Raw genomic sequence first — 144,179 nt, 5'->3', positions numbered from 1 at the left:
TTTTTCCCCCTAAGTTTACCCAGAGACATTAAAAGAAAGACATGAACTCAAAGAAGCCTAAATTTAATTTGAGAGAAATGAAGAAAATAAGGTTTATAAAAGCTTTTTACCCCTCAATGCTTTAGTTCTGCTTTCTTTTCTGTTCCAAAGTCACAAATTACGGAAGCTTCTCCTTTCTTCTCCTTAAAATCAGATTTGATAGATTTTTATACATGCATTGTTTATGTCTAAGCTTTTGATTTCAATAATCCGTCAAATAATCATCTAAATAGTGATTAGAGGTCACAAAACACCCAAACCTTTTGTATAAATCATCATGTGTGACCTGAGCATTTGGTTTTCATTAGTAGGGCGGAAATGGTGGAAATGCTGATTACTCAGCACTTTTCCATAAGAAGAGTTGTGACACATTTTATCCGAAAGCACCATTTTTTTCCTGAATATAACCAGAATATAACCAGCAAGTGAAAACCATGTCTGAATGGCAGTGCCACTTTCCATCATCCCAGTCAATTTAAAGCTCTTACAGGTTTTTTTGATGGTGGGAAACACTGCTATAATTTAACACATATAATTTGACTTAAAATTACAGGATGACAACACACTGTCATTTTCCACTTTTCACCACAAATAAGAAAATAAGAAAAATACATTTATTTAAGGGCAAAAAATTACCTTATCGAGTGAGATGATACTTAATGTGTGTGGTGTGTAAACCAAAAGAAAAATAAAGCAACCAAAGTTCAATAACACCATTACATCCCGTAGGAGACTGAGAACAGCTGAGTGCTCAGGCTCATATATATCTGAGCCACTGTCCTGATCCAAGCAGCCATAAAAACCAGCAGGTGGATGTAGAAGCCTGGGGGCCATCACACATTGAGCATGTCGAACACTGCCTGTTGGAAACATCACCAACGGCAGAAATCTTTCTCTAACACAATCTGGCTGACAAAAAGGTCATTTCAGGTCCTTTCATTGTTTTCTCTTAAATCCAGTTGGAGTTTAGCCATATCAGGAACGCTGCATCGCATTAACAAGCTCAGACAGAAAGTCTTTTGTGAGCTGAATAATTATTTTATTGTATGGTCAGCAGTACGGTGTACATTTTAGGACATCGTCAGGTATCAGAAAAAAAATTGTCAGGTGTCAGTTGTCAAAAAAAAAAAAAGTCAGGTATCAGAAAAAAAATTGTCAGGTGTCAGTTGTCAAAAAAAAAATTGTCAGGTATCAGACAAAAAATTGTCAGTTGTCAGTTGTCAAAAAAAAATTGTCAGGTATCAGAAAAAAAATTGTCAGGTGTCAGAAAAAAAATTGTCAGGTGTCAGTTGTCAAAAAAAAAAAAGTCAGGTATCAGAAAAAAAATTGTCAGGTGTCAGAAAAAAAATTGTCAGGTGTCAGTTGTCAAAAAAAAAAAAAGTCAGGTATCAGAAAAAAAATTGTCAGGTGTCAGAAAAAAAATTGTCAGGTGTCAGTTGTCAAAAAAAAAAAAGTCAGGTATCAGAAAAAAAATTGTCAGGTGTCAGTTGTCAAAAAAAAAAAGTCAGGTATCAGAAAAAAAATTGTCAGGTGTCAGAAAAAAAATTGTCAGGTGTCAGAAAAAAAATTGTCAGGTGTCAGAAAAAAAATTGTCAGGTGTCAGTTGTCAAAAAAAAAAAAGTCAGGTATCAGAAAAAAAATTGTCAGGTGTCTGTTGTCAAAAAAAAAAAAGTCAGGTATCAGAAAAAAAATTGTCAGGTGTCAGAAAAAAAGTTGTCAGGTGTCAGAAAAAAAATTGTCAGGTGTCAGACAAAAAATTGTCAGGTGTCAGAAAAAAAGTTGTCAGGTGTCAGAAAAAAAATTGTCAGGTGTCAGAAAAAAAGTTGTCAGGTGTCAGAAAAAAATTTTTCTGGCATATTCATATAAAGGATTTTTTTTTTTAAAGTAAGAAGCCTTACATTGTTTCTTTAATAGTCCAATTTTTCTTTAATATGTTGGTTCTTGCACACCTACAAAATTCCCAAACATGTTGTAAGTTTAGGCTTTACAAACTGAAAGTTTCTATTATTTTATTAGTCTGTACCACTTGCTTAAGTGGAATGGGGATTAAAAAATGCACAGGACTATAAAACCGGGTTGGATCATTAACCAATCTGTTAATTTTAATGTTGGGTATAATAAACAATCTCAGAATAAATCTGCAGTGATTGGGTGATCTGGGTGCTAAAAGCTTTGAGGTTTTTTTTTTTCCCCAATTATGAGCTGTGGTCTTTGGAATGACATTTTTGATAACATTTGTGAAATTTTAGACAACCTGGTAAGTTCTCATATGTATACCTTATAGGTTCACCACCCTTCTAAGAAGGCAGTCCTGACAGACTGGGGCATGGCAAACATAAGAGACACTGTGATGCTTCGTCAAGGGAGTAAGTTCACTGCCCAGGCTACTGGTCCAGCTGGTGGCACATATCTTTACATGGCCCCTGAATGCATACTGATGTTTGAAGAGGCCACATGTCTGGAACAGACAGACATGTGGTCCCTCGGAGCCACATATCTGGAGATCCTGACGGATTCCGCTCCGTGGATGGTTAAAAAACAAAGAGAACTGGCTGCACTAATGGCCACCAAAACCCCACCACATGCCCTATCACATCTCAGTGACAAAAACAGTTTTCTTGGTGGTTTGGTGAGCTATGACCCAGACTCAAGGCCTTCCGCATCTGATGTTGTTAAGTTTCTCAAGTCAGGCCTTGATCTTACGAGCCGATATGGCTACAAGTGGTAATGTTGCTACAGTCTGCAGTTCAAAAGTCTTTCAATGTGAATTATGTTCTACATTATTGTTAACAAAAGTTGTGGTAAATGAAACACTGAATCATTATGAAAGATGGCACCTTGTCAATTGTATTTCAACATTTTATTGTACATTTTGTTGGTCAGACAGTTTTCAAATTACCTGTTGATTTTAAACAAGGATAAATAAATGTTAACAAACACTGTTGTATGATTTTATTGGTCATTGGAAATGTTTACTGGTGCACCTTCCATCCTCTCTCTCTTCAGAAAGATGTATATGTCATTTGCCTCGGCAAACGTAGAAAGTGTAGGAACTGCATTTCTGTTCATGGCAGTTGTGAGCTCTTGGACTAGCATGAGTTATGCAGCAAGGCAACCATCAGGTGTGCAGGGAAACTGGCTGTTTTCTAAAATGTTCTGGCACATGTCTCTGAATTCCTGGTTTGCTACCAGTGAAGGCTCTTCCCTCTCACAGATTAATTGCTTGGCATAGTCTAAAAGGTCTGGGTCAACAATGTGCAGCACATTGCCATATCCTGCGAATGAAAGACAATATTGAAAAGATGTTCACTTTGAATGTTAAAAATAAATGAATAATGACAAAGCTGTTCTAGAACCTGTATAAGAAGCAGTCAGTGTTTACAGATGTTATTACAGAAACTTAAAGATGGAAATATCACTCAAACATTTAGATAAATTTTTAGTTAAAGGTGTCAATATGAAGCCATTTTAGTATTGACAGTAGAAATTCAGAAATCTCTTATTGTACTACAAGTAGGCTTCTTCGGAAGACACAAAAGAGAAAGCACATTATAACAGTTTTACGCTCATTACACTGGCTTCCAGTATATTTTAGAAAATTCATTTTAAAATTTTAGTAATGACTTTCAATGCTCCGAATCGTGAAGCTCCTGCCTTAATTTCTGATCTTATAGAACCCCACGCTCCCTCTCCCAGCCTGTGATCATCTAATCAATGGCTGTTAGTAGTCCCACCAGAAGACCAGAGGCAAGAGATCTTCCAAAGCGGTGGCTCCCAGGTCATGGAATGCTCTGCCTCCATCATTACGTTTCCTTGATTGCATTTATTCTGTATGTTCGATTGTGCTGTTTTATGTTTATCTGTTTTATATTATTGTGAAGCCACTTTGTGGTTTTTATCCTGTGAAGAGTGCTATATCAAAGTAAAAGTAAACTAATGAAAGTTAAAAAACAAACAAAAAAATAAAACCCCACAGGCTTTCAAATGACATACCAGGAGGTGGTGAGGTAAACAGAAGGTCGGGTTTCCCAAATGGACCAGGTGCATTGCGTTGCTTGCGGATGTCATGGGTGTTCCAAACTGTTTGCTCCGTTTTTAAGTCTCTTTGAAGCAGTGGCAAGTGTGAGTACTGCAAGCAGTTGCTATGAAAAAGGAGAATTAAAAAATTAATATGTTCATCTGCTTCTTTGAGGTAGAATAAGTAAAAGCTAAATTTTAATCAGTACTCAAAAAACAAAGGCATTCCTAGACCACATACTTTCATACTGCTGCTTGATTATTTTTCATGTCTAAAAATATTGACTTACATGTGCACAGGATTGTCCAGTTCAAGGATCCCAGACTCCATCATGGCCTACGCATGTTGTTTTGAAAAAGACATAAGTTGTGAAGGTGAGAATTTCATTAGTGAAAAGGTACAGATGTACATAAACAAGGATTCTGGCCTTGTGTTTTCAGATAAACTAATCCATCGTATGTTTAACGAAATTTGGATGGCTACTCTTTGTTAATAGGTTTTACAGGTGAAAGATTTGCTTTACCTCAAATGTTGTCAGCCATTTCTTAATCCATGTCCGCTTTAAAATACTGTTGAAACATTCAGCTCTCTAAACAACAGAAACATGACATTATCAGTTTTGTTGTCAGGTTGTTACTTTAGAAATAGTCATTTACCAGCTTAAAGACATACCTGGTTGTGCACTGATGTCCCCATTCTGAAGCACCTCCATGCCTGATTCCCAAGATCTCGCATGTGAAATGCCATCTGCATTTGACCCACAACAAGGTTCTCCTTTCCTCTGTCCCCCCGAATCATTTGAGGACAGCCTAAAGACACAAACTGAAGATAATTAGTGAATGATGAAAAAATAAATTTATTAACAAAATGTAATCTTTTTTAACCCCCCATTTTTTAGTATATTGCATACCACCCTGTTCTTGAACAGCCTCAAAGAAGTATCTGGCCACAAAGTTTTGCTTGCGGTTGGATGTGCCCACCTTTAGCCATAGAACCTTCCTGGAAAATCTGAAAAGAAAGAAACAGAAAAGTGGCCACTTGTACATATGATTTAATCATGTTTTGGCACTATGTTTGGGTTTTGTTACATTCCCCAAGAGTATGCTGGTTTTCCATTGTATTATGTCTAGGCGTTGTTTCTGGTTCCTCCGGCCATTTTGACTGCCATAGTTGTGTAGGCTTACATGCCTTTGGAATTGAATGTGACTCTTGACTGTGTTCAGACTGACGCGAGGGGAGAGCTGCCTTTTGTTTTGTAATCCCTATCGTAAATTGTACATTTTATTTTCTTTGGAGTTAAATTCTGTTTACTTTATATCAGGGATGTTTTGTTTGTTGTGTTGGTCTTGGCCCTCCCTGAAATTAACTGCCAGTCTGAAATGGAACTTTAAGACTAGCAGGAAATAAGCCTTTTAAAAACCGCCATCTTGAATCCTCCTTCACTATTCATACTTTATCTTGGTCCCTTAGACCAGGCTTGGCCAAATCCAGACCTCGAGGGCCAGTGTCCTGCATGTTTTAGATATCACCCTGGGTAAACACACTTGAATAAAATGATTAGTTCATTACCAGGCCTCTGGAGAACTACAAAACATGTTGTGAGGGTAATTTAGCCATTTGAATCAGCTGTGGATCAAGGACACATCTAAAACCTGCAGGACACCGGCCCTCGAGGCCTGGACTTGCCCATCCCTGCCCTAGACTACTCAGGAGAGATAACACCTCAGTTTACCGCACATCCTTATCTTGAAGCAACTTTGTACTATCACTGAATATAATAAATTAAGTAGCGAATGCCATATTCAAACCTACCCATCAATCCCCAAATGTATCCACATTCCAAAGAACTTCAGTTTATCATTGCCTATATGAAACAACAAATAATAATTACAATTTGTTTCAACAGAAGTACCATCAAAACATGTTTGGAAGGTTAATTGAAAAGATAAAATAAATACCATCAATGTGCCGTGTGTCATTTGGACCACGGCTGATGTAATTCCGACGGGGAATTTTCTTCTTTCCAGGAGATCTCCTCTGAAGACCACTTGCATCCATATACCTCATTATATTAGCAACATCGTCTCTACAGTAACAATAGATTTTACTCTGAGCTCAACAGTAAAACAAGAGAACACTTGATCATATACACACTATTTAACCAACCTGTAACAAGGCCGCACTCCTCTGACATCCCTTACCCGCTTTACCATTGCCCTGATTCCTTGTTCAGGAGACCACTGTTTCATCTCACTCTAAAAAACAAACAAACAGACAATTGAATGTTTGTTTTTTTTAAATCACTACAGAAAATAACATTTATTGTTTCTACAATAGCTCATGACACAGACTTCAGGAAAATATATATTTTTTGCACTGATGTTTTAACGCTTACCTCCACAGCTTTGTGGATTTCAGTAAAAGGTCGTTGGGGGCATCTTCGCTTCAACCCTAGAAGTTTTAAAACTCGTCTCAGATGCCTCTCACTGTTAAAAGACAACACAGACTTACATTATATTAAATGCAAACTGCATGTTTTGTCATTTTAGAGAGTTGTCACGGAAACTGTTGAAATGCAGACTTACCTTATTTTATGCCCATATGAATTCAGTGCACAGCTGATTTCCTTTTGTTTTAAGCCTTTGTTGAACAATGTTATTATCATCATATCTTGAAAGGTTAAGTGTAACAACAACAGTCTAATTGATCACCCACCTCTTACACTGAACATAAGTAATTAACCAGTAAAGTACTAAATCTTTTTATGTGGCAATTACACTAAAAGCATCGTCTATTCAGTGTCCACAAATAAAACATGTGTAGCAAAAAATACACTTCTTTGATATGAAAGAGGTGAACAGTAGTTAATAAATAAGTTGTACTTTAGTCATTTATTTTTAATGCTCTTTTTTTAATAAAAAAAAAAGAAAGTATTTTTGGTACAGTCATGGGAACAGAGTCGGATACTCCTTTCATCATCGTCAGATGACATATTGCAGCAAAGTCTAAAAACAACAACAGAAAAAAACATATCGGGATCAAAAAATATCCCGACAGTAGCAATATAGAAAAGAGAAATAAAGAAAAAGAGCGACAGAAAGGATGCAGGCTGCTCGTGAGCTTTCAGCTTGTCCATTTGCTGAAATGTATACAAAACAATTACTGAACAGTTTAAATTTGAATCACGTTTCACCACTGTCGCTAGCTAGAATGAATTAGCCAGACAAAAATAGTACTGATTTGGTTTCGTACAAAACTGGCTTTCCGTCTCTGATATGTAACTTTCACAACATAACTGCAACTTAATATAACACAACTGTGGCAAAAATATGAACAAAAGGGAGAAAAAGTTAAACTTACCTTGTGTCGTTAGGAGCCTGAACCACGGTAAAACTCCGGTGAGGTCAATGACCTTACGCTCTCCCACGGTCACACGTTGATGACATATTTGGAAATCAATTCGGGTGGGACATGACAACAGCGCCACCTGCAGGAAGATTTTCTCTCTGGTACCTTGTGTTCTGATACCTGACAATTTTTTTTTGACACCTGACAACTTTTTTGTCTGACACCTGACAATTTTTTTTCTGACACCTGACAATTTTTTTTCTGACACCTGACAACTTTTTTTCTGACACCTGACAATTTTTTTTCTGACACCTGACAACTTTTTTTCTGACACCTGACAATTTTTTTTCTGACACCTGACAACTTTTTTTCTGACACCTGACAATTTTTTGTCTGACACCTGACAATTTTTTGTCTGATACCTGACTTTTTTTTTTTGACAACTGACACCTGACAATTTTTTTTCTGACACCTGACAATTTTTTTTCTGACACCTGACAATTTTTTTTCTGACACCTGACAACTTTTTTTCTGACACCTGACAATTTTTTGTCTGACACCTGACAATTTTTTTTCTGACACCTGACAACTTTTTTTCTGACACCTGACAATTTTTTGTCTGATACCTGACTTTTTTTTTTTTGACAACTGACACCTGACAATTTTTTTTCTGACACCTGACAATTTTTTTTCTGATACCTGACTTTTTTTTTTTTTGACAACTGACACCTGACAATTTTTTTTCTGATACCTGACGATGTCCTAAAATGTACACCGTACAGCAGGGAGAAGCTCATCTCTTAATAAATTCAAACACATTTATCAGAATATTGATATAATTTCTTTAAAGATTCAACTGTGTTGAGGTGCCACTCTGACCTTTGTACCCAATATTGATTTGAATTCCTACAGTGAATAGAAATTCTTGAGCACAAAAAGGCTACGGTTACAGTTTATTTCAGTCTTTATCATACACACATCCAAACAAGTATCTCTATAATCAGACGGGAACATTCAGGCTTTAGTTGTGATCTGTAATAAGTGGGTGTAAAGAGCCAGTATTCACATAAAGAGCAATGCAAAGAGATGTGTTACAAAAGTGAATGCAAGCTATATACACAGCACTTTGAAGTGGTTGGAGACATTTCAAGAAACTTGCAGTAATGGGATCTTTCTTTAGAGCTCAGTGTGTGTCAGATTGAGGCTAAAGACAATGAATATCAATTCAGTACAATTTCTCTCCTGCCAGTTCACCCAGAAGATCTCAGTCAGCACTATTAGCATGGTGTCTATGTTTCAGGGCTTGGCTAGCTAAAAGGAAAACTGCTCTTACCCGATTGTGTCTTGAACAACCAGCCAGACGTGGTACTCCATTTAAAGGTTAGTTAAGTCTTTTTGCTTTAACAAAAGAGTGTTAAAAGTATCACTTTTAAACAGACAAGCTTAGAGGCCAGTTGCTGATTTGGGCACCAGCGGTCACGAGTGAAAAAATGGAGACTGCTGGCAGGTGCTTGCTAAAGCCCCATTCACACAGGTTAAGAGACCAGTCAGCGAGTTCCTGGAAACATGGTTACTACGGAAAAGTATTTTGTGACCAGTTAGTGAGTGGTTGTGGGAAGTTGTGGCTCTTCATTAGCAGATTGCCACAGTCACCTGAATTATGTATGGAGGATGCAGGCTTGTCTGCAGACACTGACGAAGCAGTAGTGAAAATGTGGAAAGAGCATGACAAAAAAAGCAAATGTTTACCTTCAAAGTAAAAGATACTTTTTTTATTTTGAAGGGGAACATTTTCTATTTTGGGTTTGTGGTGAAAATTTTCGTTTTTCGTTATAGCACAGAGTGAATGGAGAGTGCAAACTATTATATTAAATATATTATTTACAAATATTATCTAGTGAAGTGATGTCACAGGTGGGTTTTGGACCCTATTTGCAGGACTCAGGACAAAGCAGGGCTTTATAAGTCCACAGTCGTCCGCAGCAAACACAAACAAATACACATACGAGGTAATGGCAGACTGGAGACACCTGGAAACAGAGCTGAACAGAATCTAATGAATGAGACAAGGGGAAGCAAACTGGATATAACTGAAATGATACGAGAAACTATCAAAGTGGAACAGGAAATGTAACACTGAGACAGAGACTCAGACTTTAACTCACTTGACAAACAGGGAGACCAGACAACTATACAGACAGAGCGCAGAAGAAGTTCCCACGACTACACAAAAGCATATGTATGATACATTTGCCTGTCAGATTTCAGAGTTTCTCTCTGTTCTTTTGAGCAGTCAATCATTTTCATTTTCATAATGAAGATACAATGAGAAAAAGTTCCTCTATTTATGTAACCATTGAGCACAAATGGTGCACTTTAACATCAGTGATGCCTATTTTCAGCTCAATATTTGCATTCCTGAGCTTAAAAAAGGCTTATTTGCTGAATGCCTTAACAGAGCTACTCAGTTCATCCTGTCTAAAACAAGCTTCAGCCAACCGGATGAAATCTAAGGCTTAAAAGAAATTTCAGCTGACTGGCTGCCCATCATGAACAAAGAATGTGAACAGAAGGGGAGTGGGACTGTTCCTGAGATGGCCAGATGTGACATTACACAGAGCCAGGAGCAGAAAAACAACTGATCTGAAATTTTGCTTACATTTAATGTTATCATGCACTGGAAATATGGGAGAAAGTAAGAAAAAGCAGAATTATTCCACTTTGCTTGATCACAGTTTAAATGCAATTTTTGCCTGAAGTCACCACACCAAACCCAGTCTGTGTGATGCCAGATAACTAACTGTGAGTACATAACAGAACCTCCACTATTCCCCGATACAGCCTGTAGTAATTTCCCTCTGCTTCCCTTTCCAGCTCTCCCAATACAATTACAGAGCAACATGAGATCAATTGAGCTGGAGAATGGAGTTTATGTTTCCAGTGTCTCGGGCCCCTCAGTGTCTGAAGATACACGTACCAATATGTTCCTCCCTGCCTGCAGATAATTCAATCATCCTCACTTCCAGTTACTCTGAGGGTGAAGGAGCGGCTGCCGTCAGGTCCCCTCTGACTCCGCTAACTTGATAGAAATGTGATTGTGTTGTTTTTTTCTTTCCCTGTGAGTATACACATCTAAACAGAGGTTTACAAACCCATTACTTTTTTTTTAATGTGTCCTTTGTCCCTTGGGATGGGTTCAGATCGGAATCGCTGCAACAATCCACCTATTGTTGCAGTGCTTGATTGTTTGCTGGCGGTTCTCTCGGAGGAATAACCAATGAGTTATGACCTTGTCCGCCACTCTCTGCTTCCGCTCATGAAATTTCCCCCTCTTTATCTCTTTGTGCCGCCCCGCTTCGCCTCTAGGTGCAAATCAACTATCATCAATTTGTCAACTCTAAAACACAGAGTTCACATCCAAGAGCTGCCGTGCTAATGCTTGGTGTTAAACAGGAGGAGGTGGTGAGCTATAGGCAAGAGGACAGACAAAATTACATACATTTAAATGGAGGTTTGGCGTATTTCTTTCACCAGCAGCTGCTTCCTCCATCACAGACTGCATTTAGGGCCGGAGATCTGGCCAAACAACAGAGAATTATATCTTCGCCTTTGCCTGTGAACCAGGATGAGTGGTCAGGCAGGCATTGAGTGAGCGAGGTGCCACAGAACCCAGAGATGTGGATTCCTTTCCTCTGTGCAAGGAAGCTGTGGCCTATTGTCCAAATGTGAGACGTGCTTTGACAGCTTTTGGTCTTGGAAGCAGACCAGAGGTCTCCCACTTTGTTTGTGAAGGGGTCAGCAGCAGACTTAGAGTGTGAAAATGAAAACCTAAACGGGAGTGTTTTAGTCAACGTGTTTTTCCAGTGAGGCCTCCAGGCCATTGTTCAAACTGTCAAAAAGTTGAGCGTCTCATCCATATTTCTCCTCCTACTCTTTTCCTCTGTCTCTCTGTCTGCCCATCCTTCCTCACTTTGTTTGTGAGCAGACACGGGCGTAGTCATTTATCAGACAGAGTTCTGAAAGACAGTAGGTTGTGCACAGCAGGATGTGGGATATGTGGAGGAGAGTGGTGATGGATTAGGAGTCAGAGCCTCAAGGAGAGAGCGTTTAAAGAATAAAGATGAGCAAGATAACAAGACTATACTGTGCAGCTATGCTAACATTTACAGATATGCAACCAGTGTGAAAGTCTTACATATACAGTACCTGCACATATACAGTGTTTCTGCTTTTTCATAACTATACACAAATATACTATATTTGAGACTTTAAATCTATAAAATAACACATGGAATTAAGTAATAATCATAACCTGTATATAAAAGATGGTGTGAAAACTGGAACCAGTGCAGAAACACCTTCAACTTGCGTTCTTTCTGATGTCCAGCAGGGGGCAACTTTGGCGATTGCAGCAAGAAGTCTGATAGGTAAACTCACCTACTGCTCACTCAAGTTTTGAACTTATGATTTCAAGCGCTGGTTTCAAGTCTTATTGGGCACAACATGATGTTTATTTTGTAAATTATCACCCTATTAGACGCACAAACCATGATAAAATAGGCGATGATTTAGGGCAGGTCAGGTGATTGACAAGTAGCTGCTTTGACTCTGTAGCGCCGTCTCTGTGTCTCTCAGTCCACTCCTCACTCGTCATGTTTGGTGATGGTGTAAAATCGGGCTCGAGGTTTCAAGCTAGGACTTTGGTTAAATCTTTCTCTACATGATAAGGCAGAAAACCAAAATGTTTTTAAAATACCTAAATATGAAACCTAAATCTGTCTTTTCAACAGGTGGTACTCATAAGAGTCAGTTTCATCACAGTGTGACCGTACTTAAAGATCAGTCAGTCCAGTAAAGGTCAAGAACAAGTTTTAAGTCTAAAAGTAATTACTATGATTTCACTAATTACAGGGTTTATTCAATAAGAGGAAAAATACCGTAGTTTATTATGAAAATGTACAAGTGGTTACAGTGTCACTCTCACCTCTACAGAGTCATGACCAGGATGCCCAAACCCATTAATCACATTTTTAAAAATCTGATTTATCAATTATGTGTTTTAACCCCCGCTAACCCTAACTAAGTAGTCTTAGTACAAGAGTCTTAGAAAACAGTGCATGAAGATTAAAATTAAGAAGTCAAAAAAATATTTCACCCATGAAACTTATTTTAACACCTGTTTCTGGACTTAAAATGCCTCCTTGCTGAGCAAAATGTTTTTGTTCATCAAGGAGGCTCAACCAGGAGTTAAGAAGCTAATATCTGTAGTATTAGTAGAGCCTGTTAGTTGGTAAAGTAGAAATATGAAGTATCTATAGAACTAACCAAAGTTAAAAGTGCTTATCAATTCAGCTGATAATATTCAAAACAGGTCAGCTGCAAGGTGTGGTGTGTAGCAGGCAGAATGTAGGACCCAAATACAGGACTCATAAGCTGAGGAGTAAACTTAAAACGGCAGCTTTAATGCAGGAAAACTTCACATCCAAATACAAAGCAAAACTAGAAACAAGAAACTCTAACTAAAACACTAGAAAATAAACCAGCAACTGAAAACTAGGAGTTGATTTGGAACACAGAGGGAAGAAACACACAGTGTAGTGAGGGTACAACGTGACAATGGACAGAGGAAAACACAGGGCTAAAATACACCAGGGAGTAATAAGGGAATGGAAAAAAGGAGGGAGCTAATCCGACATAATGAGACACGGGAAGCAAAGCAAGATACACTGACATAGGACACAGACTATCAAAGTAAAACAGGAAGCACAAGACAATTCACAAAGACAGACTAGACAAGGAGACAGAGAAAGAGGAGACACAGGAGACGTTAGACAGGAAACTAGACCACAGTCACCAGTCTTGGGTCCATGACCTCATTCAACACCCAAAAACCATTATATAAGATTTATGGTAGTTTGATATGAAATGGGGTCTAAACAGACCTACGAGTACCTCTTGACTGACCAACACAGCGATCCCCAGAGACAATTAAATTCATTAAGTGCGCATTTAAATGAAACAAGGGTTCAGTATAAACCATAAATAATGTGTAAAGGCTTTAATAAGAATTGATTTGAGTGAGACAGTGGAAATATTAAATGAAACCAGAGTACAGCATGCATCAGATATTGTGTTTGCATATCTCAGATTGCATTCCAAATTAAGAACCACATCTCAGGATCTCTTACAGCACAGCACAAGTGGTACAATCTAAACTATGATGACAGTAGGTATACTGAATAGTCCCTGTTTCAAAGGGCAGCTGTAATAAAACAGAAGGGTGGTGGTGATGGTTGGCTCTGTTGTGATCTCTAAAACCAGTTGCTTCTCAACAGCTTCTGTGTGCTGCCTCCTATTTTGATTAAATTGTAGAATGCACTGACTCTGGGGAACAGTGCTCCCTTCATTTCATTTTAATGAGACTCAGCTAATATTTCCCCCAGTTTCAATTGGACACAAGGCAGCCTCAAACACATCCATCATATTATCCATCATATTGTCTGAGTCGACAAGCATTTCATTCAACTGGGAGGGCGATGAAGGGAGGCTGGATCACCAACACATGCAGGCTCACACACCATCTTCTTTGGCTTTCTGGCCTGATAAAGAACAGCATCGGCTCTGTTGGACCAGTCTCGGAGCTGAACAGAATAAACCAGTCAGTAGCATCTGTTTCATCTCTCTAATGCCATATTTTCATTCTGCCATGGCTGCTGGAAGGCTTTTCTTAGATGTCAAGAGGTTTTGTGAGTGGCAGCTGTGAGAAACTCAAGTGGTTATCAAAAAACTCATTGGTGATGTGAATGTGCCCACAGCTCCTCTCAGAGGAGGGGTGCGTTTGTTTTCGAAGGCAGACTTCTGCAGTGCATCCAGTTTTGCAAACCTACACCTGTGCCACATCACATCACTGTCCAAAGCTCAGTATCAGAACCAAACAGCAGTCTAAATCCTCTTTGGACCGGACTCAATCTCTAAATGAAACAACCACAACGTGCCCCGCACCTGCATGCAGGCAGAGCCAAAGCTGGTCACTGTCATGGACATAAGTGACTTAAATATGTGGAAAAATAAGCAGCTTGCCCATCATGTTAAACTCCTCGCTTAATGAAAATTAGCTCTTTGTGCACTAGGGATGTTAATTTTCTTTTCAGTTATCAGAACCTCAAAACAGTCCAAATTAAACCGAATCTGAATGAATTGATGTCTCTTCAAAATTTTGCATGCTTTCAAATCAATTAATGTCCACCAGATCACTGACATAGAGTTAAGGCAAGGTTTTGCTCTAGCCACATCCTAAAAAAACAAATATTAAGAAACAAGATAATGTTACCTACTAGATCCAATTTCATAGATTATCCGTTGCTCATTAAATATAACATTTCCATAAAATGTATCCTAAAATTCTGTGCTTCAGTATGTAGTTTCATGATGTTTAGTCATAGCAGCTTGCTACCTCTCATAAAGATGATTCCAATTATTTTCGCAGAGTCAGGTTTACAGATTTGAAATGTGAGGTCCTGCTAGAGAAAAGGCTGTACTGGCGCATATCACTGACAAACACTAATGGTGATCATTAGCACACAGTGTGTGCTGTGTTTTGTTAAAGTGTCCCAGTGTACCCTGTGCTTTCCTGCTTTGACAGGTCACAGTGTCTTCCATTAAACAAAGACCAGTTCATACAGAATATCTGATTTCTATCTGTCGAGTCTCAGTACTTATAATGGTGAGACTGACAGCCGCTCAGTATCAGGAAGATTTATGTCTGGTTAACCGTGACAATGCAGAGTATATTTTAATGCAAATAAAACAGCACAGTGGACAACTGCTATAGGGAAGAGTGATTATGCTTTACCAATAACTACAGACCAATGTACTGCCTGTATCTAAAGTCCTCACTAATCTGTAACAAGGCAGTCTTAATGGTTTAATCATGTTTCTGGTAAGTAATCACTAGTAGTAAGGTAGGGGAGGTTGTACACTTTGGCACTTTTAGGTCTACAGTACAGTCTACATTTCCAGTTTTAAAGGCTTTCTTTAGGTTGACTGGTATACTTATGACTGAGACATTTGACTTGGCATGCTAAAACGGGGCGATATCTTGGACCTTTGGAGTAAATTTGCAATAAACGTTTTATGTTTTGAACAGACCTCCACTAGTTACCATGGAAATGCTTGGGACTGATCAAATTGACTGGCCTAACATTGTATTCGATATATTTTTAAGCATTATATGCATTTTTTGGCAGGTGACACCACTGTCAGCTGTAGCTTTACACCTGTCACCATCTTGGACTTTTGGATCCTCAAGCAGACATTGGAGTTTTTGGTGTATTCCAAAAACTGCAGGACATTGTCAATGAGTTGGTGGGTGGCATGCCCTGTATGGTTCTTCTTAGAAAGCCAGGCTGAGTGAGGAATGAGGACGTTTGGGCATCAAAGGACAAGTAAATGCAACCGAAGGACATAGAGAGAGCAGACGGAGAGAGAAAAAAGGAAAGGATAGGGAGAACAATTGAAAGGTCTGCGGGGTGGGAGGTTTGTGAGCGTGTAATAAAAAGTAAGTGGGGTAAAAGTGGTCCTCGAAGGAGACGGAGATACAGACTGTGAAAGAGACTGAAGGAGAGCGAAAGGCGGAGGGAGCACAGGGTTCAACAGAGAGGGCCCAGGAGACACTATCATCAAGCATAAGTGCGCCCACTAAGGAGAGGGAGGGAGGGCGAGAAACATAAAAACGGCGAGCGAGTGAAAGACACAGAGAAAGTCGTGCAATGACACTAAAGAGAATAGGGACTTCCTCACTGGAGAGCCTTCACGACAGCCACAGTCCACTGAGCAGAGCGGCCATCTTCTCCTCATACAGCGGCTTATTGAAGGCCCCAAAACAACCACAATCCTCACTATTTACAGCTTGTTTGTCTGCCTTGGCCCAGGAGAAAGTTAAAAATGTCATTTTTTACTGACTATTACATCGAACCTGTCGAGCCTAACGTGAGCTCAGTGGTTAATTACAGGGATAAGAGGAGCAAAGAAGGATGAAAAACAACCGGTTAAAGTTGAGTCCACAGAGCAGCAGTGGATCAGAAACCTGAAAGCCTGTCGGGTCTGTCGCTGCTCTGATGTTTCAGCCCAGCGGGCTGTGTGTTGTATGGTTGCAGTTGCCATGCTCACAACATGAAGCTCCAAATTGAGTCCGTACTGCAGTTGCTTTATCGGCAGGAAAGCACAGGGCAAGGACAAGAGTTTTTCTGTGTGAAATCGATGGGAACTGACCTCTCGCTCTGTGTCTCTGCTGACTTTATTGCAAAGCTTGCCAGACGCAGACAAAGGAGTCAAGAAATTCAAACACTGAGGAGTCTTTAGGCATGTTACATTAGAGTGCAAGGAGGTCAGAAAAGGATTCAAGAGACAGGCTGACATTTAAACACAAAGGCAACAAAACTGCAGGCCATTTTTTTTTCTTAAAATCTTCCTGTTGATTACAGCCTGGCATTATTTGTGCCACTGCAGTGCCTATACTCGGCTCACCCTGCATAGTATTATTCCAAGGCATCAAAATACTGTATTTCTATAAGATGCTGATGATGTTGCACAGAACACAATGTTGCCACAGTGACATCACTCAGTGTTTATTCATGTGCAGTCTTCAAGTGTCGAGCTAAATGATTTCCATCATCATGTTTTCAAACTGGATGTAATGACTGAGGCTTGATTCTGAGTAAGAAACTGATATAATGTTTCTCAAAAGTATTAACTTACCCATCCAAATCATTGAATTCAGTTGGCCAATCCTTTCCATGGCCGCAGATGCTTAAAATCAAGCACATATGCATGCGGGCTGCTTTTGCAAACATTTGTGAGAGTCGCTCCCAGGAGCTCAAAGCGCTTGTTCAGACGGGTCATGTGTTGGGGTTTTCTCTCTTTTCTCTGTATTATTGCAGGGTCTTTACTTTACCATATAAAACTCCTTGAGGCAACTGTTGTTGTGATTTGGTGCTATATAAACAAAACTGAATTGAATTGATAAACATGGCTAGGAGTCCAAGAACTATGTGGCATGATTCATGGATTTCTATTTTGAAGTTTCACCATCTCTGTGTTTTGAAACCAGACCCAACAAGCGAGGCACAAATCTGACAATGCATTGAAGAACACTGCATACATATATACAACATAGCTCTGGCCTAAAGGAGACCCTCCTGTTGTCATGGTCTCGGGTCATTTGACCCAGCCTTTTGGAATTAATGGTGTTTTGTGATTTCTTTGTGTGTAATATTTTGGGTTTTTTTTTCTATTTTTGAGTATCTTTTTGGCTGCTATGTTTAGTTATCTCGACAAGACAACATGAAAACGTAAATATGTCTCATCTCCCCTTTCTCCCATGTTTATTCCATGGTTCCCCAGCCCGTCATCGCTCTGTCTCGTATTCCCTCACTCCCTCTCTCATTCGCCTTTGTGTCAATCTCATGTGTCAGTCTACATCTCAGAGTTTCTTGTTTTATTTTGATAGTCTCGTGTTTCGTGTTCTGTGTGTCTAGTTTTGTTTCCCCTGTGACCTCATTTTCATTTGTGTCAGCTGTGTTTCTACTTCCCTCATTGCCCTTCCGTGTATTTAAATCCTCTGTCTCCCTTTGTTCATTGTCAGGTCGTCTGTTCGTCTACCCATGTCTGCTCACCTCTGTGTTCATGGTCTGTAGTTTTCCCACGCTCCCTGCTCTTAGATCTTTGTTCAGTTTTTCCCCAGTTTAGGTTTTTTGTTGGCTTATCTCCGTGTTATTTTGCCATTGTTTCTCATGTTTGTTTTGGCTTTCAATTAATGCTTTGCTTTGTTGTTAGACCCGATTCCTGCCTCGAGCATCTGTGGCACACCTTTAACCCTCCAACTGTAATCAGACCACACTTTACAAAATGAATGATCCAAGAACCTAAACTGATCAGGCAAGTGTTTTAAATACTGCATCTTAACATTAAAACTACTACAATTACAATTTCATTAAAAAAATATATATATATTGCGCACAAGAAATGCAACTTGTTATAACTCAATCATGCTGCCCTTGTGACACCAGAGTAAAGAATATGAAGATGGAAACTCAGCTAACAAAGCTGAAGGACAACAAGGTACAGAAGTCAAAACCAAGGAGACACAGAGCACTGATGACAGTGAGAGATTATATAGTAAAAGAAAAACATCTTCAGATATTGCTGTGTGGGCACTGAATATTCATTCATGAAGTATTTTCTCACCACATCTTTAAAAGCAGCAGCGTCGTCTTTTCTCTCTGGAAGCTTCAGAGGAGAAAACAATCAGTAGGCACAAATAATCTAACAAATCAAGAACATAAATTTGTGATGACTTTTACACATTTCCAAACCAAGACATTTTTCCCTGAGTAGCTAATTTCTTGTGTTTGCTATTTGAAGTCCAATTTACGGTGGAGGCTTGTTATTGCTGTTATTGCTTCAAAGAGATTATTTGCTCTGTAACTGGCAACAAAAGCCTTAATCATGTAGCTCGATAAGATCACACTGTGAGAAATATTTTCAGTCAGAGAAAGAAAAACTTGTCAGATTTTATTTTTAGCTTTGGGCAGGCTGCTGAGGGCTACAGTAAATGCATGCAAACACAAAGCAGTTCCAGAGTGTGAGTGAGGCAGCAGCAGCAGAAGGTAGGCTTTTTCATCTGCATTACTTCTGGAATTACAATAAGAATAAATTGCACAGAATAGCAGAAAAGCAGTTCATTGTGCAGAATATATGTGGGAAGTTTCTTCTCCGATTGAAGCAGAACATCATTTTTCAGAATGCCAAGCCTTTTTCCAAAAATTATGTTTTTATAAAACAAAAGAAAAACACTCAATTAGTGTTATTTTTCTCTCCCCAGCCTTGAAGTTTAAAACAGCAGCATAACAAGCATTGGTGGAGGCATAACCCACAATTCTTTCATCCAAGCTGACTGAGGTTACACCCCATGTGAGGCCATTATTTTACTAATTAGCTTCATTTTTACCCAGTTTTTCATTCAGTTTAGGTACCAAAACTACCGGGTTAGTTTGAGAAAAGGCCACAGTTTGGGTTCAAATATACCCCGACTGTCACAAAATGCTGTGTGTCGAGATGTGGGGAACCCAAGACGCAAGACCAGCAGTAATCTAACAAAAGGCGAGAAGATATTCACATCCAATTAAAAAAAACACGGGCAAAACAATTTCAAAGTCACAAACGTAAAAAGCAGGAGCAGACACTGAACAGGTGATAAAATGACAGTAAGGACAGTGCTATTTGTAAACGGTAAATTAATTGGACGGAGGTGAAAGCAGTCAAGAGAATCAGACAAACAAGAACAAAAACCTAGAAACGAGAAACAGTATAAAAGATACCAACTAAACACAGAAACTCACGTCAAACATGACACAGAGGGATAATATTGGAACATCAGAAACTAAAATATAATAATATTACATGAATTAAGAATGATAAAGGGAAATGAGCAAGTCAAAACTCTAACACAAAGAACTTTATTCGTTTTCACAGTTCATTTACCGTATAAAGAGTTCAAAAGCACTAAATGCCTGACATGATGTTAACCACATATGTAGGTTTCAGGCCAATTGGAGTATGAGCCCCACCCACAGTCTGATATAGGCTCTGATTGGTTGGCAGAGAAAGCGTGGCAGCGACTGGACTGTTGTAGTGTTCAGATCCTTTGAAGAAAACACTAAAAGAACAAATAATCCAGAAGCTCCAGCATGAGGACACATTGTGTACCTCAGACACAAGATGCCCCTGAATGCATAATACTTTAACCTGTTAATGATGCACATTTGTGTCACACTTTATTAACATTGCGAGAAGGTATGTTCAGAATTTTCAACTGATAACAAATAACAAATGATCGTTTCCCCAGAGAATGAATGTTAAATAGGTCGGAGTATCCGTCCACTTGGTGGAGTCTTTGATGAGATGTTCTGGTCTAGACCAAAGCATCAGGTCATCCCTCGAGCTCTGCCACCGGCACAGGTAAAAGCTTCATGCGTCAAATAATCACCAGTCTGACTTTTGGCTTCTTGTTCTTAGTCGTTAACGGCACATATAAATGTTGTTTTACTGCTCGGCCTGAAAGCTGCCGCTCTCTGTTTACACCAAAAATGAAGGAAGCAACATTTAAATGAAAAAAGAGCCAAATTACAGTGTTGGGCTTGAATCAATAATAGCTTTCATCTGGTGACATGCAACCTGCTAATGTTGTAAATGGCACTCAAAGACAATAATGGACAGACTGGCTTTTTACTGCTCCATCCGCATTAGGCATAATTGTGCACCTAGAATTACCTAGAAAGGTAAAACATTGGGGTGTGGCTTCATATCCACATACATGTGTGGATGCTTTTTATGCAGATGTGGATTGTGATGGAATAGCACATTTAGAAGTTAAGTATCCCAACATGAATTTAGAGTTCAGGGTTCTAAACTAACATTTAGAATTTTTTTGTAAAAATTGTAACATCCCTGTTAACCTCTCAACTTCCACCAAGTCCCCAATTAAAGGCAAGGTTAAGGTTTATTTTACCCGAAGTAAACAAGATTCGTAAACTAGACTATGCTACCTTATAATCCTTCTGTTATACAATCTCCAGCTGAATTTGTCAGATGGTTAAAATTCCATAAAAAGGGATATAAGTGGACCTAAATCTAACTCTTCTCCCTTCCTGGCAAAGTTCCCTCATTGCTGGCTTGTTCACCTTTACACAGTTTTTACAAGTGGCAACATTTCTGCAAAATAACTTTCAGAAAAAAAAATCTTTTCCAGGTCTTCTTGCTGCTTTAACATCCAAGTTCAAGGTTGAGATAGAAAAATCTTCCCGCGGTTGGTCTCTCTTTGTGTTCCGCATTGAGTGAAGCAGTCGACTGAGTGATTTCCTGCTGTGGTCTTTCTGTGCTCATATTGGAGTTCGGTGTAGTGGAGGGGGAGGCTGCCACACCAGAGGTTCTTTTTGACCAGAGGCTTTCGGCTGCAGGCGGTGTGGTCAACATCTCCTCAAAGGTTCTAAACTCTGAGGTTAAGATGAGAGCAGAGTGGGTGATAGGAGGTTGAAATGAGGTTTTTGTAGTCTGAAAAGCTGAAGATTTCAGCTCTGACTCAAATTTTCTTCTCACCCTCTGAAGATAAAATGTAACTACAGGAAATACTAATTGTTAAGTCTAATTGTTGAATGTCGCCATTGTGTTTCTTAAATTTGTATAGTCTTAGTTTAAGCAGTAGGATCAAAGCCATTCCTTTGATCCTGACCACCTCTCCAGCCACTCTGTGCTGGGGGAGGTTTTATTGTAGATACATCCTAACTTGAAGATCTGTTTGATGTTTGGTAGAGCTTCCTACCCTTTGTATGGTTTCACTGTGTTATCTTTGGTAAACCATACATTGGGTGTGGGGGAAGACTACCCTCTTTATGACCAAGGATGTTGTTCCTGCTTTTAGGTTTTATGACCCTTTGACCAACACACACACATACACATTCTCACATAACACACACACATTCTCACACACACACACACACTCAGTGTATACATTTACATACAGTGCCTTGTCTTTGTAACCAAAGGGGGGTTGCAAGGGGAGGTGTTTTGTAAACTATTGTTTGAAGTTTGTCAATAAAAGGCGGCGAGAGGAGGCCACCAGTGTGGTCATTTCAACGTGCTGGTCACAGACGAGAGGCCTCCCTTGCGCAAGAAATCGATCGAACACTGTTGCCTTGCTTTTCTTTCATGGGAATAAGTCTTGGATACAGCGGGGTCTGAGTTTAGACCCAACACTAATGGTACACACATGTCTCTATAGGTCTTTATTCTAATCTCTGAGTAAATGTAAGCATTTTTCTTATTTTGGCTTACTTGATACTAGAAATCAGCTCAACTGGACATGAGAGGATTATGTTAGGACTATTATCATAATTTTTTAAATATGTTGACCACATGGGCAGCAAATATGATAAAACTGATATGATAAACAGAAAACAATCAACTGCTGTATTATATTTGTATGTACAAAACAATAAAATAAGGTTAAAATCAATATCTTCAAATCCTCAAGTTTAATGCTAAAGCTCAATGTTATTGTCCCTTCGGGTCAGTTCACTGTAATGTGAAGGATGACACAAACAGTGAAATAATCAATAAATATGATATAAAAATGCGCTTGAATTTAAACAATGCCTATCAAAATGTGACTGTTTGTTTCCACATCTCATTGCATTTATAATTTTCCATGAATAGTGCAAAAGTTGAAGTACACAGAGGAGAGACACACAGTGCTTCACAAATGCATTACACCACCAGCCAAAAGACATCTGTCACACTAGCTCTACATTAACAGCACTGATTATTATATTTACGTTTCTGTAATGGTTAATCCACCGATATGACCAAGCTCTTTAATAGTTAATGCTAAAATATAGTTATTGTTGGTGTCCATGAATTTTTTTCTGATTTAGAGAAAAGCTAAAAAAAATATTAAAGCACAATCTTCAAATTATTATCACTTTATTTTATTAAGATAACAAATTACAGTTATTTACTTTCATTATTTAACAGAAAAAATAATTTTAGTGGTTTTGTATGATGCTTCATTCATTTCTGACTTTTCAGAGAATTTTTCTATGACTAAAAGATAACAAAATAATTTTGGTTTAAACACATTTTTGACAGATTTCTAAAATAGTGGTGTTTTTGTATGACAGGTGGTATTTTCAATTTGTTAAGGACTATACTTTACTGATAAAAAATACTTTTGGATAAAATTAACAATTCTCTAAAAGCACATTTTGGATCGGCTTGTGTCACAGCTGCATTTTCTCTTGATGCCACTTGAAGCTGGCTCCCAACCTGGCCCATCACCTGGATAATCGAGTTAGATGCATGGCCATGTGTGGATTATATTGATGTTTATTATGGCCTGCTGTAGGTGTCCCAGGAGTTTGTGCTTCATGCACAATTCACAGACACAGCTTGCTAAGCAAGCCTGCTAGCTTTAGCTGATAAATCCACTTTTTATCTGTATAAGGTAACTCCTAGGTTAAAAAACCAACATGATGGAAGCCCAACCAATAACACTTATGCTCCAAAATGTTCAGTTTAAAATCAGTGAGTGATCTCACAGTGGTATGTGTATATATATATATATATATATATATATATATATATATATATATATATATATATATATATATATATATATTTATTACACAGTCTGGTCTGGAAATCAAAATTATTTTAGTTCAGTCCAATACTTAAGTCAAGATATGCACCAAAATTATGTTCTAATGTGCGCCAACCTGTGTATGTTCTGAATGACACTGAAATAGAATAGAATAAAAATAAATTAAGTGAGTGGGGTCTAGCCTACTGTTAGCCTGAATGCCAAAGAAAGCCATCAGATAGACATTTCTATATGCAGCAAGCGGTGCATTGTCCAACATTAGCATTCCTACAACTGTTCACATGGCTAAAAATACCAGCTAGAAGTACTACACAAAATAATGTTTATCATGCTAAAAATGTGTTAGCACTGAGCTCAAAGAATAAGCACTGCCTAGAGCAAGTAGCATGACTGTATCTGTCGTCTTCACACTGTAAATCATCCTGAGCCAGCACAGTTTGAGCCAAACATTTCTTTCCTCGTAGGCTGGCACTGTTTCTGGAGAATAATACTGCATATTTGCTTTAATATTTTTTGTGTCCTATAAATGTCATGGGACCAGATTGATCTCGCATAAATATTTATAGTCCAATACATCACATAGATGATGATGGAGAGAAATGGGACAGACCGTTGATGTCAGCTGCCTTAGGGTTTGTGTCTGGAGGGTAGAAGAGGCTGGGCTGGCAAGGAAGAGCATTTGCGGTCTAAAATTTAATTTCCTAGAAACATATAGTTCATTTTTCATAGATTTGTTTGTACATGTTTCCCTTTGGCCAGCATAGGCTTTACCGAGATTAACTGGACTTTATTTGCCATTTGACAAGGAAAAGTAATATCTTTTTACACAGAGGCTTTTAAGCAATTTCACCCAAAGTTTTACAGTGTCAGACTCTGCAACCATGTCTAATGAGCTTGGCACGCAGAACATACGCCTCCAACTTTTTTTTTTACACACGCTAGTCAAAATGCTCTCAGCAAGATGAGCTTAGATGACTAATATTTCATTAGCATGCAAAAGGAGAACATGCCTCCGGTTGCTGGAAGTCACAGCAAGAGAGGTCAACTGCCAAAAACAAAGAAAAGTTTGAGGAAAGAGGGAAATATCTGTGCCAACATCTAAAACTATGACTGAAGATTATTTGCAAGAAGAAAGATTTTCAGATGCTGTCTAATCCTCCAATTATTAGTGTCTTTTTCATTTAGTTTCTAGATCCAAGCAGGAAGGTGATAATGACTGATTGATGAGAGTCGGACCATAGTATGGTTGCTGGGCTTGTTACTGTGTAACAAGGTGAACAGGCAGAGCTGAGATTACATAGGAAATAGATTGGACAAGGAAGGAGGTCTGGCATTTCATTTGTGGATTTCCTGAAGCGTTTTACTGTGTTCCTCTCTCAGCTTCTATCTGCTCAATCTCAAGTCAACACAGATGCCCCACTCATCAGGACACACGAAGCTGCAACCCATTTCCATGTGTTTCGTCGTAACATCGTGGCTCAGATTTACACTGTTTTCCTGTAAGCAAGACATAAACCCATTAAACCCAGAAAATGAATCCATGATCTGTAACCATGGTCTTTACTGCATGTGTTTTCAATGTTATCCTTTCAAGAAAAGGTTGATATCAGCTGTTAATGCTCCTCGTCAGGAAACAGCATCCTCCACCAATTTGTACACTCTGTTAATGGGTTTTGCCTCATTGAACATGTGAGGGTTAACCCTCTAGTTCCTCTTTTTGGTTAAAGTGTAAATATGTATACTTTAAGTCAGCAACAGGTAAACCAAGTTCTGGATTCAGACCCTGACCTCTCACTAGATTCTGATGTACAGTTTCTAATGTACTCTGCGCTGCTTTTCTCATATTTACAGTAAGGTTATTTTAATCTGCACAGCCTTTTCTGTGGTCACATCAAACATTAATTTCTTCACACAATGGCAAGAAGTAGTCTCTGTACTGTTGGTTAGTTTTACTTCAGTGAGCAGAATAAATGATAATGATGGATTCTGGTCTTGTATAGGAGGTGTCCTACTGCTTATATTTACAGGGCAGCTTACACTGATAACGACTATTTAGTGGGTGACTTTTTGATACCACTGATGATGCTTTTTTAACTTCGACTTAACCCTTTTTTCTAAATATTCCTGTTCCTGTAGCAGGCCTTATCTGTTATTGGGAGTCAGTGCAAACTTTTAGGAAGGTTGCCAAGACTGTCAGATTAAAGTCAGAGATGCTGCCTAATACTACTAAAGTAGCTCTAGTATTGCATCTTATTTCTGCTGCATCCAATCTAGTTGACCCTTACCTACACAGCCTGAGGTTCTGCTTGGCCTCCCCTGCTGTGAAGCAGGTTCGGTGTGGATGTTTTTTTTAGCTGGAAATTAAAAAAAAGAATATAAATGCAGTGGCGTGTCCTGAGGTTCACTGGGAAGGATAGTGCCAGACACAGGACAAAAGTCCCAAACTGGGCATGACATGGATTTCAGAAAGTACTACCTCAGGCAGATGTGATGAGGTGAGGTGAGATAGCTGTAATCAACTTGAATCAGCTTCACCAGTCAAAGCCAAACATGACCTGAAGAATCTGTACATGTCGTCCATTTTAGTTTGTCCACAGTTATAACCACCTCAGCTGTTCCTTGGGGTTCGTGGCTCGTATTGGTTCATCGCTGATGATCACTTTGATGTCTCAGGATTAAAAAACTCTTTGGGTCCTTAGCAAAGCCTAACTGTAGTGTTGCTGGTTAAAAGGTTGATGTTAAAAGGTGAAAAAACACATAAAAGTTGTTGTCCATCCTTTCTTGACCATAAAAATAGCGATCAACAGGTGACATCATTCTTTATTACTTATTAAGGTCGTTAGCTGTTGTGTGCAATGTAAGACACAGCATGAGCACAAAGTTTAAGATGACAAGATTGATGAAAAAAACAAACATGTTCCTGACCTCAATTGATGATCTATGAACGATTTTATTAATAGCAAAAGCATATATTTTATATTTAGTGTTTTGTTGTTATAATACACTCTGAAAAGGTTAGAAAGAATATGATTAAAATATGAGCTTCATTTGCCTTAGTCAAGTCGCCAAGGAATGTAATAGTGTTTGAAAAATGACCCATGCATTTAAAGGTTAACACAATATTCCTTCAACCAAAACCTCATGAGAACTATTGTTGTTTGAACCTTGCGGGGAATGGATTTCCTTTTTCCAAGGACAAAATTGATGGGCGAGCTATCATCTCCCAATTAAACTAATATGAGCTCACTGCGCACAATTACAGCCACACTGCTTTTTGTTCCATGTGGTTTTAAAACTGTCGAGTCCGCCGTCAGAGGTGGGATGAGAGGCTGCTGCTGTTTGTTGTCGGATGCACGGGCAATGAGCACAGACAAGGCCGCACGGCTCGGAACAATAGCCAATCACTGTCAGCTGCGGTGCCAGATATTCATGAGTCTGTGCTCCCCTCCCCACCCTCAAAAGGACGTAAGGCCCTCTGCTGAAAACACAGGCTATCATCAGTCCCTCGCTGTGATTGCACACACATCTTCTCGCTGTGGGATGAACAAACATTAGCCATTTTCTTGTCCTTCGGTTCCCTAGAGCAGCAGCGTCTGCCAGAAGTCGTGTGAGTAGGAAAGAGGTAAGCTGGAAGGAAAGCTACAGATGTGCACCTCTCAGAGCTGCAGCATCTGACTGAAGGTTCACAGAAAGAAACAAAAGAAATAAGGTGAAGCGTGATTCACGATCAAAAGCTGAATCTTTGGAAGAAAGTTTGTCAATTCGCTCTTTTTGTTTATGTGTGTGTGTGTGTGTGTGAGTGAGAGACAGAATATTCAGCCAACGAATCAAGGCCTATTGTGCTCAGAGAGCATCCACCCATTTCTCCAATCCGCAAACAATCAACACAGCACACTCTGCATCAGCGTGATGGAATGGCAGTGAGGCTTGTCGTTGTTCTAGTTTCCTAACGCCTTCCTGCGTCTTGTTTGCCAGTTTTCTCATTATCCGCTGTTCTCTCTATTTGAAGCATTTGTGGAGCAGGTAAATGCAATTTGTCTAACTTGGAGGCTGCAGAGACCGAGAATCGATCTGTGTCTGTGAATGTAATACAGAGAGAGTTGGAAAATACAGGGAAACAAAAGGGCCTTGGGGAGGGAGGGAGGTCAGCCCATGGAAATGTGGTTTAATGGAATGTGCCGAAATTACATTTGATTAGCGGTTTTGCCTGAGAAGGGACTGCAACACATATTTAAGAGAAAAGAAAAGCATATAAACAGACAACAAAAATGTTTGATCTTTAACAGGCGTAATGAGTAACTTATTAAAATTATGACTCTCCACTTATTCATTTAAATGTTGCATGGTTAATGCGGTATCCACTGATTTTAGAATCCATTAATTCTGACCTCTGTGCAGCAGGAAATGCTTGCAGTGAGCATGCATATCTCTGTGTGTGCATGCGTTTGAGTGGATTTTTGTTGTCTGCATGCATGCACAATCTGTTTGTGTTTGTATGCAGCCGAGGAAGGTCTGTCCCGGCCAAGAGAGGGATTTATAAAAGTTGACAATTGCAGGGTTAGAGAAGCTTGCCTTATTGATTTTCATTATCCGGTTTCATCGCTGTCACATGAAATCAACACTAATGGCATCAGGGCTCATCAGCATTGGCTAGGAAGCTCTAGAAGGAGGAAAAACTCTCACAACGAGAAACAGACGCTCAACTCTTGGTATGTGTTTGTGTCAGAGTGAGAGAGAGCAACAAGGACACCAGTGTTTGTGTGCTCTGGCCAGACAATAAGTTTAGTTTAGTTTAGTTTAGTTTATTAAGCTCCCCATTAGCTACAGCAGTCAACCAGTTATTCTTTCTGGGGACCACAAAAACTTGTGACGCTACAATCTAGCCTTCACAGAGACAAATAACATGACAAGAACAAAATAATGACCTGAACACACGCACAAACACACAAAGACGAGACGAGCTCCTCACAACGCAGCCTTAAACCATCAAAAATACCAGCAAACATTTCATTGCTGAATAACTGCAATCTGGTGGTCTTTTCTTAAACTCTAGTTGTGATTGTAAAATGGTTCCAAGTTGGCTCAACACCAGCTAATAGTACTTGTTGAACACCGCCTAAGCATCCTTGTTGCACCACAAGAGTTACAAAAACTTTTTGTAACTTTCTCTGGGTCCTACTTCTTAGCCTACCAAGCTAACTGACTGCGCACTTATCATAATCAGTTACATCACAGGGTTTGTAAATGCTGACACACACCATGTAATGACTGAGATAGAAGTCACATGTACACCAACATAAGCAACTTGAATTGGTTTTTATTTTAAAAAGCAGGTGATAATACCACTAGTCTTTGTGAGTGAGAAAGTTTTCTGGGCATCTGTTCACAACTCTTTCGTAACCAGTGTAGTTGACATTCTGACTAAACAACACCAGCTTCCGTTCAGTTTTAGCCATCTTGCTGCCGTCAGTTTTTGAATGTGTGCTTTTTTTATTTTTTGTTTTCAAGACTTCACTGTGCAAGCTGCCTGCAGGGACTGTGGCTAATTAAGGCTAGCTTAAGGGAGCTTTGGCAAAAATGAATGTTACCTGTTTTTTCTTGTTGTGGGATCAAAAATAATTTGTGTGCTTCAAATTATTGTCTGAGAACAGCTTTCAAGATTCAAGACGTTTATTGTCATATACACCACAAAATACAAATGGTCCACCTGAGCAATGAAATTCTTACTTTGCAAGTTCCCTTCACACAACTAAATATACAACTAACTAACTATTAGCATAGAAAATAATAAATGAAGTAAAACCAGTGCTATGTACACAAGGGTAGGATGTACCCTTGGTATTTAAATTTTTAAAGTGCAAGTAGTTATGCATCACTGTCACAATGTTAAGATATTCACAATGTGCAAATATTTAAATTGTTTATATTGTATGAAGTTGTGTTATATTGTAAAAATGTTCAAAATTGCAAAATTACAGGTCAGAAAGACACTGATTGGTGCTTTCTCCATTATGCTTTTAGCTTTGTCTGCTAATGAGCAAAAATCAAACTACACTATCTTCAAAGAGCAGATGCTTAAATTCATGATGTAGTTGATCTATGTAGCTTATCCTTACATTACTTTAATTCATTTAATATTCTAATAAAGTAGCTGCTTATTGTAAAAGGACAAAAATGATAAGAAACTAACATGATTGCATTATAGCTAAGATGCTACATTGGCCCAGCGCGATGCAGCACAGTGCAAAACCTGAATGTTTACTAGAGTTTAAAATCAAAAACCCTACTAAAGATTTCATAAAGTAAATTAATTCATTAGCTTTGTTTTTGAAAGTTAGAACTCTAAATGATAAATTGCCGGAACTACCTTAGGATAAAAAGTAGAAACAGTGCTAACAACTGAGACTAGCTAAGATTTGTAGTGTTGTTGATTTGATTTATACAAAAAAAAAAAAAAAACAGCTGGTCAGTAAGCAGCCCAAATTAAATACAATATAATGTGTTAAGAATAATATTGATAAGGGGCTGGTGAGCAGCTTTTGTTACTACTGGACAAAGCCAGCCCGTTCTCACTCCCGTGACAAAACGTAACATGCCGACGTTTTGTCACGTCCCGCGGCGTTCCTGAGGAACGCGAAAGGAGACCTTCGGCATTCTTATGGTACGTGGCGGGTTATGGCTGAAATCCAGTGCAATGGCGCTGCCGCAGTAATAGACGTTCCAGCCCTGTATTCCAGCCCTAAACCTAACCTTATCCCTAGCCCATAACCTTTTTCCTGATCTTAACCAGGACTTTAATGATGTTAAATGGCGTGTTTCTCAGCGATTTAAAGAAAAAGAGCAAACATGTGTAGATTGAGTCCATACGGTTGTCATATTTCCTCACTTTTCCGAGGTCGTCATTTAGGAACGTGGTGGGTAGCCGAAAACGTAATATGTTGACGATTTGGCACCTAGCGTAAAATGTTACGCTTTGGGAGTGAGAACGTGTTGGACAAAGCATAGTTAAGTATGATAAGCACCTTCTTTTCCACACATAAAATCAGATGTATTTATTATGTTTGAAAATGGGGATAATTTAGGAGTAAATTTTTCTTTCTCCTTGGTGTTTAATTTGCTTCACTGAACACCTGTCGCACTGCAGATCTGGAGTTAATTAAATTCAGTTGTAATTAGTCTGCATTAATAATGAAGTGTTAAATTTTAGCTGCCTATCTTCCCTTGTATTTGGGTTAATTAAGTCAGGTATTCTTCCTCGTACACTCAAGCTGAAATTGTTATCAAGCTTCATCATTACCATCAGGCAATATTCTTTTGAGAGCATTAATAACTATTATTCCGTTTCATCATCTCTGAATGACAAAGTTGCACTGTGGCCGGTGTCTCCTTTGTGCACTTCAATTCACCATCATTTTAAGGTCAAACCATTATTTCTTCACCTCTGCCACACTCTTCTATGTTTTAGACAAGCCACTCTTACCAAATCCTACATTTGGCCCTTAAGGTGAACCTCATTGTCGTGTGATTTTTGTCCTTTTTCATCTTTATCTTATTTGCTACATTTGTCCACAGAAAGAAATTGTAGATAAAAGCAACCAGACCTTCACAGGAATGCGACTGAATATTGTGTTTTAGAGGCAGTTTAACAAGAACAAGAACAGATGGAAAAAGCATACTGTTCTGTCCCAAGTAAAAGATTTAAAAAAAAAATGGTTCATAATAATTTAGTGATAAAATGTCATATTTCATCTGTGGTAATTTATGTTAAAAAAGAGAGTCATTTAGTTAAAAATATGTTCTATACAGTCAGCATTAGTTTTTCTGTATCTTATTTTGAAGGAGTAATCTGTGTTCGCAATGCATTGTGGGAAGCAGACGCTGCAGTCAGTCGGGAAAAGCATTGTACAGAAAACCTGCCTATCTGTGTTTAAACTTCATCTCCTGTGGCCTGAATCTTTATATACACCATCGAAAGCAATGGCTGTAAGTTTATTACATGTTCTGGTTGTTTTATATGTTTATAAGAGCTGATTTAGAGATCGTTTTGTGAATGTGTTTGTGCCAGGAATTAGCCTTATCCCAGAAGCGGATTTTGCTTAGAGCATGGTCTATTAACATAGCAATGATGCTAGCGATCTAATTTGCATATCAGAGGATTGTTAAAACTATTGTTTATCATTACTTAGCAGCTAAGACTAACTTTGATACATGTTTTCTGTCACTAACTATTTCTTTTGTGCATTTATTTCACAATGTCAAAGAGCTAAAGGATATTTTATTTTCTGGTTTATTTTTTAGTTTCACTCAGCACTTTCATCGAGCTATTCAAGCTACAGTTGTAAAAGATTGTAAGCCGTCGAGAAGACTGTAATAAAGGAGCAAGACGCTCAGTTTCCTGGCTCATGAAAATTGAGTTTGGCTTGCTGTTGACCTGCGTTAACATACACAGTGTATCCAACACGTAGCGATAACAGTACACATACTGTTATTGTTCGTATGCCAAATGTTCATATGTGCACTGAGGTCCCAGATCAGAAACATTGTCCAGTTAGAAAAAAGAAGAGTGGCTTAGATGCTACAAAAGATTTTTTTCTAGAATACTTTGCTTGCAGTCACTGAGTCAGTCAGACTCCTCTTTGTACCAAACCTAAGTCAAGCTGCCATGTTGTTTTTTAGCCCTTCCAACCAACCCATATGTGTTTGGTCTTTTAATTTTGCCTTCATCAACTTTAACTTTTAAAATGCTATGTGAGGCCTGCAGAGTCTGAGATGTAGCTCTTGGGGTTTTTTGGGGTTGTCGTTTGTTTGTTTTTTCGCAGTTTCTCTGAGCATTGCATGGCCTGACCTTGGAGTGAATTTGCTGGCATGTCTACTCCTGGCAAGACTGGCACTTCTCTTGAATGTTTTCCACTTAGTTACATTTTTTACTGTAGCATGATGGACCTCAAATAGTTTGGAAATGGCCTTGTACTTCCTATCGATGCAGTAAGAGTGCAGTTATTTTTTTCAGAGGACTAGATAGAGTCCTGTGAAAACCTGTATTTAAAAAAAAAACTTTTTAATGAAGATACTGTTACTGTCTCAATTCAACTACTTCCCTTAATACATTTTCCTGTAGTAGACTAAAGTTCACAAGTAAGTATACATAAAGTTTACCTGTGAGTTTAAAACTTGCAGCAAAATTATACTTATGTCCCAACTAGTTGGCAAGTGATTGTAGGAGATTGCTGGCAGTGTGAAATGTATTAATAAAACTTAATTTTGGGATGCTTAGAAAGCAGTGACCTGTGACCTTAGTCACCGTTCAGACATCTTAAAAATGTCTGAAAAATGAGTCTAGTCTATCATGACATTTTCATATTCATATAAATGTTCATAATATCTGTAAAACTTAAGAGATTTATTTGGTGCTAACACACTGAACTGTGGAAAGGAAAGAAAGATTAGGAATCAACAACAACAACAAATGATCAAAGATAAGTGGGAATGAACTAGGAAAAGAATCATGAAGGCTTCCTGCTGATATACAGCATCAGAAATAAAAAGGCCTTGTTTTTCCGTGTTCACGCTAAATAAAAGTCCACTCTGTGAGAATTGATGGTGTTAGACAGCTGATAAAACCAGATTGTGTTTGCAGTTGTGCTGGCAGTGCACGCAGATATCATATATCATCCCCAGTATAAGATCCCCCGTGTTTGACCCTGTGGCATTAACCAAGATGTCCTCCTGGTGTTTAAATGTGGACGTGTTCATCAGACAAGAATGTCTCTACTCCCCTTTCCCCCCACCTGTGTGTGAGGCTTGTTAAAACTTTATGGACATATGAAAGGTCTGGCCTGTCTTTCATATGACACGGATAGCTCAGTAAAGGTGCGAGAAGGTCAGCTAAATGTGCAGCGTGGTGTTATATTGAAGCGGGTCAGAACATGTAAGCGAACGGAGTTTCATTCCTTCCTGCCAGACGGAGTGTGTGCCCAGTTTGAAACTTCGATATCAAGCCTGGTGGATATTTCGTTAGGCAATAACCCACCCATACGTCAGTGTGTAAAAAAAAAAAAAAAAAGTAGAGTGTGAATGTCACTTTACTTTTTTTAATGTCAGATTATATAATCTTAGCCTTTATACTTTGCCCTGGTTTTTAATTACTGGATATATTAGTTTATGATTTTATGGATGCCCCGAAGCACGAGTGAACATGTAATTTGCAGTGTGTACAGTATGTGTTCAATTAACCAGCTCTGATCTGATGGTGTAATTCATCTTTTAATTCATTTATATTTCCCCAGTTAAAACACTCAGTGTTTCCCTAGATAGTGTTTTTAATGCAGTGCATACTACACTGCAAATTAAATGCACAGAAATATCCACAAACCTGAAAAGCTCTACTCTTTATATAATTACATTTAAATGTGTTTTAATCTCACCCTTAACCACCGTCTTTTCCTGTAAGCTAGCAAACAATAGTCTCATTTGAGCAACTCCTGGTGCTGATATATGAAGTTAAACCCTACAGTTTCTAACATGCACTTGAAGCTCCAGCAGTGAGTCAGTCCCAGGAGTCTCCCATGTTAACATGCCCAATTTTATAGCAGAAATAAACATGGTTACTTGAACCCCCCCCCCCCCCCCCAAACTGTTTTGGTCTAACACTTTCCTCCTTCCTAACAACTGTATTAAAAAAAACGTTACCTGTTTAAGCGCTAATATGATTTAAAGTTTGCATTTTTAGACATGCAGCTTCTTTTCACTGACAGGTGGATGGTGACACAGGTGGCTGTGGCTACTGGCACATGTACAGTCCAAACAGTCATGAAGGTCAAAGGTTTTTTTTTCCTTTTTGGTTGTATAAAGGAGTTGAACTTTATCAAAACTTGTCCTAATTTTGTTTCTGAGAAAAAAAGTACATTGTTTAGATCATTTATATTGCCAAAAATATTCACTAGTCACCTTCATAAGAAGACAGAGTGACATCCATCCCTAATCTGTTGGGTTTAATATGACCTCTTTCTGTTCCAACATGAAAGTGCACCAATGCACAAACTGTTCCTGCAAAGTTGGGAGCACCAAATTGCCCAAAATGTCTTAGCTCCAGTGAAACTAAGACGTTTCACTGGAACTACAGGCGCTGTGGAGAGCATCCTCACACAGAGCATGACATCGTGGTTTGGGAACAGCTGTGTGAAGGACCAAAAAGCTCTCCAGAGAGTGATCCGTACAGCAGAACGCTGCTGCAGGATTGCTCTCCCCCTGCTTCAGGACACCTACACCAGGAGATGCCAGACTAGAGCAGCGCAGATACTGAAGGACCCGTCCCATCCTGGCAACAAACTGTTCCAACTTCTGCAATCTGGTAGAAGGTTCCGCATCATCCGGGCAAGGACAGAGAGACTCAAGAGGAGCTTCCGCAAGCCATCTGGGCCCTAAACACACACACCCGCCCTCTTACATCATCTATAATTGACTGAGACAGGACTCTTCCAAACACTCTAAACCAAGGCACAATGTACATTCCAAATTCCTTTAATTTTAAATATGTTTATATTGTCTATCCTGTAAAATAGTCAGATGTCTATTCATATTAATGTACAGAATTCACCTGCCTCCTGCTACTACTGCACATTCACCCAATATAAATAAAGAAAATGTTCTTCCTCTGTTCTCCCCCCCCCCCCCCCCATTTTTGCACATGTCCAGGAGCGTGTCAGGCTACATTTCACTGTGTGTTATACTTGTATAACTATGCATGTGACAAATAAAGAACCTTGAACGGAACTTTTAATGATTCAGCATAAGGGTGCAACTCTTAAAAAACATCCAAAAAATCCCACTGTTTTTGGCACAGTAGTCAGACAAGTACTGTTCTTCTGGCAAAGATCAAACTCAGACTTGTCCATCCGACTGCCAGACGAAGCAATGTGATTCATCACTCCAAAAAACTTGTTTTTGCTGCTGTGAAGTCCAGTGGTGGTGTGCTTTACACCACTGCATCTGGTGTTTTGCATTGCACTTGGTGATGTAAGGCTTGGATGCAGCTGTTTGGTCATGGAAACCAATTCCACTATGCTCTTGACCCAGAGCTTCTGAACCAATCCAAAAGCCACATGATGTTTGGAAGTCTATAGCGACTTACTCTGGGGGTACTATGCTCCTCAGCAATAGTGCCTCTGTGATTTTCCCTCCTACCTACCTCATTGTGTCTGATTTGCTGTTGTTTCCAGTTGCTTCCACTTTGCTATAAGAACACTAGCAGTTCACAGTGGAATAGTTAGGAATGAGGAAATTTCACAAGTAGACTTGATGCACAGGTGGCATCACAGTACCATGCTAGAATTCACTGACCTCCTGAGAGCGACTCATTCTTTGACAAATGTTTGTAGAAGCAGTGTGCATGCATAGGTGCTTAATTTTATATACCTATGACCACACAAGTCATTGGAACGACTGGACTCAGTGATTTGGATGGGTGAGTCAATGTGTTTGGCAGAAACTCTCTGTATATTTTTTAAGGAACTGTCAGTTTTTCTGAAAATATTTTGGCAGACCAATAACATTTAATTTCACTGGTGTTCTCACTTTTATCTTAAATAATCAGGCTGTACCTAGGCATTATTTTCTTCCTCATAACAAACTTCACACAACAGACAACATTAATTTCCCCTACCCGACTTGAAGCTCAAAGCCTGTTGGGTCCTGTAAATTTTTATTGTCCTAAGTCACCAGCACAGGCATCCTCATTAACTGTTTTCAGCCGCATAAAAAAAACACATTTTGATTTATTGCATCAGGACGCTTCACATGGACCTGAATCAAGATAAACTGCATTGCTTACACGTCATCGAATGAAAGAAACCAGAGCTTAGCTTCACTGGCAAGCAAATTAAAGTTTAATTGACATAATTAATTTTAATCAGTTTATCATTTCAGTCATTTGTCACTTTCATCTCTTTGTGCGACTTCAGATTTTTCCTGACTTTGGAATAAGGTCAAAAATGTCAGACGAGTTTTAGGGAGATTTCTTTGAGTAGTTGTACCTAAATGTATGCGTCAACCAAGGAAAAAAACAAAACACTCACTCCTTCTCGAATCACTTCTCTCTACAGGAGGCTCATGATGCTTCAATAAAGCCAAAAACTAAACATGTTGTACTTGTGGCCAAGTTCTTTATAATTGTTGCTGGAGTTTTGACCTCGCCAGTGCTGAAAATGCTGAAAACTGTATGTTGTCTAATGTTTACCACCTTTTAGTACAATTTAAATGCTCCAAAATGCACTAGCAGCACAAACATGGTCCAGTTAGCTGAGGTGAAGACTAGAAGACATCTAGCAGCTACAGCCATCTGTGCCACCATCCAAGTGTCAGTCAAAGAGGCTGCAACCCTAACTATAGACCTTAACTTCATTCTAAAAAAGTTAAACTTTTACTCCCATACAGTTGTTATGCAGGGGAAATCAGTCTTTTTGTATCAAGCTGTAAACATGTTTAATTCGGCTTTAAAGTTGGACATTTTAAAATGGGAGCCTATGGTGAATGATTTACTGTTGGAGCCTCTAGTGGACGTTAGAGGGATGGCAGTTTTTCATGCTTCTGATACTTTTTCAGCCTCAGGAACAGCCATTTAGTTAGAACAATAACATTGACGAGGAGGAGTTTCTACATTCTTACCCATCGTGCACCCTTTCATAAAATCTCTAAGTATGAACAGAGGATGTCAAACTGCAAGCGGGTTCATGACCTGGCCAAGATATCAGCCCAGCCCTGCCCTGCCAGGACGCCATCGCCTCCACCCCTGCTGTGTCCTCTTGGCCTGCGCCGAGGCTTGGAGGCCAGCCGGTGCAGAGGGGTCCAGGTGTTGTGAGTTAGAGAGCGTCACTTCAATAACATCAGTGCAATCAGAACCTTACACGGCTCACACAGCGGGGCCGCCTCCTCTGCCGAGAGGTGTGAACAGCCGGTCACAAATTAGTCGCTCTGCACGCCTCATCCATCATCCCTTTCGTGCGTTTGTACATTCTCTGTCTCCTTCCTTCCGGCCTGCGCAATCATTCTGAATATTGGCTGAATTAACTACACAATAATGGAGAAATACACAATTTAAACCCTTTTTTCCCCCTTTCTTTTCCTATTTTTAAAATGAGTCTTGAGGTCGCAATTACTCGTCTGATTAAAGACAGAAATTACAGCTTCATTAAGTGGCATTTAGAAATGCCTCTTGAATGCATCAATACTTGGGTCAGAGCGCCTATTTGTGGTTTTAATATAACAAACACAACAACTTTGGAGCCATAATACAATCAATCAATAATCAAGATCATGTGGTCATTGATTTGTTGAAGCTGCTGTATCAAAGGCTTTATGTGTGGGTCCTATAGTATGTGCTCCCTGGTGGTTTCTTCTTTGTCCTCATATATACGAATTGTTTGTGCATTTGTGGTCAGCCGTGGTCTGTTTACTTGGACTGTTTATTTGTTCGTGAGTTTTTAACATATATGCTTCTAGCAATGTAGCAGAGCACACCAGAGGCAACCAAAGGATAAATAAACCATGGAGGGAAATGTGCATTTGACCATTTCCTCCCCCCATCTCTCCACAAAGGCTAAGTGCACTCACTCATGGTCGATTTTCAACTCAATAAACTGGATATTTCTGCGATGACACACTGACTGCAGATGCCCCGTGCGGGCAGAAATCTAGCAGTAATGCATTTCATATTGTGCACAAACACAGGGGCGCAGGGATATACATCCAAGCATACACAAGGGCATGTGTTCTCTTTGTGTCTGTTTCCTGTTTAGAAAGGGATATTATGGCTCTTCATGGGAGACAGAGTGTTATGGTGGGAGGGAGGTGGGAGGCTGTGTTATTGTTTTTGTGAAAGTTGTCAGCTACTTAGGGTCATAACTCTCACGTGGCAGCGTGAGATGATAGACATTAAGATAGTGTGCCACTTGTGAAAATTTAACATCTCATTTAATCAGAAATGAACCAGAGTGAAAGACAAGGTCACATGTTTGTTCTTTATTCATCTTGTGTTTGGTGATTTTTAGAAGAATTCACAGAGTAAATTATAAAATAATCTAATTACTCTTTACTGCATTTATTTATTGAATTTTATTGTCTGCGTATGTAAGATGCATGGAGCTTCCAGGTCAGAAAAAGTGAAGGGACTTTAACCTGATTTCTTTCTAATGACCAGCAGGAGAAACAGGAAGTACACTGGCTGCAGAGAGGCCACTCCATCTGTGACCGCAACAAACACTTTCGCGATGAGTTTATGGTCTCAGTCACTAGTTTTAAGTTGTATAAAACATGATGTGACATTCAAGAGTATGAGCTCGGTCCACATTGCAAGCAAAAAGTCAGACTCGTTCCTAATTAGCACTGGACTCCATCAGGTTGATTCTCCACTGATTCTGTTCGTAACTTTTATGAGCAGAACTTCTTAGCCAGAATAGGAGGGTGACCCACATTCTTGGTGGGTCATGATCATGCCTTCACTGAGGGATATGGTGCCTCTATCTGAAAGCAAAGATTTTGATTTACTGGAATTTACAGATCTTTATTTCTAACCTTACCTGTGAGTAAGATTTGTGGGTGGTAACCCAAAGGATAAGATCAAGGCTACAAAAGGGCTTTGACTGAAAGTTGTCTGAGCTGAAGCTTAAAGATAGGGTGAGGAACTCTGGAGGCATCTGCCTCGTGGATACCTCGTGTGTATCCTAGGTAGCGTTGCAAATGTGGCCAACCCAGAGAAAATTATAAGTGGACTAGTTCTCAAAGCATTCATGCACATGCCAATGAACGCATCACAGAGCAATTTACCCAAGGATTCTTTGATTGGAACATTGAACCATTGACCTTCTGATTTGTAGATGACCTGCTCTAACTTCTAAGCCACAGCCACCTCAAAGCCACAGGAGGTGGAAATGTCTCCAAAATATCCGTCCAACTCCAAGAAGAGCTTTGTCAATCTAGTGGTGACCAAAAAAAGAGAGGCCAAGACACCTCAGCTTGGACCAGGAAATGGTAGTGGATGGATTGATGACTGGATGAATGGATGGATTGATGGTGAGTACCATTACTGCCAAAACGAAAAGTCCAGATACAAGTTACATGCAGTGTCTCAGTTTCTAAGTCAGATGCTTCAAGATGAGGCTAACTATGGTTGTTGTCATGGTTGCTACGTCAGTCTTAGAACATTTCATCATTTTGTGATAAAAAGTTAATGACATCATAGTTTTCCCAACATGTTCTGATCTAGATCATTTATATTTATATCATACTAAAACAGTATTTGCCAAGAAGCACTTTCTTCCTTAGCCTACCTCTGTTGGTTACCAGAAACTTCAGTCATATAAACTGATTACATGATTGTTCCAGGTTTCTTTTTTCCTTTCTTTTTTTACTTTAACTGAAGGTAAAGGGATTCTGTTTGTGGTGATGGCTGCGTAAAAATAACATATGAAACACTATCCTCATAAAACACTGTAGTTCCACTGAAAAATACAATTATTAAGAGTCATAGAATAGTTTCCAGTCTGGGCAAAGTGGCCCCTAGAAAAAATAAAAAACAAAAAAACAAAATCTGCTGAGGGCTCCTACTGACCTCCTTCCTCCCACACTCATTGCATTGTGTATGTACCCTGTTAGCACTTATCAGGCACAATGCACACAACAAACTACCCATGGCAGCTTTGTTGTGTTTGGCCCAAAGTACCAAAAACTTTGTATTTTTGCTCATCTTAAGAGTTCTAAAAGTTTAAAACAGCGAACTTTTCTCTGTATCCTACTCCTCTCATATATCCAAAGACTTTTCATAATGAAAAATATAAAAAGGTTCTCTGCAGTCCTGCAAATACATTTTCAGGCATCATTAAATTATACATTATTGTCTATAGTCCAAATCGTATTTAATCTCCTCCAAAGAAAGGCATGAATTCATGTCCCTTTTCTTTGAATAACCCCTTTAGCCTTTTAGCTATGGGAACAATGAAAGTACACTGGAGGACAAAGCATCTTAGAGTCCTTCAGCTCTCTGAGGTAGACTGTGTAGATCTACAATAAGGGAACACTTACTAAATACAGTCACAGTATTTTATTTTTATTTTTTATTTATTTTTGCACCCAGTATGAATTTGGATGGAAACACACCCCAGTTAGGTGACCTTCAGTACACTTTCAGCCAAACCGCCCACAATGTCTTAACATATACTTTTGCCTACTGTAAATTTGGAGTATATTTATTGCCAGTTGTTGAAAAGATCATCATCATCATCATTATCAATATCATCAATGATTACACAATTGAAAGATGATTACATATTTATATACAGTGTACAGCTTCCATGCAAATATTATTTTATCTCTGACAGCTTCATCCTTGTCATCACCCTAAAAAATTTGCACATTCGTGTATTTCAGCGGCCGAGCCCGGTCTGAGTTAACACATCTCACTCGCCACATTTCCCACGTTCCTCCGAGCTTCCCCCCGAATGGGAACACAAACCACAATATGGTAGCGTATCGAGCGTGTGTATGCAAAATAAAAGTGTTCCAGCTGGTTGCCAAGCCTGGATTCACTTTGTAATCCCAGTCTTTACCTTCAGGCTGACTTCCATTATGTTTTCACACGTTAGCACTTTCATCCTCTCTTTTCTGCTTCTCCATTTTTCGCTCTCTGGTTTAGCAAGAGGAGAGGGGGTAAAAGAGCCCAGGGCGGGCCACCTGTGCGGTTGTGTTGTTTCTTGTGTAAATCAGTAATCAGAGGAATTGACTTCTGTGTGAATGCCTGTGAGAGAATAGAAAATGACGTGTGAAGGAAAGACCACACTATATATTTGTCTGCGTATGAGTGTTTAGGTTTTCCACTGGCTGGATATTTCATCATTCCACATTGCTGCACATTACTTGCTTCTTCATCTTCGGCTTCATTAAAGAAACTCATCCATAAATGCAACAGCAGAAAATGACTTTGCAGAAGAATCACAACATTATAGTGTTGTTGTTCATTTTCTCTCACAGCAAGTTTATAATTGTTCTTTTTCTGAAAATGCTCTAAATCTATTCCTATAAATTACTGCAGGTCAGACTGCGCAGAGAGCAGATGGAACAGATTCCCTCGCACTTTGAACACTGTAAATGCAGCCTGGTGAAGTCATGAAATCCATTAGTTTTTTGGTTTTTTGTGACAGTCAATGCGACTTTAAATCTAATTTCTTCCAGTCAGAGCTGGGCTTGTTTCTCTCTCTGCATTTTCTTTTCTCATTTAGTGGCACCACTTATCCAAGAAACATCAGAACATGTGGATATTTAAACCAAATGGCTCCAAGTACTTTTTGTTTTACTTTGTCTGTGCAACAACCTCAGTGCTACAGTAGCCTGCAGTATATTACATGACTTCCTTTCATGTGTCTCCTGTTCTCCTGGCTGATGGTAGGTACAGTAATTCCTGTGAGCTAAAAGCTTAGGCTGCAGACTGCTCTAAATGCTTGCTTTAACACAGTTTTTCTACTCTAATCTTTGTAATGTCACATAGAGGTGACCGCAGGTACAGGAGCCCCACCCACTTCCTGTTCAAGCCTAGCCCTATATCTGTGAGGGGCAACCAATCAGACAAAGCTTAAAGGAAGGATAGTCTTAAAAGGGGAGGGGCTTAAAATTAGTTCTTTCAAACAGGGGACGGACTGAGGAGATGCTTTTGTGAATAAATAAGGATTATTTTGCAGTATGACTCATACAAAGCTGCACAAGTAAAGTTCAAGGATTATAATTATGGAGCTGAAAATGAACAGAAGAGGCCACTAATATATAAAAACTGCATCCATACAACAAGAAAAAAAGCAGTAGGTGGGATGTTCTGGTTGTTAACATTACAAAGAATCTTGCCTGTTCTAACAACTGTCCCGGTCTGTTTTTATGTCTCTGAGTTCTCATCCCACAGCATCAAATGCGGATGTTTTGTCAGATGTTTCTGAGGTTGGAGAGATGTTTTTGGCTTTGGATAATTGTCCTCTGTTGAATAAGGACAGAAGAGAATAAGTTACATGTTTATCATGTTTATCAACCATGAGACATTGGTTTCTGTTTCATTAGGGAGCTTTATGTCTTGAACTTTGTTTTTGCTCGTTATTCTTGTTTCACTGGCTGGTTTATTGGGCCTGCTGGATTTGGATCATTATGGGTCCAAAACATTTAAGCTGCCTGAGAATGTAGGAATTTTTCACACAATCACAAATACACCCTCACAAGTCCAAAGAGAGTTTTCCAGGAACAAATAACCATACGGAAGTTTATCACAGAGCTTTCTTACTATCATGGTACTGATGCTGAAGTAGATAGAAGGTAAACTTTGTGAAGTAAATGTACTTTATATTGTAGAGCATCCAAAGATAAACTTAAAAGTAGAGAGAGTGAACAGTCATAAGAGCTGTAAATTTACTATCCATGTCATCTTGAGTCAACAGTTCAGCATCCAGGGGAAGAATCTTATTAACCAAACACTCAATATTACTCTCAGTGTAAACACTCATATTGATTAATTGTGAAACAGTTGTGGAAGTTAGAACATTGCAGAATACAATGAAGACCACAATAAGAGCAGTGCTGCAAAACGGATAAACAAGTCTGATGGTAAGAGACTAATTAATACCCCCAATGATTTCTTGGTTTGTGCAACTACAGGAAAGCTATTTTTCAATGTCACAGCAAGTTATTACCAAGTTGAGAGGTTCAGTTCTACCTAATTAAATTTATTAAGGAGTGGTTTTTTGTTTTTTTTTGGAATTCACGTAACATGTACACTTAATATGTAAAAGTGGGGAGACAACTTAACCGCTGATATTAATTAATATATGCACATACTATGGAAAAGAGAAAAATGTACATAGATTCTCGCCATGAAAGTGTTAGCATGGTCCGCTATTAAATGCCTGGTTCTAAAGTCCATGGGAAAATTCAGTAACAGTAAAGATGGTAGATATCATGTCCCTGCCCTCAAAGCGCTAATAAACTGGAAACTGGGGAGCATATATGAATATGCTAGCTTAGTAAAGCTAACTAATAAAGGTAACAATATTTATTGTCTGTTGTATTAACATGAATTAGCATGGCACTGGTTCAGCGCTGTGGTTAAACAAGCAATGAAGTCATGATGTTTTGTAACTTTGAGTAACTTTAGATAATATGTATAAAAATGCGTCGTTAACTTTATTTTTGGAGAAGTCACCAAACCTTTAAAGTCTTTTTTTATGTGCTGATAACTACTGGAGCTTGTTTAGAAAGGGGCTTCAAAATAACTGACCAAATGCATTGAGAAGATGGCTTTAGATTGTCTCGCAGAAGGACTTTTGTGGAACTATGTAGATGAGAATAGGATTGCATCATCTGACATCTCAACCACACTAAAGGAGAAAAAAGTCAATCATACACGTTAAAAAGACACCACACTTCACACTTTAATACCAAATGTAACTATAATACCTCAAACCTTTGTTACCAGGTGCAAACAATAACTTGTAGAAAATACTTAGCAGAACCTAGACAAAGATAACTTTAACCAGATCAGTGTACTACATGGTGAATCTAGTCCATGGATAAATTAAACCAACGTTCACCATTGTTGGTGGCACTCCCAAAGCACGTCAGTAGGAGCTGATTGTTCTAACCTGCCGTTTTTCTGCCTAAACGTGCACAGTCTGACCATGAACTTTTAAGAACCCAGCAGCTTCTCAAGGTAAGTAAATGGGTCTTTGTCGCTGGCATACCACTTCTACTGCTCCACCTATAGCTTAGGATTTTCAGCATATGTTCTATTTATACATTACATCAGCTCCTAGAACCAGCTACATGCCTTGAGCATGTGGGAAATAGTGCTGAGACCTTCCCTTCACTCTGTCGATTTTGAATAAATACGTGGAAATGGAAAGCAGAGCTTTGGGTCTGGGGAGGGATCTTGAAGACACCTATTCGTTGTGAGTGTTAGAGTCCCGCAGGGGGGGGGTTCAAAAGCCCACTCCATCGAGATTTGCTTGGCTAACGGCACCAGTGGCCATCTTTTCTTCCTTATCAGAGAGGGAACCAGTGGGGAGGAACGGGAGAGAGAAAGACGAGGGTAAGGAGGAAAGGGTGCATATAGGTGTAAAAGTATTTTTAGCTGGAATCAGAGCCAGATTTGACAGCAAAGAGCTTTTTTTTTTTTAACACGCGTGTGTTTCAGAACAGACAATGAGCTTACGTGTTAGTGCGTGTGTGAGGAATTCTTGTCATGTGTCACTCGAGCCCGGAGGTGTGAAAGAGAAACGTGCTAAGCAGCAATATATTAGACGAGGGATTCAGTCACACTTCACTCACACACATTCCTGTGCTACATTTTCAGGCTTTAAAGATGTTCTAAAGTTTTTCTACTACTAGAAACATTAGATTTTCAGAAAAAGGAAGAAACATGAAAGAAAACTGTATAATAATCCACTTCTCATCCCAGTATCTATTATTTGAACAAACTGAACACGGATGAATGAATGACTGCATACACTCTAATAACAGCAATATTAATCGCTCAGCCAAACTAGTCTAAAAATAGGACACCAGCCTCCATGTGACTAGGAATAATCGCTGGTTATTTAGTGATTGCACTGGATATTTTTTGCTGTTAGAGCCCAATTGTAAGTAGTTGTAGCAACCATCTGGTTGTTTGGTGGAAGGAAACCTGTCTCCAAACAATTCTGGTCCAACTCAGTAGGACTGTAATCACTCTCAGATTGACTGCAATGCATTGCAGTCAGAGTTCTTCTGCGGTGTACAACTGTTTTACCAACTGGTTGTGTTCTGGTTATATTTTCCTGTCATTTTGCACTTCAATCTCTGTCCTGCAACAACTACAGCGCTATTTCTAAATTTCTCTTTCAGATTGTTGAGGTTCCGACTGGACTTTGAAAGGAAACAGTTAGAAATATAATAATTAATTGGAATTTCTTTGTTTGTCTTGTGTTTGTCTTAATCTTCAGAAACATCAGAATAAAAAAAGATAAAGTTTTGAAACAAGATTCACTAATAGTTTATGCTTCATTGAATTCATTCACCTGTTACATAAATTGTATGGTTTAGTGCACATTGGAAAATTAGTATGCTATCAGAAGAAAGGCATCAGAAACATTGCTTGCCAAGTAGGAGCATTTTATGCATCTGTGAGAGATAAAATGGGGGCTATGTAGGGATGGGTATTGATAGGATTTTAACGATTCCGATTCCATTTTCGATTCTGTTTAACGATTCGATTCCTTATCGATTCTCTTATCGATTCTTTTTTTTTTTTTAAAAGGAGAACACTAAAGTCGATTAGCTTAGAACTCTGTTTTATATCTTCTCTTTGAACAAGATAGAAATTTAGGAATAACATGGCCTTACAAACCCAACAGTGAGATTTTTTTTTTTTTTTTTTTTGGAAGTGACATCAGAAACAGCAGCATGTGACATCACGTGATGGCGGAGCTTCAGTTCATCCTTTGTCATCCTTTTTTTTTTTTTTTTTTTTTTTTTTTTAATAGGACAGGGGGAAAGAATGAAAGAAAGAGGGGGAGAGGAAGAAAGAAAACCAAAGGGGAGAAGAGACGGTGAGAAGGGGGGGGAAGAGAGAAAAAAAAACAAACTCCTGGGTCACCTGTATGGAGAGAAAGAAAAAACAAAAAAAAACCAAAAAAAAACAGGGGAGACAGCAAACAACAAAGAGCAACATAATAATAATTTAAAAAAAAAGCACCATCACAATAAACTAGCTAGTCATAGATATCAATAGTTACTAAATAATAAACGATATTGTGCAGCACGCAAGATAGACAGCGCACAGTGTGCTTTGAGGCAGCAGCCAAGAAAGCTGTAGTCCGCATCTGTGAATACCCATGTGTACACCTGTGTGCATACCTGTGTGGATCAGCGTGCTTGCATTCCAAAGGTTTCTCCATGTAATGATCTGCTAGAGAGTGTGGGGAGCCACAGCCCTGTCCTCTATGGTATCAAGCAGGTATGGAGGAGATCAAAACTCCAGACATCCAGAGGCCCCCAGAACACAAGAGACCAAGGAAGACCAACAGAGGGGCAGCTGCGCCACTGTCCCGGAAAGCGCTGAGGAGAGTCCCAGATGAGGGCTCACTCAGCAGCCGCGGAGCAGAAGCCAGGGGGAGTTGCAGTGACGCGCCCGTGAGCTCCGCCGGCAGCCAGCTGTGCCTGAGTGACCGAGCCCCAGGCCGAGAGGCCGGGGGCACCCCACCTCCAAAGTGGCCCGAGCGAGCCCCAATAAGCGGCCGCCAAGGAGTGAGCCGGTGTGTACCCGGACGCCCACCCCCAGATACAAAGAACCACCAACGCACCGATACCTGAGGGAGTCCGCCACCGGCAGGGGAAGTGGTGGTGGGTGGAGATAGGCCTCCAAACCTTGGAGGGCCCGAGATGTCCCCAGAGAGGTGGCGTCTGATACCCAACCTGACACATAGACACAGACATACAGGCACACACAGACACAAACATCCATTCCCACCCTCATGCTCTCATATGTACTTCACACTCAACCGACGTGGAGACAGACATAAAGGGACGCTGTATACACGATCACACTCCCCAAGCGTACTCTTCTAACCGGGTCTAGGTACCCTTGCCCCTGGAGGGGGGAACTGCACCCAGACCCAGGTGGTGTTACCCTTTTCCCTGCGGTGGGGGGAGGCAGACCGCCCCGACTCCGCAGCAGCAGGGAGGCCCCAGACCGCAGTCGGACGGCCCACTCCTCCTAGCCCCCCCGCTCCAGTAGGCCGCAGAGAATGGGGGTGAGAGAAGACTTCAAGCCTCCCTCCACCCGCTCATTGTAGTGTTGATGCATGTGTGTTCTAAGGTGCAATTAAAACCCAGGAGGGCATGGAGCTACCTGCCAGAGAGCAGCAGGTAAGCGCATAGTCCCTCCTGCTAGCCCTCAATGTCTACATGTATTTAAAATTGAGAGGTGGGCAACGACGCCAGGGGTGAGGCGTACACCCTGATGGTAACTTGGACTCCGTGTATCGTGCCCACCCCCAAGATCCTATATGTATGTGTAATGAGGGTGTGAGTAATGTGAATGTCTAAGTTGTGGGATAAAATTGAGGCAGAGGCAGCCAGAAGGGGACAGAGGGGGGGGGGGGTAGCCTCCTCTGCATCCTGGTGACATACCCCTACTCCAAGGCCCTGCATGTGTGGGTGGTTGTGGTGGAGCAGGAGGAGGGAGGCAGCTGGAGATGGGGAGGGAAGGAAGGGAGGGGCAGGTGACCCCTCCCTGGGGCCAGCTCCCCCGCTGACCCCAGTAGGCACTCCCACACTCCGCGACCCGCCAGGGAAAGGGGGGCCCAGGCCCATCCAGACCGGGGCCCAGCGCAGCAGCGCCCCCCGGCCCCACAGAGCCCGGGACAGTCCACCCAACCCCACCACAGAGAAAACTGCACCCACCCCACCATCCACTCGTCTTCCAGACTACATGAGACAATAGACGCCCAGGCTGAGATCTTCCTCCACCTCTCCTGTATCTCCCCCTCCTGCAGAGAGTTCCTGAGGGGAAGAAAGCTCCTGCAAGGTGTAACAATCTCCTCCACCGGTTGAAGAGCCCCACAGGCGACTCGACACACCGGCGGCACCCTGCGCCAGGGATGGGCCCTAAGCCTGTCCCTGCCCCCACACCAATCACAACATTGAAGGCGGGACCAAACTATGACCCCCCACCCCCACTAGGTGATGGAGCCGATCAAAGGAGCCCAGAGCAATTGATCTGATGTGGTGGCCGAGGCTGTATCAAAACTAATGTAATCTAATAGATAATTTCTATATTGGTTAGAATTAAGATTATTTTTATTTTTCCAGTTCATGAGGACAGTTTTCTTGGCTATGCATAGGGCAGTGAAAACCATATGGGCTAAATTGTTTTCTGAGGTGACATTATCTAAGCTGCCCAACAAACACACTAAGGGGGAAGTTGGAATGTTACATTTCAGACACTTTGATAAGTCTTCACATGCTGGCTGTAGCTCAGGTGGCAGAGCAGGTCAGCCACTAATCAGAAGGTCGGTGGTTCGATCCCAGGCTGCCTCCGGGCTGCATGCCAAAAATCCTTGGGCAAGATACTAACCCCATGTTTGCCTACTGGTGGTGGTCAGAGGGCCTGGTGGCGCCAGTGTCCGGCAGCCTCGCCTCTGTCAGTGCGCCCCAGGGCAGCTGTGGCTACAATGTAGCTTGCCATTGCCAGTGTGTGAATGGGTGAATGACTGAATGTAGTGTGAAGCGCTTTGGGGTCCTTTGGGACTAGAAAAGCGCTATACAAATGCAGGCCATTTACCATTTTACCATATCTCGTGCCAAAACTTCTGCACTGGTGGACAGAACCAAAGAGCGTGAATGTAATTGTCTGGTGTATTGTTTTGACAGTGTGAGCAGTTGTTGGAAGATGTAAAGCCCATCTTGAACATCCGATGACCTGTATAGTGCACTCTATGTAGTATTTTGTATTGTATTAATTGCAGACTGGGATTTTTAATCAATTTAAAAGTTTTTAAGCATACCTGAGACCAGAAGTTTTGGTCTAAACTGACTGATAAATCTGCTTCCCACTTTGCAATAGGAAGGGATATTGATTCATCTAATTTAGAGAATGTTCTATATATTTTAGATAATAATTTGGGGGATTTAAGAGTAAGGAAATGTGCCGCACTTGGTGGTATTTGTAATTCAACTTGACCGAGGTTAAATTTCTTTTTTATTATGGATTTAATTTGTTGATATTCTAAAATTTTTTCTTGTTGATCCCATATTGTGCAACTAGTCTGTCGAATGGGATCAATTCTGTTCCCTCCAATATATGTTCTAAGTATTTAATTCCTTTAGTTAATCATATTATTGTTTTGTAATATGTCAGGGTTATTCCAGATAGGAGTACGTTTGCATGGGATTAGTGAAGACTCCGTTATTTTTAGATACTCCCACCATGCTGTCAGAGAGAAGCTGATGTTGATACTTTTAAAGCATTCATGTTTTTTGATGTTTGAGCTAATAAATGGTAGGTCTGAAATCTCTAGATCCTTGCATAGTGCCTGTTCAACATCTAGCCAAGGTTCATCTAGGAAGGTATGTTTTGACCATTCTGAGATGAACTGAAGCCTGTTGGCTAAGAAGTATTGGTGAAAATTAGGCAGATCTAATCCAACAGTGAGATCTTAAGAGATCCACAGCCTTCGGCTCTTCAATGGGGTGTCACAGGGTCCCCAGGAAAAAAAATGTATATGTAAAATAATAAAATAAATATTCTCCTGTAGCAATAACAAAGTTTAACATAAATTATTCTGTAGCAATTACACAAGAATATCCGGTAATGTCCTGCCTACAATTAAACACATTCACTTACCAAAGTGAAATCGGGGGCATCTGCTGTGGCAAATGGGTGCAAGCCTTTGACCACAAACTTAGACACTGCTGGGTGACATTCGTCTATCCTGGCCTTAAAGGAGACGCTACCGGTAGACTGCAGCGAGAACTGCCAGCATCTGAGCCAGCCTCTGTCTCTCTCATCATGGTTATCTAAATGCAACGCACAGTAATAGCAGGTTTTGTAATAAGGTAAATCGCGCTAACATAATATGCAATGCTAATTGATTAGTTACCTGCAGTATTAACGGGAGAGGACGTGGAAACGCTACCGCTGCTGCTGGGTTGAGCTTCGCTAGTCCGGAGCGGATCAAAAACACGACATTCGTTGAAAGCAATCGCGTGTTTTTTGAGCAAATGCTTTTGCATATTCGTAGTGTTTCCTCCCTTTGATGAAATCTCTACTTTGCAAGTATTGCACGTTGCCCTGTTGTCATCCTTTCTCATAAAGTGTAACCAAACTTTTGAGCGTTTGTGCCGCTCAGGCGCCGTGTTTCCTACTGGGTAAAAGACGCTACTCAACGTGATGACGTCATTCGGGGCGACTGGAATCGATAAGGGAATCGTTTTTAAAAGTGGCAAACGATTCCAAGGAATTGAAACAGTGGGAACCGGTTCTCAACAAGAACCGGTTTTCGATACCCATCCCTAGGGCTATGGCACAAAACGTTATACTAACCCAACCAGCAGATATACATGAGCCTGCTCATACAAAGAGCTTTACAGCCTTCCTCGAGCTGTATGTTGTTCAGTGGTCCTTCCTGCAATGTTGTATATTTTAGTCCTTTTTAAAAATTAATTCAGGTTTAACTCCCCTATTCTCAAACTCAGGACCTCCTGCACAGTGAACGAAAATCTGGTCAGGTTATCTCCAAGACCTTCTTTCCCACATCTTTCTCAGAAACACACTTAAGGTTTGCTTTCTATTTGTTTCTTTCTTATTGATTAGAAAATCATTTGTTTCTTGTTACCATTCTATGCACACTGCGGATATTTACTCACAGTGAGGATGACTAATTCAGGTCGTGCTTATACACAAGACAGGAATCCGGTATTATAACTCAATAAGACACATGAGCTAATGAGCTCTGTGATAATCAATGCCATGCTTTTACATAGATACTTGGTTTTTCTGTATCTCACTTTAACAGTTTTTTTCTTCAGCCAATAATAAACTTTCCCCTGATTATTCATTATTCATTTGAACCTGCACAAATTCTTCTCTCTGAAAGGAGAATAAAAGATAAATAAAAGAAACACACTGATCTGTAGTGAATAAATGTGAGAGACAATAATTTATTCATTTTCATTGCTCTCTCTGAGCTTATTCTCTTTGAAAGGTTCAACTTACAGTTCAGCCTCACATACAAAACACTGTTGAAGGATAGTCCGCAACACAGGACCTCGGATCCAAGACCAGCTGAGCAGTGCATGCACCTTTGAAGGATGGTCATTTAAGGAATATTGAAAGTGAAACCTGCTTGTAAACTGACCTACATGAAATACTATATACCCTGTATTTTTTTGATGGATTGGAAAAGCTGAGAACTCATGAGAGCTGCTTTGGTAGGAGACACCTAGGGTGTAATAGAGATTGTCTGCATTGATGAACATCAGTTTTTATCAAAGAACAAGATCTCAATCAAAGATGGTTTAGCAGCTTATCAGATTTACACGAGAAGCATAACGCTTTGAAGTCTAAGCCACCATAGGTGCTAACCCTAACCCAGCCCTAATTCTATGTTTTCAGGGAAATAATTTACCAAGGTTTGTTTGGAAAAAAATTAATAGTTTTTTGATGTGTGTCAGAATATTGTCTTTGTTTTCTGATTATTAATAAAATATAAATAAAAAAGTTAATAAAACAGTAAATTCAATATTCTGATTGATAACAAATAATTAATGATGTACACCAATGACATGTCGTAATCACAAACCCTTTTGAAACCCTAAGTTGTATCCGATGCTGTTGTCAAAACAACCTCTGACATGTTTGATTGGTACCACCGTTTCTGCTCATTCATGTCCAGCTACTTTTTCCTTCTACCATGTGAACAAGCTGGAAGAAACCTGGTCAGGACAAAGAGGAAACCCTCACTTCCGGGTGTAGCTCAGGTGGGGGTGGGTCACCTACTAACCGGAAGGTTGTTGGTTCGATCCCAGTCTACTCCAGTCTGCATGCCAAATATCCTTGGGCAAAATGCTAACCCCATGTTGGTCTGTGTATGAATGTTAGTTAGACTAAAAACCTGGAAAAGTGCTTATGTGAATGGATGAATGAAAAAGTTGTATAAAGTGCTTTGAGTGCTCAGAGTAGAAAAGCGCTATATAAGAACCAGTCCATCTACCAGCTAGCGTTTCATGGAGCATAGAAACACAAGTTCAGTACACAGAAGATACATCTTGGCTACAGCGTTGGATCCACATTGGTTCGAAGCAGAAATATAAATTAAAGCTATAATAGCCTGAATAAGATGTCAAAGAAGAACAAGATGTGTTTTTAGACTTGGGTTTCAGAGAGAGGGAATTCTGGCATTATGTGACATTTCATAATAGTCTTGCAAGAAAAGTATAAAAGAGCAGTTTTTTGACTTAATGTGACAATATTTCAACATGAAAAAAGGCTATGTCAAAAAGGTTGAAACTCTAAAACAATCCAAAAATGGGTTTGTTTCTAAGGTTGAGAATTAACTTTTGAAGCGTTTAAGGATATAAGAAGGTCTAGGAGTATAAATCCTCAAAGACCAATGTGCTGTCATAGCATGGCATTTAAATGGCAAACCACTTTTTTGCCCCATGTCTGTGAATTTTTAACTTTTTGCGTGTGTTTTTGAGGTGTTCAGATGACACATGAGAAGGTTAGGCTTAGGGCTTCCGTTTGGGTGAGGGTGTCATTGTTTGAGGCTGCATAGAATCAAATGACAGAAAATACGCCAAGCTCTAAAGGTTCAGGAAATAAAACGTGCATTCCAAATATTGATCTGCTCTCCTATTTATTCAGTTTTAAACAAAAACAGGCTTAATATGCACACATAGAACTGCACCAAACATGTTTTCCTCCTCCTTGTTGCACCAGTACCCCAATTAATTGTAGGAGCTTTTGAGTTAAAGGTAAAAACATCACGTTTTTTTATCTGTTTTCTTGCTGGGTTTATGTTTGCATTCTTATAATGACGATTTATTATTTTTAATTAACATACACACTATATGTGATCTACAGATAATCAAATTAAAGTCATTTTAAAGATGGTGACATCTTTTGAAATGCACTAGTTTCAGCAGCAAGACATAACTTTTACTTTAAAGGGGAAATTGTCTCCATTTCCAGTTTTTCCTTTTTACTTATTTTAGTTTCACAATTGTACTGTGATTAGTTAGGATATGTTTGCTGATAAGTTGGTATTTGCCATGCAGATTATGGCAACCGCAGCAGTCTGCCTGAAGTCAGAGCAATCACAAGGAAGTTTTGGGTACGGGACAATGCTTTACAATTTGTTGGGGAATACACGTTTTTTTCCTGGTAACTGGAGGTTGCCAGCAAGTCCTCGACAGGTCTCTAGGGCTTTGTTGTTGAGGTCTTAGCTCGTCTTCCTTGTTTGCAGATTCAGATTCATGTTATTTGAGACATGGGAACTTCTGCTGTCACTGCAGGCTACACATTAGTTCTATTTTACCACAATTTATAAAACATGTGCATGTTTAAGCCAAAACACCAACATTTCACTGACAAAACCTTAATATGATAAAACAGTTCAATAAAGATGTAGAGGTAGAACATTTCAGTTAATTTTTGAAGCAAACTGAAGCCTGAACAGTAACACAGATTTTCCTGAAGAGGAGCTTTGACCATGTATAACAGAAATAACCATACGACCAGTAAAGTCTCCCTTTAATGGTAGAAGGTGTCTTATATGTTACAAAAACAAAAACAAAAAATAACCATCATGTAGAAGGAATCCATGAATAGCTTCATGTTAGGCCTGAGGACAATGAAATTGAGTTAATAAGGCCAAATCTTGACTGCACAGTGTGTCTGTTTTCGACTGTTTTGCAGGGGGAACAGCTCAGTATCCAAACCAATCTGTCACTTATATGATTAGATGGTGACCAGACTGTTTCTCTGCCTGCCAAAGGAGATGTGCTGCCTCTGATTATAGACAGGTGTCTCAGTCAGTGAGACAGACAGCTGAACTGGCAGATTGCAGAAAGATTATAATTGCGGCCATGGTCACACTAATGGACAGACTTAGTCAGAACATTCCCACAGGCCCTGCTGAAGGTCACATCCTCCAGGCAATGATTTAAATGTGATAACATAAAGCCTGATGTGTGATGTTATCCGTCTTAACTTTTTAAATATGCACCAGGTGACCAGTGAACCACTTAGGGTTAAGGTTACCATCCACAAATCCATCACCTTTTCCATCAGGTGTTCCCATTTGAGTGTCCCAAATAAGTGGATGGGACCCTAATTCCTACCCCTAACCTTGAACAAGTCCCTGGTGAGTAGGTCAGTCTATTAACAATTCAAACTACTTTATTTGCAGTCAGATTTATGCAGGTGTAAACCAATCAATGTTTTGTTTTAAAAGCCTCATTTACCCACAAATAGCAAATCTTCAGTGGCATTCATCCAACTAAAGTCTAAATAAGCAGCAAATTGAGCTCAGTAATACTAAATGAGTTTTGAGTGAATGGGTTTCTTAGAGCAGCGTTACTTTGACGTGCCCCGTTAGCCAAGTTGGCCGAACATGACACACTCAAATAATGTTTTTCTTTCTACTATACAGTAATTTGGATACATCCATTCATCAAATGGTGTGGGTAACACTAACAGCCAGAGCAAGGGAAATCAAAAGACCCCTCCTGTTCTGAACTAAGCTGGCTTTGTTCCTGCAAAACTGTGTTGTTTCATTAGATTACACGTGATCACTGCAGCTGGTGTGAAAACAACAGTGTTTATCGTGTTTTGGCCCGAGCACTTTGAAAGAGCCATATGCTGTGGGTTTTTAGCAAACTTAGGAAAGCTTGTTATACATTTCCCCTGTGAAATGGTGCATACAATATATAAGATTAATGCTAAAATTCCACCACCGGCCAATCTTTTATTTAGATTGCATTAAGGAGGGATAATCTTTTGGCCTGCAGCTGTCACATTCACTCTTTAGTGGCATCTTCTGCACTTTAAGTGCCTCTTGCTTTGCAAACATATGCTGTATACTTCACTTAGCCTGAAATACAATAGGAACTTTGGCTTTTAAAGGAACTTGCTGATTATGAGCTGGCAGGAACTCAATTTGTGAAATCTAGTCATGTGGAATGACTTCATACGCTCTGCTGCTGGTGTCCTTGTCATGGTGGTGCTGTTTGGCAGTCAAGGTAGGACTCAAAGACGTGGGAAATAAACTCAAGGAGGCAGCTTTATTGCTGTAACAAAATCTGTGGCAATACAATCATACAAAACTCAAACACTAAGAACTGAAAACTGAAACTAAGAATGAGGACCAAGGGAGACACAGACCACTGGGACCTACAGCAAACATGGATGACACAGCAATGACCAAAGGGAGACTGATGATTTAATTACACACCCATAACGAGAGGATGGGCAACAGGTGGGAACACAGGAGGAACAGATCAGACATAACGAGATGGGCGAAGCAAAATTGAACGCACACAGGACACAGGACAAGAGACCTTCAAAATAAAACAGGAAGTACAATAACAACGGAGACCAAGACTAAGACACATGGGCTTGAGACTGAGACAGGGGAAGAAATAAATGTGGGAACATAACTAAGTGAGGAGACAGAAAGGGAATACCGAACACAGAGACAAAAGTTAAACAACTTAAAGACAAAATGTACAAATACATCTTTCACTGGGTCACAGACTCAGGACGGTCCTATTAAATGTAAAAAGGTTCATGCTCCAGTCACAAATTGGAAAACGATTGGAGACCACGGCGCAACAATTAACTTGAAAACTCATTGCATTTAAAATGTTGTTTCGAGGACAAGCAGCAGGTCTGCAACCACTTACAATGACTCTAATGCATATAAGATGGCCATAAAACAGCACTCTCATAATTTTGAAAATTCAGAAATTCAAGATGACAAAGGTGCTCAGCAACCTTGCTTTTATATAAGCATAAAGCCATAACCCGGTGAATCCCCTTTGGCAAATATCTTACACTGTATTACCAATGTGTTTTATTGGATTTGGGACAGTTTAATAAACTCTGATTAATGGCACTGCAGTGAAAAGTTACTTGGAGAAAATGTGCTTAAACAACCTTTAAGCAAAGCTGCACCTTCTTTGCTCTGCCCTCGGTACTGCCGTAATATTTTTCTTGCCCAACTGCTGAGCAGAATGTGTTTTTCTCTGGTGTTCAGGTGTTTGCGGGAAAACAACAGCAATTCAGAGCTCAAGTGGTCTTAGCCCAGGCACAGAGGCCTCAGGCGGGGGACTCGAGTCATGATTCGCTCCCAGCATGGAGGCTTGACAGCGGGGATTACATTCATCTTGTCACCTGCTGAGAGGTGCCAGACATGGACTCATCCTGTCCTTGGAGAGGATGAGTAAGGAGACAATGGACTCAGCGCACACGTACACACACTTAATTGAATCCCATTTGTCTCATCACCGGACATCTATGAGATATAATGACAGCTAGAAATCTGCAGTAAATTGCTCCAATGCTAGGCACTCATTTACACCCTCATCTTCATCATTAGAGATGGAGGGAAGCATGGATAATTGCTCGTATCTAATGGCTCGCTAATTATCGATATAAAAATCACCACTGCTTCTGCAAATTCTAAAAATATCTGCCGACAGGTGGAACAGCTGCAGCAGCTGGATAACTCAGACCGAACCCCCTGCCTTTATTCTCTCCTTACTCATGGCCGTCTCCTCCTTTATCTTAAACTCAATAAACTTCTTCCTCTTTCTCTCCTCTTCACTTTCATCCATTATGCATTAAAACATTGGCAACGAAGCCTTAAGGTCTACCCCACAGTGCATTTGGGCGTTAAAGCTTACAAACCTCCACAGCTTCCACCTCTGAATGTATAATGACACAAATACCTTCAAAGCGAGTCATCCAACTCTCCTCCATAGACGAGCCGCATTCATGCTCTGACCTCAGGTCACTCTGTGCTCTGGTTTGCTAATCCGACAATACTTCACATCAATAGAGCAACAAGGTGAACAGGCTAATTATTAACAATAATAACTTAAAGAGCTTCCATTCAAAGAGCAAAAAACTTGAGTCTTAGCATTAATTCATTGCATTATCTGCCATTTGTGAGGAAGAAAAATTCAAAATTCCATTCATGAAGCAAAAAAAGTGAACAGGCAAAATGTTTTTCTCAGTTTCAAGGCCAAATAGCTGCAAATGGTTTCTATCGTCATATTAATACAATCACGTTATGTCACCAAAAAATCTGAAACATGTTTAATGTGCGCTGAACGATGGGGTAAAATCCAAAGACTTTATTTAAAAGATTACATCACTTACTGGTCTGTAAAATCCAGTCTTCGAGCCTCAGCTTGAGTGCATCAGTCACAAAGCCCCATCAAAAATCATCCCCTGACTTATCTTCCACTGTGACAGTAAGGGGACGATAATTTTCTTAATTAACAATTACAATAAATGAAACCTGAAACTTGCAACAGACACCAAAAACTCATCAGGAAAATGTTTACTGAGTCAGAGATCAGGTGAGCAGCATTGTCTCATAGATTTCTATGTAATCTGACATTTTGAATTAACCAGGTCACCCCCTGCTGCTCTTAAACTTTTTCTGCCAAGAAGTTCTGCAGATTTTAGCCACTAAAAATAAATAACTCTAAAAGATTAAGTTCAGTGAAAGTAACCCTATTTTTTTCCCTTAAAAAGCATATAATCCAGTTCAGGGTCACTCCATATTTTTCCTATGGTCATCCACGCCCCACCTGCAGTGCCCATGTTCTCTACCACCATCTACGGCCCTTACGCTGTGTTCACACCGAACGCGATGGACGCGAATAGAGCGTCAGGTTTACATGTAAAGTCAATGGAAAGGCGCGATGACGCGCGATTGCGGGTCCCGCGAAAATTCGGAAGCAGATTTGCGTCGCGAAAACGCCAAAACGCGTGAAACGCGCGTCAGTGTAGCGCGTCAGGCGCGTTTGACGCGCGAATAAAACCACGCGCGTGAGTTTTTGTGTTGCACTTTGTGCATACGCGCGTTTCGCGTCTACCGCTCGAGTTGGAAAAATCTGAACTCCAGCGTCAAATCGCGCCGCGACAACCAATCAGGAGCCTGGTGACGTGGCTGTTACCTAGGTCAAAGGGGCAGATCCAGCCAAAGCCTTTCATACTTCAATGGAGGGGAAGGCTAATCAATGCGGTAGCAAACAACTCGGAGCTGTACAACACCAGCTGCTTTCAGTACCGAGACAGGAATAAAAAGGACCGAGCTTGGAGGAAGATATGTGAAGAGATCGGGCAACCTGGTAAGTTCATTCATTTCTCTTTTGAAAGTTTTCACTGACCCGGGGAAGCCGCACAAAAGCTAGCAAGCCACCGCTATTTTCCCACTTACGTACAAATACCGTTCTGCTTTTATGCATGTTGTCATTTAGGAATATATTTTATTGTTTATTAATAAACAGTACACAGTGGTCCCGCTGTTCATCCGTCACTGCTTTGCTTTTTCGCTGATTTTTTATTGCACAGTACAGCATTGCATTCTGCAGCCTGATTGACAAATCTCCTGCGCTTGCCAAATTTATCACGTTTGGTTTTGATAACCATCGCGTCCAATAGAAAAAACAGCACAAAAACACCCATAACTATGAGCCTCATTCGGAAATAGACACCTGCACCGTGAGGGAAAAAGGCGCACGAAAGTGGCGGGCAGATGAAGACAAACCGCGGCATAATAATACTTTTACGTTTTGCAATCTACAAAGGTTTGCACTTTGAGAATCAATTGTGAGAACTGTGACCAGGGGCTAGTTATTCTGAGAACCCCTGCAATAAATGAGGGACCACTGTCTACTCTACGATTATTATATCCAACCTGTTAACATTTAATACTGTATTGATAGAACCAACTGATTCTGCAGCAGAGCATCCCCAGTCCCTGAGCTCCTGCTGCTGCACCCACAGATATGTACAGCAAGCACTGATACCTTTTTAGTCGGTGGGATTCCCTTGTGATCACCTTTACTAAATATCTACAACCAATCTGATTATATCCTGTTATTGTTTTTGTTCTTTTTTCAATGTTGAAATTAAAATCTAGTAGCAGCCTTCTCATTTCTTTGTGTTTTGTGCTGTTTTACAGGCCCACAGAGGAGGACGGCTCCGAGGCAGATGAGGGACGGGTCCCAGGACGGTCCATCGGCGGTGGAGCTGGCCATCCTGGAGTCCCTGAAGAGGCCACACCAGTCTCCAATGGAGCATTTCCTCCTCAGCCTTGTTCCTGCTCTGGAGAGCAGCTGGTCCTTTTTATTCCTGTCTCTCTGTAAATTCTTATATTTTATATATTTATGTTTAATGTTTTTCTGTTTGAGACTTTTAATATTATTTCAAATAAATGTTTATAATGACTAATGTCTCAGTTCTACTACACAGCAAATGTTGGCACACAACTTGACACATGTAGAATTTATTTCATATTATACTAATGACAAAATATACTGATACAGTGGGATGCAGAAGTTTGGGCAACCTTGTTAATAGCCATCATTGTCCTGTATAAATCGTTGGTTGTTACAATAAAAAATGTCAGTTAAATATCATACAGGAGACACACACAGTGATATTTGAGAAGTGAAAAGAAGTTTACTGGATTTACAGAAAGTGTGCAATAATTGTTTAAACAAAATCAAGCAGGTGCATCAATTTGGGCACCACAAAAAAGAAATGAAATGAATATTTAGTGTATATCAATGTGTGTGTCTCCTATATGATATATGGGGTGCCTTTGTCTGGATGTGCTTCCCATCCAGAGCTGCACAGCACAGAGGAAAGTTCCAGCGCTCCTGGAATCCCTCTGTGATGGAGCGCCAGTCTCCAGGTGAAGGCACAGCCATGAAGTCGTCCACTAGACAGTCCCAGATGGACGTCGCTGCCTGGGGGGTGATCTGGCTCACCGTGGACACACCGACTCTGAAACTGAACGCGATGGTCCTGAAGGAGTCCCCGGTGACAAGGAACCTGGACAAAATTGTTCAAAATCAGTATTATGTGTACTGCAGTTACAAAATACATTATTCAAATTCCAAAATACTTTTGTGATGTCAGATATAAATCACAAAACTTAAATCTTACATAAAACATTTTGTAATTATAAGGATAATTACAAAATGTATATTAGATAATATCTAAAACAGTTGTGTTTTGTTTTAACTTTAACATATCATAATTTGATTGGTAGCAACTTTCACTACAGTGAGCCAATCACTCATAATTCCTAAACATGTCAATCAGGTAGGAATGAAGTGAGACATTAATAGAAATAAAGAGTTGTGTGTTGACATGTAGCCCTTTCCTTGCTTAAATCATTAATATTTTTGAGAAATTAATCTGTGATAAGACAGCTTATCAAGATAGAACCATGTAACTAGAGATGAACCAAACTGTTCAGTTTTATCTAACTCTGTTTTAATAAAGGCTGTGACCCCTGCTATAGAGTCTGACAGCTGCAGGGATTATATACAAATATTCAACTATCCCAGAATTAAACCAGGTCTAAATAAAAAGGAGTGAGTATCACTACAAGGTTAACTCAGTGGTGCTAATGCTACAGTTTGATATCAGCAAACACCGAGCGCATACATTGATGTGACACCACAGCCATGCTATCATTCAAACACTGATAACAGCATAAATCGAATTAAATCGGGACTTGATGAGAGCTTCTGAGTATCACTAGAAATATTATAAACAGTCGTCTTTGTACCACAGTTTGCTTTCAGTAAACACCGAGAGCATTCACTGTTAGCATAGCACATCCATGTTAGCAGTGTATAACTGGATGGATTAGCATATTAGCACAGATATCAATAAAGGACTACCGTATTAAATAGTTTTACTAACCTCAGGCAGACGGACAGGCGCTCTGCAGGTGGGATTGAGCGCCTGTAGTTGGTGTTTAAGCGGGCGATGCTGGGACCGACGAGGGAAAGCAGGTCCTCAAACTGGCCGACGGTGATAGCGCTGGAATCGGCCGTCATCCAGGCGCAGCTCCTGGAGCAAGTGGTGAAACTCACCAAACTGCTCATGCCTCTGGAGGACCTGATGGACCCAGGTACGGCGAGGACGTCTTTTACGCCGCTGCTCTGCTCTCCACAGTACATAGAGAAGGGAGACTCTCTCTTCAAGCGCTAGCTCGATAGCTGCCATCTTGCAAAGATACCAGTCTGGCACAACTCCCTCCCACATTCCTCCCACATTTCCGGTTCACGCGCGTCAAAATATCATATTTTGACGCGCGATGGATTTTTCTTGGACACGCGTTGAGACGCGAATGTACACGCGTCAAATTAGGGGCGTTTGGGGCGTTTTATTCGCGTCCATCGCGTTCGGTGTGAACACAGCGTTAGTTTTAGAACCATTGCTCTGTGGTAACAGCACAGTATCAGATTGGTAAGAACAAAATGTTCCGAACACATGCACAGAGGACTGTAACTCGTCCTCAGTTCCTTGGAAGAATGTGTAAAGATTGGGGGAGCTGGGAGCTCATTTAATGGTCACTTTGGCTGATGCAATAATAGCTGCAAAGATGTGCCGTGTAATGACCACCTCATTTAGCTTATTCAAGTAAGCCGAGCCTTTCCAGGCTGCCTCTAATAAGCAGTCTCTGGGCCAGAGGAGACACTGGACTGGCAATTGTACATTTCTCAGACACCTCGAGGAGTGAAGACATAAAATAGGACAGAGAGGGTATTATAGAACATTGAGCTTTATGACAATGGCAGAAGTGGAAAAGAGTTTTTTTTTCTTTAACATTTGCTTTCTGTGGATGTAATTATGATGTGGGTTTAAACGTGCTCAATAAGACACAGTCAAATCTCTTTTTCAGACTGTAACAACATCAAAATCACATAAATTCGTGTGAAATATCTAAACCTACCCACGAACCCTGTGTCCCAGGATCAACACAGTATTAAAAAAAATGATTTGACTGTGGAGTGAATGGTGTGGAGAGACACTGCCAGAGTACCCCATTACTATATTTTCCAATCTGAAATGATGTCACCCTTTGTTACAGGTACGATGGATTTACGAGGTTTGTGCATTCGATGAGAAAAGTGGGATAATTTGAGAGTGAAGAGTGAAAGGGCGTGATATGGAAGGTTCTCCTGATTTGCCAACTTGCTGAACAATATATTCCCACAGAGAGATGATGGATAGATTTTCTTTTTTCTTTTTGCTCTTTGCAGACATCTGTCTTCTTTGTGTCATTTCACTGTGGGCCATTGGTACAGCAAGGCCTGTACCCTTGCTGGTACTTACTAGTAGTATGTTGAGAGTGGAGAATGGAGGTTTTAGTGAGGAATAGGCAATTTTAATGAACCCTAAATAGTGCATACTGGACATATTCTCTATGTTACTGTATTCGTATTATGTTGTGGATAAAATGCTTGTATTTCTTGAAAAAGTGGTTGCAAAAAGCTAACAGATCATCTGCAGAGGATTGGTTTATTTGAAGTTTCCATCCATGATCTTTTCTTGGCCTCTGACAGTGGACTCATCCCTCTGATTGCCCTGTTAGACCTCAGTACAGCATTAAATACTCTTAACAATAATATTTTATTACAGAGATAAGAACAGCCTCTAGGTCTTAAGGGTACTGCGCTGGACTGATTTGAATCAAATCTTGATAATAGACTCCAGTTTGTTGATGTAAATATAGAATCTTCATCACACACTAAGGTTATTAACAAAGTTCCACAGGGCTCCTCTACTATAGATTATACGTCATCCTTTAGGCAGCGTCATTAGAAGGCATAACGTACATTGTCAGTGTTTTGCAGATGACACCCACCACTGGCAGTTAACACAGACCAGTTAGTTAGACTGCAGAATCGTCTTAAACACATAAAGATCTGGATGACCTTCCTGCTCCTAAAAGAGAAAACTGAGGTCATTGTGCCCTAAAAGCGACATCTGACCACATACCTACTCTGGATGGCACTACCTTGGCCTCCAGTAACACTGCGAGGAATTTGGGAGACCAGGATATATTCGTCGTGTGGATGTTAAACAAATATGTAGGAATTCTTTCTTGCTTGAACACAGTATCTCTAAAATTCGAAACATCTTGTCTGAGAGTAATGCTGAAAAACTAGTTCATTCAATTTAATCTTATTTACGTATATGGTGCCAAATCAGCAGCTTTCTCAAGGCAATTCATGCATTTATTAGTTCTGAACTGGACTATTGTAATTCATTATTATCAGGATGTCCTAAAAACTCCCTAAAAAGCCTTCAATTGTTGTAGCAAGAGTACTGACAGGAACTAGAAAGACAGACCATATTTCTCCCATGTTGGCTTCCTTCATTGGCTCCCTGTTAAATCCAGACGTGAATTTAAAATCCTTCTCCTCATATACAAGGCCTTGAATAATCAGGTTCCATCTTATCTCAAAGCCCTCTTAGTACCCTACCACACTATTTGGAAATTGTTCAGAGAATTTTTATCTTGTTTATTGTACTTTTATGGGATCTTAGAGACACATTTTTTCACAGTTCTCCCTTGGTTTATTTGTCTGGGCTGACTGTTGCGTACATAAGGCTGGTATGCATCTCAGAATGCAGATTTTGAGCAAGCCAAAAAAGAAAAAAAAGGTCATTTTTATCTGTCATCAGTTTTTATGTCACTTCATTTAGTATAGTTGTTTTGGACAGACAGGAAAGTAACTCTGTGGAATTCAAATATGAGGTCAGTAAATCTAAATGCTGTCTTTTTGAAACAATGTGATACTAGCTGATCATTTTGGCATTTAGCTTTGCGTCTCATGAGATGAATGGTCAGCGAGCCTTTTGCTAATTTAACATTGACTCACAGTGAAGAATATGCTGTGATTATTTTTTTTTTATCAATATTTGTCTCAGATGAAATATTTGTTCCTGCCTCACTGAACATAAAGTTATTTTCATGTTTTAATTGGATAGTCCAACAGTTCGGGAGAGTTTTGGGACCTTGTTGGAACAGAGATTGCCCTAAAAATCAATACATTTACAGCATATACATGTAAATTAAGAGAGTGTTGGAACCAGTTTTAGATTAAGCTGTGACTTCAGTGTAAAAGGGTAGAAAAACCTTTGTGTCACTAAGTTTTCTTCGTCCCACTCCTTTTTCAGGCAATTTTTGTTTTTTGTTTTGTGCATTTTATGTTCAATATAGGTATTTGTTGTGCCTGGAAATGAACAAATAAATGAATGAATGAATGAATGACTAGAAGAATCCTGAGCAGTTAATGAAAGGAAATGTTAGAGGGAATATGAGACAGAAACATCTTTACATTTTGGTTTGGTATCTGCATGAATTAGCTTTTTACTAGGATTTTGCCTCTTCCTTTCACAGTGGAGCAGTGCTATGAGGGTGCATAGAAAGGTCCGTTTGAACAGAGGGAATCAGACAGAAACTTGATTGTTCACATTTTGGTAAATGCCTCAAAATCATGAAAATTGAGAGAACTATTCCCATTACTGCAATTTGGCTGCTCTAGCCTTTGATATTTGTCAATTTTTTTAAGTCGCTAGCATAGTGTCCTCTGCCCTTTAAATGCATAATAATTCTGCACTTGGATTTTAAAGGGGAGGTTAACAGATACTGTAGTTGGGAAGCAGCTGAACCGCACACTTAATTTTAATTGCAGGCCAGCTGAAGAGCGCAGGCTGACAGTTGGCTGAAAGAAATCAAGCAATAAATGGACATCTGGTCTTTGTGCTTGGATTAGTGTACATTCAGCAGTGCTGGGCCAACAGCACATCAAACAAACTCCCATTAATACCACACAAAACAAATGACTGTGATAAATATAGGTAATGTTACCAAGTACATATGAATAGAAAGCTTTCAAATAAAAGCATGTTAGAAAGTGAATCCCGCCTGCGTGAAACAAAGGACAGACAGGAAGTGCAATTCAGATTGACCCACAGTGGGGTAAATGTACAGGGAAAATGTAGGGTTTGACGTGTGCTCCATTGTTTCGTCCTCATATTCCATGTCATTATTCTCTTGAATATGCCAGCCTTTTTTAATTACACTTTATGCAAAGCATTTAAGCCGAGGCCTCTTCTTTATCTTTTCCCGTTTCCTGTCTCTTTGAGCCGCTTTTTCTTCCTCATCTGTAAAAGGTTGGGAGACACGTCACCCTCTCTCTCTGGGGGACGCTCTGGTAACTGGCTAATTTCAGCTTGCCGACTGTCTTGTCATTCGAAGCTAATTGCATGGTTTAGCCCAGCTCTGGCAATTACAGCCACCCTTCTTTTGTGCTCGCGCGATAGCTTTCAGGGGTCTGGTGGTTAAAGAAGATGGGGCTGCCACTTTTTCATCGCACGGTTCAATTCGGTGTTGTACTTAACTCTGTGAATGCAGATGTCTTCTAAAAGCAGTAGAACAAGGAGCTCTGGGGAAGAATTAGTCAGAAGGCTACTGACACTAAGAGCAGAAAACAAAGCAGGTTCTGTTGATGGGTTGATAGCCTCGATCCTATCACTCATTACCGCAGCTCGAGTATTTGTGACATACAAATAAGACATTTATCTCCTGCAGTGTTTTCTTAATCATGAGGCCAAGCGAGAGTGCAGAGTGGTGGACTTGTTTCTTTCTTACATTAGCACATTTGGCATCTGACCACACTCCCAGTGGAACAAAGCCACATACTTTGAACCTTCCCGCACACACACTGGGGAACCTCAGTGAAGTTGGAGGCTTCGGGGTCAGGGCTGTCTGAAAAAGGTCAGGTGCCTGTTTTTTGCCAGACGTGTGGAATGCTAAATACAAAGTTTGTGGATCTGTGTGTTGCTTTCAAAGTGGTAATTATATAAATGGAAGCAGCTTACGTACTTTCAGTGAAAATATTCAGATAATGAGTCCTGGACAGCCCATCTTTGGGTTAGCCGAGATTAAAAAAACAACAAAAAAAACACAAACATAAATACTCACATGCAAACTGAGCAGGGTTAAAAGGCCACAGGCATTTGCCAACATGCGCCTCAGAAATTTTCACACTCTAAACAGAACCCAGGAACCACTGACAGATCACGAGCACGAACACCAGAGCAGTCAGCAAACACCAGGCACCTCCCTTGTGGCTTGGAAACTGTTGGAAGCGGTGTAAGGGCTCTTGGTTTGAAGCCCACTCAAACAAGCCCAAAGCTAATGAGTCCTTCGTTGGATAAACCAGAGGCTGATTGGGCCTGTTGTTGTAGTGAGAGAGCCAAATGTGGAGGGATTAGAAGGGAATGCAGCAACGATGAGGGCAGACGCTTAATGCGGAGCAACAGTTTGAAGATCAGATTAGAAGAAGGTTGAGGAAATGTTTGGTGTTGTGGCTTCAAATTGACTCTGGCACACACACACAGAAAGGAAACACTTGGCAGAATGTCAGAGTGAAAGCCTGTGCATGAGCACAATCATGCATGGACTGTATGACCTGCTCTGTGTCTGTGAAAGATGTGATTAAGATTTATTATAATAAGAAAAAGGATATATCCATCACACATTAATACAAATGTGAACACTCTCGGCGGTGAACAGTTGGAAGTAGGATCCATTTATAGGGGAAAATAATGACAAAACAGATGGTATAGTTTAATTTACAAGATTCAGATGAACCTGTTTAAGGTTTGATTTTATTACAAGAAAGTTCTTTCTAGCTCTGCACCCATATATTGTTTTCTTCTCTTTTTCTCTTGTTTTTTGGAAAAAGCTCCACTTGAAAATACTTGCAGGGCATTTGTAGAAAGGCTCCTTTGTTTTTGTTCCATTTCTCTTTGACAGAACACTTATGAATTTAGTCACTAACAAGGCCAAAATGAACAACCTTGGGCTTTGTGGATAAGAGGCACTTGGACAAATTTTGAAATACACAAAGTCCCTTTATTCTTATCAGCCGTCCAAAGTGAGATATTAAATAACTCCAGCAAATACTGACAAATTTTATTTCTGCCTATCAAAACTTGTAATTAGAATCAATAACAGTCTGGCAGCAATAAGTTATAACTCCATCAAATTTGATGGAGAAATCACTCACAGTATTGCTCCACCCATTATATTTTAGAGTAATACCAGGGGCATCTTGTGAATGTTTAACACATGGCTGCCTTCAAAAAATGGTCCCAGTACACAGACCTCCAAAGCGGAAACAAATTAAGAAGCCATATAAAATATGATTTCTCCAATCGATATACTGAAGGCAGTTTTATTTTAATGTATATACTGAGTACTTGGTATTTGCTTTCTTGGCAATAGCTGCAGTAATTTATCTGGTGTGTGGAACACTTTCTGAACAGAAGGTCAACACCACATCTTTTGAAATCTTTTGAAAGCGGTTATGGATAAGCAGACGTAGATACATCGAACTCACATTCATTAGTTACACCTTGCTAGTAGTTTCAGAACTGCTTTAATTCTTCATGTCACAGATTTAACAATGTGCTGGAAACATTTCTCAGAGGGTTTTTTTGGCTCAAATTGACGTGACAGTGTCACAGATACTGCGACTTGTTGACGACAATACCTAATAAAGTGGCTGCGTGTATTTCAGAAGACTATAGTACAGTCAGTCTTCTGTTAGTGAGCTTTCAGTGAGTTAGTGAGATCCAAGATTCTTTGTTACGACCGTGGTTTAAAACAGTGTTCATAGACAAAACTGACCAATAACAATTGCTGCACAAGTGCTAATGCAGTCGATATGCTGGATCACAAGTTGGAGGTGGTCTAAATTTTTGTCATAGTTTTTGTCAACGACCTTTTTATTCTGATGAAAAAAAGATGAAATTGACCAAAAACTAGTGCACTAGGACAAAAACTATGATGAAATGGACTGACACTTTCATCGACAAATAAAAATGAGACTAAAATGTTCTGGAGAGATGAGATCCAATCAGACTCATGCAGTTTGATCTGCTGTTGTTTCTCATGAAAACGCAACAAAATATCAATGCTTATGGATGAGAGGATTAGACATGTAGGCATATGTCGCATTTGATTTCAAGGAAAATAAGACGTTTGGCAAAAACGACAAAACACAACAAACTTTTACACTTTATATTTTAGTCAACTGAATGAACTTCAGATTTAATCTACGATATACTCATGATATTCAGTCAACTAAACTAGACTACAACTAAGAGAATTTAGATGACTAAATTAGGACTACAGCCATTTTTTTTAGTCAAAAGACTATGGCTAAAACTAAATCTGAATTTGTTGTCAATCACACTGCTCTAATGTTTGTGCCTCTCTCTTCACTTCTCTTTTTATTAAGACAACAGGGATCTCTTCAACAGCACCAAAATCCTGTCAGTGTGTTGACAGCATTCCCATCATGAAGTGACCTTGGTAATAGCTTGTGAATGTCTGGAACATGGTTTTGAAAAGGAACTAAAAATACTGAATAAACAGTGATGTGAGATCATTTTTTATAGACATACCATCCTTATCTGAGTTAGTGTTGAGAAAGGCTTGTTTCCAAGGCTGAACTCTGACTTAATGGTGTTGTTAAAAATCTCTGCTTTTGACTCCCTCAAATTGTCCTCAATTGACACTCTGAGTATCAATCTTCTCCATCTCTACTTCACAAAGCAGCTGCACCATTTTAACCAGGTTACTGTGTTGATTGTAAGATGTCATACAAACTCATTTTCAATCAATGGTTTGCTCAAACCACTGAACTCCAAAGACAAACTAGAAGTTCTGTAGGCACTAAAAAACTCAGCTGGATGTCAACTGCTTTCTTTCTTTCTTTCTTTCTTTCTTTCTTTCTTTCTTTCTTTCTTTCTTTCTTTCTTTCTTTCTTTCTTTCTTTCTTTCTTTCTTTCTTTCTTTCTTTCTTTCTTTCTTTCTTTCTTTCTTTCTTTCTTTCTTTCTTTCTTTCTTTCGAGGAATGGAGTTCGACACCTGTGTCCTAGTCCAGTGGTGGATGATCAAATTAATTGTGATCAAATTTTCACCTAATATTCAAATCCCAGGCCGCCCTAAACTCTGTTTATCAAAGGTTTTTTTTTTCTAGTCTTGGATTTGTATGAAGTCATAGAGTGCTTATTTGGTCATTCGAGGCAAACTGGTCAGGCTTTGAGGCCAGAAGTCCCACCCATCTCCTGTTAAAGTCTTCAGTTTAGGAGGGGCAACCAACCAGAAGAAGTTTGGGAGGTTCAAAAACAGCTTGTTTCAGACAGAGGGGGAAATGAGGTGCAGCAAGGCACAGATACAGATTGTATTATTGTGATAATCATAGAGTATAGCTGTAGAAGAGCTCAAGAAAAGAATTATGGAGCTTTTTAGCAGTTAGTATATCTAAGAAGAAAGTTAGCTGCATATTACAATTAATTGTAGCAAGGCAATAATAAAGGAAAGTGAGCAGTGATGGATTACTTACCTCAGGCAAGTTTTATATTACTGGGAATTTAAAAGATAAACAGAGTAAAAACTGTGAGACACTATCTTATTAATTGTCATTGTTAAAGAAATGAAAGAATATGTAATCAGAAGAAAATGGGCCATGGCATACAGAAAGAAAATCTCCAAAAATCACACTGTGTCCTTGTGGAACCATTTTGGTTGTTTGAAATCTTTGACCTTTAATATGAATCTGTCACGTTTTAAGAGACCCACACTTTTTCTTTGAGTGTGCAAAAGTTCAAAGAAGGCCAGATTTCCATTTGAGTAAAAGGCACAAATGGGTTTGCAAACAGGGAAGATGTTCCAGCCTGGTTTGGTCATTCAGGCTGATAAAATTGTGACAAATGGAAAAATTACACCACAGTGAAGCGTTGAACTCCATAAACACTGCATACAAGCATTTTGTATTCTGGATTCAGAAGTCACCTTCGGACTGAAAAGACTTATGTCTGAAAGCCTTTAAAGCCATGGTTAGGGCTGTAAGAGGTGCTGTCTTTATAAAAAACAAACAACAGTCCCTGTGATCTTATTTATGCATTCATTATGGGAGCTCTCTGGTGCTATTTCCAACACAATCAAAAACAAAAGGCCTCTAGCAAACTGGCAAGTTATGCATCAAATGCAGTGTTCTCGGGAAATAATTGAGCCAGCAGGGATCAGCTGGCAGGAAGAGTGGAGTGGAGTGCTGTTGCTGCTGGAGCTGGAGATGCTGAGATGTTTAGTAATGCGCACTAATACAATGAATAAAGCATAAGGGCTGGTTGTTGACTTTAACCCTTTAAGACCTACCATAGAACCAAGTCCGCCAGAGCTTATATTATATTTTTACATGTTGTGGAGCCATTTTTGGGAGCATTTCAAGTTGCTATACATCAATACAACCATTACAGCCTAAATTTTAATAATATGCATGCATTAAGTGCATAGTAATTACATAAATTGCAAAAAAGTGCAATAAACTATAAAAAAATTGAAAATCGTTTTTGTTTTTTTAACATATATTTCTAGTTAGAGAAATTTAAGAGGCTTATCCCTCAAAACTGTAAATACAAAAAAGTTGCACAAACTAGTTTCCCACCACAGGAAATTTATTTTGAGTGTCTTCATAGTTTTATTTTTGAAATACACCAATTTCTATACACTGCAGGAAAAACGAAAATAAATATTATACTGCAAATTTGCAAAAAAGCAGCATATGCATCAAAATAAACTATTTCCAGCAGTGCAATATGAGTCCTAAGCATCCCAGAAACGACACAGAAAGTCATAAAGTCAAACATAACTTTTAAAAACACCAGGCCTTGATGGCCTTGATGGGAAAAAACTACATTTCCACGAAAATGACGTCACTTCCGGTTTCGGGCAGGTCATGGTGGACATGCGATAGTTCGTGCTGATGGACGTAGGAAGTGTTATGAACAGCTGATCGGATCGGCAAAGCCTGTTTCTGGAATATTGTGTTTTTGTTGCTGCAAGTGCTTTTTATGCAGTTTTTGCAAAACTATATGTGGAAGGAAACTGTGACCTAGGACAAGCTGATGGCATAAGATGTAAGTACAACTCCTCCGGTTTCATATGCAAAAAAAATTATTGCGCTAGCTCATGTGGTTGCAGTGCTACCAGGATTTAAAAATAGTTACGCAAAACGGAGCATGTCCGCTCTGGCCGGTTTTAAAGGGTTAAAGAGATTACTGTTGCAATATCCATCAGTTCTCATCTTGAATTGAAGGATACTGTGGGGCTTTGGTGGTTTGCTAATGCAGTGCCAATCCAAATACAGATGTACAGAGACCCATCATGCCTTGGACGGCAACACTATTACAGAACCATCTTCAAACAAGTTACGCCTCATTGAGCTTCCGATGATCGATGCTGCTCAGCGGACTGAGTCAGCACTCAGAAACTGTACGGCTTCAAGTGAAGACGGCTGCGATGAATGACGACTGTGGGGAACGGCCTAACAAGCTGCAGGAGGAAGCAATAAGATTTATTCTGCATCTTCAAAGCTCTTTAAAGGCCAAGTTAGCACTAAATCCACCTTTTCTTAGTTTGTAAAATATAGCTCCGGCCACTTTACTGTACTAATGAATTGATTCTGGTCCCAGACTTTTATTGCAACAGTGTTCCTTTGCCTTTTCCCAGAGACATTCAGAGAAGTCACGGATGAACTGAGTTGAGCAATAAGCAAACCGTTGGTTCCAATAGTTAATGATTTGGATGGGAATGTATGAAGACATGGGGACTGTGACCAGTTTATTAAAGAGTAGGAGCATCTTAGAAACATTTGATACAGACCTACTGGCAGTCGTCTGAAAGAGGGGAGGGACAAACTATGAACCAAAAGCTGACGTCTTAGACATATGTTGGAACATATAATTGTCCCAGCTTACACAACATCAAAGACTTACTGCTAATGTCTTGGTGACAAAGCAATGGGACAATTTTAGAGATATTGGATGAGTTGTGTGAGGTGGGGACGGCCGATTTATGTATGCAGGGAAGGCATAACAATTTGTACTATTAACTGAAATGATACAACGAGATATCCAGGTGACAGCTGAAGCTTCAACCTTAAAATTTTTTAAGTGAACTAGTAAGAAATTTCTTATGAAGCGAGACTCTGCCATTTCTTATTACTTCAGGCAAAAAGACATTTTATCACTTCTCATATTCAGCAAAGGAACTACAGTCAGTCGAGACTTGTTGAAACTGAGTATTGCATTATATCGAAAGAGTAAAAGGGAAGATTTAAAAGATGGTAATGAGACCTGCTATTATGTATGCCATGGAAAGGGTGGCACTGACAAAAAGAACGGGGGGCTGAGCTGGAGTCAGCAAATGTTATGTTCTTTCTCACACCACAGACAAGTTGCAGGTATTATCCAGGATTCCATTAAAGTATTTCAGGAAATGAATTCATATTCAATATATTCAATTCAATTATATATATATATATATATCAATATTCAAGTTATGTCTGTGGATACTGTATATGCATGTGTGTATTGTCCTTTGATGCAGAAACCTCAATTAACACTTGAATCTCAAGCAAATTGTTTCCATCCAGATTCAAATGTTGTAGGTAATATCCTAAAAATACCTCAATTAAATTATCTTACGCAAAGTGAATGTAGCAGCTGCCATGCAAAGATATTTGAACCACAAACATTAAAGTTTAAGGGTTGGGTAACATAATACCTTGCTAACAGAAGACATACTCTGCAAACACACTCCTTTGACAAACAGGAAATTTCCCCAGTTTAGTCATTAGTTTGAAAGGAGATCTAGCTCTTTTTAAAGGTCATATTTTTACATGGGTACACAAAAAGTGAAGGAAGCATTTCTTTTCCTTTTTTAAAGATGCAGTACCTCTGATCACAACGTCATAAGCTTGAGCCACTAAATTAAGATTTACATTGGTTTGAAAACTGACTTCTTTACGAGTTTACCTGCAGCAATGAGATATTTTGAATATCCTGCTGCTCTGATTTGAATCTCTACTCTGTGGCAACGGCATCTTAGAGGTATCCACATTCATGCCAACATGACAAACAGAACGTGATTGCACAGAAATGAAGCTCATAAAATGAAACTGGTGGCCGTAACATAAACCATTATGATGGTTACATTCTCCAGGAGACTCCTGTGTTTCTGTATTCCGTAACATCAAGGAGGTTGTTTAAAGAAACTTGAAATGGGAATGCAGAATGAGGAAAAAACATTTGCATAGCGCTGCTTTTATTTCAGATCAAAAACATGCAACTCATACGATTGAAATGCGAGCCGTTATGCCACCAGTGTAAATAATGTTCAATCATGCCTTTTTTTACATGGGGCCAAAGTCTCCAGGGTTCAGGGGCAACAAAGATTTCTTTTCCCAAAACACACGACTTCGATTACAGTATCTGGACTTGATTACATTTGCAAAGGAAATTCATTAGTTAGCTTATCTGTCTAGAACAATCTCAAAGACTTACAGTGATCCTTTATTAAATTTGTCGGTCAGAAAAGCCTTTGGCTATAGAACGATTGTTTGGGAATTTGGGAGTGATCCGGATCAGGGATTTTCATTATTAAACGATGACTGTTAATTTCAGAGCTATGCCTAAAACAAAAACAACAGCGATGGAGACTTAATTCTCTTTGTCTGCTTGTAGAATCAGAAAAAACTATCTATTGAAACATGAGATACTTGCGGTAGGGATGTGTCTTTAAGGCTTGACAGCAAAAGGATTGATGGAGGTTTGCACATAGCCCCACTTTCATTGTTCAATATACGTTACAGCTCACTATTTTATCAAGAATTTCACCACACCACGGTGAACGCCCGCTCTGAAACTCATCTCATGTCTGACTCTGATCCCTTGTTTTAACTGGAAAATACATCACGGCAGCAAGACACAGCCATTCCCAGAGGCTGTATCTGATTCTTCTTTTTTATATTATATTTCTCTGTCTTCAAAGATCCTCTCTCCCCCTCCGGTCCCAGCCGACCCCTCTCTGTCTGGGGCAGAAAGCAGCCAGCGTGAATGACCTTCGTTCTGTCCAGCAATTTAAATTCAGCTCGTGGTTTTATGTTGAACTTCTGGATTCCACTCCCAGACCCCCATGACACATCATTATCTGCCTGGGATAGAGTGGGGATCACTGCCTCTTATCCATCGGATCACTGTAGCCCCCTTCACCCCGCTCTCACCCTCAGAGATGCGGCAGCCAACCTTGTGTCATGTAATGTAAGATATTTTATGGTGTTCGCCAAAAGGATTCAAGCGAGGGACCACAGATACTCGCTGCTGTTTACTGGAACAATGCAGACACTGCACTGCTTGGGTGTAAGTTTTCACACTCCAGATTATTTTTCAAACACTACCTCTGCATGTTGCCTTAATTTATCTTAAGAAATAATATCATGGTGTAAGATGGCCTACTTTGTTGTTCGGATTAAGACTTCCAAGGGACTAAATCATTTTTATGTCAGCTGACTAGGAACTTCTAAATCTGGGGTGACGGTGCTAACCACTGCATCCCAAATTAAGTTAAAAAATTAAATTACAATTTAAATTGAGTATGGTAAATTAGCCAATTTAAATTACATTGTAAGAACTACAGTTCATACTTAAAAGAGTCAATCTGTTCATGTTAGCCGGATGCCAAAGTGAGAACCAACAACCACCGGGCCAGTGTTTAAGTGCTGGATTCTCATGCCAGCCCGAGTTTACAGGAAGTCTGCAGCTTTGAGATGAGCCATAGTGATGAATTAGCAGTGTTCATGGTAATTACATCTCGTGAGGAGGAAAAAGGTGCCCATCTGTAGATTACCGTATATAAGTAATAGTAAGCACATAATGTACTGTAAATTCTGCAGCAGCTATGTGCAAGTAAATTACCATAAAATGCATTTACAACAACTTTACTGTAACTGAAGATTTGCAGCAGTTTTCTGTCATTTTAATTACATAAAAGAAAAAATTAATTTTAACTTTAATTTCTAGCAAAGTTACTAACATGTTTTCAATGCTTTATGCAGTTTGTGTGCAGTTTACAGGTACTAAATCTTTTTTGCTGTTTTTATATTTACAGTATTTGTAGCACATGTTCATTTATAAAAAGGTTGGTTTTTTATGTATTTTTCTTTGTTTTAATTTACACTGTTGCAAGATTAGCATAGGTTATTAGTAATAACCATCGAAGCATACATTTAAAATGTACCTGCAAAGTGTAAAATGTATCTGTACTTGTGTGTAAATGTAAAAAAAGTCACTATACTTAAACACTGTAAACCTCATCTAACCCCTGTGCCCTTAAAAAATCCCAATTAGTCATGAACATCTGTTGTTAAAACATGATTTTAATTGCTGAAAGTACAAATTACAATTGTCTCACTTGGTCTTAATGCTAATAACTACCTCTCTACCTGTCTTAATATCTACTACAGTAATGCAGGCCTCTTATTATTAGCGGACCTAAAATCAAATATTGATGATGGCACTGTGTGTAAAAATAGAGGGTCACAAGTTATACAAGTCACCCAGTAGGAAAGACCATACTCCAGACCATACTCACAGAGACAGCCTGGAAAAATATACATTAAATATACAGATAGAAAACCATTTTTACTGTGTTCAAAGTGCAAAAAAACAAAGCAAAGCATGCGTTTCTGAAGTTCTGAAAAAGGCAATGTGCACAACTCTAGAATACAGTATAAGATATATAAGTAAGTAGTAAAAGTAAACATAGATGTTGAATCGGGCACTTAGACACCTTGTTCAATGACTTTTCTGTGAAAATTTCATGCTTTTCACGAGTAGGAGGTGGTCCTGTGATTGCGATAATCTGCTCACGATCACATGACACCAAACCAGCTGAGAAGTTCCACTTGGAAGCAAAGGAAAGAAAATCTGTAAGGAAACAAATCTGAAGTCACAGATGCAGTGTTACTAAAGCGAAACAGGGGCCTGCTGAAAAATTAATGCCACCGAACGTCAGCGTTGTTTAAAATTAAGCAGCGTGGGTTGCATTCAAGCTAATTCGAGCAAATCGCACTTTGATCCAAACTTGTTTTTTTTTTTTTTTCAAAGAATGACAGCCTGAACACACACACAAGAAAATCAACATTCACTCCTTTTTGTAGGATCTAATTAATACAACAGGGAAATAATAATAAGCGATTCTTCTGTATTATTCTCGATCAAAGCCAGTTTCATCTCCTTTAAATGTAAACAAAAGTCAGTCCTGTTCTTTATTAAAATTGCTTTGCCCTTTTGTCCTCTCTAACCATGAAGATAAATGTGTTACGGCGCGACATAATTGTGTTTACAGTTGGAGAACAAGCGCTGTTTCTATTTGTCATTTATTTTTGATGAGTTTCTATTGCGTTCTCAGTTTTCTCATTGCACCAGGCAATGAGAGCCCCCAGGATGAATCTGTGCTTTTCTGTGTTTAACTCTTGTTTCAGCAAAAAGGAAAAACCAGGGTGAGAAACTAGGAGGGAACACAGCCCACCACCTGTCAGTGATATCGGAATCAACAGGTGAACCCTCCACCCCCACACATCTCATCAGGAGGAAGGCTGGTGGGAGCAGGGAGCTGTCTAGAGAGAGACGGTAAATGCTGATGAGGGGAAAAAAAATCATGAAAATATGAAAAAAGGATGAAAACGTGCAATAAGGGAGCTCTATTTGTGGCAGCGGTGCCGTCGAGCACCCCAGGCTACAATTTTGGTCTTTCTGGAAAACAATGCAAGCAGCTAATTAAACACCTACGGAGTAAACCCGCTTGGGTAGCTGCATTCATGTGGGTCAGACATCCATCATCATACTGTGCTCCGCCACATGCCGCCCTCGCCATGGGAGCGTGGTTCACATTCACAACTCACCTCACCGCTGTCGCTTCAGAAGTTATGGCTCAGCGGGTCATACTTTGGCCTGTGGTTTCACTAGGTTGTATGCGTTTGTGTGTGAGATAGTGTTAGCTTAGTGATGTCACACTACTGCAGAGCCTCTTTGGAGACTGACCTCCCCCAGAAAACTTCATAGTTTGCTTGTGCAAGCTGTTTTATTGCCTACAGTGATGAAGTTAAGTGACCTCCAGTGCATGTGGATGTAAAATGTGCACTGGTGTGCAGAAGTGAATTGCAGTAACTTGCAATTAAAAGCATTTTAACTTGACTTTAACTTAGTTAAAACCTCCATTTGAACCTAAATCACCACCTTTTCCTAAACCTAACTCAGCTATTTTTTGTGTGAAAATTAAAGTGAACAATGAACTGAAAAAGGGTCCCAGGTTGGACTCTAGTTTTCCAGTCAGAAGCCAACACATCTGTCCTAATAAAGACGTTTTTATCTGTTTTTTTAAGTTGAAGCTGTTGGGTTTTTAGAAGACTTCTATAGGGCTGGATGCCCTGATTGCCATGGGAACAAAATCAGGTTTAGGGAACAGTCGCTTCACTTCTCAGACTTTACTTTGTTTTAAATATTGTGTCCATATGTGTGAATGTTTAATGGAGGGCTTTTTTATTTGAAATTTAGATGTTAATTCCAGTTTACATAGCCATTTATGAGCCATGAAGCCAGATATGGTGAGATGTTAAAGAAGCCACCAGAGGAATGTGAGAAATTAAAATGATCCCATTATCAGTGTAATCACTAAATCTTAGGTTCGGTTTCATTTGACAGATCTAATGGCACATTTAGGACTACAGATCCCAGAATTCTCAGAAATACTCCTTGAACAGCTGCTTTTGGAAATATAATCTAAAAGCATATGCAGTCCAAACAGTTTAACTACAAGCTGTGACAGGAATTATGATACAATGCGAACCCTGTACACTGCCTCCATCTCTGAGAGTGACGTTATCACACACTGCAGCATTTTTCCTCCCCGGGAAACACAGCATATGTACCTTTACTTCTCAGACAGATTGCGATCTAAACTGCACAGAAATAGTCTGTGAGTTGGCTGATAGTTGATGCATTTGAAATTACCTGCCATTTTTTTTTTAAAAAGTAACCCTGTTTATGTTCCAATCTAGGTAGATGTTGAAGAAATGCAGCTAACATCTGACAGGGATGACAAGGAGAGACGGTGGGGGGAACGTTGGGTGACACTAGTGTCTGATTTGTTGAGTATCTCAGTTCTTTAAAAGGAACATCAACAGCAGGACATGAACTTGTTTACCGTATTTCCCGGACTACAAAGCGCACCTGAATATTAGCCGCAAAAGCTAAAATCAGGGGAAAATCCTGTTTTGTACATACATTAGCCGCACCTGACTAAAGGCCGCAGGTGTTTCAATGTTGACTTATCATATGTAAGAGAATATTCACAAAGGGAATTGTCAGGAAAGAGATGGCTGTTTGGAGACACACCCCTTTTATTAATATTTTGAAAAACAAGTTATGGGTACATATTTGCACATGTAGTACATAACAGTAACCTATAGCACACCAGAAAAATAGATTCAGACTACCTTTTAGGCTCAGGTGCAGTGACACGGCTTTAACAAGAAGAAAAGTCAGTCATTCACCATCTTTCTCTTCTTCCTGCGCTCTAAAACCACCAAAGTCCTCTTCTCCAATGTCGGAAACGAACAGGCTCAGGATGGCTTCGTCATCCACTCTCCGCTTCTCTCCTTCGTTGTCACTTTCAAAACCAAAGAAATCCTCGTTGTCAGCGTCAGAGTCGAACACCCTCAGAAGGGCCGTGGCGGTGTCCTCCTCTCCATCATGCAGCAGTCCAGCCCTTCAAAATCCGTTGGTGATCGTGGATGTTTTCGCACTTTTCCACGCTGTCAGAATCCACCGGTGGAGTTGGGCATAACTTGCTTTTCGCAAGTTTATCGCCGCTCGTCATCCACGCCTCCCGCTGAATGCGTAGCGCTACTTTGAAGTTTGTTTTTCGCGCTACTTCATACGGCACTACGTTGCCTGGCGGACGGACATGTGACTAACATACCACTCTTGAACCCCGATCCTTCCGCCAGGCAACGTAGTGCCGTACAACAGCGGAACAAACAAAACAAATCGTCTTACGATATCACAAAAATCATGGAAAATCCATAGAAAAGCCGCACCTGACTATAAGCCGCAGGGTTCAAAGCTTGTGCAAAAAGTAGCGGCTTATAGCCCGACAATTACGGTAATTTTATGAATTAAACCTGGGATTTAATTTCTCAGAAACTGACAGTGCTGGGAACCTGTATGATGAGGTACCCTTAGTGTCTGCAGGAACCATAATTAGTAGGATGGAGGTTAAACACAGCTTTACCTGTGGTTGAAAGATGGTCTGACTCTAATGAACAACATAAATACTACAGAGAGAGTTAATTACAGAGTGTAAATACAATAAAAGGCTATTATTGAATGTACAGCATGAATTTTCCTGAGCATCACAACTTTAGCAATTATTTTCATTTATCACTTTAATTGCTCTAGCTTTTGGTTTTACTTTCAAATAAAAGTGTTTCCTCACAGCTTCACCATAACCAACAGAAATCATTTCCAACCCGGCTGAAATAACAAAGTAAGCTAAAATATTCCAGCCACAGGAGGACCAAATGTTGCTCTTGTACTCTTCACGTTGCAGACGTTGCTTATAGCCTCTTTATTCCCCGTTGGCAGGTTAATTAAAGGATCAGTGCTATCGTGTGTTTTAGGAGTTCACTGGTAAAGGAAATACAAAAATATCAAAAGAGTGACCGAAACCACGGGCACGCACGCTGACGGTAACCATCCTCTGCTCAGCTTTCTCTTCATCCGGCAAACTTTAGAGAAGTGGATATTGTCTTATTAGGAGTAAGTGCTTCGCTTTCAGTATTTTTCCAATCCAGTCTGCTATTTTTGGCTCCCAGATTCTGTGTGAGTGTTTCACATAATCATCTCTGGAGTCCCAGAAATCACTTGTTCTTTGTGCCGCGTTTCTCAGGTTTCTACTGCTTGGATTGGAAGCCCTCCACTGTTCTGCTTGCTTTTGACAGATCGCCTGTTCTCCTGCCTGAGTCTTTGTGCTTTGAGTTCTGTGTTGTCGAGTATTTCCCACCTGGAACCTTTTCTGTCTCCGCCTCCATTTTGCTGCCTGCTTTTGAATGCATTTGTTTCTGCTTGTTTTGTGCTCTGACATTTGTGAGAAAGTTTTCTGCCTTCGTTTCTTCATCTTAAATTCCTCTTCCTCACTCTTAAATTGACTTTTTCTCTTTTTAAATGTGTTTCTTGTCCTACCCCGTTGTCGTCCTGTAAAGTTTAATATCTTAACTGACAAAAATAATATTGTTTTCCGTCTGGATGCCAGCGAAACTGTCACAGGAAAACCTTGTTATTGATATTATGGGACATTTCAGAAAGAGTTTGACAGTTTCCAAAGTGGTTAGGACGCACGCAGCACCATGCTCTGAGACATTTGTTGCATTTTATTTTCCTCTTTCTTTTCTTGCAACCTCGTTTCCTGTCGAATCCTGTCTTCTTGAAATCAGAAAAATTGCCCTCTTGGAAAAAACTATTAGTTTGTTCAGTCACAGTAGAGAAAAATTACAGCAACTATAAAAAAACCTATAAAAAAATTCTTTGGTTATCCTGTAATTACATAATTTTGTTTTTGCTTAGACAGATTACCGGTAATAGCTGTGCCCAGCTTGTTGGCAAGAGTTTGAGTGCACACCACCCTACCCTCAACCTCTGCGTGACCACTGAATCTCAATTGCTGAGGTCACCTGGTGGGAGATGACCTGCCTCCAAACAAGTAGTGTGACTGTAATCACCTTAAGATAGACTGGTGAAAAAATGGAAACAGAAATTTATAAACACAAACAGATTACAATCTTCTAGCAATCTCCAGTTATATTTCAATATAAAAACAATGTTGCTGAGTGTCTACGTGATAAAGAAACATATAAATTGCATTTCTGCATCGACTACATTACTATTTGTGGAAGATTTTCTGTTTCTGTGAGGCTCTGGAAAGACTCTGAATCTAAGAATCTAATGTGAATTTCTGTGATGTGTAGTCAGCAACAATTGTGTGATTTTTGGTAATTTATCACACTTAATCGCTGTATTATCACACAGACATTACAAAGACCCAGACTGATGCCATGTTAAGTTGCTTTGGCTGACTGTGAGTTGTTGCAGACATGGTTCATCACAAATTTTTTTGCACACGGCCACAGTCATTTTGGTCATGCAGCAGTCTCCGACCACTGTTTTCCCCTCTGTGACTGCAGCCTAACCTGACAAATATACTTCAACCTTATAACACTGGGACATGAAACAATTACCATTATTGAACCTTCTAAGAAAATTTATCTTTATCAAAAAGGAAAGTTTGAAGCCCAGTCCTAAAAGCAGAGTGTCTATCCCCTGAATCCAAACTGGTTCCACAGAAGAGGGGCCCGACAGCTGAAGGCTCTGCCTCACAGTCTACTTTTAGAAACTCTAGGAATCACAAGTAAGCCTGCAGTCTGAGAGAGAAGTGCTCTGTTAAGATAATATGGCATTATGAGGTAAAGATGCATAAAATGACACTATGTTGAAATAATCTTTTACTGTATGTGCTTTAAGTGCCTGAAACTTCTGCAGTGGGTGTGCAGCCGTGCTTTGCAGAGAGACATTTCCTGTCATTTCTCTTGAGCTAAAAAAAAATATATATATATATATATATATAATTTTTTTTTCTCCTTCCATGGTTCCAACATGAAATGTGTCAGAAACACCAAACCATTTTTGTGTTTCAGCTTCCTGCTGTGTATTTTTAGTCTTAGTATATCATTTTGTGCTTTTCGCTGATCAGTCTAAATCAGTCCAAGAACAAACACATAAATGATTCGTTGCTTGTTGGATCTGACAGGGCTACACCATGCTAAGCTTTTAAATACGCACAGTGTATTCATAAAGCACGGATAATGTCATCTGTAGGCGTCCATTTGTGGCGATCTGATGTTTCTTTTTTTGTCCACTCTTCTCTGCCTCTGTCTGTGCATTCGTAAAAAAGCCCCGAACCCCTCGGCGGGCGGACGTGGAGGCCATCATCAGTCATGGGTCGTTAGTTTGATCGTCCTTTCCATAATGGGGTCAGTGTCACCTCGGCCTTTCATAATTCTCTAATTACTCTGTGTCTAGAGGTGGACTCTCATTAGCATGAAGCACAGAGACGAGGGTTCATAGCCCGACTGTATACACTCAGATTACTGACTATTTACTTGACCTGCCACGTTAGTAAGATGCTGCTGCTGTTGTGAAACTCTTTGAGGGCCACTCCACTCCATTTTCTCAAAGTAAGCCTCAGTGTTTCCAACAGAATGATCTTTTTTGAGTACTAGCAGCATTGGGGGAACGTACATTCTCTATTGAGCAACACTGCAGTTCAATGCAGTAGAGCTGGAGTTGAAAAATCAACTTTGAGATTAGACCTGGGTTAGCAAAGACTGAACTTTCAAAGATATAGGGCATTTTTCTTTGCTGAAAATACTTTCTTAAATAAGATGGTTAATATAGCGATGAGCCATCCAACTACAGTTTATGTTTGAGAAACACTTCCTCTGTTTTTCTCAGCATCACACTGATGCTGCTTTGAATTTGTGGTTGGTGTTTTTAGCTGTGGTTCCTCTCTTTGTTTCTCTGCACTCGCGGGTTAATCTCGCTTTCTGCTTCTGGCTTGTAGGTGTCAGGATTAATTAAGTGAAGTCAAATTTCCAGACAGTTGGTATTTAAGCTGATTTATGACACTGATGCATCTTAATGTGCAAGTGGGATAATGTGTGACTCTCCTTGTTGACCCCTGTGAGAACAGAGTGGGTTATTATGGAAAAGGGACATAAATCTGTGGGTACAGTCACAGTGTGGTTACTAACCTGACTATGAGCAAGTCCCTTAAATATAACAGATTAGAAGCAGGTTAGATTTAAGTAAAATTATTACATCTCTTCTCCTCCTCACTATTTAAAGGAACAAGGATGTTAAGGGTTTTAAGCGTCATGAAAATAGGGGACAAACAGAAATATTAAATATCTCATCAATTCCTCAAAGTTTATAGCGAGGTGTTTAAAATTAAGGACTAATATCAAAATGCAAACATGCAACTTTAACTTTTGGCACACTTTACAATATAGATGCTATTAAATGCAAATGGATTAGAGTAAAACTTTAATGTTCCTGCGGGACAGTTTACAGACAGACGTCCAGCTCCAACACATCAAACACGGATCTCCTGCATTATTTGATTATATTATATAAAATGCTGCTACTAAATTGCCAGTCACATAAAAATCATAAATGAATTAGTGGCTAACCTCCAAATATTCTCATTGTTGGCGGGTGGTGTTTTTTAATTAGAGCTGTAAAATGTAGAAAGCAATGAAAAAGAACAGGTAGTTGGTATAACATCTCAATCTTATTCTAAGGGTGCCAAGTGCATGTATGAAAGCTATGGGCATTTACCTTATGAGCCCTTTGGTGTTGGTGTCACATAGCTGCATTAAAAGGCTCCAAAAGGCTCAAACAGGGTCTGTGTTCTCTTTCATCATGTATGTACATCATAACCATTGGGTACATGTCATTTTATGAGGGTCGTCTTCTTCCTCTTTCTGTTGCTCTCATACACTATAGTGGATCATCTGCCTCCATCTCACCTTGTCCCTACCATTGCCCTCTGTCATACCAACCCCCATGTCCTCCTTCATTAGATCCATGAACCTCCCTCGAGGTCTTCCTCTTTTCCTCCTGTCTGGCAGCTCCATCTTCACCATCCTTTGTCCAATATGTCCACTATCCTCCTCTGCACATGTACAAACCACCTCAGACTTACCTCTCTAGCTTTGTCTTCAGACTGATCAATTTGAACTGTCCCTCTAATGCTCTAATTTTCTAGTTATGTCCATTCTGGTCACTTTCAATTAAAACAGTAACATTTTCAGTTCTGCCACACCAGCTGTGATTTCCTGACTGCCAAACTTCTGACCAATCCCATCCTCCAACAGCCTAATGTGGACATATAGATCTGCTAACTCTCCAAGTCTAATAATGCTTTGATTGGAGTATTACAGCAAAGGTTTATGTGAAACCAGCAATTATCATGAGAACGTGTTATATATATATATATATATATATATATATATATATATATATATCGATAGATAGATAGATAGATATAATCTCAAAGAAAAATGGGAGAGGTAAAAGGAGCATGAGACCTAAGCACATTTTAAATGGTATTTATAAGAAGGCTTATTATTGTAGGTTTATCTTGAGGTTAGCATAAGGAAACAAAGGGAGTGTGTGTGTGTGTGCGTGTGCGTGTGTGTGTGTGTGTGTGTGTTCAGCCTGGTGCCCCAGACTAAAAGAATTATCAGACTGTGTCAGGAGACAAACAGGATTATCTGTGTCTGTCTGTCTCTCACAGTCAGTGACTCCATATATCCATGTATGATACTCGGCGGTTGCCATGGCAACCACTCACAGCGCACTTTTCACTTCATGATTAGATTTGTGATGAGTTTCACTGAGTTTAACTGCCGGGATGTATCTGCTGTATTTTGCATTGATTGTATTGATTCCAGGTGCCCGGGTGGATGAGGCGACTAATCTGTGCAAGTTACATTAATCTGAATGAAACCTTGGCTGTCTTAAACCATTAGTTGGACCTGGAGGGTGGGGACCTTTCCATATTTCCTGACATATCTCCCGATTCAGTTGTAGATCTTCATATTAAACATGGTCAAAGGTTTAAATAATTATCCTTGTGAGCTGAAAGCTCAGAGATCATGGCTATCCCTAATATGGTCATCTCAGACACACACAGCTCTGGCTGAAGCTCCACCCTTTTCAAATCTCCTTATGAGGGGCAGCCAGTCAGAAGGGCTTCAGGGAGAAAATTGTTCTATTCTGCTTTTGGTGCTTTTGGGAAATGTTCTTATAATTATCTGATGAATAATGTCACAACAGACCACCTACTCTTTTTGCAGAGAACTCAACACTCCACCCTGTCATCTAATGGAGCTTCCTGTTTCCTGTTTGGATGTCACCTTTGATCATACCAGGCTCTGGTTGCCTAGGTAATGCTCTAACATTAGTTAGCTGTATCCTCTGTCTGTAAGTTCCTACTTTATGTGATGTCCTTTGTCTTCTTCCTAATAAGTCATCAGGATCCTCATTGGTTAGGCACTTCTATCGCTCAACGCAGGTGAGAGGTTTAACTCAGTACTCACCCACTTTGCACCAACACCCCTCGTCATTGCTTGTCATTGGGCCAATGTGGGCGTCCCTTAAGTATGATTTTCTCTTGCTCCAGAAATCCAACATGGTGGTGGCCAAAACACTGTGTACTTATTCACAATGCAGTAGTTGGTAGCTGCATTTTTGACCTGGATTCACTTGGGATCACATCTCGATGCATATTAAAATGACATGCACTGAATTAACAGTCACTAAAAAACTGAAGTTTTCATTAACACTCTGGCTTGAGGCTGATTTTTAAAGCAAGTTTAATTGTGTTACCCTTGGCTCTAGGAAGTTATTTGTTCTGAAAATTATCTGATATTTTCAGACTAAATGTTAAATCTAGGTAATCAGCAAACTAACAAAACAAAAAAGAAAATTGCATTCCTCATAATTTTGTTTTTAACCTGTTATAGTAATTCAAGGGCTTGTTGTTGACTCTTCATTAAGTGCCACTTTTCCTTCCCCTAACATTTCTCTCCTTGACTCCGCCACACTTGACCATGAAACATTTCTGCATATTAAAGTGTAAAAACACTTCCAGGGGCAAACTGCAAGATCTGCTTTTTATTTCTTCGGCTTAAATAATAAGTTGTTTCTGTATCTGTATTTAAGCAGTGAGAGTGAGTACACATGAGTTTGAATTTTGATCAGTGATTTATTACCGAGCAAGAAACCTCTTCTCCTCCAAATTAGCCAACAGAGGAAGACTTGTACAGGACAAACTGCAAAGACCAGCCAGCACTCAGTCAACCAGAAAACAGCCAGTGCTAACAACAATCATTGCTTTCCATCTGCCAAAGGCGCTCTGTGCAGGAAACAAATGAGGTAGCTGCGTGTTGTGACACTACATCACCAAAACATGAGAAAAGGAAAATTCCTCTGGTGGTTTTTTGTCTCCTAGTAGACTCGCTCAGAGTAACACTCCCACCTATACACACTGCAAGCACACAACAACTGATGCTGCACACACTCATGGGTGCACTTCGAGGACATTTATCATGTTCAATTACCTTCAGCTGGGATTTAGAAACAAATCAGTGCCAGGGTTTCAAACCACACACACGCCTCCCGGCGAACCTTAACTTAGAGCTGGACATTTTCCTGGAACGGACGCATCGCACCACTCCACACGCTCTTTCTTTACTCTTTCTGTCTTTGCTGCTCCTTGTCTGGAGGTCCAGCATGTCTCGAAGTCATGAAATTACATTCCTTTCTCTCTAATGGGAAACACATTTTTCAGGTATGAGAAGAAGCTGGAAACAGGGGAAAACTTTGGAAGTGGTTTGCCTTAACAGTGTTGATCCCTGCATCATTAGATAGATCCTCCTGCTCTTCCTCCCAGATGTTCACCTCATCTAGATACACTCAATGAAAGGCTTATGGTACTTTAATAGAAGTGTGGATAGAATTATATGAGCTGTCAATTATGGCTTTCTACTGACAATGTTTGTCAGCACTTCAAGAAGGATTTTATTGGAGGCCTTTCTAACTTTTTATTGTCTTAACATCCACATGGCCGATGGTGAACCACCTAGGTTTACAGCTACAGTAGAGTTATGATTTAACCACATGGCAAATGGTTGGCCTTTCAGAAACTAGAAGATGTTATCTTTCAAATAAAATCATAAACCTTCATTTTGGTGTCACAATTTTTCTGGTAAGCTTTTATATTTGGGTGTGGAAATGCACAAGAATTCTGTAAAACCCTAGATAGACCCTACGTGGGTTTCCAGTGGCCCGCGTGGATGCAAAGAGATTAATGATTTGTCCTCAGAAAGATCTACATGTCAACTCTCTGTCTTTTTCTCTATCTTTCAGCTCTAAAGCAGCAGGACAACATAAATACTGACCTGAATGTCGTCTCCTCTGTACAGCCAGAGGTGCTGATCATTAAGGCCGGCCATAAAAGGATAATTTAAGGGCAAACACACTCAACTGTACGGTTGTTTGGTTTCGTTATTCATCTTTGAAATCACATGGTGGCTGATTCTGATTGGGCAATTAAAGCTTTAACAATGCGCCACAATTAGAGAGCAATATGCACAAGTCCCAATCGTTTAGCTTCATTTAATCCGACAAGCTGGCAACAATAGAGAAAACTCACTCAACGTCTCTATTAGGGAATGCTCTCGAGCTGGTTTCCCTTCCCAGTGCTCTATCTGTAGAAGTCAGGTGGGAACAGAACAATAGCTCTCGTGATTGATGGACCTAAAACCAAAATGGCTGAAAAGGCCGAGGAGAAAAGTGATAATTATGTTTTAATCATGGTCATCTAGGGGGAATTCAGAAGGTGAGGGCCATGTGCTCATGTCCACCCTACCCCTAACTACAGGCCAAGGTTCTTATTATGAATCCAGTATTAGTGAGGACTCTTTGTCTTCTATGTTGGGAACAGATCGTAATTACAACTACAACAGGTATGCTAACTGCTTCTAACGAATTACATAAAAAAGGACAGACTGGAAAAAGTGCAAAGGAAAACACACAGGATGGTTGGTGGATTGTGATTAGAGTTGCATTTCTAAATGTGGCATTTGCAGCTTTTTGTGTTTTACTTTGGACCATCTGGCCATTTCCTTCTGATACAGTGTTCAACACCACATGAGTGCATGGTGTTTATACTCTAAGCACTATACAGCAGACATACTAAGCCTGTAGCAAATGAAGGTTTCGTTCCAGCCTTTACTGACTGATTTTTATCCTTTTAGAGTTATTTAGGATTGAGTCTTGAAAAAAAAACCCAAGTGAGCTCCAAGTGAACCAAAATGTGTTACTGTTAATATATTCAGTCCGCTTATTGGCCAGATGTATCTTTGGTGTCGGAGCAACAAAAGTAAATAAAGAGGAAGGCGCTGTGTAGTGGACTAATGGAGAACACTGAGAATTTAGGTTCATCTGGATATATTTCCACATCCCAGAATACAAAGCTACGTGGCTATGGAATTATTTTTAGCTCAAACCTACAACGTACACCTGGTAGTTGGTTCAGATCAGGGTAGGATCAGATTCACACCAAAAATGGACTTTACTGGAGTTCATTTGGAAGTGCACTAAGACCACCTCCTCCAGAGGGTCTTAGTACTGTTGTTTTAGTCTACACCCAACTGCAAATACTATGTTCACACCTGCACAAACGAACCACAGCAAGGGAGAAAACAAACCCCAGATCGATTTAAAAGGACTAAACACCACAGGTGTGAAAACACCCTTAAAAATAAGAATTTGGTGATGAGTTTGAAATTATTTTTAATTTTCTCTAATCCACACAGGGTCAAAATTACATGTGCAGATGTAAAAGTGCACAAACACACCCACTAATATTTAGTCAAATGTCCCCACCTCAACCAGAAACGTGTGGTAGCCATCAGCAAGCTTCTGGTGTAATTCTAGCTGGATATTGACGACTTATTTGGCAGAATGAGGAGAGTTCATTTAAATTAGTTGGTTTACTTGCACGGACCTGGCTTTTAAGCATAGGCCACAAATTTTAAATAGGGTTGAGGTCGGAGCTTTGGGAAGGCCATTTCAGGAGCGTAATTTTTCCACCTTGGAAAAAGAACAAAATCATTAAAAGCTCTGAATTCCCATGACCTTCATGCCCATCATGGCAAACTTTTAATCATATATATGGTGGAATATTATATTATGCAAACATTTGTGTGGTATGAAAAATGTGTGTAAAAAGTCTTACGTTTAATTTGATGAACACAAACATCCAACTTGTTTTCATATCTAAGTCAGCCTTGACCAACCACAATTCAAAGCTCCTCCAAAACACAGACGGAATGATGGAAATCTGTGTGGCCCACCTGTTAGATTGATCAGAAACAAATACAGAATCCTCCATATTAGTGTTAATTCATTAATCTGAGAAATGCAGCCGTAAGTAGGATCAAGGAAGGGGAGACGAGAGGAAACCAGATGTTGTGGGAGTAGGGTGGGAACACGAGATGAATGAGGTCAGACTGTGGAGCAGGAGCAAAGAAAAGAGAAAACACAAGAGAAGCAAACAAAATCCCTCGAACGCAGCTGCAACCGTGGAAAAGCTCTCACTGTTGTTCCTGCTCGCCACAACTGAATTACCACATGTGGCAAATTGATGATGATTGAATAGGTACAAGCCAGCTGTTACTGAGGGACTTCCGATCAGTTTCACCTTTGGATTGAACTCTTGGTCTGAAATCCATTCCCGGCCTGCACATCAACAATTTAACGCATTTAAACCAATGACTTGAAGTGAGTGCAGGTGAGGACATGAGCGCTCATTTGAAGATGGGAGCATATGTGTGACTCTTGGACGGATTTGCATTTGTGGCTTTAATAGAGCCAGGAGTGACCATATTTAGATAATAATTATTGGTATCTTAAATCTTTGTTAAAGATTATTATTGTAGACACATCTACTACTTTTCATTATATTTTCCTCGCCTACTTCTATTTTATTTCTCTACATTTCAAATTGACTATTAAGTATGAAGTTTGCTTTTTTAATTTTATTTAGCACTTGAGTCTTGCAGGGTCTGTATAATTGAGTTGCAAAGTGTTTTATAATTTATTTTAGGCTTTTCTCCTTAAATTCCATTTTGTATGACTTTTATTGTGTGCTATTTTTTAAAGATATTTTAATAAATGTTCTACAAGTACACTTAATTACTATGAAGGTATCAGCTAATAAATCCAATGCAGTCAGCAAGCTGTCGCCATAGACTCTATGAAACGTCCACACAGAGACAAACACCTCATGATTAATGCTCAGTAACATCCATATAAATATGTGGGAAATCTATAGCTATAGAGTCCCGTTTTTTTTTTTTTTTGTATTTAAATATATTTAATTCTGCTGTAAAATTTTAAAGCTGTAACATTTTAACATGGAACTCTACAGGGACTGACTCATTGATGGAGCCTCAAGTGGACATCAGAGGAACTGCATGTTTTGGCTTTTTAAAAGAAGAAGAAGAAGAAAAAGAAAGCCCATGTAAATAGTTGATCTTACTATTCTTCTAACTAAACCAACCCGTTTTCTAACTCTGACTGGACAATTTCAGTGGGAGTTAAATCAGGTGAAAGGTGAAGTAGAAAAGTCCAGCAAGACCAAAACTCATATTATCATATTTTATCATATATTATCATAGATCACATTTTAACCTGCCTATGCGCATAATTTTATTTTTTTTTGCAGTTACCTTTGCCTCAGTTACCATCAATATGACCTGACTAAAGTGATTTTCAGCTCTGGACTGTGAAATATTTTTTGTAGCAGAGAAAATTTTAAAAAAAACAAAACTAATCTGGCAGAAATGTTGGTCGGGTACACATCCTACCAGATGGCTGCAGTGATAAGACTTTTTAAGGTTTCTCTTTTCAAAAGAAAAAAAAAGCCAAACATGAGACAGGCCATATTGTAACATCTGGGAACCCGTGTTGAAACAATGCCCCCCTCCCGTCCGTCCTCCCTCGCGTCCCCCTGTGGACCATTAGGAGACTGATGAGTGAATAGTAAGCTGGACCAACTCAGCATGTCTGCTTCTACTGCTCACTCTTTAATCATTCCTTATCTCCGCTGACATTACCACATCTCAGCCCCTCTCTCTCTCTTCCTGCCTCTCTCACATTCGTCTAACACCCCCTTCCCTCCTCCGCCTCCTCCTGCTTGCTGTTCATGGGTGGTGCTCTGTTTTGTTTTCAGGCACAGGACAACACAATTCGGTGCCATCGTTTGTTGTGTCTGGAAATGGAGTGAAATGCCAAGGAGTGATAAATGCTAGCTGCGGATAGGTTGGATCTGAGTTATTAGGCCTGAGCCAAAATCATCATCTCATGAATCAGACGTTGCTCTTTAATGACACAACGGAAAATATTTGCTTTCTTAGGCTTCAGTCTCATGTTCAGGCCTTAAAAAAAATCACAAAAATAACCATAAATAGTTTCTTTTACTTTATAAGTGAGAGACGTGGTACTCAAAAAATCTTGAACTGTAATCTGACTCTAACCCAGGCAAATAATTCCTTGTACAGTGGAATGCTGGAAGGTCATGCTGGAAGACTCATCCACGACCCATATTCAGTTTTCTGGCTGAGGGAAGAAGAGTTCTCGTCCAAGATTTTACACTGGATGGCCCCGTCCATTAGGCCTTCATTGCGAGAGTCCAGTCTTCATAAGACTGGACTCTCACACATATCACATCACCACATGCACCACCACACATTTCCTATAATTTATAATCTTTATAATCTCTTTCTGCTATTTGCACATTTTTTTACTGTAAATTTCGAAGTTAATTTGTAGATTTTGTAGTAACCTGTAAATTGTAAATACTGTAAAACTTTTTTCTGTCATTTAATGGTCGGGCATTGCACAGCATTTCACCCCCATGTCATACTGTGTGTATGGTTGTGTGTGTGTGACAAATACAATTTGAATTTGAATTTGAAGTTGTCCTGTACTGTTAACAGAAAAACAGCTTCAAAGAAAAATGTTTCCACCTCCGTGTTTCACCGTGGGGGGATAGTGAACTTTGGGTCATGCTCAGCATTTGTCTTGCAAAAACACGGCGACTTGTGTTGATGCTAAAGAGCTTGTTTTGATTTCATCTGACCATAGCACTTTCGCCCAAGGCTTCTGTGAATCATTTAGACTTTCACTACCAAACTCAAGATGGGCCTGTAAATGTGCCTTGTTGACCAGATTTCAATCCAATACTTGTCCACTACATCTTTTCCACCAACAGCTGTCATTTTCTCATCAAAGTTCTTGCTGATGGTCTTGTAGCCTATTCCAGACTTCTGGAGGTCTGTTTTTGTCCCTGATTTCCTTTAAAAGCTTGTTGGTCTTGCCCATGGTGCTGAAGAGTGGCAAATGTAAGACACTGATTCTGTAGACATGTGTCCTTTATACACATAACAACTGAAGATCAGAAGTATTTGTACATGATTGTTTGAGTGATTGCAATCTGTGGGAGCCTAAATTCTGGCAGGGTCCTAGGAGATCAAATACTTATTTCACTCGATGATATGTAATTACATTTATACATTTTTAGTAATGTGGGTTTTTTGTGTCTTTTTTTTAGTTGATATTCTTGTCTCTCCCTTAAAATGAAACTACTACTAAAAAAAAGAAAAGAAAAGAAAGAAAGGACCGATTCTGGTCCTTGGTGCAACCTTCACTTCATCCTCTGCCTGAAAGGATCTATTTTATCCCTTTCCCCTTTTAGGCCTCAGCGTCTTCTGATTGGCTTCCTGTTGTTGGAGACTTTGACAATGGGTGGGTGGAGCTTCTGAGCCTGAGATCACCATATTAGGCGATCCCCTCCTCTACATGACCTCATAAAGATCCAAGAGTAGAAAAAACAGAGCATCTGGGACAGCAAGAGCCTCATGGGGCTTATTTGTATGTACACTAACCTCATCATATGAAACTCTGCACATGTTTAATTTGAACCTACATCAGTGGAACAGGAAATACATGACAAGGAATAAGAAAAAGCAGAATAGATCCAGACAATAGATCAAGACAAATGACTGCTGCCTGGGTGAAATTTTAAGATATTTCAGGGTGGTATAATTCATCCTGAGATTAAAATGAATCAAATCAATTTATGTTTTGTGGATGATAATAACCATACAGAGCTCGTGACCACACAATATTTTCTCACAAATGTTTGCAGGAGGCGTCTTCTTCTGGCTTATTTTCTCAAAAAATATCTCACAGCTTATTGTAGAATAAATGGAATTTCATACTGGATTATCTGTTGTTCTGTACTTTTCCATTAGCGTTAAACCTTCACGTCTTTCTTGGTGAAGTTCATTAATTCATATCTCTCCATTGTCAAGCTTCATCTCCAATTACAATATGCCAGGGGAGCTTTTGATGCAGGCATCCCTTGAAGAAACTGTCAATATCAATATAACCATAATCCTCTTGAATTCCAATATTTTCATTACAGCACAGCATCCATGCCACACTGGTTTATGTAAAGTTTTTTTTTCCCGTTTATTTCCATGCTTTACTTTTGTCTCTCATTGTCTTTGAACAAGTTTCGTGGAATCAGTCCCTCCTCTTTTTCGCTTACTGTTAGTGTCTCTTCCCCTCAGGAGGGATGTCATGAGTTTAATTGCCGCCAGGTGACGAGGAGCTTGGAAAAACAGAATTAACCTTGTCAGCCCAGAGCCATCCCTCTTCCTCTCCTCTATCCGATGCATCAATTAAAGTTAAGCCACCGTGGCCCCCTGGTTTCAGCAGGCTCACAGTCAGGTACACAAAGAAAGGTGGAGAGGTACAGTACAGAGGAGGAGGAGAAGAGGGATTTACAGGGGAATGGACAGGGTGGATGAGAGAAACGAGACAATGAGCCAAGGAATGATAGACAGTTAGACTTGGCAGATAGACTGGCGAAGGGATAAAGGGGGATTCGGCTCTAGCAGGATTAGAAAGGAAGGATGATGGCACAAAGGCAGAGAGTAAGAGGGTCAAAAATGTGAGAGAGATGGAAAGAGATATGCATGTCGGTGAGAATCGGGGTAGAAGGCAGGGATCTGGAGGAAGAAAGGGAGAACAGGACAAAGATGAGGATGAACAGAGATCATTCATATTGTGAGTGAAATGTACCGAGGCCACAGGAGGGTTTTCAACCACCTGTTTGAAGACCGAAATCAGAAAAGACTAGAAATTCAAAAAAATGAATTGTATTGGATTTGTGGTATTTCAGTGTACTTGGGGGGAAAAGACACAGCGCATCACATCAAATTAAACAGAATCTTGGTATTAAGTGAACCTGGAGCTTATGAGATACCTGGGCTGTGGGACGGTTGACTTTTGAATTAAGGAGCTAGCAAGCTAAATGATTGCAGTTTGCAAGATATGTAGCTAATTTGCTACCTGTTATGTTAACCCAGCAACATTTAATAAAGCTGAACAGGTGGCCTTAGATCTCACTGTACAGAATCTGGCTGCAGAGCATAGGCCTAAAAAAAGTGCAACATTTTTTGCACACTTTAGGCTTCACAAGTTTTTCTTACAGTCAAGCGGACTTTACCCATAAAATGGCAAAATTCTGCTAATGCATGCTGATTGGTCAGGATTTATAATAGGACACCCATTTCCAAGCATTAGTGAGATGTTAGAGGCGTAGTGATTTCCTGAACTGTTTCCACTGTATCACAAATATTTTGGGCCATGCTGGACCTTCTCTTGAATCAGGAAGTCCAGAGAACAGCAGTCCTCCAGTAGTTATAAGGTCTTTGATGGTAAGTTCTGTATTTTCACTGAATAAATTACAAATGGACATAGTACAAAGACAACATGTTAGATTTTTTTTTGAAGACAGCACAAGAGGAAAAATAGACTGCAAATGTTGGGTACTAATTATAACATTATAACATAGTCTTCACAATGGCACTTACTGGTTTTCAAGGTTCTTACTTAGAGCACGAGCGAGAGACAGATCTGATTGAAAAATCAAAAGACACTGCAAGCTCAAAAAAGAAGCAATTTTTCAGTTAAAAGCCAGCTCATGTCGAAACCCTACCCTAATAATCCTCTACTTTAACCATAAAGGACTGTTATTTACGAAATGAACATCACATTTTATTAGACGAGACTTTAAATTGGTAATTGAGACCATAAAATCATCAGGAAAGTGTTCACTGAGGTCACAGATCAGAAATTAAAAAAGACAAACAGTCAAAGTTTGAACAGTTAATATGCTGTCTTTTTACTGTTTTCAATTAAGAAAAAATAGACTCTAAATTATTTGAAAATTTTTGGTGACCTTTCCACATCATCCCAACTTTATTGGAAACATGATTGTGCAATCAGCATGCTTTAATGGATCTGAACCATTTAACGGATGGCATTTTGACATCCTACAAGTATTTAATGCAATATTCATTTTTGGCAGCATCAGCTTGAGCATACTGGTTATTGTGCGTGTTGTCTCATTGTCATACAGAAGGAAACAGAGGCGCTGTTCATGGTATTAGGAACACCTGTGCTGCGACAAGTGTCTTCTGTGAAAACGATGTTATGGAGGAGCAACAAGGATGAATTTCTGTAATTCTTCACCTTCCTCATTCACAGTGCGAGTGCAGCGGTTTGTCTTGGAAGGCACAATGCTGTTTGTGTTGGCTTCACCTGTCCTCACAGTACTGTCTTTGTGTGATCCTCGAGACCTGTGACGCCAGACCTGTGCAGCCTGACAGCGCGATAATGGAGCACACACACACACACACACACTGAAACACACTTTTACGCACTCGTACACAAAGGAGCTCAGAGCTTTTAGTGCCTCTCGGTTACAACCCTCTCACCATCTCCAGTGGCATTCTTATCACCTGCCCCTTTCTCTCACACACACACACACACACACACACACACACACACACACACACACACACACACACACACACACACACACACACACACACTCGGTGGGTCTTCACTCTACAGGTGTGCATTTGGGTGCAGGTCACATTTCATTTCAGATGTTCGCTGTCAGATACTTTCCCCCATAATTATACTAATGCAGGTGGCCAGCTAAACAGTCACAATATTATCGTAAAAGAAGACATATTTGTTTGAATGGAGCTTAATGAACTTCGGGAGCCTTTTACTTGGGATTTAAAACATTTTACAGCTTTTAACAGTTACAGCGTGGGTCAGTTGGTCCATGGCTTTGATGGTACCTGCATTGCTATTCCATTTACCTCACATGTCCCTGTGTCAGCCGCTTTTATATTGTTAATCAAACTTCTGTTCAAAGGATACATTTGCTGCTTTTTACCAAAACATACATTTCCCACAATGCTGCATACACACATTTAGACACATAAGCTGCCTGCAACACAACATTAAATATGGACATATCTACAGACTTTGTTGACTAAGCTTTTTAAGATTCTCTACTATGACGTATTAGCGCCACAACTACCATAATGTCCATATTTCAACTTTTCTTGAAATAGTATTTCAACCTTTTTCTAAAAAATGATCAATAATAATTTTTTTTCTCAATGTGGCTATGAAATACGGAGGGCCAAAAGAGCCACGCGCATCAAAATAAAGAATTTATTACTTCAATAATGAATTGTACAATAAAATATACATTAGTGAATTATTAATTATTAATTTTTAGTTCTTTTATATATTTATACATCACTAAAGTAATTTTATTTTACTTTTAAGTTGTATTTTAAAAAAAAGATTATGAAAATCCATTTTTTAATTTTGAATTTGAAAATGTTTTCAAATGAGGTTTCACTGAGAGTTTAATTCTTCAGTCTTCAATTTAAAGTATTTATAAATTTTTAGGAATGTTGATTTATTTGAAGTGTTTTTATTTTAGTTTAAATAATAAATTACTTTAGTAATGTTTCAATAAATAACAGAATTAAAAAATGCATTCTTAAATAAATTAAATAAATACATTTACTAATGCATATTTTATTCACAGCTCATTGTTGAAGCTCAAAATTCTTTATTTTGATGTGTGTGGCTCTTCTGGTCCTCCATACTAATACTCCTTTGCAGCTTCTCTAAGAAGTGCAAAATAAGCTAGTTTAGAAATTTTCCAAAATACCATGATGAGGTCATTCAGAGGTCAGCTCCCCTTCATATTCATTTTATTAATTCCTCTCTAAGTATTTTGTATTTTTAGTACTAATAATAAACTAATAAAAGGCTGTATCTTAACGGCAGTCATGGTATGTAAAAGCCATCATGGTGTCACGCATCGGTTTGAAGTTAGCATTTTGAAGTTTTATATTTTGGAGTCAAAAGTGACAATGCTTGATGAAGGGGTGAAAAAAAAATACAAGAAAGCTTGGTCAGCAAGTTTAAACGCAGAACATTCAAATAAAATCTTAGAATTTCACTCTCCAAAACTAGAGCATAGACTTCTTGGATAGTCTTTCGGTACATTTAAAGACACAGCAGCCATATTATTGATTAGTTAATTATAATATGGTGAAGCTGCCTATGTTCCCATCCACCTGTTTGTCAGAGAAGTCTTTATGAAATAAAATATCTGGAAGAAAAAAGATGTAAGGTCATTCATCTCAAATTAGCAAATTTTTTAAACATTTTTGGGTTTTTGTTTCTTTTGCACATTTAATCTGAATCATTTGAATACGAATATCTGAAAAACCATTAGAGATAAAAGCCTAAAATTTTCATTGCCCTTTCTTACCAGTAACATGAATGATGATTTGTAATTGGAAATAGAATGACCCTATATAGACCGAAACTTGTTTTTGTATTTGGTGTTAACGTATTTATTTCTGCTGCTTTTAACACTTCTGCACTGCCTTAGAATTCTACTTGCTGCTAATCAGCAAATGTTTGCTAATCTTTGAATATATTAGTAAACTAAGATTGTGACCATGGTAAGGAATGAGTGCAATATGTGCTATTTAGCTAAGTGTGAAAACAGAACCACACAGAGCTGCTGGTGCACTGCTTATGAGTCAAAGTAAGTCAAACTAATGAAGGATGGTTTCTGGTATTGAACCCGTGAATGTGGTGAAGTCTGGAAGGATTAGAGTCCTGCGTGACGTGACCTGCTTCTTCTGTTTTTCATTGTCTAGTAAACGTCAGCTTCTGCATGAACTCTGCTTCCTCATCTCATGGAGTTTGTAGATGTTGAAACCGGTGCAAAGAAAACTGTGAAAGGTAAACTTAGGATGTATTTCCAAAATAAATTTTGTTGATAATTCTTGTGAATTGTTTCTGCATGAGGAAAATCTGGTTCCCTAACAAAGCTGAATGAATGGTTTCGCTGTACCAAATCATGCACATCTGGTCTGCTAGCCACATTCTCTTTCGGAAGTATTACGGTTATAAATAAAAATAAATTCCCAACAGACATCTGCTGAGTTATGAAATGTCACAGTTTGTGTTTCTAATATGTATTTGACTTTTTAATTTGCATGGTTAAAATAACAGTATGAGAAAGAAAACTAAATACGGCAGGAAGAAGCAAAGGTCACCATATCATGTCAGCTCAACCGTCCAGTGTACATTAATTAGCTTAATGTGCTTACAAGTGCATACATTAGACCAATTAGCTCGTTAAAATATGCGAATGGGGACGAGTGATGAAGCGTTTAGTGACACGCAGCCATATGTGCTCGCAGCAACCGCAGCAGACGACTCTCACAGCAGGGGGGCGGCTAGGTGCGTCAGTTCAGACGAGAGCTAATTAAATAAAGAAGCTAGTGTGGCTGTTATCTTATCATCACGTCTCTCCCAATTACCCGATCTTCTCCTTCCTGTCCCTCCTCCCTGCCTGTCCCTTTTTCCGTTATGACTTAATTTGTCCAATTCTCCCTCGAGTCGCTCTCTAACTATGGGAAAATATTTGAGCAATAATGGCGCCTGCTTCCTTGATGTTTTGTGTAGTTGTCAGCTCGTGCACCGAGGGGCTCTGAGGCCATGATTTAGTCAATGCAACCTCCCCCCTGCTGCCCTCCCTGTGCTGCCCGCTCACCCTCACTCTGTAGCACTTAACTAACTTTCACAGGCTGATAAAAAATAATTGCTGCCCCAAGGGTGGGGGGCTCCAAATACATTAGCACCACAAAGAGAGGAGCTGGGATCGCATTACAGAGAGCACTGACACTATATTGTGCAGCCTGGAGAGAGGAAAGAAATATCGGGTCAGACACCAGTGCGACGGGCGTGCCCGAGTGCACGCGCTCAAATCGCGTGAACGGCGCCACAAGATAGAGTCAGTACAGAGTCAGAGAAAAAGGAATGCACTCAGTGGTGTTTTTTTTTTTTTTTTTTCTTATTCGCCTGTTCTTGTATTTCTGTCTGTGTGTCAAAGGACCTCATCTGCCACCATGCTCCATTGCAGACCAATAAGACGGGGGTGCAGGAAGGTGAGGGGGTTTTGTGGTGGGGACGGAGTCAGGAGAGCGTGACTCGGCTGCAGGAAAGCTCTGCTTGTGAAAGAGGAGATGGAGGAGCTTGCTGAAAGGCCTTTAGCTGCTGATCCCATCCTGTTGTGTGTGTGTGTGTATATATATGTGTGTGCGTGTGGTGGTCTATCCAGCAGCTGCACCCTCTCCAGACACCTGTAGGACTTAACATGCCTGCTTGTCCTTCCTAAAGCACGTTCCACTGCTCTTAACCTCTTAACATCCACAAGGTCACCAGTGAACCATACAGTTTGCTTTTGATTAAGTCACATGGTAAAAAGGTAAATACTCATAACGTAAAGATGTTACTTGTAAGATGTGGTCTTTTCTTGCATTTTGGCTTTATAGCTGATAATCAAAGTAGAAAAATTTCAAAATAAAGTGGTAGACGTGATCCTGTGATCTTCGTTTTCTGACTACAGCATGTTGACACTCCTCCCTGTCCTCTGCCAGGACATACAGTTCTTGAACCTTTGTCTTTATCAGCTCCTTCATTGTCCTTATGTAGGTAATGTGCGGTTTACTGTATTTCTGTTATGCCCTTGGGTTGTACTGTACAGTGCATGCTGATGGATTATGTTGTCTGGGGGTTTTCGAAGCCAGTGGCCAAAAGTTCAGACTCTGTTTGACTCCTTTCAACTCTTTTCAAAAGCACCTCTTTGTTTACTTGATATGCTCTCGTGATACTCAGCATGATACAGTGACAGTTATTGGCAAGCTAGTTCTGCTGGTTCTTAATTCGTTGATACAAATTCAAACCTTCTGCACTGTACAGGAAAATTGTTATGTGTGAAAGTGTCATAACTTCAGCTGGGTGGAGATGTATTTGGATTGCCATACTGATTTTAGCTTCTAACAGTAAGTCCAGGCAAAGCTAGTGTTGTGAAAAATTCAATGCAATTTACAAGTACAGTTTTTCCCTTCAAATATACACTTTTTTTCCCATGTTTTAACTGACGCCTGGTAGGACACAATGCTGTAGGTTACATTTAGGGTACATTACCAGAACGTGGCAGTAAGTTGCTTGGCAACCACTATTAGCACTAAGGTCCAAGGAATGGTGGTACGCTAACCCTACCCTAATCCTGTTTTTGAAGAAAAAGGCAGGAAATTAAACTAGCAGAGGACACCACAGAAAGAAAAACCCTATTTTATTATAATTTTTCACTATGTTGGGACCATAATGTGAAATCTAAACATACGTTTTATTCAAGCAAACCTAAAACTAGTGATTAAAGTTTGAAAATCATGGGGAAAAAATGCCTACTGAGTCAGTACATGAAGGAAGATGTGTTTTTTTTTCTTTTTCTCGCAAACTTATATAGAGCTTTACATTTATAGCTCCAACAGTATCAATCAATCAGTCAGTCATTACATCTGATCTCAAATAGCTATGTGTATAAAGCACACCAGTTCAAAAAATCAATTTAATGGATTCCAGCCTCTCCACCACCATGGGCAAAGCCAACGAGCTGTGACAGGACATCAGGACAAAATTGCAGAGGTGCACAAGGCTGAAATGGGCTACAAGACCATCAGCAAGAAGCTTGTTGAGAAGATGACAAAGGTTGGTGTGATTATTCAGAAATGGAAGAAATATATGACCATCAGTCGCCCTTGGTCTGGAGTTCCCTGCAAGATTTTGCCTCATTGGGTGAGGATGATTACGAGAAAGGTAGTGGATCAGCCTAGAACTACGCTAGAGGTGCTTCTTACAGATATGAAGGCAGTTGGGATCACAGTCTCGACAGGATGATTTCACAACCTTGAGGGGACAATGGATGGAGCCCTGTACCATAAAGTCTTGGACGAGAACCTCCTTCCCTTAGCCAGATAACTGAAGATGGGTTGTGGGTCAGTCTTCAGGCATGACAATGATGCAAAACATGCTTCCAAGACAACAAAGGAGTTGCTAAAGAAGAAGCATATTAAGGTCATGGAGTGGCCTAACAAGTCTCCAGACGTCAGTCCCTGAAGCTTTGAGTTGCCAAGCTGCATCCAAGAACTCTAAAGGACTTGAAGACTTTCTGTAAAGACTTGGGGATCAAATATTTACTATAATCATTGACATGCAAATCAATGTAATATGTTTCTTTCTGGATTTTCTTCAATGGTTTTCTGCTTCTCTTTATTAAAATAAAACTGTCATAAAAATTAGTTCTTTGTAAATGAGCAAACTTATAAATTCAGCAGGGATTCAAATAATTATTTCCCCCACTGTTGGCTGTAGCCTTGTGTGTGAAGATCAATGTTTCATCATAGCTGAAATCTCAACAGACACTCTTTTTAATGGGAAAAGGGGAAAGCAGTAGTGTGCATCACTGTGAAGCTCCCTCCACTGTTAAGCGGTTATTACCAGCCTCGTAGAACAGCCGGAGCCTTGACTATCGCCTCTGAGAAACATCTGCTGATCGCTGCTGGCGAGGAAAAAGTGTGATGCTCAGTGGACTGAAAGGCCCTCAGAGAGATGAGAGAATCAAATAGTTTAGCCTCGGAGATTTTTTTTTAGTGACACTAACTTTCTTTTAATCTTTTTAAACTTAATGTCTTCATATAAAAGTTGGAGTATGCTGACAGATCACGTAAAATGCTTCACTGGGAAGTCCTTGGTGTCTCTTGATCTCTTTCACAACGCTTCAAACTTTTGGTGAAATGTCGAAAGTAAATCCACCCCTCCTACTTTTACAGATTTAATTAAATCTTGAGTGTTAGTGCACTTCTGAAGTGCAGAGCTCAACAGGTACAATCACTGAACCTTAACAATAGACCTTCAACAAATTCATTTGTTTGTATCACAAGTAAAAACTCAGAATAAAAAGTCAGATATCACCTTTTTGGCCTCCAAATGAGAATTTGAGTCACTGCATAAAAAGAAAAAAGAGGGAAACCAGCAATAAAGTGAAATTAAACTTCCATTTAGTTTCACCCGCACCGCTTTTAGCCAGATGACTGTGCTTTTCTCTTAAGATGAGCTGCAATTTTATAAAGTAGAGGGCCTGGGGTTGGCTTTCTAAAAACGGACCTCAAGGTTGCAGCTGGCAGTAACAATGGCCCAGTCCTGCTCGCGTACCTTTTATCTTGGCTGTACCAGCATTGTGCTTTTCCTGGTGAAAGTGCAATTAGGTACAAGGTGAAATGGGAAAGTAGCTCTGCATGATGACCCACTGCATCCAATTCATTAATTTTTAGAGGTTTTTTACCCCCCCCCCCCCCCCCAAAAAAAAACATGTCATTTATGTCCATTTAGACATCCAGCTGGCATTTACTAAGAACAGATGAAAAAATCGAATTGTGACTCTTTCTTTGATCTCTCTGTCATGAACAATGCAACACTGCATGCAACAATGCATCCTCACGGCAGCTTTGGAAACACTCGTAGAGCTAACAGTTTGAAGGAGACGTTTGGCTTACAGACTACAGGTTGAACCACATGCATTACAATACTTTTGCTCTGGTTTCTGTTTGGATCTAAGTGAAGCTTGTGGTTTTATTTAATATAAAGTCTTTACTACATCACTGAAAGTCACATTTTCTGGGTTGCCTGAGTCTCATATTTAAAGATACTTCTGGGGAGGCTGCATAAAATGGATAAAAACAATTAAGGATCCATAATTGACCTATAGACGACTAAAAATACAAGCTCTGAAGCTGGCATGAACATTTTCTTACAACATAAAGTGCTGGTACTAATGGTACCCATTAAGGGAACTGCAGTTTTGATAGTTTGTGCACAGCTCCTGCTTGCACACTGTGTGGGAATGATAACACATACAATGTCCTGCACCATTATGTTGGTCTGTTGTTTGTACTTCATGTCATTTATGTACACAGCAGCAGAACTAGCATGTATACTGTATACATAAGTAATGACGACAAAGCCGATTTGGTGTCAGATACAGATTGTGTAGCTACATAACAGGTAGTGGGCTAATTGCACCTGTGCTGGATGTTGCTGTGGAAAATACATCTTTGCTTTTTGCTATTACAGGATTTACTCTTGGATGAAATCAACTTGGGGGTTGCCCTTGGGTCCACATGTTTGACTTAGCATAGATTTTACACTGGATGCCCATCCTTACACAACCCTCCCATTTTTCAGGACTTGGGACTGACACAAGGACTACAGCAGCTTGTGAGCCCACTGAAGCTTTTGTCTCTTAATGAAATGGAATTGAGGATCATGTTACGCACCAGCACTACTGTGGGCTTCATTAAATAAAGTAGCCCTAGTCCCCCACACCCAACAAAATAAAGCCAAACATTAGTATCACTATCATACTGCTAAAGTCAGGTTTTAATGTTTGAAATCTAAGAAGCAGACCTGTACGATGCTGAGGGCTGCAGCAGAGGGCTGTTTTCACTCTGAATGAATCACTCCTGCTTTGCTAATGAAAATAACAGCTCTTCATCTCCACCTTAGGCCACTTATCTCGTTTCTGAAAACTGAGGTGAATTAAGGAGTGTGAATATGAAGAAACACTTGAATGTCTGTCCAGGCCCATTAGAAACATTCAGCACCCACTTTGCCCTGAATTTGATGTAGCTCGTTTATTAATTTTCAGAGAAATATATTCATTTTAAACCTTTTCTTTTCCCTTTTTATCATCCTGCACACTATTTTTAGCTTCTCTCCTTTGTACTAATCCTTAATGGCCTCTTAGATTTGTCCACGGAGCAGTCCTGGCTGTAATTGTTTGCTGTGTTCAGACTGTATTAACTCCGGACTGTGTTGTTTTCTTCCGTCCCGAACATCTCACCCGAATACACCGTTGAACCCAAGCAAGTGCTAATTTAGCTGATTAATCACCTCTGAGCCAATGCTGACATCACCAGCTCGCTTTCTCCTGGCCGGGTGGAGACAGGAAGGGGTGGGCGGGGGGGGGGAGGGAAAGGGGAGCGTATCTCTTCTCCTTCCCTGGTTTATTTATAGTGGGGGTGACTGGGGAAGTGGGATGGATCCGGGGGGAGTTGGGCAGGTTAACATCACACTAACTGAACAGGTCAGGTCTGCCCCCAACCTCCCCTCATCCAGTCATTAGTCTGTTCCCTATTGGTCCACAATCCCCACCTCTCCTTTCTTTACTCGTCACAGGTTTTCACTCACTGCAGGCGCTGAATTTAAATTGCTGTGCACAAAGTAAGAAAAATCTACAGCTTTGAAGTGGGAGAACCTTTCACCGTGAACACAATCACAGGACCCCTCTCATCGATCTCCTCTGCAAAAGATGTTAAGGTTTTATCTGTTCTCTTAAAAGCAGGTTGCTGGATGCAATGTGGCCCCCTAATGTAAAGTAATATCTCCTGAAGCCCTTTTTGGAATACAGTTTTATTATAAACAAAGGAAACTCTTTCCCACAAACAAGCCCTGCTCACAGTCTGCCTGGGTTATTGTCTCAGTTTAATTCTGCAACTAGGCTTCACAAATTCTCTCCCAATTTTAAGCTTTCATTTGGTAGCCCATCTCTCAGCTTGACTCCTGATCCAGTCTGCAGCCCTGAAGGCTCCCTATGAAGAAATCCTTAAAAACATATTGATGTAATCTCTTAAAACAGCTGCTCATTGTAGATACTAGAAAAGATAATTCAAATAAGAATGATTTGCATTTGTGGGACTATTTCAGTGGTGCATAAAGACAAATTTAATGAGTTTTTTTCTGGTTGCAGGATCGTGTAGAGGCGGTTCGTGTAAGGGCAGACTGAAAAATTGGAAATCAGGTATCAGCTACACATTAAAACTTTGTCCAACAGAAAAAAGTGATTCTCAGCAAAATCACCGTTATTGTCTGATCGGTGCATCATCAGCGGTGTGTTTTGGTGTTGGAACAGTCATCCTCACCTTCAAAGTGGCATGATGGTCCAAGAGTCACAGGACTGAGGTTCATACCCAGGACCTTTTTACTGAAAGAATGGCAACCAACAGTGCTAACCAGCATATGCACCACCATACTGCCATTTGGATATAAAAAGAACAATGTAGAAAAAAGGGTGGGATGCTGACCTAACCCTAAGTGCCACAGTGGGATATGCAGTATCATCCACTGGTGCAGCACAGTCATGTATAGGAGTCCAGTTATTGACCTTTTTGTTGCTGAGTATAACCTTGAAATTCTCTACTTAGGGCTGCGATGATTTTCACCTTTTCCCACGTTACAGAATAAAAATAAAGCGACGTAGGTCCTAAAAATCCTGTGAGGCATCACTGAAAAACATATTTCATAACTGAACACGAAACCTCAAAGAACATCTCAGCCTATTTGGACGAGTCCTGGAGAAATGATGTCTGAGTTGCGTATCTTCATTTTGGTAATTTCATCTCTACTCCATGTCTCTCTTCGCTATCTCTCTCCTCTGAAACTCCACCCAGGTATCCATCTGTCAGCTCCTCTCAGGAGGGCTCATCAGGCTAGAGTCATGAATGCTCCATCTGAACCGTCAGGAATACACTCACCTTGTCCTCCCTCGATACTTCTCGTCTCTCATCTCTTCTTTTTTTCCTCCTCTTCTCACCTTGTGTCACCTCTCATCATGTCATCTGCTTCTCCACCCTTTGCTCGCCCCCACCCCCCTAAGATGCCTCTTGCCATCTCTTCGCTTCACTGTAACCCTCTGCTGTAGAATAAACGCTATACCAAGTGTGGCCACGGGAGTCAGGTAAATAAAACCAGGACAAGGTTATCGGAAAAACATGTTGGTTCAAGATAACTACTACCCCTTTAATGCTTCTCTGTTCTCCACATCTGCTGGAGGCTTGAGCCCAGCGCCATTGAGAGTCTCCTTACGTCGCCATTGCCAGATATTATGACACATTTGGTGTTCTTTTTATGGCCTCAGCCTCTCTGCTGGTGCTGAATGTGGAGCATGAGGTGGCTGCATTTAAAAGGAACCACAATAGTAATAAAAGGTAATGAAGAGTGCACGATGAAGCATCATCTCAGGAGTCCCTGTCTATTAAACCTGCCTGTTATGATGCTAATGAGAGGTGTTTTTTGTGTAGCGATGCTGGGTTAAGCATATTATTGTGCCTGTGGTTGTTATGAACATTAGTTACAAATAGTCTCCCCACAGATCAAGTTTCATGCTGATTTTAGGACTGCTGCTGTGTTTAATGGAGAATAAGAAATGCAGGGAAAGAGGAGAGAGAGGGAGAGCTGGTAGATGTTAGATGACTGATAGAAAGCTTGGGCACGGTCAGATTTGCATTTTAAAATCATTGTTCCTTTAGTTTTGAAAATATATGATAGCTTTCAGACCAAGAATCAGTCAGAGGACAACGCTGGAAGCTCTTTTCAACAGCTGATAACGATGACTGCTGAAAGACAAAAAGTGCCTAAATGCAGCATTATGAGCCCCTGGTGACTCAAAGATATGCATAAGGTGTCCTTTGCTCTCGATGTCTAATATTGGAAGGAGCAAAGTCAAACAGTCCTTTGTGAAACACTAAATAAGACTGAATAGACTCTGGACAAATCGACTTCTACTCTTGCATGTATAGCCTGTACAATAGTACCTCTCAGGACTAATTAGTGGAGTAACTATGTGGACTTTTCCAGTGACTAAAAGGTTCACACATGTTCCCAAGCAGTAAAAGGATCACATGAAGCATTCTATATAGCTTATGTTGAACCTAAAACAAAAGAAAATGAGGTGAAATATAATTTTTCTGTCTTGGAAACTGGAAACCTGATTAAATGAAGGCTATTTATTTCATTCTGACTGCTGTCATTCTGTGTCAGTCTCGTGTATCAGTGATGCAGAGGTTTGTTTGCCGTGTGTTTTTTAGGTTTGCTTCGGATTCTTCTGGTTCGTCCCACAGTCTAAAAACAGGTTGTTTTTTTTGGTTAATTAGTGATTCTGAGAGGGCTGTATGTATGTGCATGGATGTGACAAAGCTTTTTTTTTGTATCGTTAAGCTGAACCGTTTTTGGTTTTTTTGGTTCTTTATCCGTCAGAATAGTTGTCTGAAGACCAACAAGGATACCCAATGGATTTTCTTTGCCAAATGGATCATCATGGCCTTGCCGTATTGGTCCATTTGATTGGCCTTTGTTGTTATTATTTATTTTATTTTATTTTCAGTTGTTACAGACGGGACAGACATGACTGAGGGATAGGAAAGGGAGAAAGAAAGAGGAAGGAAAATAAAAACAGAAGGGAAGAGGGACAGTGAGAAAGGGCACTTAAAAAGAGAAAAAAAATCTCCTGGATCACCTGTTGAGAGAAAAAGAAGAGAAAACAAGCAAAAAAACAGAGCAACATACTAAACACAACACCATCACGTTAATCTAGCTAAGTGTAAACAGCAGTAAATACTAAATATTGAATGTTGTTGTGTAGCAAGCAGGACCGACAGCGCACAATGTGCCTGGAAATAGCAGCCAATAGAGGTGTAGTTTATGTCTATGAACAGTGAACACCCGTGTGCACACCTGTGTGGATCAGCGTGCTTGTATTCAAAAGGTTTCCCCATGTAATGGTCTGCTAGAGGATGTAGAGAGCCATAGCCCTGTCCCCCAGGGCATGAAGCAGGCATGGAGGAGATCCAGGCCCCAGACATCCAGAGGCCCCAGAGTGCGAGAGCCCAAGGAGGACCATCCGTGCCACCCTCCTGGGAAGAGCTGAGGAGAGCCCCAGATGAGGGGTCACCCAGTAGCCACGGAGCAGAAGCCAGAGGGGGCTGGAGTGGCGTGCCCGCCGGCTCTGCCGGCAGCCAGCTGTGCCAGAGTGAACCGAGCCGCAGGCCCAGAGGCCCGAGGGCCCCCTTTGCCCCGGAAGAAGCCTGACCGAGCAACAGGCACCAGGCCCCACCAAGTAGTCACCGGGAGTGAGCTGGTACCTGAGCGCCCGGCTCCGGACACCAAGAACCACTAACGCACCGACTCCTGAGGGCATCAGTTACAGGCAGGGAGTGTGGTGAGGGGAGATAGGCCTTTGGAGGGCCTGGGAGTTCCCAGAGAGGTGACAAAGCTTTGAGTGGATGGTAAGACTGGAAATGTGCAAAAATATAAATGCTCTTCTATTTTCAAGTGTATATGTGAATAATCCAGAAAAAAAAAATAATAACTACTACTTTTGGACCTTTTGTGAACCAGTCCATTATTTTAGCAATACATTTTCATGTTTTCCCAAAACTAAGTTACTATAATGACCAACAGGAGACCAGTGGTATGTGAAGTTATTTTAACTACATTACTACATTACCCAGAAGTAAACATTGGTTAGTTTGGCAACGGTTCATCCTCTGGGGAACTTAAATTTGTGTACAAGGTTTCAAGGCAGTCAATCCAATTGATGTGCATGCTAGTATTTTTGTAATGTTAGTACAATCATGTCATAGTTTTTTTATTTTTGTGTGCATTACTTGACATGAAGAATTAAAAGATATCAACCTTAAAATAGAATTTTATTTTAAGCATGAGTAAGTTCATTAAAAGCAGGTTATTTCATTAGTTCAAAAAAACCCAGAATAATCATTTCTAGACTTGGTTTTAATGCTGTTCTCTGGCTTGTGTGATGCTTAAACTATCTGAACCACTTTCAACTGAAGAAAACTGATGAGTCTGATACAGCAGGATATTTTGAAGCTGGGGGGAGAGTAGCAGGTTTTATAAAGAGAAGAGAATTTACCTGGACCTCACATACCCTTCAGTATGTGAGGGTGGATGATTTTGTTCCTCCGTCCCTTTGCACGAAAGCAGATGAAGCGTGGAGCACAGTAATGATTATTTTTATAGAAGCAGTGTTCTGGGTCACAATGGTCTATGAGGCACATATTGATTTCTAGTTAATTTTAGATCAGCAGTGAGAAACCCTTCATCCGTATTCCCTTTGATTCTCCTGCAGTGTGCAAGCTCAGCTCCCTGCTGTTTTTGTAGTTCTGTTACAGCATAGCCCTCTGCAACCTCGATGATCGGATGCTACGAAATGATTGAAGGGGTCTGTAGACGACTTTACCTTTGCGTGTAATTTCTTGCCACATTAAACACGGTTTTTGAACCAACACACCAATATTTGTAGTGATAACATCAGCCTGTCGATGTTTGCAGTGTTAAAATGTCAAATAAGAGTTGCTTAGCATTGGCTTTGTGGTTTGCTAACCCCCTATTTTTTTCTAGTTACCTGCATTTTTACAGTATGAACTCAGAATAGCAATTCTAAAAATGATATTAGCTGATTTGGGAAACAGCTCACATAACCAAAACAAGTAAATGCAGTAAAAGCAAAGCAGTGCCTCTAAGTATATTCTAAAGTAATTTAATAAAGTGGTATCCAAGTTCATTTATTAGCAGCAAAACTGGGTTTTTTGTTTGTTTTTAAAAATGTGATTTTTTCAAACTTCATTTGTGTGCCCATCCTTAGCTGTAATATTTAATAATAGGGTTTTTATTTTTTACATGTATTGTAAAAGAATGTGAACTTAAACACACAGAAATTAACCTCTACTCCCGCTGATGTATGTAAGTGCTATTTATCATTGCTCTAAAAGGCAGAAAACTAACAATTTTAGTTTTTAATTAAAAAATGTATGAAATTTGAGAAATCTAAAGAAAATCTGCAACTCCAGGAAACTGATGACACGTCAGTGTTGCATGTGAGAAGAGAGTATGCCCACAAATTTCAAAACCCTCCAAATCTGCAGAATTTGGCTCCCATCTGAAAAAACAAGTCTTCCTGAGCCTCTGATTGATGCCTTTGAAAGTGTTTCTTCTTCTTGATACCCTGAGTGTTTCTGAATTTGAAAAAAAAATTGATTTTTTCTAATAATATAATAACTCTTGAGATGTATTTGACCACTTTTAGGTACATTTTTGTATAATAAATACCCTTAAAGTCATCTGCTACTTCGGACAATTTTCACAAAGACGATATGTTCACTCCATTTAAATTGAACTTGGGTTTGTTTCCCCCTTTGGTGCAGTTCATTTGTGGAGGTGTAAACACAGTAATCGTGCTCGTGTGCGGACCAAAACAACCGCACGAGACCCTTTGGAGGAAGTGATCTCGGTATGGTTAATTTATGGTGTGAACGTGATCCGAACCAACTACCAGGTGTATGTTACAAGTTTGTGCAAAAAAAAAATCCCCTAGCAAGGTTTTATTCTCAATACGGCAAGGTACCATGGATGTGCAAAGGTCTGTATGGGCTAGAGATGGCACGATACCACTTTTTTATGTCCGATACCGATACCGATATCATAAATTTGGATATCTGCCGATACCGATATGAATCCGATATAGTGTTTTTTAATCAACAAAACTGTTTTTTAAAATATCTTGCTGCATTTTGCAAGTCTGCAAGTTCATACTCAAGTTTAAAACAACAACTACACTAAAGCTATTCTGTTATACCTGTATACAAAAAAAATATTTCATAGTTCAGCAATACTGATCAATCTAATAAACTTAAACCTACACCATCCTCCCTATTCTGGTATTTTAAAGAGTACTTAGCGTAAATATTAAGCAACCTAACTAATAGGGTTCCAACTCCCAGCAACAACAAAAATAAATAAATAAAAAATAGGGAACCACCCCTCACGTGCCACCTCATGATGCTTAATCGACGTAATCAACCTTAATTTGATGCAGTGTGAAAAAAAATGCACAGAAATCAATTATTTTTCAAGAAATATTAAATAGATTCAACATCTTTCTTCAACAAAATTGCAGACTGCACAGATGGTACCTTCCCAAAGGAAAAAGTACTATAGCTTACTAGGGTATATATATTAGACTTAATAGTCACTATATACAGAAATTGACTTCTATTCATTTTACATCAAATTAAAACTTTGTGTGTCAGATAATTATTTATTAAAAGCTAGACATTTTAAATGAGAATAAGAAAGAAAAGTATGTCTTTGTGCCCCCTTTTCCCTGTTAATGCCCTATCGGCCCCCCTGGCTAAACTTTGCTAGATCCGCCCCTGCACAGTTACCAGCGTCAGCTACGTAGAAAAAGATCCTGGTGTAGAAAGTAATATTAAATAAATTCTAACAACAGCTTATCAAGCTTAAACGTGCTGCTGTTGTTCAGCCGCTGGTTTCCTCTTTCTGGTGCAAAGTGGGCCAAAAACAAAGACGGACTCGCGACAGAAAAGCCGATCAGCTGATCATTTAAGCAGTTTCACGATTGAAGTAGCAGCCGGAGAGCGAGAGGCAGTCGCTCGTTAAGCTTAACGCAGGAATGCTTTACAAACATTCAGAGATGGACTTACACACTTGCTTTACTTCTCTCGGGGATAACTTTGTCGGAGATGAAATGCCAGGTTGCTAGCGAAGCTCCAAATGCTATCCAGACCACAGGTCCCGCATGCCACAGCCGCTCCATCACGTGATGCATACTGCTCCGACATGCTAACGTTCTGAGGTGAGTTACGGCGTGTTGCAAGTTTTGTGAGGTGCTTTCGTGATATTTAATGGATCGGATTACATTTTTTATTTTTCTCCGATATCCGATCCAGTCATTTAGGTCAGTATCGGACCGATACCGATACGTAATATCGGATCGGTCCATCTCTAGTATGGGCTAGCCGTGAAATGGACTTAAACCTTCAGTTTTCCCCAGATAGTCCAGAACACAGAACCTTCTTCCTGTATTTGCTTTTGTTTCTGACCAGAGTAAACGAACTATAGGTGTGAAAACCCTTAATTCCGCACTTATCCCAGTTCTTCTGATAAGTTCAAGTTTAAATTGTCTCAGCTAACTGTAGAATTTCCCTACATTGCAGACAGTTTACCATTCCTGACATCATTTAGTCTGCTCCACATAATAAAGAGCCAGATCCTTAAAAGAATATTATCAATAATCATTTATTTGTGTTTTGTCACAATGACTAATCTCCTCCTCGCCCTGAAACTGCCTGTCGTGTTGACTTAACTCTATGAGATAACCACGGCGACAATGAGTCTGAAATGTTCTGGAAACAGGCACTCGAGAGGCATTCAGGCACGTCAGCGGTGACATTGAGCTGCTTGGGGAAGTCAAAGTCGATGTGAAGCCATTGTGCCAGGGAGTGAAGAAGCAATGATATCAGGATACGTGAGAGAAACAGGTAGGAGGAAACAAAGACATGAGACGCACCAAGTGTGCGCGAGAGGTAAGACAACAGACACAAAGAATTTGAGACGAGATGAAGAAAAAGAACAAGACAGAAAGGAAGCAGACGGGGGACCAAACTGTATATGGGGGGGGGGGGGCTTCATTTTTGAGACAATGAAAAATTCATAGCACCTTCACTGGCTGCCAGCCTGAATCAAAGAAGGATATGCATCGCTGACGGGCCTTGCAGGAATAAAATCAATTTATCTCTGATTTCACGAGGGGGGTTAAAAATATCCACATCACTTATTTATGTCTGCGTCGTCCCCTGACAACCAGAAAGGGAGGTGACAGCTACGCCGTGGGGAGCCATACTGTTTCTCCACCCCTTCAAGGATGGGGTGGAGAAACGCCAGCTAAAAGGGCCCGGGCATGACATCGATATGCCTGCGCCGCCGCTCACATGCACGTCATGACACATAAAGTCGCTTTGCGCGCTCAGAGAACAAACTACGTCTGCAGCATAGCAAACAAGTGTCACATATAGAGGCCATGTGCATGTCACATGTTTCAAACACATTTATTTATATAAGCTACTCACTGATTTATTATTAATGTAACATTTCTACAGAACCTCTAACTGTAGGCAACCTAAGAGTTGCATCAAGAGGTAAAGACACAGGACGCAAGTTTTAACCAGGCGAGTTTGAGTCTTATTTAGAAGACCCTGGCTCCTTTTGTGAGCTTCTCCTCATCTATAGGTTGATGTGACTTCACTGCATATTTTACATCCACTCATTCACATGGACTGAACAAATTACGTAGTTCTTTGCTAGAAGAGACTCTCAGTATGGGCCAGACATGATAACTTCTTTTTCCTACCTCAGCTACATAAAATACTGCCAGAGGTAAAAGCTGCAGTGATTTATGCAGAGCAGAAATTCTTAAAACTGTAGTATAAACAGAAGATGTGTGGCCTGAAGCAATCAGTTTGACCACTAAATGGGGATCCCCATCCCAGATGAGTTGCTACCAGCTTATTTATCCCTGCTTGCTGGACTGTGTGCATATGCATGGCGGCCCATGTTGGTTGTGGTTAATTCTGTCAGCTCATTTAAATGAAAGTCTGTATTTAAATCTCCTGGTCCTTCTTTGTGGAGTTTGATTGTTCTCTGTTCACTTTGGGTGTTCTGGCTCCCTCCTGCAGGCCAAAGGCATGCAGGCTAGGTTAAATGTCTATTAGCTGTAGGCAGGGTAGATACTGCTCCTTGGTGCATAGAGTAAAGTGCTGAATTGAATTTGACTTGTAGTGTAAAACTGAGCGGAGAAGGAAAACCAACAGGAAAGACAGGAAACTGTTGCTATTTGTGTAACCAATAAGGAAAACTTGGGAAAAGTGATTGTAATAACAGCATATCATCCATCAGCTTTCAGTCACTTACCTCCATTTTCAGCCCCATCAGGTGCATCCTGAAGTCTCTCCACGCCAGCTGTGAAACAAAATCTGTCCTGGCTGGATGTGGCCGAAACACCTCACCAAGGAGGCATCTGTGAGGCATCCTGGTCAGATGCTGAACCACTGAACCCTTCAACTGGCTTCTTTTAATGTGAAGGAGCAGCAGCTGAGCTACTCTCAAATCACTGAACCTATGAAACCCTTCAGAGTAAGTTTATTTCTGCTGCTTGTATCCATCATCTCATTCTTTCAGTCAGTAGCCAACCTCAACAAAAGAGTAAACTGACAGCGCTGGGACCTCAGTTTTTTATGGTTATCTACTAAAATGTGCTTTGTAGGGCTCTACTAAAGTTTCAGACAGTGAACGGAAAAAATAAAAATAATAATAGTAGCAATGTGTCCCTTTGGACTTAGCAACAGCCCTGTCTTATCAAACTGTATTTTTTTAACGGATGCTAGAGATACTTGAGGTTGACAGCAAAATTGTTCAGGAGAGGGCTCACGAGGTCGAGGTAAAAGAAGAGGGATAGTGATGGCCCACTGAGATGATCCTAGTTAATATAAATCAGACCTATTTAACCCTTTAAAGCCGGTCAGAGCAGGCATGCTCTGTTTTGCGTAACTATTTTTAAATCCCGGTAGCACTGCACTCACGTAAGCTAACGCAATAATTCTTTTTGCATATGAAACCGGAGGAGTTGTACTTACATCTTATGCCATCAGCTTGTCCTAGGTCACAGTTTCCTTCCACATATGGCTTTGCAAAAACTGCATAAAAACAACTTGCAGCAACAAAAACACAATATTCCAGAAACACGCTTTGTCGATTCAATCAGCTGTTCGTAACACTTCCTACGTTATATAGACGTCAGCACGAACTATCGCATGTCCGCCATTACCTGCTCGAAACCGGAAGTGATGTCATTTTCGCGGAAATGTACATTTTTTTTTTACCTTCAGGGCCTTAAAAGCCTATAATGGTGTTTTTAAAAGTTATGTTTGACTTTATGACTTTCTGTATTGTTTTTGGGATGTTTAGAACTCAAATTCCACTGCTGGAAATAGTTTATTTTGATGCATATGCTGTTTTTTTGCAAATTTGCATTATAATATTTATTTTCATTTTTCCTGCAGTATATAAAAATTGGTGTATTTAAAAAATAAAACTATGAAGACACTCACAATGCATTTCCTGTGGTGGGAAACTATTTTGTGCAACTTTTTTGTATTTACAGTTTTGAGGGATAAACCTCTTAAATTTCTCAAACTAGAAATATATGTTTAAAAAACAAAAACGATTTTCAATTTTTTTGTAGTTTATTGCACTTTTTTGCAATTTATGTAATTACTATGCACCTAATGCAGACATATTATTAAAGTTTGGGCTAGAATGGTTGTATTGGTGTACAGCAACTTGAAATGCTCCCAAAAATGGCACCACAGCATGTAAAAATATAATATAAGCTCTGGGCGGACTTGGTTCTATGGCAGGTCTCAAAGGGTTAAATAGAAAATTTTTGATTCTTCTAAGACTACTTCATTTAAATTACTGGAATCTTATTATTACCAAAACCCATATCACCGCTGCGCATGTCAAACATCAGGCTCGATCCACAGTTTCACGCCAAACAAATTTATCTGTAAAGTCCAGGCCTCTACAAATTAATCCTTTTTGATATATTTGATTAACAAAAGAGTGACTAGTAAAGAATCTGCAAATTTTGAATAAATGAGAATTAAAATGCATTTATCTTTGTCACCTGTAAATTCCTTATTTTTCTTAAACTTTTCCTTCTGTGGAGCAGGTGTGTTGGGGTCATCTTGCTTCCTTTCCCATCACGCCCAGGATTTTTTCTTTCTTTTCTTAATCATACACCCTTCTGTGTGATACACACACACACACACACACAAACACTCCAGCCCACAGTAATAGTCCTCGGCTACATGGTCGCTGTATACATCAGATCAGCCCACGAGGCCTCCTGTGCCATCGCTGCTAAGTAATAGAAAAGTAATGTTTCTGTCCTTTCACCACATGCTGTATGATATTCAGCACATGTTAGGTCATTAGAGAAAGTGAGTGTCCACTCAGGGCATCAGATAACGAAGACGATACTTCATCTGTGGGGGGACAGAGAAGTGAGTCATGCATGCACACACTAAAACACACATGGAGCTCGGGGCTCAGTGACTCAGACTGTTGTTCGCTGGTGTTTTCAAGGCTGTGGCGGTGAAGGATGTGAGATAATGTGCCTGTTTGAAGTGTTTATCCAATCACTGGAAAAAAACCTCAAGGCTTTTGACCCTGGATGAATGTGGGCATTTAGGGAAAGGGAAAAAGGAACAAACACAATGCTGATGTATGTTTTCCTCGTGTTGTTAATGGAAATGACATTTTAATGGTTACGAGTTTCAATTATGTGAAAAACTTTCCATTTATTTTTCTGTGAAACAGGACAAAATATCTTGCAGGCCGGTAAAAATGTGCTACTTACACACCAGATAAGACCAATATTGGATGGACGTGATCACTTAGACCAACTTTACCATATCAGACTGGGCTTTATTACACAATTTTCTCTCAGTTATTTTACATTTTCATAGCTTTTTTTTTTTTTTTTTTTTACAATCTCGCTATTTCATCATGTATTTAACCCTGCAAAGAGACTGAAGTCCTACTTTCTTAGTCACAAATGTCAATTTTTGTCTTTGTTCTTTGGTTACTAATCATTACTTACCTACTTGATCACCATATAATTATTTTTTTAGCTGTTCTCCCAAATGCTGGCAATCAGTGGACAAAATTAATCATTCTAGCTGCTTCACAAACTATAGACATTTCTCAAAAGATAAATCCTCTTTGCTTTTCTTAAAAACACTGGGTTAGGGTTCATGGCTGGGGTTTGGGTCACAGATAATGACTTAGACCTCACAGGATTAATGTCCACTATGTCATGATGAAAGATGGGTAGAAGTGAACCTACCCCTCACCCTAAACAAGTCACTAATGGCCTGGTGGATCTTGAGAGGTTAAATTAAATGACTGTGATTCTCATAATATAGCTTATTTTAGGAAATTACAAGTTATATCACTAAAAGGAATCATATATGTAAAGCTATTTGCAACAACTTATATGCAAGTACAGCAAAATAAAATAACCAATGTCACATGACATATCCATTTTGGTATAAACATTGTAAACAAATACATTCAGACTTGATTCAGCCACCATATTTGCATGTATACTCTGATATTACCTGTTTATAGTCAATAGCACTATAAGTCCCTGTAAATCCTGCAGGTTAAACTGGACTCGCAAACCATTTTAAGGGCTGACCTACACTGAACGCAACAATGTGATACGCTCTGTAGAGGACTCTTAGTCAGGTTCTGTGTTTGTGAACATGTGAATAAGTAGTTCTATGTCTCTCTGAGAAATAAAGATCGTACGAATGTATTCAAGTTGAAGTCTCCTCAGGAACAACAGATCTATAAAGGTCACTGAGAGAAAGGCTGTAATGTACATGTACCCTGCCACTCTCAGAAATAGGGGTACCAAAGTGTACCAAAAAGGGTACAAATGCTTGTCGCTGGGGGTGTTCCTTTTTGAAGGACATTTCTGTACCCTTTAGGCTTGGTACATTTTTGTACCTTATGAAGTTGTACCATCTGAAGTACAATCATGTACTTTCCTAAGACATAAATGTACCTTGAAACTATAGTACAGAAATGTTCCCTTGAAAAGGGTACAATAGGGTACCTATGAGGGTACCCCCCCAGCGACAACCTATTTCGTACCTAAAGAGACAAAAATGTACCCCCAATAGTTCAAAATATTTGGTTATTTAACCATTTATTTTCGATAATAGAATCACATCAAAGCACTTAAACAACCACAGGAATACATCCTTGATTACATTCGTATATTGCCATAGGACATAGGTGTCAAACTCTGGCCCGCGGGCCAAATTTGGCCCGCAGCCTAATTACATTTCGCCCGCGAAGCCATACCAAATTACTATTAGAGCTGGCCTACTGGTATTATACAGCTAATATATACATTGTTTAGTATTAAGCTTTGCTTGTTCCACATTCAGTTTTTCACCAAAACTTGTTTGAGTCCATAAGAAGAGATTCATTCTTATATCTGGAGGAAGATATTTTTCAATAAATATTAATGTTAGCCCGCGACCTTGTTCTAGATTTGAATTTTGGCCCACTGTGTATTTGAGTTTGACACCCCTGCCATAGGACATGTCAAGAAAAATACATTCATTTAAAATAAAAAATAAAAAAAGAAGAAAAAAAGTAAACAATCACATAAAGACATTAAACACCTGAACACAATGTTTTGACGGATCACAGAGATGGCATGTATTTAAAAAACTGTCCACACAAATGTTTTGCTCTACTTCAACAAGCACGCACATACATACGCACGCACGCACACACATACATACATACATACATAAAAATGTTCTTGCAATCACGTCACACAGAATACCTCAAGGACACAAACCGCCTATCATCAACTTAATAGGTGTCTAGAGCTTGAAAGTCTAATTCATTTCCTGGATTGAACAGGATCCAGTCATTGTCAACTGCCACTTGGTAAGCATGGAAATGACATTCACAAGTGCAAGGAAGTAACAGTTTCCCACACAATACCCAACAAGTATCAACATTCAAAATATACTTGATTTTAAAGAATTGAGGTATGGCTTCAGTGTGTACATGGCCAACTACAAAAACATCCTCAAGTTCATATTTGACACTGCTGACAGATATAGCAGACACACGCTGAAGCACTTTATCCTGAAAATGCACATCTGTAAAACTTTTGTTCATTTCCAGAGCATTCTGTAAGTCACCTGGCAGAGATGAAAATGGCACACTGACACTTGTGCTGAGTGAATGTTCAAAGTCAACAAGCAACTTATCTGAAGAAAACTCCCAGCACTGTTTCATTTGATGACGATTGCTAAGAGTTGCAGTGATGTTTACAAAGTTTTTGCATTTACTCGCTAGATTTTTGAAATATTGATGCTTGCTTTCATATCTCATACACCACAAAGGGCGAAGAGGACCATACATCAAAATCAGCATTGGGTAGTCAATAAGGTAGTGACACTTGGGTGGGGGCGTATTTAATAGAGTTGGTTAAGTACCCTGGCGACACTTACTGGCAGGGGTTTGTCTCCCTGGTCTCCTATGTTGACAATGCAGTTCTGAAGAAAGACAAGTGTTTTCTTGAAGTATGCAGGGTAGGTCATGTTGAACACGAAGAAGGTGGAGAATGCTGAGATGTAGGCCTCATCCAGCGATCGGCACGAGCAAACATCCACTCCTTCAACTGTCACAACACGGCGACACTGTCTTAAGAGGGCAGTTGTCCAACTCTTATCCTTCATTCGAATGGTTGGGTATGGACTCGTGGGAGTATTCTGCAGAAGAGGAAGAAAAACATTAGTATACAGTATGTTTAAGCAATATGTGCCAAGTGGATTTTCAACAGATTCCTCAAATTACCTTCTTTATTTGCTAGAAAACAAAACTGTCTATTCTGATAACCTGTAAACATGGCCCATACTCCAAACAAAAAGCTTCTTGACCAATGACTGTTGTGGTAGTGTTTGATAAGCTGCTAAAGTTTGACATAATATTCAAGGGCAAAAGCAATCACCCCTGACAGTGACAGTACCTGTGAAGAAGAATTTCCCTAAGGGGACAATAAAGGTCTATCTATCTATATAAACACCAGACAAAACCCAAGAGCACAGCAGCACTGTGGATTAACAGCAGTGTTTCCCCTACATTAGCTTAGCTGTGATGCTGAACCGCAGCTGAATTCAGCTCCATGCCAACAAGACACCAAGAATGAAACTTGTGGCCAAAGGCTATGCATTGCATCATGCATTTACCTCTCCAAGGATGATGAAATCTTCTATCTTCTCCTTGAAGATGGATGGCAAGAGAAGTGCCCCCTTGAAGTCAATTCCTAGGTCATACAGATGCAAATGCACTTCATTAGATTTTGATAGCATGCAAATTCCCATTAACATGCTCTTCACATGACACTATGGTACATCAATTATCTTTGGAAGAGAGAGCAAATGAATTGTCACAAAATTTACTATTTGTATGAGGTCAAATTAGCACCTGTAATGTCTTCAGCCAGTGCATTCTCTCTTGCCTCCATGTAGACCTTCTTCAGTGGCAAATCCTTGGTCATTTGAAGAACAGCAGTGAAGTTTTCGCTAAAGCGGCGACAGATGTTGTCTTGGCAGGGATGCATTAAATCAACCTCATCACACAACTGGAAATGAAAAGAGCAGAATAGACAAAAGAATGACATTTTACATTGAGGATTTAAACTTTTGACATGTTTAAAGACACAGACTGGAGATAAATGTAAAGTGCTTTAACCCTTGAACAAAAATTCTAAAGCTAATAAACAGATTGATTAATCAGTTAGTACAGAAAATAATAATAATCAGATTTAGAGACAAAAAAAATCATTAGCCGTTTCCCCAATCATCTTAACAATTCTTGGGTTGCAGACAGTGTCCCTGCGCAGAGCTTACAGCTCTCATATTCGAAAATCCCAAATCCCACTAAGTAGGTGGAATGGTACAAATGTGTACCTTCCATTGTTTAAAATCCCTTTGAGCGGGAAACACGTTAGATGGGATGAATTTTGCTTAGAGAACGATTTTGTTAATACCTATATTTACATACTAGCATGTTTTGAGAAATTATTGTTTTTTTTACATTGTTGTACACGGTTAGTGACTATTTATTGATAAAACACTGGAATACGGCGGGCAGACAGACGTTGAACATTCCACCAACAGTCTAAATAGTCCACATTTGTACCTTTCTTTGTTTAAAACTTAGCTAACTGCTAGCATTCACCCATGTTAAAGCTAGCTCTTCGGACTTTTGCTAACTCTACTGTAAAATTACACGTTGTAATTTTTATAAAAACACAAAATCACACCCGACTTACCTCTAAACCTTTGCGCCTCGTCGTCTGACATCAATGCCTTCTTCCATCAACTTTTTAAGGAGCTCCTCCGTGTCGATAACCCCCTGAGAGTCATTTTCTGCGTCAACGCTAGTCAGCGCGGAGGCGGAGCACTCATCGCTGCTGGCTTTTCAGCCTTTGGGACTAATGCGCGTTGCGAACTTGATACATGGACATTGTGGTATTAATGCGTTTGGAAACCGTTATGCTGTCTTGGCGAACTATATTTGTAACTTACAAAATGTAGTCACCGTAACATAAAAATCTGCTTGACATTTTAACTTCCAAAGAACCTCGGTTTAACTTGATGTTGCAAATTCCATAAAAACCTCCCAATTAATGAATAATTCTAGGATGTAGTAAAAGCGAAAAAGTAAATGGCCAAACATAACAGTAATATGATTTCACGTTTTTGAAGGCTACAACCAAGATTTAAAACATTAAAAATTATAACTGAAACTTAATAAAATGGAAATGGACCAGTTTTTTTTAACATCATTTGGTTGTGCCTGCATGTCATTGTGTGTGTTTTTAAAATATAATTTAACATAACTTACACAAAGGTAGGTTACAGATATTCTTTGCATCATAGGATAATTTATGTACAGAGGAGAGGACCAACAGATTTGATTATAACATGTAGCTTTTATGAGCACACTCACATCTCATATGAATTTTACAATTAACCAGGCCCATCCAGATTTTCCCATGCTGACCCATTACCACATTCTGTCACTGTCACTGCAGTACAGGTCAAAATGGTACAGATTTGTACTTTATTTCAAATTGTACCTTTAAAGGGGCATTTCTGGACTTTTAAAGACCAGTATTGTACTTTTAAGGGAACATTTTTAAAAAATGTACCTATAGGTACAAAAATGTTCTTCTCTCGTACCTCTATTTCTGAGAGTGTGCAGGGAACAAAATGTCCTGAAAAACTGTATGCACATTTAGAGTGCAGACACTGTAGATGCACTGATAACTGGTCTCGACTGTCACAAATGTACACTACCTCAGCAACTTGGTGGATGGTTTTCTTACATTGAGAAATTGTGGGAAATTTGTTGTTTTCCATTTCAGACTTGGGAAGAAGTGTGACAGAGAAAAACTGCAGTGGACTTTTTTTTTGGTCTTGATTTTAATGAAATGTCAAACTTGAAGACAAAAACTCTGCTCAAACACAAACAAACGACTTCAGCTTTCATTGTCAAAATACCAGTCAAAGGCACCCAATGCAATCTTTTCCCGGAGTGATGAAACACCTCGTCCTTTAGCTCCACACCAGCCTACATTCATCAACCTGTTTCTACCTTCACCAAGCTGCAAATTTAATTGTGAATACTCTGTGTGTTGTAATATGAGAGAAACACTGACTTTTAAAATGTATTTATTTTGCACAGCATGCATGTGTACAAAAACATTCCTTTAGATAGTTGGAAGAGATTTTACAATATATTCAAGACTTGAAGTCAAAGAAAGGCTTGAATTCTCAATAGATGTGATATTTCATTTCGTGTTGTCAAAAAAAGACTGGAAACCTCATTCAGGGATTAACACTGTGCTGTATTATGAGGTGAGACCATAAAAAAGGATTTTTGGCAGATGTTTTGTATTTATTGTATATTCTGGAACAAAATGAAAGTAAACAACAATCTGCTCCCCATGTTAATCAGAAGATAATCCTTTAAAAAGTTCAGTCCCAAAAAAATGATGAACACAAAAAACAAGAAAACAAGAAACAACTGCAATGACTCCAGTCTGAGCCCTCTGTGTGTGGAGCTCGCATGTTCTCCCTGTGTCTGTGTAGATTATCTGCGGGTACGAGATAAGACATAATTTTTCTTATCTTGTGTGTAATATTTGGGCTTACATCCCCCAGTACATACATCTGCTATATTTTACTTGATCCAGTTATAGTGTATTAGTCTGAGGTGTGTATTCAGCATCTGAGTTATAGCACAAACTGATTTATAATTCTCTGCTAAGATTTGACATTATAGATCTTCTTTCCACTCATTCAGCTTCCAATTTGAACTCTTTAAGAAGCGGAAACCGATTATAGAACAGTCCTTTATTGTCATTATAAGAACAGCTGTTTGTGGGCATCTGTTATGCTGTTGTGCTTTTATGAAACTGCTCCACTGTAAAGATTTAAAAGAAGTATTCTCTTGATGCTGACTCTATACCTCATTTTTTAAAGGAAACGAGCATCAGAGTTTGGAGGATTCGAGCCATAAATCTTTTTGAGCCCAAATTTTAAATACAGCTTCTGCTCTTTATAGTGCAAAAAACTGGTTAGTCTGTCCATATTTCTTCCACTTGTCCAATTTCAGGGTCACAGAGGTGGAGGCCATCCCAGTTACCACATGATGAAAGGTGAAGTACCCCTGCTGTTGGGGGTTTTTCACAGGACTGATATGGGAAACAGACAATCATTCATGCGCACATTCACGCCAATGGATGATTTGAAATTAACTAATCACCAGTCGACCTAATGGTGCATGTTTTTGGGCTGTGGGAGGAAGCTGGAGTACCCAGAGATAACCCACCACTGGAGCTGCCTACAGGTTAACCCATCAGCGGCTATACTGATTTAAATTTGGTTATTTTTTTTATTGGAGAACTTTAGTTTCCCACACCAAGGAGTAACACAAAAAGTAAAAACCAATCCAATAAAACGTCCATAAAAGTGTCATCAGCTCAGCACAAACGTGGTTTAAACTTTAAATGAACTTTGGCAAGTTTCTATGTTAGATAACTGCTGTCAACTTCTGCTCCCCTCCTGCTCACGGAAGACGGTTTTCACACTTCGCCCTCTTGGAGTGAAATGGATGAAACCATTCTCACCTGGGCTTTTCGTGCGTTTGGTTTAAGTAAGAAGGAAAGTGTCGGTTTACTATGTAATATTCACATGATGCGGAATGTCAGTAGAATATCAGAGGTGGAGTTTTCTCACCTCATTCGTCGTGCTAATGCACATGCTGCAGGGACGTTGTTGGTCGCAGTCTCAGGAAGGGGAACCAGTGACGCTTCCTCTCAGCCTGTGACCAAGTGTGATTTTAAGGCTTAGCGTCTAGACCCGTGACTCCCATCCAAGAGAGCTTTTGGCAATTGGATATAAGAGGCTCTCAGAGTCACAGCAGATAGGCTTAACACTCCATTATTTATTGAAACAGGATTTAAATATGGCATGTTTTAGTCATTGAGAAGCAGCTCAAATGTCCTAATGTCACAGCTTCTCAGATGTGGTGGATTCTGAGAATATACTGATGGCAACACGGTGTTGTCATCTTAAACTCCAACTCTTGAATTGAAGTAACTGAGCCTTTTTGTGCTTCCTGTAATAAAAAAGTGCCTTTTTAACAGGAGCTATGCACCAAAATGCTGCACCCCTCAGAAAAAAAACCTTTAATTGATGAGTTTGGGATGGAGCAGCTCCAGAATTCAATGAAAATAATATACAAAGAGAAATGGCCAACTTTTCCCTCAGGTTTCAAAGACTTCTACTTTGAAAGATGAACCTGTTGTGCTGGGATTTTGGCAGGCCACAATGATTATTAAATTCATTTAATCTATTAAAGCTGTTCGGCATTACCTAAATGAATTTTTTTTAATGGAGAGCAGGCTGGTGCGGTAAAGACACACGAGGGAACATGTACAGCACTAAAGCAAACGGACATAAACAGAACCAGGCAAGGCTTTCTGACTGGTAACTCCCCTGAAGCAGCTCGAACATTATGTGGTTTTAATATCTGAGAGCCCAGCATTATGGCTGCACAGCCTCTTATGAGACAGCCTATTCAATAAAGCCGGACCAGGTCTGCACTTAAAATGCGGCCAGAAACTGTACTGAAAGCAAAAAAATTGGGTTATAGGTATATGAATCAGCACGAGTAAAGGTAGAGACCTCTTAAACAATGATTGTAATTTATTATATGAGTAGATTCAACAGTTTCTTCTCGTCCTTGAATAGTTTCCTTTAAAACAGACATTAATCTTATAAGTGTAGACATTATGTGATGGGTTTGTGTAATATCTCTTATAAATGTATCTAATTTTGCTCTTGCTTGACTTTGGTAAAACCTGTAGCAAACTCCAAGTTAACAAACTAGGATATATATATATATTTTTTTTTTTTACAGAATATTCAATCAGCCTGACTTTTTTCTTGATTAATCTCTTAAATTAGGAGACAGTTGTTTTATGGTCACCAGTACTTGGCTATATCCTTGTTCTCTGAGTGACCTGGTGGCCTGCAAAGCAGTGATGGATTGCTGGGTTGGCTATTGCCGCTGAATATAGGCCTGTTTTTGTGTGTGTGTGTCTTGAGGAACAGTGCAATTTAAGGTTTTCTATGTTGGAAACACAAACAGGAAGGTGCTCTGCATTTAGATTTTCTGTGATATTATCTCTGTTAAAGGTATTTAGTCCAAGTTGGGTTGTTGGGTTCATCATTAGTGATAGGCTCAGGATCTTGTATAGCCTGGGAGCAGGCCAAGGATGAACTGGAAATTGTTGCTGCAGAGAAGAATGTCTGGAACATCCTGTTTAGCTTGCCACTGTCGTGACCACACTAGCAATTGGGAGAGGGAAGGAGGATTAGAACATTACATTACTGCTAAACATAAATGTTAACTTAATTCTTGTTTTTTTCTCCTGGTGTATGAAATGCTGTACTGAACCATATCAATGTTAGTAGTCTCTCTGCTAGTTTCTCTAAGATATTGTTAATTGCTTAACATGAATTTGACATCTGCATCAGACCGGTGTGCAAAGTTATTAATCTTTCTCAACCTCTGGATTTAACAGTCGTACAGAAGTCAACAGTAGATGGCCCAGAGATTTCAGCTTAAATCAAAAAGTTTATGGTTATGATCATTTTCAAATTTTACTAAATGCTAGATTATCTTCATTTATAAACTGGAGTCCCATTTAGCTTGGAAAATATGGATAAAGCAGGATATGCTTTAGAGCAATCGTTCCCTGTGACTGATAACTAGCTACTGTGTCACCAATATGGCAGCACCCAAAGGACTTCTGTTTGTCACATACTGGTTGATGGTTATTCATTAAGCAACATGTGATATTGCAGAAGCTTCATCTGTCTTTTATAAATGGTTTATGACAACAAGACAGTTGTTTCAGAACTACTCGTCTCCATTCACTCCAGCATTAAAACCTTTTAGCAGCTAACATGATGTTTTATGGGAGAATTAAATTCAGAGAAGAATATAATAATACAAGAACTGCTATATGAGTTTTTATATTATCAGCAAACCTCAAACAATGTCATATTTTTTGCCTATTTGTCAGTTGGTGCCACAGATTGTTACCTTGAAGTCAAGGCCTTACACAGGATCCTGCTTCCATTAAAGTAATCTCAGAACAAAATCCAGACCAGTATATAACTTTGCAGAGTTGACTGGGTCAAGATGCTTTTGTGAAATCTTCCCAAGGTCCAGCCTCATTTTTGTCAAACTTCTTCTACGTGGATAAGCATAAACATCGTGACCAGTAACGCTTTATATGCTGTTACATATCATTGTAACTATGGATACATGAACTCTACAAGAACTCTGACAGATCAGACACGTTCCACGTCCTAGTTAGACTAGTGTCAGTATGATGCTCACTGCTGTTGCCATTTTGGTTATGATCTGACTGAATAATGTGGCTGTAATCATTTGGCCCAATTCTTCCACATCCCACTAGGCGTGGCGCCAGGATTTTGATGTTGGACGGGCCAGTGTAATTTCGGCTGGGCATTGTAATTACACAAGTTGATGTTTATATTACTACAGCTTCTATTTACTATAAAGGGGTACATGTGCCTGTATATATTAAGAAAACAATACTTGATCTGTCATTATTTTCTTGGGCTGTGAAGACCCAGAATAGTATAGGTTATCCATTCAGTTAAACAGCACGATCCAAAGTATAATTTAAAAAAATAAATAAGCTGATAACAGAATCTGTTGGATGACCTACGCTGACTTATATGCTTTCAGGAAGGAAATAAAGCTCTGCTGTCTACATTTTTCTGATTTCAATAGAATATTAATTTGCTGCATTAAGTGACTTCATCCTCACTCTAACCCTGTACTCAAATTCTGTGCAGCAACAATCTCACCATTACTGTATCTTTTTTTATGTAAATACTTATTTTTGAATTAGCTGACAATAAAACCTAAGGAAATACTTTGTCCCTTGCGCAGCGTGGTGGCATCCCACACAAAACTACAAAACCGTTCACTTCAATAACATCCCACATCTTATGCCACTGTTTCATGACGCTCAGCATTATTTGCATCATCTGTGTGCCATCTTGTTACAATGTGTTCCGACGTGTTTTTTTCTCAGTCCAACTAAATCAAGAGCAATTTCCACTTGGGGGAAATAAAGTTAAATTGCTGGGTTTACCATCGTTTACATTCAAGCTTTGGTATTTGAATCTTTGTGGTCGGACTATATTCAAACATATGTTCCTAAAATGCACGCTGTTTTCGCTAAGAGGGAATATTTCTACATCGGGCGACTACAGCTTTGAGTGCAAAGACCAGAGGAGGCCACAGTGTAGCTTTATTAGCCGGCCTGTTGTATTTAAGGGGGCAGTTGGTATTGATTACCAACACAGTATTGTGATTTATCGGCTCATGAACTGAATCCACTGTGCGTGTATTTGGTTGTTTCTCCCCACTGCAATACCAACCCCTCAATTTTGAACTCTCAGCTAGTTTTTTTTTAAAATTTTTTTCTGCCATGGCTGCAGGAAGTTTGCATGAATAATGGGTTTGGATGAGAATGTTGGCGCAGTCTCGAAAAAAATTAATCTGTATGATGCTGCATGCATTGCATTTAGTTTTAGTACATGGATGTAATAACAGCACTTGTGTCTTCCAGATTGGTGTCAGCACTAGTTCCCTTCATTCTCCTGACTCATAAACTGTCGGACAGCTTCTTGGCTTTGTTTTCTCTTAAATGTCCCCTTCAAGCACATTTCTCCTTTCCTCTCTCTGGCACTCCTGTGACAATGTTTATTTCCAGTACTTCATACATCTTTGATGCTTTTTGAAGTCAGCAGGAAGTATTTTCATCAGCTACATCACCAGTTTTTGTTTTTTTTCTGGCAGCACATTACACAGATCCATTTCAGCAATTCAGTCACCACTGCTGGGGGCTTGTACTGTTAAACGTGACCGTGATATTCAAGCTCTTTCTTAATGTTCTAACTGATGTGGGCTGGACCAGCGGACCAGACATTGTGGTTGGGATGCAGATGCAATCAGAGGCAAAGTATTCTTTGGATCCATGGCTGTCAGGTTGTATAAACATGTTTCCTAACACTTCAGAAGACCGATGAGTTTAGGCTTGGCAGCAAAAACTTTTGTCACTTCAATCTTTAAAATGGCCTGTAGTGACATTGAAGAGCATGCCCTATATGGCAGCTACCTTGCCAGCATGTAGATTTATGATATTTGTTATCTCTGACCTTCCAATGAGTCAAAACTGTCGGACAATTTAAAGATGAAGAAAATAACATGAATTATCCTACAGTAGCATACAGCAGACAGATCCAAAGACCTCAGTGACTGTGATAAGCACCAAAACATTAGGTCATGATTGGGTAACTGTGCAACTTTTGATTGGTGTCAGCAATAGTACATCCCAAAGGTGGTTGAATGATATGAATCGTGAAGCAGTAAAAGTGTTTGGTGATATAGGCTTGTTGAAGAAGTCTAATCCATCAGAGGTCCTACAGAGTTGATGCGATAGCCCAAGGGAGACAACAAACATGATGGCTGACAGTTCAGGATGTGGACTGCTGAAACTTTTTTTTTTCACAATCACAGAATTTTCTGCCACAGAAAAAATTGCCATACTGTATTTCAATTTAATTCAGTTTTATTTATATAGTGCCAAATCACAACAACAGTCACCTTAAGGCACTTTATACTGTAGGTAGACCCTACAATCATACATATGGAGAAAAACCCAACAATCAAATGACCCCCTATGAGCAAGCACTTTGGCAGTGAGAAGGAAAAACTCCCTTTTAGCAGGAAGAAACCTCCGGCAGAACCAGGCTCAGGGAGGGTAGGCCATCTGCCGTGACTGGTTGGGGTGAGAGAAGGAAGACAGGATTGAAACATCCTGTGGAAGAGAGCTAGATATTAATAACAAGTAAGATTCAATGCAGAGAGGTCTGTTAACACAGTGCTTGGGAAAGGTGACTAAAGACGAAATACTCAATGCATCATGGGAATTCCCCAGCAGCCTATATCTATTGCAGCATAACTAAGGGAGGATTAAGGGTCACCTGGTCCAGCCCTAACTCTATGCTTTAGGGAAAAGGAACGTTTGAAGCCTAATTTTAAAAGTAGAGATAGTGTCTGTCTCCCGAATCCAAACTGGAAGCTGGTTCCACAGAAGGGGGGCCTGAAAACTGAAGGCTCTCCCTCCCATTCTGCTTTTAAATACTCTAGGAACAACAAGTAAGCCTGCAGTGTGAGAGCAAAGTGCTCTAATGGGGTGATATGGTACTATAAGGTCATTAAGATAAGATGGGGCCTGATTATTCAAGACCTTGTTTGTAAGGAGCAGGATTTTAAATTCAATTCTGGATTTAACAGGGGGCCAATGAAGGGAAGCTAATATAGGAGAAATATGCTCTGTTGTTCTATTCCCTGTCAACACTTTTGCTACAGAAGGAGTTTTTGCATGAAAGCTAAGAGTATTAAGTTACCAGCTCATGCTAGCTTGGTTAGCAAACATAAAATGCGCATGTGTAATGTGCAGACACTGATAGTAATGTCAATTAGTGTAAAATATCAAGTAATAAAATGGTTGTTTCCTAGTCTACAGTTTCTAAAACCTTGAAGATTTCATGTAAATGTCTGTTAACCTCTCATTCATTATGACAAGCTGTCTCTGGTTAGATAATCTGATGGTACGTTCTCTCCTCCTTATTATTAACAACTCCTCACAACTAATCTCTGGTGTTCTGAGTGTTCAGGACTATTGTATATGATGTTTTGTATGAAGGGATTTCTTGTTCTCTGCAGGTGTTGTTGTACAGACTGTATTTACATTAAATATTTTATTCGTCAGATACTTGATTAACATCAGCTCACATCTCTTGATAAAATTCAAAAAGCAGTGTTGCACCCATAGAGCGTGAAATGACTGTCCTGTACTGCACAAACATTGTGTGTGTGCACTGTCTGAGCATAACATCTGTGAATCTGCTTCGATCTGGTCAGGTACACCTGAAAAGATAAACCATGAAAAGCAGCACTGAAGTACCCAGTAACTGGAAGTGTTTTGTCACCAATGAGATTTTCATGCTTCAGCCATGGTGTGAGAAACACATCGTGACATCATCTGAGGCCATTTGTTTGTGGTCGTTGATGCGGTAGATCATGAGCGTGACCTGTGACATGGTGGATGAAATTAATTTATTTTCAGTTTAGGTGAAATTGCCAAATGAAATTGAGTGTTTTCAAATGGATAAAGAGTGTTTTTCCAGCAGATACACATTAAAAAAAAATACAATCTATAATAATATAAAATATATTAAGCCATAAACCTGCATTCTCCTCTAGCAGGGAGCGATTCCTGTGGGTGCTAATAGAAATCTGATTGTACTGAAATCTGTTTGAAAATGATGCACTTGGTCAGTTAATCACTAGTTTTTAGTCATAGGCAGCCATCTAATTGTTGGTGTTTGTTTGTAGCGTCTAAACCTTACAATATAAGCACATTGATTTTCCAGATCAAATCTATTGAATTGTTGAATAAAACAATGTCTTCATTTTGGTTTCATTAGTTTTTTGTGTGGTCTCAGAAAGCTAAGATGAAGACAGATCTCTTTACTAAGCTTGAAAATAAGACGTCACAGTGGGAGAACTGCAGAATATCTTTGTTATGAAGGTGAAGTGATATCGTCATATCTTGGAATACGACTGTAACCAATTACCCCTGGATTACCTCATCCTTATGAGGTGGTTGGATTAGGATGTATCACAGACATTCCCCTTTTTCTGAAATTTTAAGTGAGCTCTTTGATGAACAATGAAAAAAAGAGGATTTACACTCTTTGATTCTTTTGTCTGACAAAACTATTAGATAATTGCTCAGTGAATAGGCAAGTGTTAACTGCTGTTTTGGTATTGTTCAATAACCTGCATGTAAAGGAGTGTGCACACAGGATTGTTTATCCTACTTGGCCTGGGAAAGACTTGGGATCACCTAGAATGTTCTTGTGCTAGAAGCTAAGAACAACCAAGAGCTAGTCTTCAACAAAAAAGGCAGAAAATGGCAGATGTGCCAGTCGCAGATGTTATTTTCCATCAAGATGAACCATATTTTTGATGTCCATATATAAAACAAACATTACGCCTTACTTACTGTTCACATCTGTTCACATATGACAGCTGAAGAATGTGTGGTCTTCAAAGTTTATTCCACCGTTTTCACTTTAATGTGTCTGTAAGCTGTAAACTGTAGCTGCTGATTGCTTCAGCCAGACCTTCCCAAAGTGTGGGGCCCGCCCCCTAGGGGGGTGCAGAGCCATTGCAGGGGGGGCACGGTATGAAAAGGGGGGGAAAAAAAACAACGCTTGGACACTGCTAGCACGGGGCGCCCACACAAACGCAAAGCAGGAGATGAAGCATCACTGAATATGTTTCCAAACCATTTTCATTCTAAGCCAAAGACTAGAAAATCTGGTGAAGCATATCTTCCCTTTGGCTTCACCTGCACAAGTGCCAAGGTAGGTCTCCCCTGCAGAATTGGTCTTTCCTTCGTCAGGAGCACACGCTGGACTCTTCAAATCATGGACAAACAGTATCCCACATTCGTGATTTTTAGTTCACAAACACTTGTTGTAATGACTAACTACTCCTGACATTTTGGAGATGTTAGCTCTTTATACAGTAAAGTTACAGTGGGATACAAATAATATCAGGCTGATCCTGCCACAATTTTTTCCCCTGTCCCCTGCGTGTGTATATGTAAGCATGTAAAAACTGAAGATAGAGACAAAATACTGTTGTTACTCATGTTAAACATTTTTCTTGTAAAACAAAGGGGGCCCCACCAAAAAAACTTCGGGAACCACTGGCTTAAGCTGTTGTGATTCCAGTTCGTAGGATAAAATCAATGCAAATGCAGCTGTACACAGTGCAGTGCCTCTTTTCTGTCCACATGCTGCTGATGTGTGTGACAGACCTGCTGAAGTGACTCTTAAAGTTCAGCCAGTGAAGCCACTCAGCTTCCTCCGGCTTGTCCCACTGCTTGACCTTGTGGTTTGATTAAATGGCTGATTAAACACAGGGAGGGAGAAAACACCTACGAACACTGGCTCACACACAATATGGCAAGAAGCATCTGCAGCCACAGATAAACACACATATAATAATGATGTTGTTAGAATTACACACACACACACGCACACACACACACACACACACACACACACACACACACACACACACACACACACACACACGCACACACACACCCTATCCACCTTCCCTTCCAGCCCACTAAAATCATCAGTGCTTTACTCAAGCTCTCTATAATGACAACAATCAGTAATTTACTGTTGCTTTGTTCTGTTCTGAGGAAAACAAAGCTGTACACTGATGAGCCAAAACATTATGACCACCTGCATGATGTGCTGTTGGTCAGTTGTTTGCCACCAAAACACCTCAGACTTTAGAGGACCTCTGCGGTATCAGACACCCGGACTTGAGCAACATATCCTTTAAGTCCTGTAATATGTTATTGGAGCTGAGTATCAGACTTTGTTCCACCACAGGCTTCTCCCTGCAACAACCTGCCTGTCTGTTACCATCTCCTTCATCGCCCCATCATCTGCTCTCAACAAAAAGTCTCTCAGATTATCACAGCTGCCAATTTCTCCTGTGTCCAGCATGTGGGATACAACAGCTGACTGTCAACTTTTGTCCAATATATCAGACGATGATATGTGGTTGAAAATGACCAAGACTACTCGATTCTTCTGATGGAGGTCACTACAAATGTAATGCCCAGTCACCAGGCTGGACTGTCAATGAATTCCAGTGACAACAACAACACATTAAACAACCATTAGCTGTGCAAAGTGGGTGAAATCAAAATCCCTTTTTTTAGGTCAATAATTCTAATCTTGATTTATTAGTCCATCCATTAATCCATTTAATTATTTAATTCAGGATTGCAGGGTGTAGGGTGTTTTTGCTAATCTTGATTATTTATCATTATCACCAATTATCTTAAGAAACATATACAGGGTCATCTTGACGAGAAGTGGGTGTTTTTGACTCTTGGTGATCCAGCAGATGCTACCATGATGGGCCAAAGAAGAGGGTCAGGCAACAGCACCTTTTAGGATCTACAAAAAAAAAAAAAAAAACAGGAAACAAGGAGGACTTAAGGCAACAACCAACTAAAAGCAGAGCAAGTGAGATACCCTCAATGATCCACAGAGGAAGGCAGGACATGCAACGATTAATAAAAAATAACAAAAAATAATTTCCCCCAGGGATCAATAAAGTATTCTGATTCTGATTCTGATTAATGATCCTTCTATTGGGTCACTTGGAGAAATCTTGTTGCTGTTTTTATTTCCTGTCTATCGATCTGGTTGACCAAACGCTGGAAAACATGAACTCTGTAGCCAAATGAATGCAAGAGAAATAATTTTGTCTGATTACCTTTTCATAACTGATAAATCATTTAGGGGAATGATGAAAACGGCTGCCACTGTTGAAGGATACAATGAAATTTGCCTCATGGCTAAAACAAAAGCCATCACTAAAACTCAATGGGTGATCGCTGTTGTATAATCTTCTCTGAACATACAAATCAAAGGTAGGGCTGTTCAGTCACTATAATGCCAAACTGTGACCACACAGTTTTTCCCTAATTTGATGATGATGATGATGATCACTGAACATGGAAGACTAAAGTGGTCCCCCAGTGATCATGCTTGTGGTCTTTCATAATGTGCGTGATGCCAACTGGAAGGAGGCTTAAACTTGTAATTTTTAAGGAAAACATTGAAAACAACAGACAACGGCAACCAAAGTGGTGTTAATCAGAATGGTGGTCTAGTCAGTTTCACTCAATTTGATAGGCAGCATCATTCCTCTTCAATTTTGTTTTACAGTCGTACACAGCTGGTCGGTAGGAAGGAAATTCACAGATGGTGGGATACTACAGTTGGTGGAATCTGTGCTCATGTTGCTTAACTTCAAAAAAGTGATACAACCATCAAGCAAAACTAAGAATATAAATAAACAAATGAACATTCCAGTTTGTCTGTTAGGATATCTGGAGGTGTTACAGTTTTGTTTACCATGTATGACACACTTTACAAAGTAAAACAACCAGCTAACATAGCTTAAGCTTCCATTGTCTGTCCTGAATTTGGAATAATGGTAGACATGTTTGGTGTAGAACTCCCTCGTACCTGCCATGAAGCCAGTAGATGGAAATGTGGTGGTTCTGTAAACTTTCAGCCAATGATTCAGCTATGAATTCTGCATCACATCACAGAGGATAACATAGACCATCTGCTCAAAAGCTAAAAATCTGAACTAAAAGTTTATCCAAATGTGCACAGTTAGCTAACTGCAATTTCTGAAAATTCACTTTAGCTTTCTTTAGCTGAACTTTAGAAGGTTATGAGGATGAAATCCAAGCACAGTTAACAATGATCCTTTTTATCCTGATGCCTTAAATAAAAAAGTGTATTTACTCCATGTTCATGTGGGCCCATGTGTAGATCTTCGAGTCTATGTATAAAAGCACTCCACAGGTGTACATGTGTGCTCGACAAAAGCGCAGCCAGACGCTGTTTGAAAGGCGGCACACACGTTCAGTGAATGAGAGAAAACCCCGGGCACTCTGACATCCACTCACAATAGGCAGGTAATATCTTGAGCACAGGAGAATTGAATTCATTCCACACTGTAGAGAGGAGAGCGGAGTTGTAATCCACAGTGATAACAGAGAGGTAATTTAAAAGACACACAAAAGTGATTGGGAATCACTGTCCTCATACATATGTAATGCCTTGCGATGGTGGGTGATACGACGTTACCTGCAAATGTACAAGAGGGGAGCTGCTTGCTTACCGCTCTGGCATTAAACAGAGTGTCGCAGTGTGAGAGAGAAAAGAGGGAGAAATTAATGTTAATCAGACAGCGATTACCCACTGTCTGATTCTTTTATTTGCATTGCAAGATCCTTGTCTGAACTTCAATCAGTTCAACTACAAAGAGGAAAATTACCATCTAATGATTCAACCTTATTACCACTGCGGCCCTTCTAAGGCTGTCACGGTAGTGAAAAGCTGGCTCCATTTTGAATCTAGCTCCTGGTTGCCTGTGTGCTCAGATTTGTGAACCTATGGAGTCAATAAATCTCCTTCCATCCAAGAAACCTGCATCTTGTATCACTCCTGCAGGTCTATAGTCTGCATGATTTGTTGCCTGATAGCTTGGACCTGCAGTCAAGACAACTGTGTGAAAAGAAAGCTCATTCTGTAGCGATACTAACCTTAGAGATTCGGAGATTTTACCCAACAATGTCTAGTAATATTTTTATGTAAATGACTCCATGAGTTTTTGAATAATCCTGCAAACAGACAGATAAACTGGCCCAATCACAAAACCTCTGTGGCGAAGGTAATGGCAAATATCAACAGGATACATTTCATTACCCCGAATACTGCCTTAATTTCCATGACAACGGACACCAGTGCTCACAATGTTGGTAATCTGACTCTGCATGTGTGGCTAAAGTTTTTAAATAAATCTGTTTTGCTTCATTAATATGCACACGCAGAAATTCAGTAAGGTCACAGTTATGTTTGGCTCATTCAGGACACGATAAAGAAGGTGAATCTACTGAGCAATGATTTTCATTTTCAGCATTTGTTAATAATAGAACCGATGAATACATGCTTACCTAAAATGGGCTTAAACTAGGGATAGCTGCAATACATGAAACTAGCCAATGATCAGGGACATTATAAGGTAAGAGTTCACTGAGGGGGGTCGAGGTCCAAATAAAGCCATCACAAGCCTCTGACACCAAACAAGAAAAGAGATCTACTTTTACGTTTATTATAATCTATTTTCTGAACAATGTGAAAAGTTGAATATGTGAAAAGTGTCCATGATTGTGAGAGCATCTAAGTATTCAGCATTTCTTTAATGATAGCAGCACTCGAGCTGTGTGGACTGGATGAAGCCATCTCAGCAACAATGTTTCTAAATGCTTTTTGTCTTGTCAGGAGTTTTTTCTCTCTTTGCTCACCTTTCAAAAATGTTCAGTTTAGTTAAGATCAAGTGACTGTGAAGGACAGTCCATAACAGTCCACCTTTCTGCTGCCACCCAACATCTGTAAGTGTATATCAGAAGATAGGCCTTAGTCTTACTGGTATGTGTTATGGTATTGTCCACATTATCTGGCAGATGCAATAACTTTCACTGACTGTGGAGATGGCCCTGCACTCACTCTGGTAGCATAAAACTGTTTCCAGACATGGACATTGCTGCCTTCTCCCTGAGCCTGGTACTGCCAGAGGTTTCTTCCTGTAAAAATGGAGTTTTTCTTTCCCACTCTTGCCAAGTGTTTATACGAGGTCATCTGATTGTTGGGATTTTCTCTGAATTATTGTAGGAGTTTTCCTTCAAAAATAAAACCCTATGATGTAAAGCGCCTTGAGGCGACCGCTGTTGTGATTAGGTGCTATATAAATAAAACTGAATTGAATTGAAAGTTGCAAAGCGAGCGAGGAGAGAAAGTCGCTCCTTTCTAATGGCCCGTCCGTCAGGTGTCCAATGCTGAGATGTTCATCTAATATGTTTATCGCAAACACATCTGAATGATGATGTGTTTTAATGATGTGATGATGTTTTATTGGTGAGTAGTAGTTTCTGGATTTGAATTTAATATAAAACACAATCGAACCGCAGCCTATATCCCATACTTCTAGCCAAACATCAGAACTTTCTATAGTAACACAGGTGTTACTAATAACTTTAACAATGGTCCCTTTCTGTTCCACTGAGTCATGATGGAGAAGCAGCAAATGTGAAACTGAAGCAGCCAAATGGAATTCAGCCATCATCATTTTTATTATTTACAGTTTATCACAATTTGAGCCTATGAAACTCAAAGTGTGTTTAATTTTTCTTGAAAGTTGAGACAGATGGCGCTTCACCAATAATCGCATAGCAATGTGTGCAATGGTGACTATTTCCAATAATAAATGAACCTGAGGGATCAGTAACGCAGCATCCCATTGTACTGTATCATATTCCAGATTACAGAGATTTAACCAGGTAGTCTGAGACAAATTAAGTTTTTAAAGCAGGCTCTTTAACCCCTTTGGTTCATACAATTGCACCTGGAGCCTGACAGCCCCGCTGCACTGCTCCTCCACTTCACTCTAATCCTTTGTGACACAACCTCGTATCCCATCCATTTAGACTTCGCCGGCAAACATATTGAGACCTAACTCTGACCATGTGTGCGTCGCTGTGACAGCTACAGGATTCCAGATGCTGTCCTCCTTTCTCCTCTTGTCAGCCCCCATAGGTTTTAAGGGGAATTGAGGCCCCTGGAGACATTCCCACCAGCCACCACATGCTATGCCCAGCAGATGGGACAGCATTGGTGGAAAATAAGAGGAAGAAGAGGGAGAGAGGGTGTAGCTGATGGGATAGCCATGTGTGGAATATGTGACCATCCATGAACTCCAAAGGCCTCAAAATCCTTGTGAAATGGGAAACTAACTAATAAGAGACTTCACATGTGTGACTGTGTGTGTTATCGTATTACACGTGCACATTTTGTTACCCATTCGTGATTTAAGTGCTCGTGAGTCTCCAGGTTTCTGTTATAGCATACAGTAGTCCAGACTCATTACAGACCATCAGGTTCTGCACAAATAGTTTGATGGTCATCTGGAAAGGAGAGAATAAGACGCATATATGAGAAAATGATAAATGGGATTAGGTGGGTTAGATTCATTAGTCAAGGGAAATTTTGAATATTCTTTTAAAGCCAGTGTTTCAAACCACCCCATTGGTTTGTGACCTTTATTTCTTTGTTGTTTTTTTTTTGAGTAAACTGAAAAATCTATAGAAATAAAAGTATAGCTTTTTTTGGTATGTTTTTCAAGTGGTCTTTTTCTGCAGGTAAACAAGCCCAAACAGTTCGACTGCAGTCTTCGTGGTAAAATAATTTGAGGATGGTTTCCCCAAAAAATGATTCTGATTTTTGGCTTGAGATCCAAAATCAGCCTTTATGTCACACAAATAAATGATCAATAAATGTGAGTGTTTGTGTCATCCACTCATGTTGTGGATCGTAGTCAGACTCCAACATGTGCAAATAAATTTAAGCAGTTGCTATTCCCAATCAAATAATATTATTTTTCTCTGTAGGTTTACAGTTATCCCCACAAGCTTGTGGGGATAGGTTAATTGGATAATCCAAATTGCCACTAGGTGTGAATGTGCAAGTGAATGTGAGTGTGAATGGTTGTCTGTCCCTGTGTGTTGGCCCTGCGACAGACTGGCGACCTGTCCAGGGTGTACCCCGCCTTTCGCCCTATGACAGCTGGGATAGGCTACAGCGCCCCCCGCGACCCTGAAAAGGAGAAGCGGAAGCGAATGGATGGATGGATGGTTTACAGTTATCTTATCACAGATCATTTATCCCAGAAGAAAATTAGAAATAGATCTTGAGGTCTTTTCACTGCCTCTATCTACTGATGCTGTACTGAAAGCTTGATATATGTTCCAAGGTCTTATTTCTTGATGAATACTAAAGCGTTTCTAAGTCCCCTTAACCCTTTACTATTGTCTGTATCAGTTTTAGATTTTCTAATTCGTTTTTATTATAATTTTCTCTTTTTGTTTTTAATTTATTTTAATTTTAGTTCGTTTCCAGAGTGGATTTTCTTGTTTCAGTTTAGTTTTTATTGTTTAAAAATGTTTCATGTTAGCTTAGTTTTTATTTGTTTCGCTGCCAGTTTTAGTATTTTTAGTTGTTATTGTATGGAAGGCATAAGCCAGAGGCAAGATTTTGAAAAAATCAATACAGGGACTGGACATAAATAAAATATGCACATTTCTTTGAAAAGATTTGACTCACAGTCTTGAAGACACCCAGAATCTCAATAAACACATCCATCTATGCTCCATCAGGCAAGTTGTAAAAAACCTTTAACAAACTAACAAATGTTAAAATTAAGGATATTTCCTGTGTTTTTAATTTTATTTTTCAAGTTCACAGAAATGTTTCAAGTAGTTTTATTATAGTTAACTAAAAGGATTTTTTTCACATGTAGTTTTCATTTTTAGTTTAGTTTTATTTAGAGATAAGATAGAACTTTATTAATCCCTCGGGTGGGTTCCTCTGGGAAATTCGATTTCCAAAAAGCACAGCACCGACAGAAGTTACAGTTACAGAATATTATATATATATATATATATATATATATATATATATATATATATATATACACACACACACACACACACACACACACACACATATATAATACAGAGACAAATATAAGGCATATAAGGCCCTTCTGTCACTGACACCACATGACTCCTCGCTCAACTGATGAGATCTGGTCACCGTGAATCGTCACTCAATTCACCCTGGCATAAACACACGAACCAACCTAATTGAGCATCACCACCTCTGAGCCTTTCCAATTATACATCCACTTCAGAGATGGAATAAATAAATGTGTGTGTGTGTGTGTGTGTGTGTGTGTGTGTGTGTGTGTGTGTGTGTGTGTGTGTGTGTGTGTGTGTGTGTGAGAGAGAGGGAGAGAGAGAGAGAGAGAGAACAGAGTGCTGTGCCCTTGCAGAAGTTTTCTTCTTTTTTTCACGGCTTTTATATTGATGCTGTGTGTGAACTTTAGGGCAAAAGGTCAAAAAAGTAAAATTTTATTTTTTTTCCAAAGGTTTTATGACTTTAAAAATGTGCAGCAGGAAGCTGTTACTGACTTCTCTGAGTACTTCGCTGGAGCATATCTGCAGCTCTTCAAAGAGAACTGGAGACCTCACTATAAGAAAGTTGCTTCTACCACATGAATGTCCGGCATGGCCTCATGGAGCATGTGAGGAGGAGGCGTAATTAAATGTAAGTTGATCACTTTTTTAGGATTTTCAATATCACTGGACCCAACAGATCAAACCCTTACAAATTAGTTAAGATCAGCCTTTATGGGAACTTGCATAACTTCTACTGATGGGTCACTGGGTACCCATTGGGGTTAAGTGTATGGGTAGGATTTGGGTTTGGCTATAGAATTTTTGCCTGTTTGAAAAGCCAAATGGAAGAGCTTTTAATAGAAAAATTGTAACTCCAAAATATATGAAACTTAATTTAAAATGCTTAAGAAAATGCAACTATTTTTAGTAAAACAAAAAACACCCATAACCCTTACTGGATTGCTGGTGACTCACTGGCGAGTGTTAAGAGATTAAAATATCAAAAAGTCAAATGTATTACTATCATAACTGTGTTATTCATATTACATGAAATAACACAAATAAATAAAGGTCATAGAAAAATTATATGAACTACTTCCTGACTTTTTGCTATTAGCTTCAGGTGGAGTTCTTAGGCTGCCTTCTCTCCCTGGGTCCGCCTCTGGGTGGAGCTTCTCCATGTTCCCTCCTTCCTACACCTGCTTCACATTTGGCAATCAAGTGCTGGGTATGTCTTTGCCAGGTTATTATCCTCATTATGGTGAACATTAGGCCACCTTCATTACCTGTTGTTTGTAATCACATATCTTCCAGTCACCTGGTCTCAGCTCTTGTAGCACTCTTGTCTCCTTGGAAATACACCCGTCAGCTCCCTGTGGAAACCTCCAGCCAAGCTCACCCAGCTCATTCCCTGTTCTCCCCCTCCATGACTCAGTTCACATATAATACAAGTAAGACTGTGTATCCTTACTATTAAGCTGCAGAACCTCCCAACCTGTAGTTCTTCCCAGTTCACTTGTTGTCAGTAAACATCTTAAACTTGCCGAAGGCTGCTCACTGGATCTGCAATTAGCCACACAGCCAAGGAAGCCAGAGACACTGATCATGTTGTCACTCTGGATAATAATAAAGCTGTAATGTCATGTAACTCTGTCCAAAAGGAAGATTGATTTCGTTATACCGCTATTCTGCATGTGCTAAGTGACCAAAATTTCAATCCATTTTTTAACAGTCTTGGATAGGAGTGTCAAAATAAACTAAATAACTATCTGAAAGCATAACCAAAATGACTCCTGTGTGGCAACATGTGCTTCTCGGATATCAACCTGTTAATACTGGGCATCCATCGTTGAAAAATATAACATGTGAAATACAACACGAAATATAAAGATTCAAATAAACCCTGTTTAGTTATTCAGACAAAATGTTTTAGCAAATTTGTAAAACTTATCGTTATGCTTTGCATTTCCAGTGCCAATGAAACTGTAAAGCCTCTGTTACCGATGTGCTCAGTAGAGGTTATGCTTAACCTCATCCCTTTAAAGAAAAAAAAAAAAGGACAAGGGAGAAAACTTTTTAAAACCAAAATGTTTTCTATCAAATCTAGTTTAAAGTTTTCTTCTACAAAATGGCCTCTCAGCCCATTCATATTGCATTTTGTTCCAAAGGATGGAAAGATGCATGAGAACAATATTCAAAGATGCGGTATTTTAAAATTGCAGTATTTTAAAAAAATGCAGCAAATCAAAGCCACACTACATGATAAACAGGCAGATGTCACTGATCTTGTCCTAAACTGGTGCTCCTTTGAGGCATTTGTTGATGGTGCCAAGAAAAGGCAAGACTGTGCAACATCTAATCTGTAAATCTGATGGAAGGAGATCTGTCACAGAGGAAGCTTTTAACGACGGGTTTGGACATCTCAGAGCACGATCACAAGAAACACGATCCCCCTCAGAGTGACTGAGTTCACCGTACCTTGGGAACAGTACAGCTAGCAAAGCTGGATGCTGTGCGTGGGACTGATTTACCACATCAGAGTGGCTCCAAAGACTAAAGCATCCTGACAAGGAAGAGTGGCTGAACTCATGCAGACAAACATGCTAATGGACATGTACATGGTTAAAGAGAGACAGAAAAACAGATACGCATGCTTTGACCCTGACAAATATTCAGTATTTCTGCAGCAGAAAGTTGTTTGAGCATCTCTTGCTTCAGCTTGAAGCCTCTTTTCACTCTGTGTTTTTACACCACTCTACATTTAATCTAGTTCTTATTCATCTCTGGGTCTCTTCCACAGCATGTCTTTTGTCTTGTCTCCTCCTCTTACCTCTAACTGGTCGCAACACATGGCTGCTCCTCCCTCAGCCGAGTTCCATATGAGCATAAAACACAGTGGTTTTTGTAATCTTGTCAAAATGGATGGAATTATGAAGGACCTCAACAGATTGAAGCATACAGTAAGCATACATCCTATATATGCGGCTTTTAATTCTATATTTAGACTTTTTCTCTTATTGTCAGAGCAAAAGACATCCAAAGAGCTTTGACTGTCCTTCAAGTAGCCCAGAGATCTATTCCTGAAGACTACTTTAAGAAAGGACAAGCAAACTGGCTGAGAGAGTTCATACTGCGTTGAATAAAGGCGGTTATATCAAGCTGGTTAGAATTGGAGAAACACTTTTTTTTATATACAAAAACAGTGTATTTTTTATATACTATATTTTTTATGTACTGTATTTCCATATATCTTTGTATATCTCTTAACAAATCACTTGACTTATTTTGCATTTTCCTAGGGAAGTACAAAGAAATGGGAGATGGTTCAAGACTTTTGCACAGTACTGTAAGGCACTCAGGCCCCCATATCATTTGTTTTCCAACTTTACCTCCAGTTCTTAAAGAGAAAATTGCCGTGGAGTCTGAAATCAGCTCTGAAGCCACAAAACTAATGAGTTTTAGCTATATGAAATTGCAAGCTAGCTCTAGGAAGAGAAGAAAAGAGAAATTTTATTCTCAAAATACAAAAACACATGACATATGTGCCTGGATATACTGTACTGTATATTTAGTGGTATGTGAAGGCAATCCCCAACACTGTGCACTGTTCACAAACCAGGAAAGTAAGGCAGGGTCATTTAGGGGTGATTAACAAATCGAAGCTGCATTATACTCTGCACGGGGTGTAAGCATGAGTCATTCCTGAGGTCAGCGTGAGAGCTTATGTGCGCTTTTTTTATTATATTGTGTGAGAAAATGGAGCCGGCATCAAAGGTAAGCCAGCCTCCGCACAGCCCACTGCATGTTGGTTTGCCAAAAAGTCTCCGTAAGCAGCGATGACCTCTAACCGGGCATCAGACGGAGGCTGAAATTTTCTAACAAAGGTTCAGTAAACATGTCGGGAGAGTCAGATATGACATCCTTTACGTCTAGTTTAGCATTTGCAATAATTGGCCTCTTGATAGTAAACACTGGTTTAAATGGGAAATGTGTGACCAAATGCTCATGCTATGCTAGACTGCATGCCACAACAAATAAATCACGTTCTGCTGGGACAATAATAGGAGAGGAGGTCGCGGGGTTGCTAGCTAAAAGGCGAACGGGGAACAAACCACTGCATGTGATGAACTGCAAAAACAAATGGAGGAAAAGCGTGAAAATGAAGAGGAGAGTGAGAATAATTGCAAGCTGAGACTGAAAGTGCTGTGTCTGTTCATTAAGGCAGATAGATTCTGGTCCTCCTGCATCTGCTGGCTTTATGCTGTCATCGCTTAATGGGGAATACCTCGTCTTCTTCTCCTTTTTGTGTTTCTCTTCTCGGGCATGTCGGCTGTTGGGTTTTTGTGCTTGGATCAGCAGAAATGAAACCATGCAAGAAGGAAAAGAAAGGGAGACGAACATAATGGAAAAAAAGGATGTGTGTATATATATATTAACTGAACAGAGTATGAAAAAAACCAAAAACGAATTGCAATTTAATTATGTCGTAAATTTGACGTTCAAACTTAACTGACATTTTATCTATATAACTGACTTTTCCTCATGCTTTAATGTTTACTCTCGATGCAATTATTCCCTTCGCATTTCACCCTTTTTAAATCTTCTAATTCTGAGTTCAAAGTGGTAATTATGATTTTATAGTTAGAGATTGAATCTTGTATTTATACTTTCTATCTTGTATTGTATAATTTTGTCCTATTTCATGTTCTTATAATTGTCCAACATCATTTTTTGTCTTGTAATTTGAACTTATCGCGTAATTTATCAAATTCAATTTTCATTTTTATCTCATGATTATCTATAAATATCTTTATTTAAACTTTGTCTC

The 144,179-nt window shown here is 39.6% G+C and overlaps 2 protein-coding genes across 5 annotated transcripts; one reads left to right on the top strand and one right to left on the bottom strand.

The window, feature by feature from the left end:
* Positions 1-1,929: 1,929 nt before the first annotated feature.
* On the bottom strand, positions 1,930-7,609 carry LOC113008487 (uncharacterized). Its single transcript, XM_026145934.1, has 13 exons — positions 7,418-7,609; positions 7,025-7,062; positions 6,643-6,727; positions 6,453-6,543; positions 6,224-6,312; positions 6,016-6,143; positions 5,870-5,921; positions 4,968-5,065; positions 4,730-4,866; positions 4,581-4,646; positions 4,347-4,393; positions 4,033-4,181; positions 1,930-3,314 (listed from the first exon to the last, which is right to left on the bottom strand). Exons 2-13 carry the CDS (start codon positions 7,047-7,049, stop codon positions 3,139-3,141), a joined length of 1,143 nt encoding a protein of 380 aa, XP_026001719.1. The 5' UTR covers positions 7,050-7,062; positions 7,418-7,609; the 3' UTR covers positions 1,930-3,138.
* Positions 7,610-31,455: 23,846 nt separating this feature from the next.
* LOC113008271 (uncharacterized) lies at positions 31,456-90,283 on the top strand. 4 transcript variants are annotated; one of them, XM_026145575.1, is made up of 8 exons: positions 31,456-31,601; positions 39,488-39,683; positions 56,435-56,620; positions 76,629-76,776; positions 85,122-85,211; positions 85,295-85,339; positions 86,071-86,202; positions 86,618-86,888. In XM_026145575.1, the coding sequence occupies exons 3-8, from the start codon at positions 56,617-56,619 to the stop codon at positions 86,667-86,669; spliced, it is 471 nt and encodes a 156-aa protein (XP_026001360.1). In that variant the 5' UTR covers positions 31,456-31,601; positions 39,488-39,683; positions 56,435-56,616; the 3' UTR covers positions 86,670-86,888. The 4 variants fall into 4 exon arrangements, with proteins under 4 accessions (XP_026001360.1, XP_026001358.1, XP_026001359.1 ...); XM_026145573.1 differs by lacking the exon at positions 56,435-56,620; XM_026145574.1 differs by lacking the exons at positions 56,435-56,620; positions 86,071-86,202; positions 86,618-86,888 and adding an exon at positions 85,448-85,692.
* The last annotated feature ends 53,896 nt before the right edge of the window (positions 90,284-144,179 follow it).

This window comes from Astatotilapia calliptera, chromosome 16 (assembly GCF_900246225.1).
Source record: "Astatotilapia calliptera chromosome 16, fAstCal1.2, whole genome shotgun sequence".
NCBI lineage: Eukaryota > Metazoa > Chordata > Actinopteri > Cichliformes > Cichlidae > Astatotilapia > Astatotilapia calliptera.
This window is presented reverse-complemented; position numbering and strand designations above follow the sequence as displayed.

What these genes read in the sequence shown, in the direction of transcription:
- LOC113008487 (XM_026145934.1), bottom strand. Translation starts at nt 7,049, where the DNA reads ATGTCATCTGACGATGATGAAAGGA. An exon ending in ATCTGACGATGATGAAAGGA is followed by an intron (nt 6,728 to 7,024) that starts GTATCCGACTCT and finishes TAACCTTTCAAG; the next exon opens with ATATGATGATAATAACATTG. An exon ending in TCATATGGGCATAAAATAAG is followed by an intron (nt 6,544 to 6,642) that starts GTAAGTCTGCAT and finishes GTCTTTTAACAG; the next exon opens with TGAGAGGCATCTGAGACGAG.
- LOC113008271 (XM_026145573.1), top strand. Translation starts at nt 39,542, where the DNA reads ATGTCTCCAAAATATCCGTCCAACTCCAAGAAGAGCTTTGTCAATCTA. An exon ending in GAGCTGTCTAGAGAGAGACG is followed by an intron (nt 76,777 to 85,121) that starts GTAAATGCTGAT and finishes CTCTTTTTGCAG; the next exon opens with AGAACTCAACACTCCACCCT. An exon ending in ACTTCTATCGCTCAACGCAG is followed by an intron (nt 85,340 to 86,070) that starts GTGAGAGGTTTA and finishes CCTCCAAATTAG; the next exon opens with CCAACAGAGGAAGACTTGTA.